The sequence below is a fragment of the Procambarus clarkii genome, chromosome 31 (assembly GCF_040958095.1).
Source record: "Procambarus clarkii isolate CNS0578487 chromosome 31, FALCON_Pclarkii_2.0, whole genome shotgun sequence".
In the NCBI taxonomy this organism is placed as follows: domain Eukaryota; kingdom Metazoa; phylum Arthropoda; class Malacostraca; order Decapoda; family Cambaridae; genus Procambarus; species Procambarus clarkii.
In genome coordinates this window covers 10710014-10829078 of record NC_091180.1, presented here as the reverse complement: position 1 = coordinate 10829078, position 119065 = coordinate 10710014, and the positions used below count along the sequence as shown (strand labels likewise).

General features: G+C 44.9%; 1 protein-coding gene across 6 annotated transcripts; it reads right to left on the bottom strand.

Annotated features, from left to right (window-relative positions):
- Window positions 1–19847: 19847 nt before the first annotated feature.
- On the bottom strand, window positions 19848–75187 carry LOC123758604 (mediator of RNA polymerase II transcription subunit 15). 6 transcript variants are annotated; one of them, XM_069334336.1, is made up of 8 exons: window positions 75079–75097; window positions 71068–71120; window positions 66267–66519; window positions 61654–61898; window positions 42294–43059; window positions 41090–41319; window positions 30289–30412; window positions 19848–20515 (listed from the first exon to the last, which is right to left on the bottom strand). In XM_069334336.1, the coding sequence occupies exons 3-8, from the start codon at window positions 66276–66278 to the stop codon at window positions 20420–20422; spliced, it is 1473 nt and encodes a 490-aa protein (XP_069190437.1). In that variant the 5' UTR covers window positions 66279–66519; window positions 71068–71120; window positions 75079–75097; the 3' UTR covers window positions 19848–20419. The 6 variants fall into 6 exon arrangements, with proteins under 6 accessions (XP_069190437.1, XP_045599007.2, XP_045599006.2 ...); XM_045743051.2 differs by lacking the exons at window positions 71068–71120; window positions 75079–75097 and adding an exon at window positions 75141–75187; XM_045743050.2 differs by lacking the exons at window positions 71068–71120; window positions 75079–75097 and adding an exon at window positions 75121–75162.
- Window positions 75188–119065: the final 43878 nt, after the last annotated feature.

Here is a 119065-nt window from a genome sequence, read left to right as displayed (position 1 = left end):
CTCCACTCATAGTCTCACAGATACATCACATTAATGTGACTCTAGTATGCGTCAGATGTCACCATAACCCCCACTGGATTTTAAAGTCGCCATAGATAGCGAGTCCTGACACACTATACATGATAGATAGTGAGTTCTGACACACTATACATGTTAGATAGTGAGTCCAGACACATTATACATGATAGATAGAGTCCAGACACACTATACATGATAGATAGTGAGTCCAGACACACTATACATGATAGATAGTGAGTCCAGACACACTGTACATGTTAGATAGTGAGTCCAGACACATTATACATGATAGATAGAGTCCAGACACACTATACATGATACATAGTGAGTCCAGACACACTATACATGATAGATAGTGAGTCCAGACACACTGTACATGATAGATAGTGAGTCCTGACACACTGTACATGATAGATAGTGAGTTCTGACACACTATACATGTTAGATAGTGAGTCCAGACACATTATACATGATAGATAGTGAGTTCTGACACACTATACATGTTAGATAGTGAGTCCAGACACATTATACATGATAGATAGAGTCCAGACACACTATACATGATAGATAGTGAGTCCAGACACACTATACATGATAGATAGTGAGTCCAGACACACTGTACATGATAGATAGTGAGTCCTGACACACTGTACATGATAGATAGTGAGTCCTGACACACTATACATGATAGATAGTGGGTCCTGACACACTGTACATGATAGATAGTGAGTCCTGACACACTATACATAATAGATAGTGAGTCCTGACACACTATACATGATAGATAGTGAGTCCTGACACACTATACATGATAGATAGTGAGTCCAGACACACTATACATGATAGATAGTGAGTCCTGACACACTATACATGATAGATAGTGAGTCCTGACACAATATACATGATAGATAGTGAGTCCAGACACACTATACATGATAGATAGTGAGTCCCGACACACTATACATGATAGATAGTGAGTCCCGACACACTATACATGATAGATAGTGAGTCCCGACACACTATACATGATAGATAGTGAGTCCCGACACACTATACATGATAGATAGTGAGTCCTGACACACTATACATGATAGATAGTGAGTCCCGACACACTATACATGATAGATAGTGAGTCCTGACACACTATACATGATAGATAGTGAGTCCCGACACACTATACATGATAGATAGTGAGTCCCGACACACTATACATGATAGATAGTGAGTCCTGACACACTATACATGATAGATTGTGAGTCCTGACACACTATACATGATAGATAGTGAGTCCCGACACACTACACATGATAGATAGTGAGTCCCGACACACTATACATGATAGATAGTGAGTCCCGACACACTATACATGATAGATAGTGAGTCCTGACACACTATACATGATAGATAGTGAGTCCTGACACACTATACATGATAGATAGTGAGTCCCGACACACTATACATGATAGATAGTGAGTCCCGACACACTATACATGATAGATAGTGAGTCCCGACACACTATACATGATAGATAGTGAGTCCTGACACACTATACATGATAGATAGTGAGTCCTGACACACTATACATGATAGATAGTGAGTCCTGACACACTATACATGATAGATAGTGAGTCATGACACACTCTACATGATAGATAGTGAGTCCTGACACACTATACATGATAGATAGAGAGTCCAGACACACTATACATGATAGATAGAGAGTCCAGACACACTATACATGATAGATAGTGAGTCCTGACACACTATACATGATAGATAGTGAGTCCTGACACACTATACATGATAGATAGTGAGTCCTGACACACTATACATGATAGATAGTGAGTCCTGACACACTATACATGATAGATAGTGAGTCCTGACACACTATACATGATAGATAGTGAGTCCAGACACACTTTACAAAAACCTTCGATATGTGTGTGATCAAGGTTCTATTGCACATGCAAAAATATGTATGCAACAGGGATTACTGGCAAGGAATGAAGATGGATTTTTAATTTCCTTACGAACAGAACCAAGAGTGTAATAGTCAACACTTAAATCCGGATCATCCACTGTGATGATCCGGATTTTACTCAGTCCCCCCTCGTCTAAAATAATCTTTCCTGCCTCTACTCTTCACAGACGTCGTCATGTCGACTCGACTCGGCATGGACAACCTACCCAACATGAACCTTAGTCCTGGCTTTGTTGTTGTTGACTCTTCCCTCTCACAGTACTTACATATCTTGAGGTTATCTTGAGATGATTTCGGGGCTATTTAGTGTCCCCGCGGCCCGGTCCTCGACCAGGCCTCCACCCCCAGGAAGCAGCCCGTGACAGCTGACTAACACCCAGGTACCTATTTTACTGCTAGGTAACAGGGGCATAGGGTGAAAGAAACTCTGCCTATTGTTTCTCGCCGGCGCCTGGGATCGAACCCAGGACCACAGGATCACAAGTCCAGCGTGCTGTCCGCTCGGCCGACATGCTCCAACCTTCTTAACAAACGTAACCTGATTTAAGCCTACCCCCCTTTTTCTTATCCCCTTTTCTTTTTCTTTCCTTCCGCTTATTCTTACCTCTTCTCATTCTTCCTTCATCCCATTGGTACCATTCTTACCTTTCATTTTACCCTTCTTCTATAAATTATCTTCTCGTATCTGCTCCCCAACTCATTCTCTTTTCTTTAGTGGGTCGTTCCTGCCTCTCTCCCTCACACACGACCTCGTAATGGTCCACGACGGACCGAAACGCCGTCGTTTCTCCATCTGGTCGATAGACCGATGGTCTCGCTTCATGCAGGTCGGCGTTCAATCCCCGACCGTCCAAGTGGTTGAGCACCATTCCCCCCCCCCCCCCCCCCCCGTCCCATCCAAAATCCTTATCCTGATCCCTTCCAAGTGCTATATAGTCGTAATGGCTTGGCGCCTTTCCCACATAATTCCCTCCCTCTCCATCTTCTGACATGTAGTTTGGTCACCATGGATGGTCGCCGTTCCCTTGGCCTGTGTGGCGACGTCTCTACACGACACCTGCACCTTGCAGCCTTGATGATGTGTGCTCAGGCGAAGTGTAAACATTGGCGTCACACGTGTATACTTCTTCAAGGGACTTGCGTTGATGTGTCTCTAACACTGAGGGTGAGTTTTCAAGTCTTGATATTTTCCATTTAACTGTGTCATCCATATGCGGCCTGACAGCTGGGTGGACAGCGCACGGGATTCGTAGTTCTGAGGTCCCGGATTTGATCCCCGGTGGAGGCGGAAACAAATAGGCAGAGTTTCATTCACCCTGACGCGCCTGTTACCTAGCAGTAAATAAGTACCTGGGAGTTAGACAGCTGCTACGGGCTGCTTCCTGGGGAAATGTAACAAAATGGAGACCTAGTCAAAGACCGGGCCGCGGAGACGCTAAGCCCCGAAATCATCTCATGATAACCTCAAGAAGATCCAGTCCTTGAGATGATGGCATGGCAACCACTACTCTCTGCAATCATGGTCGTACAGCTTAACTGTTTACGCGTTTTTTAAAGGGTGATAAGCTGTCAATATGTTAATTATATCCAATACATTAACAGAGCACAATTGTCAGTTTAAATATTAAATAATCTCGTTATAAGGCTTTTACTCGAAAACCTACGCCGCCTCAGACACCACTGCTAGTCCTGTGTATTAGTTCTGTGTACTAGTCCTGTGTACTAGTCCTGTGTACTAGTCCTGTGTATTAGTTCTGTGTACAAGTCCTGTGTACTAGTCCTGTGTAACAGTCCTGTGTATTAGTTCTGTGTACTAGTCCTGTGTACTAGTCCTGTGTACTAGTCCTGTGTATTAGTTCTGTGTACAAGTCCTGTGTACTAGTCCTGTGTAACAGTCCTGTGTATTAGTTCTGTGTACTAGTCCTGTGTAACAGTCCTGTGTATTAGTTCTGTGTACTAGTCCTGTGTACTAGTCCTGTGTACTAGTCCTGTGTATTAGTTCTGTGTACTAGTCCTGTGTACTAGTCCTGTGTACTAGTCCTGTGTATTAGTTCTGTGTACTAGTCCTGTGTACTAGTCCTGTGTACTAGTCCTGTGTATTAGTTCTGTGTACTAGTCCTGTGTACTAGTCCTGTGTACTAGTCCTGTGTACTAGTCCTGTGTAACAGTCCTGTGTACTAGTCCTGTGTACTAGTCCTGTGTAACAGTCCTGTGTAACAGTCCTGTGTATTAGTTCTGTGTACTAGTCCTGTGTACTAGTCCTGTATACTAGTCCTGTGTACTAGTCCTGTGTACTAGTCCTGTGTAACAGTCCTGTGTAACAGTCCCGTGTATTAGTTCTGTGTACTAGTCCTGTGTACTAGTCCTGTATACTAGTCCTGTGTACTAGTCCTGTGTACTAGTCCTGTATACTAGTCCTGTGTACTAGTCCTGTGTAACAGTCCTGTGTATTAGTTCTGTGTACTAGTCCTGTGTACTAGTCCTGTGTACTAGTCCTGTGTATTAGTTCTGTGTAACAGTCCTGTGTACTAGTCCTGTGTACTAGTCCTGTGTACTAGTCCTGTGTACTAGTCCTGTGTACTAGTCCTGTGTAACAGTTTTGTGTACTAGTCCTGTGTACTAGTCCTGTGTACTAGTCCTGTGTACTAGTCCTGTGTAACAGTTCTGTGTACTAGTCCTGTGTACTAGTCCTGTGTAACAGTCCTGTGTACTAGTCCTGTGTACTAGTCCTGTGTACTAGTCCTGTGTACTAGTCCTGTGTACAAGTCCTGTGTACAAGTCCTGTGCACTAGTCCTGTATACAAGTCCTGTGTATTAGTCCTGTGTACTAGTCCTGTGTTCTAGTCCTGTGTACTAGTCCTGTGTACAAGTCCTGTGTACTAGTCCTGTGTACAAGTCCTGTGTACTAGTCCTGTGTACAAGTCCTGTGTACAAGTCCTGTGCACTAGTCCTGTGTACTAGTCCTGTGTACTAGTCCTGTGTACTAGTGCTGTGTACCAGTCCTGTGTACTAGTCCTGTGTACTAGTCCTGTGTACAAGTCCTGTGTACTAGTCCTGTGTACTAGTCCTGTGTACAAGTCCTGTGTACTAGTCCTGTGTACAAGTCCTGTGTACAAGTCCTGTGCACTAGTCCTGTATACAAGTCCTGTGTACTAGTCCTGTGTACAAGTCCTGTGTACTAGTCCTGTGTACTAGTCCTGTGTACTAGTCCTGTGTACAAGTCCTGTGTACTAGTCCTGTGTACTAGTCCTGTGTACAAGTCCTGTGTACTAGTCCTGTGTACTAGTCCTGTGTACTAGTCCTGTGTACAAGTCCTGTGTACAAGTCCTGTGCACTAGTCCTGTATACAAGTCCTGTGTACTAGTCCTGTGTACAAGTCCTGTGTACTAGTCCTGTGTACTAGTCCTGTGTACTAGTCCTGTGTACAAGTCCTGTGTACTTGTCCTGTGTACTAGTCCTGTGTACAAGTCCTGTGTACTAGTCCTGTGTACAAGTCCTGTGTACTAGTCCTGTGTACTAGTCCTGTGTACTAGTCCTGTGTACAAGTCCTGTGTACTAGTCCTGTGTACTAGTCCTGTGTACAAGTCATGTGTACTAGTCCTGTGTACTAGTCCTGTGTACTAGTCCTGTGTACAAGTCCTGTGTACAAGTCCTGTGCACTAGTCCTGTGTACAAGTCCTGTGTACTAGTCCTGTGTACAAGTCCTGTGTACTAGTCCTGTGTACTAGTCCTGTGTACTAGTCCTGTGTACAAGTCCTGTGTACTAGTCCTGTGTACTAGTCCTGTGTACAAGTCCTGTGTACTAGTCCTGTGTACAAGTCCTGTGCACTAGTCCTGTGTACAAGTCCTGTGTACTAGTCCTGTGTACTAGTCCTGTGTACAAGTCCTGTGTACTAGTCCTGTGTACTAGTCCTGTGTACTAGTCCTGTGTACAAGTCCTGTGTACTAGTCCTGTGTACTAGTCCTGTGTACTAGTCCTGTGTACAAGTCCTGTGTACTAGTCCTGTGTACTAGTCCTGTGTACTAGTCCTGTGTACTAATGCTGTGTACTAGTCCTGTGTACTAGTCCTGTGTACTAGTCCTGTGTACCAGTACTATGTACCAGTCCTGTGTACTAGTCCTGTGTACCAGTCCTGTGTACTAGTCCTGTGTACTAGTCTTGTGTACTAGTCCTGTGTACAAGTCCTGTGTACTAGTCCTGTGTACAAGTCCTGTGTACTAGTCCTGTGTACCAGTCCTGTGTACTAGTCCTGTGTACCAGTCCTGTGTACCAGTCATGTGTACTAGTCCTGTGTACTAGTGCTGTGTACCAGTCCTGTGTACAAGTCCTGTGTACAAGTCCTGTGTACTAGTCCTGTGTACCAGTCCTGTGTACCAGTCATGTGTACTAGTCCTGTGTACTAGTGCTGTGTACCAGTCCTGTGTACTAGTCCTGTGTACTAGTCCTGTGTACTAGTGCTGTGTACCAGTCCTGTGTACTAGTCCTGTGTACTAGTCCTGTGTACTAGTCCTGTGTACCAGTCCTATGTACCAGTCCTGTGTACTAGTCCTGTGTACAAGTCCTTGTGTACTAGTGCTGTGTACCAGTCCTGTGTACTAGTGCTGTGTACCAGTCCTGTGTACTAGTCCTGTGTACTAGTCCTGTGTACCAGTCCTGTGTACTAGTCCTGTGTACTAGTCCTGTGTACAAGTCCTGTGTACCAGTCCTGTGTACCAGTCATGTGTACTAGTCCTGTGTACTAGTCCTGTGTACAAGTCCTGTGTACTAGTCCTGTGTACTAGTCCTGTGTACTAGTCCTGTGTACCAGTCCTGTGTACTAGTCCTGTGTACCAGTCCTATGTACCAGTCCTGTGTACTAGTCCTGTGTACAAGTCCTGTGTACTAGTGCTGTGTACCAGTCCTGTGTACTAGTGCTGTGTACCAGTCCTGTGTACTAGTCCTGTGTACTAGTCCTGTGTACCAGTCCTGTGTACTAGTCCTGTGTACTAGTCCTGTGTACAAGTCCTGTGTACCAGTCCTGTGTACCAGTCATGTGTACTAGTCCTGTGTACTAGTCCTGTGTACAAGTCCTGTGTACCAGTCCTGTGTACCAGTCATGTGTACTAGTCCTGTGTACTAGTCCTGTGTACAAGTCCTGTGTACTAGTCCTGTGTACTAGTCCTGTGTACCAGTCCTGTGTACTAGTCCTGTGTACTAGTCCTGTGTACAAGTCCTGTGTACCAGTCCTGTGTACCAGTCATGTGTACTAGTCCTGTGTACTAGTCCTGTGTACAAGTCCTGTGTACTAGTCCTGTGTACAAGTCCTGTGTACCAGTCCTGTGTACCAGTCATGTGTACCAGTCCTGTGTATTAGTCCTGTGTATTAGTCCTGTGTACCAGTCCTGTGTACCAGTCCTGTGTACTAGTCCTGTGTACCAGTCCTGTGTATTAGTCCTGTGTACCAGTCCTGTGTACTAGTCCTGTGTACTAGTCCTGTATGCTAGTCCTGTGTACCAGTCCTGTGTACTTGTCCTGTGTACCAGTCCTGTGTATTAGTCCTGTGTACCAGTCCTGTGTATTAGTCCTGTGTACCAGTCCTGTGTACCAGTCCTGTGTACCAGTCCTGTGTATTAGTCCTGTGTACTAGTCCTGTGTACCAGTCCTGTGTATTAGTCCTGTGTATTAGTCCTGTGTACCAGTCCTGTGTATTAGTCCTGTGTACTAGTCCTGTGTACCAGTCCTGTGTACCAGTCCTGTGTATTAGTCCTGTGTACTAGTCCTGTGTACCAGTCCTGTGTATTAGTCCTGTGTACTTGTCCTGTGTACTTGTCCTGTGTACCAGTCCTGTGTATTAGTCCTGTGTATCAGTCCTGTGTATTAGTCCTGTGTACCAGTCCTGTGTATTAGTCCTGTGTACTAGTCCTGTGTACTAGTGCTGTGTACCAGTCCTGTGTACCAGTCCTGTGTATTAGTCCTGTGTACCAGTCCTGTGTATTAGTCCTGTGTACTAGTCCTGTGTACTAGTGCTGTGTACCAGTCCTGTGTACCAGTCCTGTGCACTAGTCTTGTGTATTTTGTATGCGTGCAGTGATGCCAATTACTGTATACAGAAAACACAAAAATCCAGTGAAATAGACAAAACAAAAGAGATACTCGTACGATAACAGGCTCTGAGACTTACCCGTTCTGGTATAAATCCTCTTAAAAACATCCAGGACGCTATTGAATCCCTCTAGATATACAGCGAACATCTGTATAGCATTTTCTGACCTCCAGACATAACACATCATCGAGATCAAGATGTAAAACGGCCAAGTTAGCAACACTGCACCAGACACCTCCTTTACATCTTTTACAATGGTGAAAACGTAAACACATTCATCATAATACTTTTTTTACTACTGAGACTTTTTTTCTTTTTTTTTCGTCCAGCTGCTCGGGCGGGGCGGAGAGTGGGTATCTTGACCCCGGGGGGGGGGAAGGAGGGAGAGGCTCCTTGCTGCTTCAGCAATATGCAAGCACTGCCAGTATAAGCAGCCTGCCCCTAGGTGTACAACACCATCTGGTTAGTACCAAAATAAATCGTAACTTCAATATTAAAATTGCCTCTAGTGAAATAGGGCCTGATGATAACTATGGCATAACTCCCTTTGAAATTAAAAATGCACTCAAGAAAGGCAAGGCTACCTCTCCTGGAGAGGATGGCATCACATAATGGCTGAGCTGCCAAATAGCTTTTGCTAGAATTGTTTATTCAAAGTCTAAGGCAGGGTTTCTTACCTGACCGCTGGACACAGGGACTCATAATACCCACACCCAAGCCTAATTCACAAAAAAATTAGATCCATCTGTCTGACGTCGTGCATGTGTAAAGTTCTTGAGAGGATTATACTCGACGGACTAATGTTTCAAATTAAACCCTTCCTTGTTCCTTAACCTGTATGGTTTCCTTCCTGGAAGAAGCACACAAACTTGCTTTGCTGAATAGTTTATCAGAGAAGGACCAAGCTCTCAGGCTGCATTTATTGATCTCCAAACTGCTTTTGATACAGCAAACAGAGAAATAATCTTAGAACAACTAGCCTCATTTGTAGTTAAGGGATAAAGTTTCAAAACGGTATGAAAAACGTTAATGGAAAGTTTCCTTTTCTAAGCTTGCCGAGTAAGCCGGACGACTCAAACAAAAAACGGAACAGTACGTCACTTTTGTGAGTCGATTTCATTTTAAATTACGTCCAAATTTGGCCATAGCTCGCATACGAGCGAAAAGTGACGTTATTTTTAAGAGGACGGGTTGTAAGGGAAGACTGTTGACATGGCTCAGGGGTTACCTGAGTAACAGAACCGCCTCAGTCCTTTTCAAGGGGGTCAAAAGTAAACTTTGTTCACCCTTTGAGTTGGGTGCACCCCAGGGTGGAGTGCTAAGTCCTACACTGTTCAATGTTCTGATGCACAAATTAATAATTGATATTCCCACACTATTTGACGAGCCGTCATCTGTTATGCCGATGATATATGCATTGTTGCAAATTCCCAAACTAGACTGCAAACGCTACTTGATTCACTCGCTGCTAAACGCATTGAATCTAGTCTTGCTATCTATATAACTAAATCCAGAGTTCTCCATCCCCAAGAGAAAACTCAGGTCCCTATAACTTTCAAGGTCAACAACCTGAACATTGAAGCGTGTAGGCATCACAAATACCTTGGAGTTGGTATTAACAGTGACATTGTAAACGATCTACATAGAAGGTTAAAAGAAAGACTTAAACCACTGAAAACACTTACTGGTAAGAATATTGGTATCAATATTAAATATGCTAAACTATTCTATATTATGTTTGTTAGATCTCTAGTTGATTATCATGCCTTGCACCTAATTAACTTCCGCCTCTGTGTTGAACATACTTGAATTAATACAGAATGAAGCCATGAGGATAATTCTTGGTGCCCCAAGATACACAAGAATCATCAACATGAGGGAAGAACTCAAGCTTCCAACCATACTAGAGAAAATCATGCAATTCAACACTACCTTTTGCCTTAAAGTCATGAGAGACCCAACATCTCCTTCTTGCTCAGAGACAAATTATTCAGTGCTATTAACACCCTATTGACTTGTGACAACATACCAACTCACTCCTTTTATGATAAATGTCTGAGCAAAAATGCCTACAATCTCATCAAACTCAATATTCCTTTTAAGTGTAATCTACCTGTCTCCGATATTCCTCTTTATCTGTATCCCACCATTCAAGTATCATACACACCTGTAACCAAGAAAAGTAATGAAACTTGAAACAATTGTCTCCTCTATCGAAAATTTAAGATCTCACGAGCACTGTCTACACCGACGGCTCAGTCCAATCTTCTGCTGGACGGACTGCAGCAGCATGTAGGTTTTATAGAAACAATATTTGCAAACAGACTGTCAGTGTCAGGTTAACCAACGGGCTGACCTCCACCCAAGCAGAACTAGCGGCACTACAACTAGCATTAAAAAACATTGAAGGAGGAAAAATATTTTGCGATTCCAAGTCTGCTCTTCAAGCAATCGAAAACTTCTCCAGGAAGATCGACAGCAAGCACCTCATATTACCAATTATAAATGTCCTAATCGCTGCATAGAGTAAAGGGTTTCAAATCTCCTTTGTATGGATACCATCACACATAAATATGACCCATCATAATGAGACAGACATTGCAGCCAAATTAGCGTGTAACAAAGATGAAGTTGAATTAGACCTAGGTATTCCCATCTCTGCTTTCAAAACTGTATTGGTCCAAACACTCAGCTCTGATAGGAAAGAAATTACTGACTCCCAACGACCTAAAACCACCAGTATAAAAAGCTATGATTTGTTCAGATCTGAAACCTATATTTATGGGCAGCACAAAACGTTGACCAGACTGTGGGGCACAGTCAGGTTGGGAATACCGTTATCTGTGGCAGGTGGCTACAGGTGACGGATCTCCCAATCCTGAGCACTTCAGGTGCAAACTCTGCGAGCAGGAACTGCAGCATGATCTCCCACACTACATCACCGAATGCCCAGTTATTAGACCTTTCAGATCAGTTGGCATGAGGTAACTGGAGCTTTGCAATTATTTTATTCACTCTCGTGTTCTTGAAGATATCCTCATATTGCACCCAAAAATTTGCCAGTGCAGGGTACTGAACGTACGTAGTCCCTGTATGAATAACCATCCTGCGAGATGGGGTTGTACATGACAACAAAGAAATGTACTTGAGTGTTGTACATGACAACAAAGAAATGAGCGAGCTACTGAGGAAGCAGTACGACTCTGTTTTCAGCGAGCCATTAAACGCACTAAAGATTGATAACCCAAATGAATTTTTCATGGATATGATACCAACATCAAATCATATATCAGACGTCACCCTATCCCCACTGGATTTTGAAGAAGCCATAAACAGTATGCCTATGCACTCTGTACCAGGCCCGGATTCTTGGAACTTCATATTCATCAAGAACTGTAAAAAACCACTATCGCAGGCCCTCCACATTCTGTGGAGGCAAGGCCTAGATACTGGCGTTATTCCTGATATACTAAAAACAGCAGAGATAGCACCACTTCATAAAGGAGGAAATAAGGCAGAGGCAAAAAATTACAGACCGATAGCACTAACATCACACATGATAAAAAAATTTGAGAGAGTGTTAAGAAGTAAGATCACAAAATACATGGAATCACAGCATCTCCATAACCCCGGACAACATGGTTTCAGAACAGGGCGCTCTTGCCTGTCGCAGTTGCTGGACCACTATGATATGGCATTAGATGCTATGGAAGACAAACAAAATGCTGATGTAATTTACACAGATTTCGCAAAAGCTTTTGATAAATGTGACCATGGTGTTATTGCACATAAAATGCGTTCAAAAGGAATTACCGGAAAAATAGGCAGATGGATCTACAATTTCCTGACCAACAGAACCCAATGTGTAATAGTCAACAAAATAAAATCCAGCCCATCAACCGTGAAGAGCTCAATCCCCCAGGGTACTGTGCTTGCTCCAGTACTTTTTCTCATCCTCATATCGGACATAGACAAGAACACAACCTATAGCACTGTATCATCCTTTACAGATGACACTAGGATCTTCATGAGAGTAGGCAACATAGAGGACACGGCAAACCTCCAATCAGATGTAGATCAGGTCTTTCTATGGGCTATAGAAAATAATATGGCGTTTAACGAAGATAAGTTCCAACTCATGAGCTATGGAAAAAATGAAAATATAAAAACGGAAACCACGTACAAAACTCAGGCAAATCATAATATAGAACGAAAAGGCAATGTAAAGGATCTGGGTGTACTCATGTCGGAAGACCTTACCTTTAAAGAACACAATAAAGTAGCCGTCACAACTGCAAGAAAAATGACAGGTTGGATAACAAGAACTTTTCACACTAGAGATGCTATACCGATGATGATACTTTTCAAAACGCTTGTGCTCTCTAGAGTGGAGTACTGCTGCACAATGACAGCCCCTTTCAAAGCTGGAGAAATTGCTGACCTGGAGAGCGTGCGGAGATCCTTTACTGCTAGAATCCACTCAGTAAAACATCTAAATTACTGGGACCGACTAAAGAGCCTAAATCTGTACTCCCTTGAGCGCAGGCGGGAGAGATACATAATAATTTATACGTGGAAAATATTAGAGGGGCTGGTCCCAAACCTGCACACAGAAATAACATCACATGGGACCAGAAGACATGGCAGGATGTGCAGAATACCCCCGTTGAAAAGCAGAGGTGCAATAAGTACTCTAAGAGAGAACTCTATCAACATCAGAGGCCCGAGACTGTTCAATACGCTTCCGCTACACATAAGGAGCATAACTGGCCGACCCCTCACAGTGTTCAAGAGAGAACTGGATAAGCATCTCAAAAAGGATACCTGATCAACCAGGCTGTGACTCATACGTCAGGCTGCGAGCAGCCGCGTCCAACAGCCTGGTTGATCAGTCCAGCAACCAGGAGGCCTGGTCGACGACCGGGCCGCGGGGACGCTAAGCCCCAGAAGCACCTTAAGGTAACCTCAAGGCATGCTGCTATGGCGGTATGTCCACTCACAAGATGAGTGACGCTGCCCAATAAACTCTCCTCTCGGGGCAAAATTTAAAAACTCTTCCTCGACACATCGCAGATATTGAATTCATCAATATTATGAGGTGCTGTTGCCCGCGTGCTGCCTGGCGGTGCTGTGGAGAGTCAGGTAGCGTGCAGCACCGTTGCTCGCTCTCTCAGTACTGAGGCTCACACAACCAGGAAAGATGCAGACGATTTTTTGTTTTGTTCAAGATGGCATCTGTTTACACCTGAAAATCAGGCTGTGGGGCCCTTGGACCCGTGGGAGTTTTTGAATCGTTCGCTATAACTACAAACTAGTTTTCTCTGCGAGCGCAGTGCAGGGGTTATAGACAATTGTCCCCCAAGGAAGGCTTAATCACAGCTTATCAAGTAGTGACCAAAGCTAATGAGGCTGACCTCTACACACAGGAACATGAATCCTTGAGAACATTCAAGGTCAATCACCCTTATCTAAAGAAGGTGAATTTATATTGGTCACTAGTCACTAAAATAGTATTGTGATTAGGCCAAGATACAAGAAACATATACATTTAGGTAGTTGACATTTGTATGTTACATCTACATATTTAATCATCCATAAAAATGTGAGGATAATCAAACAACATTTTTTTTTTTTTAATTCTTTATTTTAAATCTGTTTTGCTTAGGTGATAAAATATGTACAGCATTTCACCTCAATTCTACATTATTCTTAAATTAAAGAAATGAAACTAAGTAATCACAAGAATTGTCACGTTCTTCGAATAAAGAATATGTTATTTTACACCTAGACTATATTGAGTCACCCAGCTACTCACTATACTCACAGGAGGAGCGAAAAATTTGTGACTCATATGGCTACTCACTATACTCATATATACAATGAATCGAGACTAATCTATGTAGAAGGGCCCAAGAAGTTGACTGACTCAAATGCAGAAAAATCAACATTGACTCATCCACTCACTCATCTATAACTACTCTCAGCAACTCATTCTCCAGCCCATCCTCAACTCATGGACCCATCCTCAACTCATGGACCCATCTTCAACTCCTAGACCCATCTTCAACTCATGGACCCATCTTTAACTCATGGACCCATCTTCAACTCATGAACCCATCCTCAACTCATGGACCCATCATCAACTCATGAACCCATCCTCAACTCATGGACCCATTCTCAACTCATAGACCCATCCTCAACTAATGGACCCATTCTCAACTCATAGACCCATCCTCAACTAATGGACCCATCCTCAACTCCTAGACCCATCCTCAACTCATAGACCCATCCTCAACTCATGGACCCATCCTCAACTAATGGACCCATCCTCAACTCATGGACCCATCCTCAACTCATGGACCCATCCTCAACTCATGAACCCATCTTCAACTCCTAGACCCATCCTCAACTCATGGACCCATCCTCAACTCATGGACCCATCCTCAACTCATGGATCCATCCTCAACTCATGAACCCATCCTCAACTCATAGACCCATCCTCAACTAATGGACCCATCCTCAACTCCTAGACCCATCCTCAACTCATAGACCCATCCTCAACTCATGGACCCATCCTCAACTCATGGACCCATCCTCAACTCATGAACCCATCCTCAACTCATGGACCCATCCTCAACTCATGGACCCATCCTCAACTCATGAACCCATCCTCAACTCATAGACCCATCCTCAACTCATGGACCCATCCTCAACTCATGGACCCATCCTTAACTCATGGACCCATCCTCAACTCATGGACCCATCCTCAACTCATGGACCCATCTTCAAGTTAGACTCATCCCCCAACAAATGTTAACACACTTGGCCTTCACAACGTATGTTCCTAAAAAGATATATTAATATTTTATATAACATTGTCATATGTAACAATTGCATGAATAATTATACATAGGTTAATAGAGCGTTTGGTCATTTCTATTGGTCGTTATACTTTTGTATTTTGAGCAACTTGTCCATAGGTTGCTCGGCCAGCCATTGGTCAAGGAGTACATCAGTTTTTATTTTGTACGGCCATAAATGTGTGTATGGGTCGGACAAAGGGTGTGTGTATGGGTCGGACAAAGGGTGTGTGTATGGGTCGGACAAAGGGTGTGTGTATGGGTCGGACAAAGGGTGTGTGTATGGATCGGACAAAGGGTGTGTATATGGGTCGGACAAAGGGTGTGTGTATGGGTCGGACAAAGGGTGTGTGTATGGGTCGGACAAAGGGTGTGTGTATGGGTCGGACAAAGGGTGTGTGTATGGATCGGACAAAGGGTGTGTGTATGGGTCGGACAAAGGGTGTGTGTATGGGTCGGACAAAGGGTGTGTGTATGGATCGGACAAAGGGTGTGTGTATGGGTCGGACAAAGGGTGTGTGTATGGGTCGGACAAAGGGTGTGTGTATGGATCGGACAAAGGGTGTGTGTATGGGTCGGACAAAGGGTGTGTGTATGGGTCGGACAAAGGGTGTGTGTATGGGTCGGACAAAGGGTGTGTGTATGGGTCGGACAAAGGGTGTGTGTATGGGTCGGACAAAGGGTGTGTGTATGGGTCGGACAAAGGGTGTGTGTATGGGTCGGACAAAGGGTGTGTGTATGGGTAGGACAAAGGGTGTGTGTATGGGTCGGACAAAGGGTGTGTGTATGGGTCGGACAAAGGGAGACACCAATGGTCCACTCACACACAAGGAAAATTCGAGCGTATTCAAGTATGAAACATATGAAAGGTAATTTTTTTTTATTCATAAACAGGTAAAGTGGCGGCATGATTAACCAGTGCTTGGTCATTGTTTATGAGGGCGTGTTATGAGGACGTGTTGTTATGAGGACGTGTTGTTATGAGGACGTGTTGTTATGAGGACGTGTTGTTATGAGGACGGGTTGTTATGAGGACGTGTTGTTATGAGGACGTGTTGTTATGAGGACGGGTTGTTATGAGGACGTGTTGTTATGAGGACGTGTTGTTATGAGGATGGGTTGTTATGAGGATGGGTTGTTATGAGGACGTGTTGTTATGAGGACGTGTTGTTATGAGGACATGTTGTTATGAGGACGTGTTGTTATGAGGACGGGTTGTTATGAGGACGTGTTGTTATGAGGATGGGTTGTTATGAGGACATGTTGTTATGAGGATGGGTTGTTATGAGGACATGTTGTTATGAGGACGGGTTGTTATGAGGACATGTTGTTATGAGGACGTGTTGTTATGAGGATGGGTTGTTATGAGGACATGTTGTTATGAGGACGTGTTGTTATGAGGACGGGTTGTTATGAGGACGTGTTGTTATGAGGACATGTTGTTATGAGGACGTGTTGTTATGAGGACGGGTTGTTATGAGGACGTGTTGTTATGAGGACATGTTGTTATGAGGACGTGTTGTTATGAGTGTTATGGACCCGAGTCCAGCGTCCGAGCACGAAGCGGTGGCGACAACGCCATCTGTGGGTCAGAACACTGCTGAGAGTGGTAGCCTGCCTAGGACGTGGCAGAGTTGAGGAATCGTCGTACCCGGGGGTTGACTGGTGGAAGAGACTAGCCACTGTGGTGCTATACAGAGGAGAGTGATCAGTGGGATCACCCGAGGCTCCTGCCTAGGGCTCGCAACCCTAGTATCGGTCGTGGAGTGGCCTACGCAGCAGAGCTGATTGGAACCTGCCAGCTACAGGCTGGATTTGTGGTTGAAGGCCTCCACGACGGTGCACCCAGTGGGACTGTGATTTGGCTGGCCTGTGGCCAGGGTAGATTCGCCTAGAGAATCGAAGGATTCATCGTGGGCCACAAAGAAGAGAACCAGGGCTACTCATCGTGAGCACCGTAGAGCATCCTGTGTCTTCAGAGGAAAACAAGATAATGTACATAAGTGTAGTTATAGCCCCAGCGAGTGACTGTTTATATATTTATTTATTGGTGGTGGTGAATATATATATATTTAAGTTTAGTGCCTTTGTATCCCTTCCCCTTTAATTTACTTGCGTTACGGAACACACCCCTCGAAAGCCACTACTATCTTGGGGCCGGATACCCAAACTCTAATAACATCAGAGAAGAACCCCAGTTGCGACCCAATAGGGCCGTAACAATGAGGACGTGTTGTTATGAGTACATGTTGTTATGAGGACGTGTTGTTATGAGGACGGATTGTTATGAGGACGGATTGTTATGAGGACGGATTGTTATGAGGACGTGTTGTTATGAGGACGTGTTGTTATGAGGACGGGTTATCAGGAGTAGACACAACGATGGTGTGAGGGCAGTAGTGACAATGATGGTGTGAGGGCAGTAGACACAACGATAGTGTGAGGGCTGTAGTGACAATGATGGTGTGAGGGCAGTAGACACAACGATAGTGTGAGGGCTGTAGTGACAACGATGGTACTCACCTAGTTATACTCACCTAGTTGTGTTTGTGTGGGTTGAGCTCTGGCTCTTTGGTCCCGCCTCTCAACTGTCATTCAACTGGTGTACAGATTCCTGTGTGTCAGAGAATGGTCTCTCAAGATTCTCCCACAGCTGACTAAGAATGGCTCATTGCAGTGCACAGTGCACCGAACTTCGTGCACAAGGCCCTGTCTCTTAACCCTGGATAGTGACCTGGCATGTTGGGTATCTCCAGAATGCCCACTTAACCAGGAACACTTTCATTATACGGAGGCCGCCGTATGTCCAGGCAGGAAGTTGATACAGGGAAGTTAAGCACACTTGCCACAAAGGGTCAAAGAGTACATTGGCCGGTGCGAACCGTGAGAGGGGAGAGGAGACGCCTGCGAGGCGACAGCCTGACCCTGAGGTCAACTTCAACCGGCGCGATGGAGAATAACAGCTATGACGTGGTCGTGACGTGTTCATGACGTCACTCCTGCTACTGATCATCGAACGGTCAATATAATTGGTTCCCGCCCATTTGCTGTAATGCTATTGGTCAAATTGTAATCCCTTATGTTTGCCCCACAAGATGCTCTGAGCCTCAGGAAAAAGCATTCAAGTGAGGGAGCCCTTACACTGAGGACTTGTCATGTTCTGTCTACCGGCCAATAGACTGAACACCGTCCATTCCTCACCGTCAATTTAACTCAGCGTCTTTTCGATATACCCACACTCGCCCAGAATCACGATTGTGAATATATTGTTCAGAAGCCTAAAGTGACAAATCTCCAGAGCGAAACAGACTGGTATCAGGTAACCCCTGGTGACAAAGATCGTTGTGAGTGACCTAGAGTGAAAGCAGGCAGTGCCACCGCCTAAGTAATCTGTGTGTGACTTTACCACAGTGTACCTGTACCACAGTGTACAGTGTAGTAGTGCATGGTACCATATAACCTGCAGCCGTCGCCGCCCTCACTGTACCACGTGACGTCACCACCCTTACTCACAGCCAGTACCAAGAGTGTGTACGTGTGTCTGTAGACATACAGTACGCCCTACTGCGAGTACCCTCTGTGTCTACGAGCGAAACCAGCTGTCAGGCCACCTACGAGTTCTTGCATAAATGTGCATGAGTGAGTGAGTGAGTATGGAAAGGTACCTTATCTGTAAGTACAAGATCTTGTCATTGTTTTATTGTGTCTGTGTTGATCTGAGGTATCAACCACAGTTCTCACCTTCTCATACCTGTCACAGGTCATAGGTGAATCGACGGTGAATGCGTGATTATCTGTGTGGTATCACGACATTTCACTCGTCTGTGAATGTGAGCTTCACATACACCACACATTTAGTATTGTGTGATTATTATTGTGCATGTTATTGCCTGTCCCATTGACAGTGTATTTGTGATTTATTGCATATCATCATTACCCGAGTATCCGGTTGGAACTCTTGTGATCCCTTTGCACACCGACAGTTAGGTTGCCGTGTTAATGACTGACTGTCAACTGTGTTACATTAGGTGTTTCTCCACGAGTGGATCCGAGTCGATTAGCCAGTCGTCAAGAGTCTCGCTAATACAACCACAGCCTTTCTGACGCCAATCTAAAGTAAATCAAGCACCCTGTGAATTAGTGGTTAAGTTAGTAAATAAACTACTGTTAAGCTTTATGCGGTGTTTCCGTTGAACCACTTCTGAATACTGCCAACTATTTACTCAAGCCTTCAGCTCCAGGTGTCTTCAACACCGAGTTGCCTAATTCACTAAACTATAAATGTGATGAGGACCCTAGGAGTCCCTTAAAGTGTTAAATTATTGAGGAGATTCCAACGATCAACGTGGACCAGGACCAGGTGAGGCTAGTCTGAGAAGAGACCCTCAAGGACTCTAACTCGACCTTGCTCCCAGACCCTGTACAGTTGCTCTCGTATTTTCTATTCTGCTAATTCCCACAGTATCGTGAAGCGTCTGCCACATGTACATTGGCGACGTACGCATTGCAGTCGTGAAAGCAAAAAAGAAAAACCCCACAGTGAGCCTATTGGTCTCTTATCATATCTACATTTGAAACTGTGTATGGAGTCAGCCTCCACCACAACACTGCTTAATGTATTCCATTTGTTAACTACTCTGACACTGAAAAAATTCTTTCTATCGTATCTGTGGCTCATCTGGGTACTAAGTTTCCACCTGTGTCCCCATATTCGTGTTCCACCTGCGCTAAAGAGTTTGTCTTTGTCCACCTTGTCAATTCCCCTGAGAATTTTGTAGGTGTTTATCATGTCTCCCCTTGCTCTTCTGTTTTCCAGGGTTGTGAGGTTCAGCTCCCTTGGCCTTTCCTCGTAACTCATTTCTCTCAGTAAACACAACGATGGTGTGAGGGCAGTAGTCAAAACGATTATTATTATTATCAACTTTATTGGCAAAAATGGGGTGACAATCAATATTTCAATGAACGAATATGTAAATAAAACTTTATATTGGTCACTGCCACAGACGGGCAGGAATGGATTCGTAAGAGATGCAGTTTAACAATAATATAAATAAAATTGTTTTTCATTCTTTAAAATCCAGGATAAATTGTTAGTATGTCGTCCAGTACTCCTGAGTCAATGATATAGTTACACAGTTAGTGGTACAATAGGTCAGGAGGTCTAAAATCTTTTACGGTTTCACATTCAACAATATAATGTTGTTGATGGTGTGAGGGCAGTAGTGAGTAGTGAGGAAGTAGGGCAATAGACATAAAATATTGACCGTCAAGGATCTCTACAATACATTGGAGAAGAGAGAGACTTGTGAATACTTTTGTCTCAGCTGGTATAAGGTTGGTATCAGGGCACTGTGTATCAGGTATAAGTTTTGAACTTCAGAGCATTTATTGTGTGTATTACGGTATAAGGATCAGTACTAACGGTATATATATATGGTGAACTTGTAGATACAAAGAGTATAAGGGTGAAGATAGTATCAGGGTATAAGGGGCGCCCTTCTACTCTTGCCTCCGCGTCTCCTGATAGTTCTGTGGTACTCCTGGCGGCGTCGGTCAAATTCCTTGTGGCAGGCCTATTGGAGGAGACCAGAAGAGTTATATATTATATTCCTTCTACTGATGCTACTACTACTACCACAACTACTACCACTACCACTAACACTGCTACCAATACTTCTACCACAAATATGACTAATGATAATAATAAGAAAATGAGTAAGATCAATGAGGAGGATTCAAACTTGGCCCCAGAGCCCTCCCATGCTAACTCTGGAAGAGCCAGAGAGCACAGGGGGGGGGGGGCGGGTGCCGCAGGGAGTGAACACCCTTTTTTTTGGAGTAAAGAAGAAGGAGAGGCATAGGTGAAGGGAAGTTTAGAAGTGGGAAATACAGTGAGAGGTATGAAACAGGCGGGCTGTCCGCCTTGCTGACACCGTTACGCGTCAGTGGACGTCTCAGGAACCCTAGAGAATTCAGTGGAATCCCAGGTTGCAATGCTCTTGACCATGTCACGATGCTGTTATGGGTGGGTGTTGACACCCAGCCATAACATTAGCCACCCTGGGTGTTGACACCCGGTCATAACATTAGCCACCCTGTGTGTTGACACCCAGCCATGACATTAGCCACCCTGGGTGTTGACACCCAGCCATGACATTAGCCACCCTGGGTGTTGACACCCACCCATGACATTAGCCACCCTGGGTGTTGACACCCACCCATAACATTAGCCACCCTGGGTGTTGACACCCACCCATAACATTAGCCACCCTGGGTGTTGACACCCACCCATAACATTAGCCACCCTGGGTGTTGACACCCAGCCATGACATTAGCCACCCTGGGTGTTGACACCCACCCATAACATTAGCCACCCTGGGTGTTGACACCCACCATAACATTAGCCACCCTGGGTGTTGACACCCACCATAACATTAGCCACCCTGGGTGTTGACACCCACCATAACATTAGCCACCCTGGGTGTTGACACCCACCATAACATTAGCCACCCTGGGTGTTGACACCCACCATAACATTAGCCACCCTGGGTGTTGACACCCACCCATAACATTAGCCACCCTGGGTTTTGACACCCACCCATAACATTAGCCACCCTGCGTGTTGACACCCAGCCATGACATTAGCCACCCTGGGTGTTGACACCCACCCATAACATTAGCCACCCAGGGTGTTGACACCCACCCATGACATTAGCCACCCTGGGTGTTGACACCCACCCATAACATTAGCCACCCAGGGTGTTGACACCCACCCATGACATTAGCCACCCAGGGTGTTGACACCCAGCCATGACATTAGCCACCCTGGGTGTTGACACCCACCCATGACATTAGCCACCCTGGGTGTTGACACCCACCCATAACATTAGCCACCCTGGGTGTTGACACCCAGCCATGACATTAGCCACCCTGGGTGTTGACACCCAGCCATCACATTAGCCACCCTGGGTGTTGACACCCACCCATAACATTAGCCACCCTGGGAGTTGACACCCACCCATAACATTAGCCATCTTGGGTGATGACACCCACCCATAACATTAGCCACCCTGGGTGTTGACACCCACCCATAACATTAGCCACCCTGGGTGTTGACACCCACCCATAACATTAGCCATCTTGGGTGTTGACACCCACCCATAACATTAGCCATCTTGGGTGTTGACACCCACCCATAACATTAGCCATCTTGGGTGTTGACACCCACCCATAACATTAGCCACCCTGGGTGTTGACACCCACCCATAACATTAGCCACCCTGGGTGTAGAGACCCACCCATAACATTAGCCATCTTGGGTGTTGACACCCACCCATAACATTAGCTATCTTGGGTGTTGACACCCACCCATAACATTAGCCATCTTGGGTGTTGACACCCACCCATAACATTAGCCATCTTGGGTGTTGACACCCACCCATAACATTAGCCATCTTGGGTGTTGACACCCACCCATAACATTAGCCACCCTGGGTGTTGACACCCACCCATAACATTAGCCACCCTGGGTGTTGACACCCACCCATAACATTAGCCATCTTGGGTGTTGACACCCACCTATAACATTAGCCATCTTGGGTGTTGACACCCACCCATAACATTAGCCATCTTGGGTGTTGACACCCACCCATAACATTAGCCATCTTGGGTGTTGACACCCACCCATAACATTAGCCATCTTGGGTGTTGACACCCACCCATAACATTAGCCATCTTGGGTGTTGACACCCACCCATAACATTAGCCGCCCTGGGTGTTGACACCCACCCATAACATTAGCCATATTGGGTGTTGACACCCACCCATAACATTAGCCATCTTGGGTGTTGACACCCACCCATAACATTAGCCACCCTGGGTGTTGACACCCACCCATAACATTAGCCATATTGGGTGTTGACACCCACCCATAACATTAGCCACCCTGCGTGTTGACACCCAGCCATGACATTAGCCACCCTGGGTGTTGACACCCACCCATAACATTAGCCACCCAGGGTGTTGACACCCACCCATGACATTAGCCACCCTGGGTGTTGACACCCACCCATAACATTAGCCACCCAGGGTGTTGACACCCACCCATGACATTAGCCACCCAGGGTGTTGACACCCAGCCATGACATTAGCCACCCTGGGTGTTGACACCCACCCATGACATTAGCCACCCTGGGTGTTGACACCCACCCATAACATTAGCCACCCTGGGTGTTGACACCCAGCCATCACATTAGCCACCCTGGGTGTTGACACCCACCCATAACATTAGCCACCCTGGGAGTTGACACCCACCCATAACATTAGCCATCTTGGGTGTTGACACCCACCCATAACATTAGCCACCCTGGGTGTTGACACCCACCCATAACATTAGCCACCCTGGGTGTTGACACCCACCCATAACATTAGCCATCTTGCGTGTTGACACCCACCCATAACATTAGCCATCTTGGGTGTTGACACCCACCCATAACATTAGCCATCTTGGGTGTTGACACCCACCCATAACATTAGCCACCCTGGGTGTTGACACCCACCCATAACATTAGCCACCCTGGGTGTAGAGACCCACACATAACATTAGCCATCTTGGGTGTTGACACCCACCCATAACATTAGCTATCTTGGGTGTTGACACCCACCCATAACATTAGCCATCTTGGGTGTTGACACCCACCCATAACATTAGCCATCTTGGGTGTTGACACCCACCCATAACATTAGCCATCTTGGGTGTTGACACCCACCCATAACATTAGCCACCCTGGGTGTTGACACCCACCCATAACATTAGCCACCCTGGGTGTTGACACCCACCCATAACATTAGCCATCTTGGGTGTTGACACCCACCTATAACATTAGCCATCTTGGGTGTTGACACCCACCCATAACATTAGCCATCTTGGGTGTTGACACCCACCCATAACATTAGCCATCTTGGGTGTTGACACCCACCCATAACATTAGCCATCTTGGGTGTTGACACCCACCCATAACATTAGCCATCTTGGGTGTTGACACCCACCCATAACATTAGCCACCCTGGGTGTTGACACCCACCCATAACATTAGCCATATTGGGTGTTGACACCCACCCATAACATTAGCCATCTTGGGTGTTGACACCCACCCATAACATTAGCCACCCTGGGTGTTGACACCCACCCATAACATTAGCCACCCTGGGTGTTGACACCCACCCATAACATTAGCCATCTTGGGTGTTGACACCCACCTATAACATTAGCCATCTTGGATGTTGACACCTACCCATAACATTTGCCACCCTGGGTGTTGACACCCACCCATAACATTAGCCACCCTGGGTGTTGACACCCAGCCATAACATTAGCCACCCTGGGTGTTGACACCCGGTCATAACATTAGCCACCCTGGGTGTTGACACCCAGCCATGACATTAGCCACCCTGGGTGTTGACACCCAGCCATGACATTAGCCACCCTGGGTGTTGACACCCACCCATGACATTAGCCACCCTGGGTGTTGACACCCACCCATAACATTAGCCACCCTAGGTGTTGACACCCACCCATAACATTAGCCACCCTGGGTGTTGACACCCACCCATAACATTAGCCACCCTGGGTGTTGACACCCAGCCATGACATTAGCCACCCTGGGTGTTGACACCCACCCATAACATTAGCCACCCTGGGTGTTGACACCCACCATAACATTAGCCACCCTGGGTGTTGACACCCACCATAACATTAGCCACCCTGGGTGTTGACACCCACCATAACATTAGCCACCCTGGGTGTTGACACCCACCATAACATTAGCCACCCTGGGTGTTGACACCCACCATAACATTAGCCACCCTGGGTGTTGACACCCACCCATAACATTAGCCACCCTGGGTGTTGACACCCACCCATAACATTAGCCACCCTGCGTGTTGACACCCAGCCATGACATTAGCCACCCTGGGTGTTGACACCCACCCATAACATTAGCCACCCAGGGTGTTGACACCCACCCATGACATTAGCCACCCTGGGTGTTGACACCCACCCATAACATTAGCCACCCAGAGTGTTGACACCCACCCATGACATTAGCCACCCAGGGTGTTGACACCCAGCCATGACATTAGCCACCCTGGGTGTTGACACCCACCCATGACATTAGCCACCCTGGGTGTTGACACCCACCCATAACATTAGCCACCCTGGGTGTTGACACCCAGCCATGACATTAGCCACCCTGGGTGTTGACACCCAGCCATGACATTAGCCACCCTGGGTGTTGACACCCACCCATAACATTAGCCACCCTGGGTGTTGACACCCACCCATAACATTAGCCATCTTGGGTGTTGACACCCACCCATAACATTAGCCACCCTGGGTGTTGACACCCAGCCATAACATTAGCCACCCTGGGTGTTGACACCCGGTCATAACATTAGCCACCCTGGGTGTTGACACCCAGCCATGACATTAGCCACCCTGGGTGTTGACACCCAGCCATGACATTAGCCACCCTGGGTGTTGACACCCACCCATGACATTAGCCACCCTGGGTGTTGACACCCACCCATAACATTAGCCACCCTAGGTGTTGACACCCACCCATAACATTAGCCACCCTGGGTGTTGACACCCACCCATAACATTAGCCACCCTGGGTGTTGACACCCAGCCATGACATTAGCCACCCTGGGTGTTGACACCCACCCATAACATTAGCCACCCTGGGTGTTGACACCCACCATAACATTAGCCACCCTGGGTGTTGACACCCACCATAACATTAGCCACCCTGGGTGTTGACACCCACCATAACATTAGCCACCCTGGGTGTTGACACCCACCATAACATTAGCCACCCTGGGTGTTGACACCCACCATAACATTAGCCACCCTGGGTGTTGACACCCACCCATAACATTAGCCACCCTGGGTGTTGACACCCACCCATAACATTAGCCACCCTGCGTGTTGACACCCAGCCATGACATTAGCCACCCTGGGTGTTGACACCCACCCATAACATTAGCCACCCAGGGTGTTGACACCCACCCATGACATTAGCCACCCTGGGTGTTGACACCCACCCATAACATTAGCCACCCAGAGTGTTGACACCCACCCATGACATTAGCCACCCAGGGTGTTGACACCCAGCCATGACATTAGCCACCCTGGGTGTTGACACCCACCCATGACATTAGCCACCCTGGGTGTTGACACCCACCCATAACATTAGCCACCCTGGGTGTTGACACCCAGCCATGACATTAGCCACCCTGGGTGTTGACACCCAGCCATGACATTAGCCACCCTGGGTGTTGACACCCACCCATAACATTAGCCACCCTGGGTGTTGACACCCACCCATAACATTAGCCATCTTGGGTGTTGACACCCACCCATAACATTAGCCACCCTGGGTGTTGACACCCACCCATAACATTAGCCACCCTGGGTGTTGACACCCACCCATAACATTAGCCATCTTGGGTGTTGACACCCACCCATAACATTAGCCATCTTGGGTGTTGACACCCACCCATAACATTAGCCATCTTGGGTGTTGACACCCACCCATAACATTAGCCACCCTGGGTGTTGACACCCACCCATAACATTAGCCACCCTGGGTGTAGAGACCCACCCATAACATTTGCCATCTTGGGTGTTGACACCCACCCATAACATTAGCTATCTTGGGTGTTGACACCCACCCATAACATTAGCCATCTTGGGTGTTGACACCCACCCATAACATTAGCCATCTTGGGTGTTGACACCCACCCATAACATTAGCCATCTTGGGTGTTGACACCCACCCATAACATTAGCCATCTTGGGTGTTGACACCCACCCATAACATTAGCCATCTTGGGTGTTGACACCCACCCATAACATTTGCCACCCTGGGTGTTGACACCCACCCATAACATTAGCCATCTTGGGTGTTGACACCCACCCATAACATTAGCCATCTTGGGTGTTGACACCCACCCATAACATTAGCCACCCTGGGTGTTGACACCCACCCATAACATTAGCCACCCTGGGTGTTGACACCCACCCATAACATTAGCCATCTGGGGTGTTGACACCCACCTATAACATTAGCCATCTTGGGTGTTGACACCCACCCATAACATTAGCCATCTTGGGTGTTGACACCCACCCATAACATTAGCCATCTTAGGTGTTGACACCCACCCATAACATTAGCCATCTTGGGTGTTGACACCCACCCATAACATTAGCCATCTTGGGTGTTGACACCCACCCATAACATTAGCCACCCTGGGTGTTGACACCCACCAATAACATTAGCCATATTGGGTGTTGACACCCACCCATAACATTAGCCATCTTGGGTGTTGACACCCACCCATAACATTAGCCACCCTGGGTGTTGACACCCACCCATAACATTAGCCACCCTGGGTGTTGACACCCACCCATAACATTAGCCATCTTGGGTGTTGACACCCACCCATAACATTAGCCATCTTGGGTGTTGACACCCACCCATAACATTTGCCACCCTGGGTGTTGACACCCACCCATAACATTAGCCACCCTGGGTGTTGACACCCACCCATAACATTAGCCACCCTGGGTGTTGACACCCACCCATAACATTAGCCACCCTGGGTGTTGACACCCACCCATAACATTAGCCACCCTGGGTGTTGACACCCACCCATAACATTAGCCACCCTGGGTGTTGACACCCACCCATAACATTAGCCACCCTGGGTGTTGACACCCACCCATAACATTAGCCACCCTGGGTGTTGACACCCACCCATAACATTAGCCACCCTGGGTGTTGACACCCACCCATAACATTAGCCATCTTGGGTGTTGACACCCACCCATAACATTAGCCACCCTGGGTGTTGACACCCACCCATAACATTTGCCACTCTGGGTGTTGACACCCACCCATAACATTAGCCACCCTGGGTGTTGACACCCACCCATAACATTAGCCACCCTGGGTGTTGACACCCACCCATAACATTAGCCACCCTGGGTGTTGACACCCACTCATAACATTAGCCACCCTGGGTGTTGACACCCACCCATAACATTAGCCACCCTGGGTGTTGACACCCACTCATAACATTAGCCACCCTGGGTGTTGACACCCACCCATAACATTAGCCACCCTGGGTGTTGACACCCACCCATAACATTAGCCACCCTGGGTGTTGACACCCACTCATAACATTAGCCACCCTGGGTGTTGACACCCACTCATAACATTAGCCACCCTGGGTGTTGACACCCACCCATAACATTAGCCACCCTGGGTGTTGACACCCACCCATAACATTAGCCATCCTGGGTGTTGACACCCACCCATAACATTTGCCACTCTGGGTGTTGACACCCACCCATAACATTAGCCACCCTGGGTGTTGACACCCACCCATAACATTAGCCACCCTGGGTGTTGACACCCACCCATAACATTAGCCACCCTGGGTGTTGACACCCACCCATAACATTAGCCACCCTGGGTGTTGACACCCACCCATAACATTTAGCCACCCTGGGTGTTGACACCCACCCATAACATTAGCCACCCTGGGTGTTGACACCCACCCATAACATTAGCCACCCTGGGTGTTGACACCCACCCATAACATTAGCCACCCTGGGTGTTGACACCCACCCATAACATTAGCCATCTTGGGTGTTGACACCCACCCATAACATTAGCCACCCTGGGTGTTGACACCCACCCATAACATTAGCCATCTTGGGTGTTGACACCCACCCATAACATTAGCCACCCTGGGTGTTGACACCCACCCATAACATTTGCCACTCTGGGTGTTGACACCCACCCATAACATTAGCCACCCTGGGTGTTGACACCCACCCATAACATTAGCCACCCTGGGTGTTGACACCCACCCATAACATTAGCCACCCTGGGTGTTGACACCCACTCATAACATTAGCCACCCTGGGTGTTGACACCCACCCATAACATTTGCCACCCTGGGTGTTGACACCCACTCATAACATTAGCCACCCTGGGTGTTGACACCCACCCATAACATTAGCCACCCTGGGTGTTGACACCCACCCATAACATTAGCCACCCTGGGTGTTGACACCCACTCATAACATTAGCCACCCTGGGTGTTGACACCCACTCATAACATTAGCCACCCTGGGTGTTGACACCCACCCATAACATTAGCCACCCTGGGTGTTGACACCCACCCATAACATTAGCCATCTTGGGTGTTGACACCCACCCATAACATTTGCCACTCTGGGTGTTGACACCCACCCATAACATTAGCCACCCTGGGTGTTGACACCCACCCATAACATTAGCCACCCTGGGTGTTGACACCCACCCATAACATTAGCCACCCTGGGTGTTGACACCCACCCATAACATTAGCCACCCTGGGTGTTGACACCCACCCATAACATTTGCCACCCTGGGTGTTGACACCCACCCATAACATTAGCCACCCTGGGTGTTGACACCCACCCATAACATTAGCCACCCTGGGTGTTGACACCCACCCATAACATTAGCCACCCTGGGTGTTGACACCCACCCATAACATTAGCCACCCTGGGTGTTGACACCCACTCATAACATTAGCCACCCTGGGTGTTGACACCCACCCATAACATTAGCCACCCTGGGTGTTGACACCCACCCATAACATTAGCCACCCTGGGTGTTGACACCCACCCATAACATTAGCCACCCTGGGTGTTGACACCCACTCATAACATTAGCCACCCTGGGTGTTGACACCCACCCATATCATTAGCCACCCTGGGTGTTGACACCCACCCATAACATTAGCCACCCTGGGTGTTGACACCCACCACGTGGACAGGAGACTGACAGTCACAGGGACATAGGAAGAATGTCATTTAACAGGAAAATTAGGAAAATCATTCACGTATGAAACAAGGTTCCTACTAGAGCCGAGGCCAATGGCCTTAAAGGATACGTTAAGGAAATAAAAACCTCACCACTTTTTTGAAAGTATAGTCATCATGGGAGATATGATAACGGCATACAAGATCCTAGGAGCCATTGGTATATGAGACACACAAACAATGTGCGTCACTGGATAATAGAGACCAGTTACAAACATAAATAATCTGCCATAATAAAGTTCAATTTAAGAAATTAAAATGAAGAGAACAGACTTTCAATATAGATAATTAAGACGACTTAATATACAGCTTTATAATCAATATGACCAGACAGCATAACACATAAAGGCGGAGCTTAGGAGCTGACGCCTGACCCCAGGGAAGCACATGTAGGTCAGTACTCACTTGTAATAGAAGAGGCTCACAGGAGGTATTAATGACGTCACGGATCTGGGCATAGGTCCAGTGGGAGAGGTCAAGGGCACTCTCTGCCCCTCCTGACCCCGCCCCCCCGAGGTCACCCGCACACCTGTCATGTGGACACATATCTCAATATATTTTTTGTGAGAGAATTATTGTTTAATGTAATGTAAAAAAAAAATAGTGATGCAGAAGATGCAGTCTGCTCAACCTTCTCTTTCTTGCTTAATCTTTGTCTCCTGGTCGTAGAAGTCTATTAAGCCTGTGAGGCAAGATTTACCCTCCCTGAACCCATGTTGATGGGTTGTCACGAAGTCTCTTCTCTCCAAATGTGTTACTAGGCTTTTTCTCGCATCGCAATCTTCTCCATCACCTTGCATGATATACAAGTTAAGGACATTGGCCTGTTGTTCAGTGCCTCTTGTCTGTCGCCCTTTTTGTATATTAGGACCTCATTCGCCGTCTTCTATATTTCTGGTAGGTCTCCCGTCTCCAGTGACCTACTAAACACTATGGAGAGTGGCAAGCAAAGTGCCTCTGCACATTCTTATAGTACCCATACCTTGAGGTTACGATGAGGTGTTTTTGGGGCTTAGCGTCTCCGCAGCCCGGCCGTCGACCAAGTCTCCTATGGCGAGATTCCATCTGGACTAACAGCCTTTCTCACGTCCAGATCCAACAGATGCCTCTGTACCTCATCTCTGGTAATTTCGAACCCTTCCAAGGCCTACGGATTTACTGCCACCTATCCTAGCTCAAGGACTTCATCTTGTTCTGTTAGGAAGACCTCCTGGTTTCTCTTGTTGAGTTCTTCACACACCTCTTTATCATTCTCTGTGTACTTGTCCTCACTCATTTTAAGTTTCATCACCTGTTCCTTCACTGTTGTTTTCCTCCTGATATGGCTGTGGAGCAGCTTTGGTTCGGTCTTGGTTTTATTTGCTATATCATTTTCATACTGCCTCTCTGCTTCTCTTCTCACACTGACATAATCATTCCTGGCTCTCTGGCATATCTCTGCTTTTTGCTATTCTGTTAATTCTGAATATCTCCTTCTTAAAAGGAGATATCTCCTGCCTTAAAAGGCAGGGAGAATTCTGAATTCTCCCTGCCTTTTTGTTCCTTTCCTTTGCTTCCATACATGCCCTATTAAACCACGGAATCTTCTGTTGCTTCTCATTTTTTTTGTGGGAGGGGGGGGGGGAAGACCGGGATAAACCTGTTTACTGCCTCATAATTTCCTCATAATTTCCCTTTCGATACACCAGCCCCTTGTTTTCTAGTTCTTTTGGGGAGAATATTACTCCTAGTTCTACCAGGTACTCAAATATAAGTACACTGTGATTACTCATTCCCAAGGGGGCTTCCAGCTTAACTTCCCTTATATCCGACTCATTCATGGTGAATATCAGATCAAGCATAGCTGGTTCATCTTCCCCTCTCATTCTTGTCCGTCCCTTGATGTGGTCCCTTGATGTGTTGGATTTAGAAAGTTTCTTGTTGCCACGTCCAGCAGCTTAGCTCTCCATGTTTCTGGTCCTCCATGTGGGTGTATTCACATAGTTGTACTCACCTAGTAGTGCTTGCGGGGGTTGAGCTCTGGCTCTTTGGTCCTGCCTCTCAACTGGTGTACAGGTTCCTGAGCCTACTTGTCTTTATCATCACTACATTTGAAACTGTGTATGGAGTCAGCCTCCACCACATCACTGCCTAATGCATTCCATCCGTTAACTACTCTGACACTGAAAAAGTTCTTTCTAATGTCCCTGTGGCTCATTTGGGTACTTATTCTCCACCTGTGTCCCGTTGTTCGCGTACCACCCGTGTTAAATAGTTTATCCTTATCTATCCTGTAAATTCCTCTGAGAATTTTGTAGGTAGTGATCATGTCTCCCCTTACTCTTCTGTCTTCCAGTGTCGTGAGGTGCATTTCCCGCAGCCTTTCCTCGTAACTCATGCCTCTTAGTTCTGGGACTAGTCTAGTGGCATACCTCGGAACATTTTCCAGCTTCATCTTAAACTTGACAAGGTACGGGCTCCATGCAGGGGCCGCATACTCCAGGATTGGTCTTACATATGTGGTATACAAGGTTCTGAATGATTCCTTAAACAGGTTCCTGAAGGCGGTTCAGATGTTAGCAGCCTCGCGTATGCCGCTGATGTAATTCTTTTTATGTGGGCTTCAGGAGACAGGTTTTGACTGATATCACCTCCTAGATCTTTCTCTCTGTCCGCTTCATTAAGTACTTCATCTCCTGTTCTGCATCCTGTGTCTGCCCTCCTGTTTCTACTGCCTAGTTTCATTACCGTACATTTACTCGGGTTGACCTTTAGTAGCCATTTGTTGGACCATTCATTCAGTCTGTCTAGGTCATCTTGTAGCCTCCTACTATCTTCCTCTGTTTTAATCCTCCTCATAATTTTTGAAACATCAGCAAACAATGAAAGGAACGATTCTATACCCTTTGGGAGATCATTTACATATATCAGAAACAGTACAGGTCCAAGGACTGAACCCTGCGGGACTCCACTGGTGACGCCTCGCCAATCTGAGCCCTCACCACTCACAGTGACTCACTGTCTTCTGTTACTTAGGTACTCCCTTATCCAAAGGAGTATCTTCCCTTTCACAACTGCCTGCAGCTCCAACTTTTGCATTAGCCTCTTGTGTGGTACTGTCAAAGACTTTCTGGTAATTAAAAATATGAAGTCTGCCAACCCCTCTCTTTCTTGCCTGATTTTTGTTGCCTGGTCGTAGAATTCAATTAATCCTGTGAGGCAAGACTTGACATTCCTGAACCCATGTTGATGCTGTGTTACAAAGTTCTTTCGCTCCAGATGTTCCATAAGTTTTTTCGCACAATCTTCTCCATCAGCTTGCATAGTATGCAGGTTAGGGACCTGTAGTTCAGTGCCTCCTGTCTATCCCCCCTTCTTGTATATCGGGTCTACATTGGTCGTCTTCCAAATTTTTGGCAGTTCCCCTGTTACCAGTGATTTGTTATATGGTATGGAGAGTGGCAGGCACAGTGCTTCTGTTCCTTCCTTTAGTATCCAAGGAGAGATTCCATTTATCCTTTGTCGCATCCAACTCTAGCAAGAGTTCCTTACATCCCTCTGGTAATCTCAAACTCTCCTAATGGTTCCTGGTTAACTATTCCCTATCTTGAACAAAGTTATTCCCTCTCTTATCTCTGGAACTTCCCCTTGCTCTAACGTGAAGACCTCCTGGAATTTCTCATTCAGTTCTTCGAACACTTCCTTGTCGTTTGTAATGAATCTGTCTGTCCCTTTCCTAAATTTCATTACCTGTTCCTTTACTATTGTTTCATCCTGATGTGGCTATGCAGCAATTTAGGTTGAGTCTTAGCCTTGCTTGTGATCTCATTTTCGTATTGTCTTTCTGCCTCTCTTCTCATCCAGACATATTCATTCCTAGCATTCTGGTATATCTTTCTCTGCTCTCAAGGGTCCTGTTATTCCTATAGTTTCTCCATGCCCTTTTACGTTGCTGCTTAGCTAGCCTACATCTCTGATTAAACCATGGGTTTCTAATCTGCATTTCGTTGTCTTCCTTTTGGATCGGGACAAACTTGTCTGCTGCTTCCTTACACTTCTGCGTGATGTAGTCCATCATGTTTTGGTCCGTCTTTCCCCTGAGCTCTGTTTCCCATGTTATATCTATTAAGACTTTCCTTATCTCCTCATAGTTTCCCTTTCGGAATACCAGCCTTTAGTTTTCAGTTCCCCTCCTCGAATTCTTTAACCCTTCTTCAACCAGATACTCAAACGTCAGTACACTGTGGTCGCTCATTCCTACTGGAGCCTCGAAACCGATTTCCTTTATGTCTTAGTCGTTCAGAGTGTGTATTCACCTAGTTGTATTCACCTAGTTGTGCTCTGCTCTTCCGGCCCGCCACCTATCACTCAATCAACTGTTACTAACTACTAAAATTTCCCCCCCCCCCCCACACACACACACGCACACATACACACACTCAAGTGTAATAGTCAAAATATTGGAAAAAATAGTTAAAACTAAATGGGTAGAACACCTGGAGAGAAATGATATAATATCAGTCAGACAGTATGGTTTTCGATCTGGAACATCCTGTGTATCGAATTTACTCAGTTTCTATGATCGAGCAACAGAGATATTACAGGAAAGAGATGGTTGGGTTGACTGCATCTATCTGGACCTCAAAAAGGCTTTCGACAGAGTTCCACATAATTGGTTGTTCTGGAAACTGGAAAATATTGGAGGGGTGACAGGTAAGCTTCTGAAATGGATGAAAAATTTTCTGACTGATTGAAAAATGAGGGCAGTGACCAGAGGCAATGTATCGGACTGGAGAAATGTCGCAAGTGGAGTACCACAGGGTTCAGTTCTTGCACCAGTGATGTTTATTGTCTACATAAATGATCTACCAGTTGGTATACAGAATTATATGAACATGTTTGCTGATGATGCTAAGATAATAGGAAAGATAAGAAACTTAGATGATTGTCATGCCCTTCAAGATGACCTGGACAAAATAAGTATATGGAGCACCACTTGGCAAATGGAATTTAATGTTAATAAATGCCATGTTATGGAATGTGGAATAGGAGAACATGGACCTCACACAACCTATATATTATGTAAGAAATCTTTAAAGAATTCTGATAAAGAAAGAGATCTAGGGGTGGTTCTAGATAGAAAACTGTTACCTGAGGACCACATAAAGAATATTGTGCGAGGAGCCTATGCCACGCTTTCTAACTTCAGAATTGCACATAAATACATGGATGGCGATATACTAAAGAAATTGTTCATGACTTTTGTTAGGCCAAAGCTAGAATATGCAGCTGTTGTGTGGTGCCCATATCTTAAGAAGCACATCAACAAACTGGAAAAGGTGCAAAGACATGCTACTAAGTGGCTCCCAGAACTGAAGGGCAAGAGCTACGAGGAGAGGTTAGAAGCATTAAACATGCCAAAACAAGAAGACAGAAGAAAAAGAGGTGATATGATCACTACGTACAAAATAGTAACAGGAATTGATAAAATCGACAGGGAGGATTTCCTGAGACCTGGCACTTCAAGAACAAGAGGTCATAGATTTAAACTAGCTAAACACAGATGCCGAAGAAATATAAGAAAATTCACCTTCGCAAATAGAGTGGTAGACGGTTGGAACAAGTTAAGTGAGAAGGTGGTGGAGGCCAAGACCGTCAGTAGTTTCAAAGCGTTATATGACAAAGAGTGCTGGGAAGACGGGACACCACGAGCGTAGCTCTCATCCTGTAACTACACTTAGGTAATTACACACACACACACACACACACACACACAGGAAGCAGCCTTAACAGCTGTCCAACTCCCAGGTACCTATTTTCTGATAGGTAACAGGGGCATCAGAGTGAAAGAAACTCTGCCCATTGTTCCTCGCCTGCGCCGGGAATCGAACCCGGGCCAAAGGATTAATAGTCCCAGCACGATGTCCACTCAGCTACCAGCGCTCTGTGTGTGTGTGTGTACTCACCTATTTGCACTCACCTATTTGTGTCTGCAGGATCGAGCATTGTCTCTTGGATCCCGCCTTTTGAGCCATCGGTTGTTTACTGCAATGACTCCAGTCCTATTTCCCTATCATACCTAGTTTTAAAATTATGAATAGAATTTGCTTTCACAACCTGTTCCTGAAGTGCATTCCATTTTCCCACTACTCTCACGCTTAAAGAAAACTTCCTAACATCTCTGTGACTCATCTGAGTTTCCAGCTTCCACCCATGTCCCCTCGTTCTGTTACTTTTCCGTGTGAATATTTCGCCTATGTCCACTCTGTCAATTCCCCTGAGTATTTTATACGTTCCTATCATATCCCCCCTCTCCTATCTCTGTTCTAGTGTCGTAGGGCTCAGTTTCTTCAGGCGATCTTCATACCCCCATCCCTCGTAACGCTGGGACGAGTCTCGTTGCAAACTTCTGAACCCTTTCCAGTTTCCTTATGTGTTTCTTCAGATGGGGACTCCATGATAAGACTGGCCTCACGTAGGCAGTGTAAAGCGCCCTGAATGCCTCCTTACTTAGGTTTCTGAATGATGTTCTAACTTTTGCCAGAGTAGAGTACGTTGCTGTCGTTATCCTATTTATATGTGCCTCAGGAGATAGATTAGGTGTTACGTCCACGCCCAGGTCTCTTTCTCGAATCCTTACAGATAGGTAGTTCGCCTTCATTGTGTACTGTCCCTTTGGTCTCCTATCACCTGATCCTATTTTCCATAACTTTACATTTACTCGTGTTGAACTCCAGTTGCCATTTCTCTGACCATCTCTGCAACCTGTCCAGGTCCTCTTGCAGGATCCTCCAATCCTCATCTGTCACAACTCTTCTCATTAACTTTGCGTCATCCGCGAACATCGAGAAGTAGGACTCTACGCCTGTAAACATGTCGTTAACATACATTAGAAACAGAATTGGTTTCAGCACCGATCCTTGAGGTACTCCACTCGATACTGTTCGCCTGTCCGACTTCTTGCCCCTTACCGTAACTCTCTGGCGCCTTTCTCTTAGGTAGTGCCTTATCCATTCTAGGGCCTTTCCTCCCACTCCCCGCCTGCCTCTCGAGTTTGAATAGCAGCCGTGCGGTACTGTATCAAAGGCTTTCTGGCAGTCCAGAAATATGCAATCTGCCCAACCTTCTGTGTCCTGTCTTATCCTCGTTATTTTATCATAGAATTCCAAAAGGTTTGTTAGGGAAGATTTCCCTTTCCAGAACCCATGTTGATGTTTGTTTACAAACCTAACGTTCTCCAGGTGTGCAACCAGTCTTAGCCTAATTATTCTTTCAAGTATTTTACATGGGATAATTGTCAGTGATACAGGACTATAGTTAAGTGCCTCCTCCCTATCACCTTTCTTGAAAATCAGTGCAACATTTTCCCTCTTCCAGCAATTGAGCAATTCTCCCGACATAAGTAATTCATTAAAGATCATTGCCAGAGGAACACTGAGGGCCTGCGCTGCCTCTTTTAGTATCCACGGTGCTACTGTGTCTGGTCCAACCGCTTTAGTTGCATCCAGTGTTGTCAACTGTTTCATTACCTCCTCTGTTGTCACCTCTATGTCTGATAGTTTCGCTTCTAGGGTAATCTCTTCTAACAATGAGCTGCTAAGGTTCGGTTGTGAACACTCCATATAAACTGGCATTCAGTGCCTCGCAGATTTCCTTGTCACTTTCAGTATATGCCCCCCTATGTTTTCCTTAGTCGTGTCACTTGGTCGTTCACCGACATTTTTCTTCTTATATGGCTGTGTAGTAATTTAAGTTGCTTTTTCGCTTTAATCGCAATATCGCTCTCATAATTTCTTTCCGATGCTCTTCTTATGTTAATGTAATCGTTCCTAGGTCTGTTGTATCTGATCCTGTTGTCCTCTGTTCTTTGTCTTCTGTACTTCCTCCACTCCCGCCTGCTGTTCGTTTTTGCTTCCTGACACTGTCTATTAAGCCATGGGTTATTATATTCCTTCTTATTTTTTTGCTTTACTGTTGATATAAATCTCTTTTCGGCCTCCTGGCATTTCCGTATGACCAGGTCCATCATATCTTGGACTGTTTTTCCTCTAATTTCTTCCTCCCACTGCACTTCTCCCAGATAGTCCCTTATCCTCTTGTAGTCCCCTTTCCTGTAGTCAACTCTCCTTTCCCAGACCTCTTGTCCCTTGGTCACAACTTTGAATTCTATCATGTAATCAAAGGCTATAGGTTATCTTGAGGTTATCTTGAGATGATTTCGGGGCTTTAGTGTCCCCGCGGCCCGGTCCTCGACCAGGCCTCCACCCCCAGGAAGCAGCCCGTGACAGCTGACTAACTCCCAGGTACCTATTTACTGCTAGGTAACAGGGGCATTCAGGGTGAAAGAAACTTTGCCCATTTGTTTCTGCCTCGTGCGGGAATCGAACCCGCGCCACAGAATTACGAGTCCTGCACGCTATCCACCAGGCTACGAGGCCCCTACCCAGGCTACGAGGCCCCTATAATGGATACTAGGATACAATGGTCCTGGGCTAGGATACAATGGTCACTGGCCCCCTAGAGGTATTTCATGTTCCAAATTACAAGAGTTGTTACATTCTTGTACAGCCACTAGTACGCGTAGCGTTTCGGGCAAGTCCTTAATCCTATGGTCCCTGGAATACGATCCCCTGCCGCGAAGAATCGTTTTTTCATCCAAGTACACATTTTACTGTTGCGTTAAACAGAGGCTACAGTTAAGGATTTGCGCCCAGTAAATCCTCCCCGGCCAGGATACGAACCCATGACATAGCGCTCGCGGAACGCCAGGCGAGTGTCTTACCACTACACCACGGAGACTGCAATGATTGCAGTCTTTCTTTCTTGTGTCTCTTTCCCTTGTGTCTTCCTTAACATGTTGTGTTAGGAGATTCCTGTCTATAACATCTACTAACTTTCCTTCCCACGTTTCGTCCCCTCCATGGGGATTCCTTGATTCCCAATTTATCTCTCCATGATTTAGGTCCACCATGACCAGCAGTTTCGCTCTTATTCTGTGAGCCAATGTTGCTGCCTTCTGAAGTTCATTTATGCATGCCTTGTTGTTGTCATCATACTCCTGCCTGGGTCTTCTACTGTTTGGTGGGGGATTGTAGATTACTAAGATCACAATCTTCTTCACATCTGCTGTCAGAGTTCCATGTATGGAGCTTGTGCTCTCATTGGTGCCCCGATTTCTCAGGTCTTCAAACTTCCATTTCCGCTATATTAGGAGTACCACTCCCCCTCCCTGTCTCTGTGTCCTCTCTTTTCGTATCACCTGGTACCCCTCTAGAAAGATTGCTTCTGAGATCATGCCATTTATTTTAGTTTCCACTATTGCAACTATGTCAGGATCTACCTCACTAACTCTTTCTTTTATCTCTTCTGCTTTATTAGATACCTCATCACCATTGGTGTACCAAACCTTGAGACTCTTTTTGGAAACTCTGGTACCAGAATGCACCATTTCTCTGGGATCTGGGGGGATCTGGGGGGTGTCTGGGGGGGTGAATGGGGGCTGGGGGATCCAGGGGGGTGTCTAGTGGGTGAATGGGGTCTGGATGGGGTGCGTGGTGGGCGAATGGGGTCTGAGTATCTAGGAAGGTAGGTAGGAAGGTCTGGGGGTAGTAAGGCCTGGGTAGGTAGGTCTGGAGTAGGAAGGGCACGCTTGGTCTGAAAATTAGGGAAGGTCTGAGAGGCAAAAGGGGGGATTGAGAGGTAGCATGAGGCTGAGAGTCAGATAGAGGTTGAGAGATCAGGGGGGGAGGGGAGAAGGATAGAGAGGTGGGGTGGGGGGAAAGAGGAGAGAATGGAGCATGGATAGTGAGTGTGGGAGAGAGGCTTTATTAATCATGGGGAACTCAGAAGTAGATGTGGGCATTGGGGCAGAATGGGGGAAGAGGGAAATGAAGGAAGAGGTGGTGGGGGCGGTCCCCCATCCCCCACGGGGGAATCCATGTGACCCCCTCTCAAGGGGAAGGGGTCACATGGAAGAAGGGGGGGCAGAGGAGGGGTGAGGGGTGGCCGGGGTTTGGGGGTTGAGGGGATGAGGGGGTCCTTGGAATGTGGGATGAAGCAGATGGGTTTGAATGCAATAGGGTCAGAGGGGACAGGGGAGTTGTTGGGGAGATAAGCAGGGGCGAGGGATGGGACGGCTAATTTGGGGAGGGTGTGACCTGGGAAGCAGGTGTGGGTTGGTTAGCAGTTAACACGGGTCGGGTGGGTAACTACGCTTGAATGGGAAGAGTTGTGTCGTGTAGGTCGGCTCGCTCTCTGGGCTATCTTTTCATCTTTTGTCATGTATCTGTCAATATACAAGTTGTAATAGTTTTCGCTACCTCTGAGTAAATGTTTGTGTTGCAGTATGTAATCCACTGCCTCTTCGTTAGTGAACTGTACCAGGACAGGTCGTTTCTTGGTACAGTTGTAAGGCCCAATGCGGTGGATTTCCACCTCATTCCCTGCCATCTTGGCTCTAATATATCTCAAGATCCCCTGTAACTCAAAATCTTATATCTCCATCCTTTCCTGCCTCGTTGATGCCTTGGCTTCAAGTAATCCATGTAGTATGACTCTGTGTGTGTGTGTGTGTGTGTGTGTGTGTGTGTGTGTGTGTGTGTGTGTGTGTGTGTGTGTGTGTGTGTGTGTGTGTGTGTGTGTACTCACCTAGTTGTGATTGCGAGGGTTGAGCTCTGGCTCTTTGGTCCCGCCTCTCAACTGTCAATCATCAGGTGTACAGGTTCCTGAGCCTATACACCTGTTGATTGACAGATGAGAGGTGGGACCAAAGAGCCAGAGCTCAACCCCCGCAAGCACAACTAGGTGAGTACAACTAGGTGAGTACACACACACACACACAGTCATTCTACATGGATTACTCGAAGTCAAGGCATCATCGACACTAATATGTGTGTGTGTGTGTGTGTGTGTGTGTGTGTGTGTGTGTGTGTGTGTGTGTGTGTGTGTGTGTGTGTGTGTGTGTGTGTGTGTGTGTGTGTGTGTGTGTGTTTCAAAGACATGACAATATTTTGCTTAAACCGATATTAATAAAAAGGAACAAAACTCATTCATCTATATAACCACCAGACAACACTAATATTTTAAATATGTGACCATATATGGTTTCATGTTTGGCCATAAATAAATGTAATAATAATAATAATAATAATAATAATAATAATAATAATAATAATAATAATAATAATAATAATAATAATAATAATAATAATGTTAAAGCACTTGAAACCTGTCAGTGTGGGAAGTGAGGACTTGACTGTTGTTGAAGTCTTGAATGGTCACCCCAGCCAGCATCAGGGCCAGTTTCAGGTCCTTTTCCTCCTGTTGTTGTCTTCTGTGCTCCTCCTGCCTCTGCTCTGCCTCCTGCTGCTGCTGCTGCTCCTGCTGCCTCTGCTTCTCCTGCTGTATTTTCGACCTCTCCTGCTGCTGCTGCTGTTCTATCCACTCAAATTCCTCGCCCTGGGGAAGTGAGCGCCGGTCAAGCAAAGAGCTAACTATCAGAAGATGAAATGCTCAGCGGAAAACCTCGCAGGCAAAGAGGTTGGAAGATCAGATGAGACGATAAATGATGCTGGAAGAGACGAGAGATGATGCTGGAAGTGACGAGAGATGATGCTGGAAGACGAGAGATGCTGGAAGTGATCAGAGATGATGCTGGATGAGACGAGAGATGATGCTGGAAGACGAGAGATGCTGGAAGAGATGAGAGATGATGCTGGATGAGACGAGAGATGATGCTGGAAGACGAGAGATGCTGGAAGGGATGAGAGATGATGCTGGAAGTGATGAGAGATGATGCTGGATGAGACGAGAGATGATGTTGGAAGTGATGACAGATGCAGCTGAATGAGACGAGGGATGATGCTGGAAGTGACGAGAGATGATGCTGGAAGACGAGTGATCATGGAAGAGATGAGAGATGATGCTGGATGAGACGAGAGATGATGCTGGAAGACGATAGATGCTGGAAGAGATGAGAGATGATGCTGGAAGTGATGAGAGATGTTGCTGGAAGTGATGAGAGATGATGCTGGAAGTGACGAGAGATGATGCTGGAAGTGATGACAGATGCCGCTGAATGAGACGAGGGATGATGCTGGGCAAGAGAGAAATATTTTGCAGGGAGATAGAGGGAGAGAAGAGAGAAACGCCATATGACGCTGCTATACAAGTATATGAGAGACGAGAGACAATGCTATTAGCGATATGCAAAAGTGAGAGAAACCAGAAATTATTCTTAGAGAGACGGGGAAAAAATTGCAAGAGAAGATGCTTTTAGACAAGTAGGTGATATAGAGGTGAGAGATCACCCCCATAGAGATGGGTGGGTGAGGAAGATGAGAAATGATGCTGTTAATATTGAGGTGAGGTACCGCGAGAGTCGTGATCGGAGAGGGAGAGGGAGAGAGAGGAGTAGAGGGGCACCAACCCACCTTCAGTAGAGGTGTGAGGTGATGGGCCGTACAGGTAGCTCTGGCAGGCACCTCACAGGTCCTGCACCACATGTCCACCAGACACCCTACTAACGGCGGCGCTGAAGGCTGGACACTCACAGAGTTCTCCTCCACACCTGCAGGGGGCAGACCGCCCGCCCCCCTGCCCCCCACCGCTGAAGGAGGCACAGCAGAAGTGTGACAGAGCACTTCACTACCGCAGGAAGGTGACGTGTCGAAGAGATTGGGGTATAACCGCCCTGGAGCGTGTGTAAGTTGACCAGGTTGTGATGGTTTTTGTGGGGCAGGGTTCTTGGGGCTGCGGAGGATCACCAGTCTGGTGTGGTAGCGTGGGGGCTGAGTGGGGGGACACGGCGGTGGTGTGGGTGGTGGTGGGGGCGGCTTCTTACGTATTTGTTGAAATTCTTCCTTTCTTAGTTGCCTCAGTCGCTCCTTCTGTTGCACCCTATGCTGCCTGATCAGCTCCTTCTGCCGCTGCTTCTGCTGCCTGTATTCCTCCTTCTGCTGCCTGTGTTCCTGCTTCTGCTGTCTGTGTTCCTCCTTCTGCTGTCTGTGTTCCTCCTTCCGCAGAAGTTTCTGCTGCCTCTGCTCGTGCTTCTGCTGTTGATGGGTAAGTGGTCCTGGGGTAAGTGGTTCTGGGGTAAGTGGTCCTGGGGTAAGTGGGGGTTGAGGTAGCGGCCGCTGCGTCTCGCCCTTGTGGACCGCCTTCAGCCTCACCAGGTCTCTGAGGTGAGCCAGCACGTACCTGTATGACCAGCCAGAGTATATGATAACAATATAAGAATAAAGGCAACTGCAGAAGGCTTATTGGCCCATACGAGGCAGCTACTATTTACAACCAATCAATAAGTCAGGTGCTGTCACAGTGAGAGGTTGTGTTAGCTGGAGCTCTGGAGTAACATTATTATTGCAATAATGGAAGGATTAGTTAATGATTTGGTGAGTTTGGTTGGAGCTCTGAGAGCAGAGATGGATTCCCTGCGGGAGGAGGTACGACGGCTGAGACTTCGAGAGGAAACGAAGGAGGAGACCAGTGTTGACGAGACCTCATCGTGGAGAGTAGTGAAAGACAGGGGTCTTAAGAAGACCTTGACAAGGCCGCCTACAGACGCCCTAAGGACGGCAAATTCATTTGCCGTGTTGGAGGACGAGTGCTGTAGTGCGCCTGCAGCGAGAAAATCAGCGAGGAACGGCAGAGCTCAGGCCCCTCAGGCTGCTCAGAAAGTTAGGGCGGTACCGAAGCGAATTTTGGTTGTGGGAGATTCCCAGGTGAGGTATTTAGACAGAACGTTTTGTGCCAGAGATAGGGGGAACAGATTAAGGGTTTGCTATCCGGGAGATGGAATTGGTGATATTGTTGAAAACATGAATGATATTATGACGGGAAATGGGAACAAACCCATTATTTGTATTAGTGCAGGGGGTAATGATGTTGGGCGAGTTAGGAGTGAGGAACTAATACAGAGATTCAGGACAGCCATTGAATTAGTTAGGAGCAAGGAAGGAATCCCGATCATATGTGGCATTCTTCCAAGAAAGGGAGTGGGAAATGAATGGATGTCGAGGGCACTTGGTGTCAATTGCCGGCTGGAAAAATATTGCAAATCAAATGCAATATCTTTCATAGACAACTGGGAACGCTTCTATGGAAGAAATGAAATGTATGCTCGTGATGGGGTGCATCTATCGAGGACTGGGGTTGTTGCTGTTGTGAACTCGTTGGAACCAGTGGTTAGAGGTGTTTGTTTGGGTTTAAACTGTTAGTAGATAGTGGTATGGGAATTGATTTGGAGGAAGGAGGTAATAAAAGTATGTGTTCGTGGGAGAAAAGAATTGGCAAAATGATCAGGGGAAAGAAAAGGGCCTCAAAATAACAATTCACTTAGGATATATTACACTAACAGTAGAAGTCTAAGAAATAAAATTAATGAATTAAATGCTCTTGTCTGCACATAAAAAATAGATATTATTGCACTTACCGAAACGTGGATGAATGTAGAAAATAGAGAACTATTAGCTGAATATCAGATAAATGGATTTAAACTATTTCACACAGATAGATATATTAGACGAGGAGGGGGAGTAGCCATATATGTTAGGGACAATTTGAAATGTAGTCTCAAAGAGGGAATCAAAACTGAGCCACACACAAAAACTATTTGGATAGAATTAAACGAAAAAGCAAATAATATTATAATAGGAGTTATATATAGGCCACCAAATTTAGACAGAATGGAAGCAAAGCATCTATGGAATGAAATATCTAGAGCATCTAGATCTAACAGTATTTATGTCATGGGTGACTTTAATTTTAGTGGAATAAACTGGGTGAACAAAACAGGGAATAGTGAAGCAGAAGATTTTCTAGAATTAATTGACGATTGCTTTCTTACGCAACACATTAAGGAACCAACGCGGGAAAATAATATTTTAGATTTAGTGTTAACTAACAGGGAAACACAAATTAATGACATCGAAATAGGGAGTGAGCTAGGGAACAGTGATCACAAAGTAATCAGATTTAGCATAGAATGGAATAGACCTGTAGGAGAAAATTCTGTTAAAGTGCCAGATTTTCGAAAAGCTGATTTTAATAGCCTAAGAAATGTTTTGGGTCAAATAGATTGGAAAGTCTTGGGTATGGGGTATGGGAACCCAGCGACAGGTGACATAAAAGGGGATTTCGATGTGGATTTAATATATAACTTATTTAAGAATATTCTAAACAAAGCACAGGAACGTAGTATACCATACAAATTGAATAGATCGAATACTAATGACCCAAAGTGGATAACAAATATTTAAAGAACCTTATAGGTAAAAAGAGAGCTTGGTACAAAAGGATTAAGAATGGGGAAGTCAGGTTAGAACAGGAATTCATACAACTGGTTAGAATTGTTAAAAAAGAGATTAGGAAAGCAAAAAGAAACTATGAAGTTCGCATAGCAGAGCAAGCAAAGTCAAATCCTAAAGGGTTTTTTCAGTTATATCGAACTAAGACTAGGGAAAGGATAGGTCCATTAAAATCTGAGACAGGTCAAATAACGGATAATGACAAAGAGATGAGTAGTATTTTTAACAAATATTTTATATCTGTATTTACTAAAGAAGAACTTAACAATATGCCTTCAGCCGAACAAGTCTATGTGGGTGGGGACGAGGACAGGTTGACGTGTTTAGCAGTTACCAGGGAGGATGTTCTTAAACAAATAGTAAAACTCAAACCAAGCAAATCCCCAGGGCCAGATGAAGTGTTTGCCAGGGTGCTTAAAGAATGCAAAGAGGAGCTTTCCGAGCCACTGTCTACCATATTTAATAAATCAATAGAGTCAGGCAGAGTGCCAGAGTCATGGAAGGTAGCTAATGTGGTACCAATTTTTAAGAAAGGAGATAGATCACTTGCGTCAAACTATCGGCCAATTAGCCTAACGTCTATTGTGGGAAAGTTACTCGAATCAATAATTGCAAATACAATTCGTCTCCATCTTGAAAAACATAAATTAATAAATGAGTTGCAACATGGTTTTACAAATGGCCGTTCATGTTTAACAAATTTGCTAACTTTTTATTCCAGCATAGTTGAGGCAGTTGATAGTGGTAAGGATTGTAATGTTGTGTACCTTGACTTTAGCAAAGCTTTTGATACAGTGCCACATGAAAGACTAATTAAAAAAATAGAAGCTCATGGTATTGGGGGTGCTATATTAACTTGGATTAGGGCATGGCTATTCCAAAGGAAACAGAGAGTTAGTATAAATGGGGTTAAGTCAGAGTGGGATAATGTTGTTAGTGGAGTACCTCAGGGCTCTGTCCTGGGACCTCTGTTGTTTATAATATATATAAATGATTTAGATTCAGGTTTGAGTAGCAACATTTGCAAATTTGCCGATGATACGAAAATCGGTAGGGAAATTAATTCGGAGGAGGACTCACTATCACTTCAAGTTGATCTAGATAGGGTTTTGAAATGGTCAAAGGATTGGCAGATGCAGTTTAATGCTGATAAATGTAAAGTTCTGAGGCTAGGTAATGATGATGGAGTTACAAGATACGAGCTAGATGGTGTTGAGATTGCGAAGTCGGATTGCGAAAGGGATCTGGGAGTTATGATTAGTAAGAATTTAAAACAAAAGGATCAATGCATAAATGTTCGTAATAAGGCAAATCGGACACTTGGATTTATTAATCGCAGCGTTAGTAACAAGACACCTGGTGTGGTTCTCAAGCTATATCTTGCTCTAGTTAGGCCCCCTTTAGATTATGCAGTTCAGTTTTGGTCGCCATATTATAGAATGGATATAAATTCACTTGAACGTGTCCAGCGTAGGATGACCAAGTTAATTCCCCAAATTAGAAATCTTTCATATGAAGAAAGATTAACAAAGCTTAAGTTGCATTCACTGGAAAGGCGAAGAGTTAGGGGTGACATGATAGAGGTTTACAAGTGGGTGAATGGACATAACAAAGGGGATATTAATAGGGTATTAAAAGTATCAACACAAGACAAAACACGAAACAATGGGTATAAATTGGATAAGTTTAGATTTAGGAAAGATTTGGGTAAATACTGGTTCAGTAACAGGGTTGTTGATTTGTGGAACCAATTACCGCGTAAGGTGCTGGAGGTGGGGTCCCTCGATTGTTTCAAGCGCGGGTTGGACAAGTATATGAGTGGGATTGGGTGGTTATAAATAGGAGCTGCCTCGTATGGGTCAATAGGCCTTCTGTAGTTGCCTTTGTTCTTATGTTCTTATGTAATACTTTTAATACCCTATTAATATCGCCTTTGTTATGACCATTCATCCACTTGTGCACCTCTATCATATCACCCATAATTCTTCGCCTTTATAAAGAATGTAATTTAAGCTTTTTCAATCTTACTTCATATGACAGGTTTCTAATTTGCGGGATTAACTTTGTCATCCTACCCTGGAAGCGTTCTAGTGAATTTATATTTATTCTATAGTACGGCGACCAAAACTGAACTGCATAATCTAAATGGGGCCTAACCAGAGCAAGATATAGCTAAAAAACAACACCAGTGTCTTGTTACTAACGCTTCGATTAATAAATACCAGTGTCCTATTTGCCTTATTACGAACATTTTTTTTATTGAGTTTTTGGTTTTAAATTCTTATTGTTCATAACTCCCAGATCAGTTTCACAATCTGACTTCGCAATCTCAACACCATCTAGCTCGTATCTTGTAACTCTGTCATCATTACGTTACATGGATGAATGTAGAAAATAGAGAACTATTAGCTGAATATCAAATAAATGAATTTAAACTATTTCACACAGACAGATATATTAGATGAGGGGGAGTAGCCATATATGTTAGGGAAAATCTGAAACGTAGTCTCAAAGAGGAAATCAAAACAAAGCCACACAGAGAAACTATTTGGCTAGAGTTAAACGAAAAAGAAAATAATTTTATAATATGAGTTATATACAGGCTACCAAACTTAGAATGGAAGCAAAGCATCTATGGGATGAAATATCTAGAGCATCTAGGTCTAGCAGTATTTGCGTCATGGATGACTAATTTTAGTGGAATAAACTGGTTTAACAGAACAAGAATAATGAAGCAGAAGATTTTCTAAAATTAAGTGACGATTGCTTTTTTACGCAACACATTAAAGAACCAGCGCGGGAAAATAATATTTTAGACTTAGTATTAACTAACAGGAAACACAAATTAATGACATCGAAATAGGGAGTGAGCTAGGGAACAGTGATCACAAAGAAATCAGATTTAGTATAGAATGAAATAGATTTGTAGGGGAAAATTCAGTTAAAGTGCCAGATTTTTGAAAAGCTGATTTTAATAACCTAAGAATATTTTTGGGTGAAATAGATTGGAAAGTCTTGGGCACGGGGGTGGGGCGGTCTTGGAATGAGATGGGAACCCAGCGATGGGTGATGTTGAAAGGGATTTCGATGTGGATTCAAAATAAAACTTATTTCAAAATATACTAAGCAAAGTACAAGAACGTAGTATACCATAGAAATTGAATAGATCGAATACTAATGACCCAAAATGGATAACAAACGATCAGAAGAACCTTATAGGTAAAAAGACATCGTACTACAAAAGGATAAACAATGGGAAGTCAGTTTAGAACAAGAATTCGTCCAGCTGGTTAGATATGGTAAGAAAGAGATAAGGAGGGCAAAAAGACACTATGAAGTTCGCATAGCAGGGCAAGCGAAGGCAAATCTTAAAGTTTTTTGCAGTTGTACCGAACAAAAATTAGGGAAAAGATAGCTCCATTAAAAACAGGAACAGGTCAGATAACTAATAACGACGAAGAGATGAGTGGTATTTTTAATGAATATTTTAATCTCTGTATTTACTAAAGAAGAACTTAACTCTATGCCTTCAGCCGAACAAGTCTATGTGGGTGTGAGTGGATGGTCTCTCAAGATTATCCCACAGCTGACATGAGCACAGTCCACCGATCTCATGCATAAGCCCTATCTCTGCTAACCCTGGATTGTAAATTGTCATGTTGGGTATCTCCAGGATGCCCATTTAACCAGGAATACGTTTATAATACGGAGGCCGCCGTATGTCCAGGCAAGGAATAGATACAGGGAAGTTAAGCATCCATGCCACAGGGTCAGAAAGTACATTGGCTGGTGTGAAGCGTGAGAGAGAGAGGGGACGCCAGCGAAGCAACAGATCTGACCTCTGGGGTCAGCCTCAACCAGCGCGATGGAGAATAACAACTGTGACGTGTTCATGACGTCACCTCTGCTACTGATCATGGATCGATCATTATGATTGGTTCCCGCTCTTTTGCTGAAACGCCATTGGTCAACTGTAATCCCTTGTGTGTGTCCCACGAGAACCCTGCATTCTCATGCAAGGGCATTCACGTGAGGAAGCCAGTACATAGAGGACGTGTCCTGTTCTGTCTATCGGCCAATAGACTGAATTGTTACATTCTTGTACAGCCACTAGTACGCGTAGCGTTTCGGGCACGTCCTTAATCCTATGGTCCCTGGAATACGATCCCCTGCCGCGAAGAATCGTTTTTTCATCCAAGTACACATTTTACTGTTGCGTTAAACAGAGGCTACAGTTAAGGAATACGAACCCATGACATAGCGCTCGCGGAACGCCAGGCGAGTGTCTTACCACTACACCACGGAGACTGTTATTGTTTAGAAGCCTAGTGACAAATCACCAGAGCGAAACAGACTGGTATCAGGTAACCCCTGGTGACAAATTGAGATCGTTGTGAGTGACCTAGAGTGAACTAAGGAGTGCCGCTGCCTAAGTAACCTGGATGTGACTTTACCACAGTGTACCCGCATGGTACCATATAACCTGCAGCCGCCACTGTCCAGAGCATGTAGCAGCCTCAAGCCGTCCCCGCCCTGCCTCACTGTACCACGTGACGTCACCACCTTACTCACCGCCAGTGCCACCAAGTGTGTGCGTATGTCTGTTAGACATACAGCGCGCCCTCCTGCGAGTACCCTCCGTGTCAAGTACAGTTTGTGGGAAAGCCTGTCGCCGAGCACAACCAGCTGTCAGGCCACCTACGAGTTCTTGCATAAATGTGCCTGAGTGAGTGAGTGAATAAGAGAGGTAGCCTACCTGTAAGTACAAGAACTGTGCTGATCTGAGGAATCAACCCCAGTTCTCACCTTCTCATACCTGACACAGGTTTAGGTGGAGACCAAGACACCCGACGGTGTATGCGTGTTTATCTGTGTGGTATCACATTACACTCGTCTGTGAATGTGAGCTTCACATACACCACACATTTAGTTATTGTGTGATATTATTATTGTGCATGTTATTGCCTGTCCCATTGACAGTGCCATTGTAATTTATTGCGCATCATCATTACCCGAGTATCCGGTTGGAACTCTTGTGATCCCTTTGCACACAGGCAGTTAGGTTTGCTGTGTTAATGATTGGCTGTCAATTGTGTTAAGTTAGGTGTTTCTCCACGAGTGGATCCGAATCGATTAGCCAGACGTCAAGAGTCTCGCTAATACAACCATAGCCTTTCTGACGCCAATCTAAAGTAAATCAAGCACCCTTTGTATTAGTGGTTAAGTTAGTAAATAAACTACTGTTAAGCTTTATGCGGTGTTTCCGTTGAACTACTTCTGAATACTGCCAACTATTTACTTAAGCCTTCAGCTCCAGGTGTCTTCAACACCGAGCTGCCTATATTCACTAAACTATAAATGTGATGAGGACCCTAGGAGTCCCTTAAAGTGTTAAATTATTGAAGAGATTCCAACGATCAACGTGGAGCAGGACCAGGTGAGGCTAGTCTGAGAAGAGACCCTCAAGGACTCTAACTCGACCTTGCTCCCAGGCCCTGTACAGTTGCTCTCGTATTTTCTCTGCTGATTCCGACAGTTTCGTGAAGCGTCTGCCACATGTACATTGGCGACGTACGCATTGCAGTCGGGAAAGCAAAATAGAAAACCCCCACAGTGGGTGGGGACGAGGACAGGTTGACTAGTTTAGCAGTTACCATGGAGGATGTTATTAAACAAATAGTGAAACTCAAGCGAAACAAATCCCCAGGACCAGACGAAGTGTTTGCCAATGTGCTTAAGGAATGCAATGAAGAGCTTTGCGAGCCATTATCTACTATATTTAATAAATCATTAGTCAGGCGGGTTTCCAGAGTCATGCAAGGTTGCTAATGTTGTCACCAATTTTTAAGAAATGAGATAGTTCACTTACGACAAACTATCGGCCAATTAGCCTAACGTCTATTGTGGGAATGTTACTTGAATCGATAATTGCAAATGTCATTCGTATTCATCTTGACAAACATCTATATAAATAAAAATGAAATGTTCGTTTGTTCAAAATCGCTAATCTCCAAAAGTTCTTCACCGATTGATTTGAAATTTTCACACAATGTTTCATTCGCATCTGGCCAGTTTTATATATACATACTATATAGATGTCACGTCTGTGACATCTGTACCATCAATGTTTCCGATTGCATTGACTAATTTTATTTTTATAGATTTCGATTTATTTATTTATTTATTTATTTATTTTTTTTGAGATATATACAAGAGTTGTTACATTCTTGTAGAGCCACTAGTACGCGTAGTGTTTCGGGCAGGTCCCTGGAATACGATCCCCGCCGCGAAGAATCGTTTCATTCTTCTTAAAAAAAATTATTTTTTATTGTTTTATTTTGTGTGACATTGTGTTGGAATTGAGCTGTGTTGTTTACCATACCGTTCATTTCGTAAGTATAAGTATAGATGCCACACCTGTGACAGGTAAAACTATGTTTTTCTCGACAAACAGCGCCATCTGTTGCATGTAAGAGAAACACACATGCTATACTAAATATGTTACAATTTCATTTCAATGTTCCTGATTGCATTGATAAATTGATTTTCATAGATTTTGACTTATTTTCATTTTGATTTAATTATTTTGTGTGAATTGCATGGGTATAGTTTATTTTTTTTATTTTTTCATATTTTCATTTCATTTTTTAACTTTTTTTCTTATATTTCAGTGATGGGAACATCAGATCACTTGATATTCCCAATTTTCTGATGGGAACATCAGACCATTTGGGAAGGAATGGGACGAGGGAGTGGGGAATGGTGGGGAGGACGAGGGGACGGAAGTGAGAGATGGTGGGGAGGACGAGGGGACAAGGGAGGGGGTAATGGTGGGGAAGGACGAGGGGACGGGGGAGTTTCGAATGGTGGGGACGAGAGGATGGGGGAATGGAGAATGGTGGGAAGGAAGAAGGGATAGTGGAGTGGGGAATGGTTGGGAGGACTGAGGGACAGGGAAGGTTGGACTGAAGGGACAGGGAAAGACTCACTATTTGGCATATTACGAACATTTATATAATGATTTTTTGGCTTTAAATTCCTTCTAATCATAACTCCCAGATCTCATTTACAATCTGACGTCGCAATCTCAACACCATCTAGCTCGTATCTTGTAACTCTTATCATCAATACCTAACCTCAAAACCTTACATTTGTCAGCATTAAACTGTATCTGCCAATCTTATGACCATTTCAAAACCCTATTTAGATCGTCTTGAAGTCATTGTGAGTCTTTTTCTGTGTTAATTTCCCTCCCGATTTTTGTATCATCGGCAAATTTGTAAATATTGCTGCTCAAACCTGAATCTAAATCCTTTATATATATTATGAACTAGCAGTACCCGGCCACAGCAACCTTCCCTGTCCCCCAGGCCTCCCCACCATTCCCCACTCCACCATCCCCTCTTCCTTCCCACCATGCCCCACTCCCTTGTCCCTTTATCCTCCCCACCATCCTCCATTCCTCCATTCCCTCGTCCCCACAATCCCAAACTCCCTCGTCCCCTCGTCCTTCCCCACCATTACCCCCTCCCTTGTCCCCTCGTCCTCCCCACCATCTTTCACTTCCGTTCCCTTGTCCTCCCCACCATTCCCCACTCCCTCGTCCGATGCCTTCCCAAATGGTCTGATGTTCCCATCAGAAAATTGGGATTATCAAGTGATCTGTTGTTCCCATCACTGAAATATAAGAAAAACAGTTAAAAAATGAAATGAAAATATGAAAAAAATAAAAAAATAAACTATACTCATGCAATTCACACAAAATAATTAAATCAAAATGAAAATAAGTAAAAATCTCTGAAAAATCAATTTATCAATGCAATCACAAACACTGATATGGAATTGTAACATATTTAGCATAGCATGTGTGTTTTTCTTACATGCAACAGATGACGCTGTTTGCCAAGAAAAACATAGTTTTACCTGTCACAGGTGTGGCATCTATACTTATACTTACGAAATGAATGGTATGGTAAACAACACACCTCAATTCCAACACAATGTCTCACAAAATAAAACAATAAAATATAAAATAAATCGAAATATATGAAAATAAAATTTATCAATGCAATCGGAAACATTGAAATATAATTCGTGACATAATTAGTGTAGCGTGAATGTTGCTATTATGTTCAACAGATGGCGCTGTTTTACAAAAAAAGCATGTTTATACCTGTTAGAGGGGTGGCATCAATAAAGTAAGTATATAAAATACGCGTCTATTCGAATGCAAGATTGTGTCAAAGTTTCAAATAAATCGGTGAAGAACTTTTGGAGATTACAGCTTGTGTTGCTCCTACGTCCAACAGATGGCACTGTTTAAAAAAAAAAACATGTTTTTTACTGTCACAGATAAGGCATGTATATAGTAGATATATAAAAAGACACGCCTATTCGAATGCAATGTTGTGTAAAAATTTCAAAGCAATCGGTAAAGAGGTTTCGAGGATCTCCCTCACATGAAAAACATAGTTTTTTTCAGAAAAAGCATGTTTTTTTTACCGTCACAGACGTGACATCTATATAGTATGTAAATAAAAACCTGGCGAGATGCGAATGGAACATTGTGTGAAAATTTTAAAGCAATCGGTGAAGAACTTTTGGAGATTAGCGATTTTGAACAAACGAACATTTCCATTTTTATTTATATTGACTAGCTGTACCCTGCCACAGCTACCTTCCCCTGTTCCCCAGTCCTCCCCTCCATTCCCCCCAAACCCCGTCCCCTCGTCCTCCCAACAATTTCCCACTCCTCCATGGCCTCGTCCTCCCCACCATTCTTCCCTCCCCCATCCCCTAGTCCTCCCAACCATGCCTTCATCCTCTCCACAATCTCCCACTCCCCCGTCCCCTCGTCCTCCCTTCCATTTCCCCGTCCCCTGTCCCCTTGCCCTCCCCACCATTCTCCACTCCCCCATCCCCTCTTCCCCCATCATCCCCAACTCTCCCATCCCCTTGTCCTCCCATCCATATCCCACTCCCTCGTCCAATGCATTTCCAAATGATCTGATGTTCCCATCAGAAAATTCGGAACATCAAATCATATGATGTTTTCATCGCTGAAAAATAAGAATAACAGTTAAGAAATTTAAATGAAAAACAATGAAAAAATAAAAAAAATAAAAAAATAAACAATACCCACAAAATGAACGGCAAGGTAAACAACACAACTCAATTCCAAGTCAATATCACCAAAAATAATTATGTAAAAATAAAAATATGTCGAAATCTATGAATATTCTATTTTTCAATATAACTGGAAACATTGAAATGGAATCATAACATATATAACGTAGCGTGTCTTGCTCTTAATTGCAACAGATGGCGCCGTTTTTCAAACAAACATGTTTTTACCTGTCACAGGTGTGGCATCTATATAGTACGTATATAACAACATATGCATATTTGAATAGAACGTTGTGTCAAAATTTCAAAGCTATAGGTGAAGAATTTTCGGAGATCACAGCTTGTGTTGCTCTTACGTCCAACAGATGGCGCTGTTTAAAAAAAAACATGATGTTACCTAACACAGGTGTGGCATCTATATATTAAGTATATACAAACACGCTCCTATTCGTGTGCAACGTTGTGTCAAAATTTTCAAAGCAATCGGTAAAGGGGTTTCGAAGATTTCCCTCGCATGAAAAACACAGTTTAAAAAACAAAAACATGTTTTTTCTCGTCACAAACGTGATATCTATATATTATATATATAAAAACCTGCTCGGATGCGAATGGAACGTTGTGTGAAAATTTCAAAGCAATCGGCGAAGAACTTTCGGAGATTAGCGATTTTGAACAAACGAACATTTCCATCTTTATTTATATAGATAACAGAAGTCCCAGGACAGAGTCTTGTGGCACTCTATTTACAACATTTTCCCACTCTGACTTAACCCTATTTATATTACCTCTTTGTTTCCTTTGGTATAGCCATGCCCTAATACAACTTAATATAGCCCCCCAATACCATGAGCCTCTGTCTTCTTAATCAGTCTTTCATGTGGCACTGTATCAAAAGCTTTGCTAAAGTCAAGGTACACAACATCACAATCCTTACCACTATCAACTGCCTCAACTATGCTGGAGTAAAATGATAGCAAATTCGTTAAACATGAACGGTCATTTGTAATACCATGTTGTGAATCTTTTATTAATTGATGTTTTTCAAGATGAATACGAATGGTCTTTGCAATTATTGATTCAAGTATCTTTCCCACAATAGACGTTCAGCTAATTGGCCGATAGTTTGACGCAAGTGTGCTATCTTCTTTCTTGAAAATTGGCACCACATTAGCAACCTTTCACGACTCTGGCACTCTGCCTGACTCTAATAATTTATTAAATATGGTAGGCAATGGCTCGCAAAGCTCCTCTTTGCATTCTTTAAGCACCCTGGCAAACACTTCGTCCAGCCCTGGGGATTTGTTTGGCTTGAGTTTCACTATTTGTTTAATTACATCATTCCTGGTAACTGCTAAACTAGTCAACCTGTCCTCGTCCCCACCCACATAGACTTGTTCGGCTGAAAGCATAGTGTTAAGTTCCTCTTTAGTAAATACAGAGATAAAATATTTATTACAAATACTACTCATCTCTCCGTCGTTATCAGTTATCTGATCTGTCCCAGTTTTTAATGGACCTATCCTTTCCCTAAATTTTGTTCGATATAATTGAAAAAAAACTTTAAGATTTGTCTTTGCTTGCCGTGCTATGCGAACTTCATAGTCTCTTTTTCCTCTCCTTATCCCTTTTTTAAGATTTCTAACCAGTTGGACGAATTCTTGTTCTAAACTGACTTCACCATTCTTTATCCATTTGTACCAAGCTCTCTTTCTACCTATAAGGGTCTTCAGACACTTTGCTATCCATTTTGGGTCCTTAGCATTCGATCTATTCAGTTTGTATGGTACATTACGTTCCTATACTTTGCTTAGAATATTTTAAAATAAGTTATATTTTGAATCCACATCGAAATCCCTTTTACGTCACCCATCGTTGGGTTCACGTCTGACTCTTAGACCGCGTTCCCCCTCCCATGCCCAAGACTTTCCAATGTATTTGACCCCCAAAATTTCTTAGGCTATTAAAGTCAACTTTTCGAAAATCTGGCACTAAATTCTTAACAGAATTTTCTCCTATAGATCTATTCCATTCTATGCTAAATCTGATTTCTTTGTGATCACTGTTCCCTAGCTCACTCCCTATTTCGATATCATTAATTTGTGTTTCCCTGTTAGTTAACACTTAATCTAAAATATTATTTTCCCGTGTTGGTTCCTTAATGTATTGCGTAAGAAAACAATCGTCACTTAATTCTAGAAAATCATCTGCTTCATTATTCCCTGTTCTGTTCAACCCATTAATCCTCTAAAATTAAAGTCACTCATGACACAAATACTGTTAGATCTAGATGCTTTAGATATTTTATCCCATAGATGCTTTGCTTCCATCCTGTCTAAGTTTGGTGGCCTGTATATAACTCCTATTATAAGATTATTTGCTTTTTCGTTTAATTCTAGCTAAATAGTTTCTGTGTGTGGCTCAGTTTTGATTCCTTCTTTAAGTTTACATTTTAGACTTTCCCCTAACAGATATGGCTACTCCTCCTCCTTGTCTAATATATCTACCTGTGTGAAATAGTTTAATTTCATCTCTTTTATATTCACCTAATAGTTCTCTATTTTCTACATTCATCTACGTTTCGGAAAGTGCAATAATATCTATTTTTTTCTGTGCGAACAAAGGCACTTATATAATTAATTTTGTTTCTTAGACTTCTACTGTTAGTGTAATATACCTCTAAGAGTATTGTTATTTTGAGGCCCTTCTCTTTCCCTGATCATTTTACCAGTTTGTTTCTCCCACAAACACATACTTTTATTACCTTCTTTCTCCATATCAATTCCCATACCACTATCTACTAACAGTTTAAACCCAAACCCAAACAAACGCCTCCAACCACTGGTTCCAACAAGTTCGCAACAACAACCCCAGCCTCGATAGATGCACCCCATCCCGAGCATACATTTAATTTCTTCCATAGAAGTGTTCCCAGTTGTCTATGAAAGATATTGCATTTGATTTGCAATATTTGTCCAGTCGGCAATTGACACCAAGTGCCCTCGACAACCATTCATTTCCAACTCCCTTCCTTGGAAGAATGCCACATATGATCGGGATTCCTCCCGTGCTCCTAACTAATTCTATGACTGTCTTAAACCTCTGTATCAGTTCCTCACTCCTAACTCGTCCAACATCATTTCCACCGGCAATGATACAAATAATGGGTTTGTTCCCATTTCCAGCCAATATAGCATTCATGTTGTTAATAATATCGTCAATTCCAGCTCCGGGATAGCAAACCCCTAACCTGTTCCCCCGCTCTCTGGCACAAAAAACTCTGTCCGGATACCTCACTTGAGAATCTCAGAATCTCTAACAACCAAAATTCTCTTAGATACTCCTTTTGCTTTGTGAGCACCTTGAGGGACCTGCGCTCACTTTGTTGTCTTGCTTTTCGAGGGAACTACATTCTCCCCACACCATTCGTCTTCCAGCACGGCGAATGGGTTTGAAGTCCTTATGACATCTGTAGGCGGCTTTGTCAAAATCTTCTTAGGACCCCTGTCCTTTACGACATTCCAAGACGAAGACCTTCTACTGCTGCGCTCCTCATTTGCATCTTCCTGGCTGTGATTCTCTGTCTTAGCTCCTTTATCTGTCGTAACTCCTCCCGCAGAGAATCCACCTCTGCCCTCAGAGCAATAACAATAACAAAGCTCCCTCACTAGCAACAGTTCACTCACTACACCTTCCATTTTCAGTATCAGGACATACTAGAAATTGAAGGGACGACGACGTTTCGGTCCGTCCTGGACCATTCTCAAGTCGATTGATGGTCCAGGACGGACCGAAACGTCGTCGTCCCTTCAATTTCTAGTGTGTGGTCTGGTCAACATACTTCAGCCACGTTATTGTGACTCATCGCCTGCAGTATCAGGACAATTAGAGCTCCAGCTACACACCCTCTCTCTGTGACAAACTGCGCCTGACTGGCTGAGAGGGAGTGGTGGAGGTGTAGCATGATGGAGAGGGAGTGGTGGAGGTGTAGCATGATGGAGAGGGAGTGGTGGAGGTGTAGCATGATGGAGAGGGAGTGGTGGAGGTGTAGCATGATGGAGAGGGAGTGGTGGAGGTGTAGCATGATGGAGAGTGAGTGGTGGTGGTGTAGCATGATGGAGAGGGAGTGGTGGAGGTGTAGCATGCTGGAGAGGGAGTGGTGGAGGTGTAGCATGATGGAGAGTGAGTGGTGGTGGTGTAGCATGATGGAGAGGGAGTGGTGGAGGTGTAGCATGATGGAGAGGGAGTGGTGGAGGTGTAGCGTGCTGGAGAGGGAGTGGTGGAGGTGTAGCATGATGGAGAGGGAGTGGTGGAGGTGTAGCGTGCTGGAGAGGGAGTGGTGGAGGTGTAGCGTGCTGGAGAGGGAGTGGTGGAGGTGTAGCGTGCTGGAGAGGGAGTGGTGGAGGTGTAGCATGCTGGAGAGGGAGTGGTGGTGGTGTAGCATGCTGGAGAGGGAGTGGTGGAGGTGTAGCGTGCTGGAGAGGGAGTGGTGGAGGTGTAGCATGCTGGAGAGGGAGTGGTGGTGGTGTAGCATGCTGGAGAGGGAGTGGTGGAGGTGTAGCGTGCTGGAGAGGGAGTGGTGGAGGTGTAGCATGCTGGAGAGGGAGTGGTGGTGGTGTAGCATGCTGGAGAGGGAGTGGTGGAGGTGTAGCGTGCTGGAGAGGGAGTGGTGGTGGTGTAGCATGCTGGAGAGGGAGTGGTGGAGGTGTAGCGTGCTGGAGAGGGAGTGGTGGAGGTGTAGCATGCTGGAGAGGGAGTGGTGGTGGTGTAGCATGCTGGAGAGGGAGTGGTGGAGGTGTAGCGTGCTGGAGAGGGAGTGGTGGAGGTGTAGCGTGCTGGAGAGGGAGTGGTGGAGGTGTAGCGTGCTGGAGAGGGAGTGGTGGAGGTGTAAGAAAACAGCACAGTTTGTCAACTTTGCGAGCCACTACCATTTTCTAGTACGACAATTTGTGGCCTTAGGTAGACTATACGTCAAAATGCGACGTTCTATTAGGAGTACGGGATGGTTGAAACATCAGGGACATTGTTTCAGTTGTGTACAGTTTTCCGTCCCTAACTCTTCTCATGATCTCTGACTTGTATTTATAAAGGTAACGTGAATAATGAACAATAAATGTGGTATTATCTGTGGTAAGGTTTTCTTTAAACGCAAGTTATTCAACACGTTGAGTTCGTGCTATAGTTCAGTGTGGTGTGAGTGCGCTCACTCACTTGTACTCATGACTTAGATCTTATCATTACCTAGGGATACCAAGTTTGAAAGACAGCTCCGGGTTGTCTGTAAGGGTAATGGATGGCGGCAGTTCCTTACTTCTATATCTTGCTTTAACCCTATAGTCTTCATCTTTATCCCTTCCTTTTACCTATTCCTCCCATTTCCTTCTCATTACCTGTTCATTACAGAGGTGGTGATAGTTGGGGTGGTCTAGGTAGTGTAGTGGTGGTGATGGAGGGGTGGATGGTAGTGGTGGTGGTTGTTGTATTAGGGGGAGGGGGATGGTGGTGGTGGTAATGAGAGTGGTGGTTTGTGGAGGTGGCAATATTGGTGATGGTGGTATTGGTGATAGTGGTGATAGTGGTGATAGTGGTTAGTGGCGGTAGGATCATGGTGGTGTCGAAGTTGTTGATTGAGGTGGCTTCTTGCATCCCACTGGTTGAATACGTACTGGGAACCAGTACGTATTCTGTACTGGTTCCCCCGTACAGAATACGAGTATTTCCTAACATCCCTTCTGCTCACTTGCGTGTTCAGGTTCCACCTGTGTCCTAGGAAGAGGCTATCCTTGTCCACCTTGTCTAGACCCCTCATTATCTTGTATGTTGTGATCATAGTCCTTTTGTTGCTTCTATCCAATAAGATTTAGGGCTATCCTCATAGCTTAGTCCTCGTAACTATCATCACCAATCTTGTTGCAAACCTGTTCGTCTTTTTTAATTTTGGTTATACGCTTCACAAGTTGGGTATCCCAGGAGGGAATCTAACCCAAGTTGCGTTAGAGGGCCTTGAAGAGCTCCGGATTTGGGTGTCTAAACAACGTTCTTATTGTCATATGCTGCCGATGTTATCGTGTTTATGTGTGTCTCCGGCGATAGTGTTGATACCCACTCTCTTATGGTGGCGGCGAAGTTCAAGGCAGCTGTGGTGGGTGATAATGGCAGTGGTCAGCATGGGGGGGGGGGAAGGTGGGGGGGCAGACAGATAGGATCAGATAAAGCAGTACTGAGGCAAAAACGCTGTCAGGCTTCACTGATTATCTCCACTGACCCACTTGTGAGTCTGACGGGATTTCTAACTAAATTTAACTATCCCGCAACCGTTCAAGCTCTTGCAATTTATAAACCAATTCAGGAGGTCGGATTCTGAGATAAAATCACAAGCTGAGATAAATTAATCTCATAACTACCATAAAAATTGGGGTGCATTATGGGTGCATCTGATAAAAGATAATTGTCATGTTATGCTTAGATGGGTTTCCCCACGAGGTCTCTCAGTGTCATTCTGGAACAATTATTTTTGTGGGGAGTTGGGGGCAGGAAGCTGTTCGGTAATTAGGGTGCATTTTGCTCGGTATTGTCATAAGTGTTCACTTTTGACCAGGCCAGTGTTTGTGTGCTCCTTAGTATTTAACAATTACTATTCAAAGATAGTAATTTTGTAACTAGCTCATCAAGATTGTAACTTGCTTAGCTAAATGAATTGTGGGGTTCAGTCCCTGAGCCCATTATGTGCCTCTGTAACCCTTTCCACTACCGCCCACAAGATGGGTATGGGGTGCATAATAAATGAACTAAACTAAAAAGATAGCAGTTAACATATCTTATTCAGGGTTACAAAACCAGCAGTGAGGTGACAGGTAACAAAGCCTTCTTACTAGTTTAAGTCCTTGAAAGCTTCAACAGTATCTTCAGTAACTCTTAACGCTGTTCTGTTTGTGAAATGATTGGAGCATTTCTAATCACCTAATTTTTCCTGTTCACCTAGCAGTAAGTACTCAAGAGTTAGTTAGCATGTTGTGGAGTTACATCCTGGACAGGGTCCGTAATTCGATCTTTGGTGGGGGGGGGGGGGAGGGGGATCCTGCATATAATCCTAGCGTTTAAGAATACACTCTGGCTGCCTGTCCCCAGACACAATGAATCATTATTATTGTTATAAGAATACCCAATACATATATAAAGATTACCAGGCTCTCAATTATCTAAATAATTTATAACATAACAGGAACGTTGTTAGCAATAGTTTCTTGAGCTACACTTCACATAAATTATAAAAGGAATACAGTATGAATTTTGAATTATTGTATTTTGAAATATATTTTATTTAGTTATATTGAATAAGGTTAAATTGACCATTAGTCCTCACCTGTTGGTTTGCATTCTATCAGTGTTAATCATCTCCCGACAAAGAGGACACATAAGCCCTTTTCCCCTTGGGACTTGTGTTTCATCTGTCCCGTGACTTGTTCCGTGACCTTCTTCACGTCCAGAGGGGCCGCAGACGAGGTCAGTGACGCAGGAGACGCAGAAGGTGTGGAGACACTGCGTCATCTTGGGCGTGTGAAGGCCTTCATCATACTCCTCCATGCAGACGGGGCAGTCAAGGCTCTCCTGAAGGGGAGACCAAACTAAACCTGTACTACAGAACCTCCTCCAGCAGGCAGACAGGAGTATTAGGCTACATACTCCGTGAGGTATACCCAGCTTCTAGTATACCCATTATACTCAGTGAGGTATACATGTACTGAGAGTTTACGCAAGCTCTGAGCATTGTTCAGGACTAAATTAAGCATCCCAGTTGGATGGAATGTTTAATTTAGCTTAATTTTAGTATCAGTAAGCTTGTGCGGTGGACTCAATTAAGCCTCCAGAGGCTGATTGGTCAGCTTAAAGTTTTAAACATATTGCCAACAATATACAAATTTAAAGTTTTTCGTTCCGGTTCGTTCGTAAATAATGATATAAGCTTACCGAGTTACCCGATCAATATATTTTACATACGCGAATACATATGAACATACATACTAACAAATAAGCATGCATACGTCAATTCGACAACATAGGCATGTGAATGAAATATACATAGTTTTCGTTCTTTGTTTTAGTAAGAATGACATATACAGTACGCGATTTGTGTTACGAAATATACGTATATAATATATATATATATATATATATATATATATATATATATATATATATATATATATATATATATATATATATATATATATATATATATATATGCGAACAAGCCTGAATGGTCCCCAGGACTATATGCGAATAGTCCTGGGGACCATTCAGGCTTGTTCGCATTTGTGTTCCTCACGTGTGCCCCAAAGAATGAGGTGATTTGGTGAAATGCTATGCCCAAGATTACCATCCGAGTTGCCGTCGGGGAAGTGGCTCAAATAGCCTCGGCTATCACTTCCTTTTGACGGCCGTGATGGTCAAGCGGATTAAGGCGCCCTGTAGTTACCAGTTGCGTTGCTTCTGGGAGTATGGGTTCGAGTCACTTCTGGGGTGTGAGTTTTCATTTTCATATATATATATATATATATATATATATATATATATATATATATATATATATATATATATATATATATATAATATATATGTTAAAGCATACGTGTTTATATATGTATATTCATAATGGCTTAGAATAACTGAACTCCCATTTTAGGACCAGAATTCTCATTTTAGTATTTTTGTTTTTTTTAAATTTTAGGTCCTATTTGCGATTCTCAAAACACCAGGAATACGACCATCACATAACCTTACGAAACGCATATATGAGTATTTTTTTACAAACGTATCTGTTTTAAAAAAAAATAAATATTTACAAACCTAGACATTTACAAACGTGTATTTTTTATGTTCAGTAAACGGAGATTGTAAGCAAGATCCCTGAAATCTCACACTAGGATTCTTGAGCATAATAGGCTCAGGAATCTGTACACCGGTTGACTGACAGTTGAAAGGCTGGACCATAGAGCCGAAACTCAACCCGAGCAAGCACAGGTAGGTGAGTACACTTATCCTTGACTACAGGGCTACCAATTCGCCTCACTACCACATCACGCGAATTTGAAAAATGTCCCGAAATAGAATCGCAGTCCGATATAATTTCTCTAATCAGCACAAAGTGATCATATCCACCAATGGAATCGTGGCAAGTTTGAATTCAACCAATCAGTGCAAAGTGGATCTGATCCACCAATCGGGGAACAAAGAACAAAGATTAGTTTTTCCAGACCAAAGGAAAAATGATCAAGGAACAGAGAAAAGGAAAGGGAGAGAGAGAGAGAGAGAGAGAGAGAGAGAGAGAGAGAGAGAGAGAGAGAGAGAGAGAGAGAGAGAGAGAGAGAGAGAGAGAGAGAGAGAGAGAAAAAAAAAGAGAAAGAGAGAGAGAGAGAGAGAGAGAGAGAGAGAGAGAGAGAGAGAGAGAGAGAGAGACACAGACAGACAGACAGACACACAGAGAAAGAGAGAGAAACAGACAGATAGATATATAGATTAACAGTAGGAACATATCCCTCAGATCATGTCATCTATGTAAGATTAATCGGGAAGTATTTCTCCAGGCAGAGACGAGTCAGCCGGCAAGCTGGGCCCTCGTGGGTGCTGGGCCCTCGGGGGTGCTGGGCCCTCGTGGGTGCTGGGCCCCCGGGGGTGCTGGGCCCCCGTGGGTGCTGGGCCCTCGTGGGTGCTGGCCCCCCGGGGGTGCTAGGCCCCCGTGGGTGCTGGGCCCTCGTGGGTGCTGGGCCCCCGTTGGTGCTGGGCCCTCGTGGGTGCTGGGCACCCGTGGGTGCTGGGCCCTCGTGGGTGCTGGGCCCTCGTGGGTGCTGGGCCCTCGTGGGTGCTGGGCCCCCGTTGGTGCTGGGCCCTCGTGGGTGCTGGGCACCCGTGGCTGCTGGGCCCTCGGGGGTGCTGGGCCCTCGTGGGTGCTGGGCCCTCGTGGGTGCTGGGCCCTCGTGGGTGCTGGGCCCTCGTGGGTGCTTGGCTCTCGTGGGTGCTGGGCTCTCATGGGTGCTGGGCCCTCGTGGGTGCTGGGCTCTCGGGGGTGCTGGGCCCTCGTGGGTGCTGGGCCCTCGTGGGTGCTGGGCTCTCGGGGGTGCTGGGCCCCCGGGGTGCTGGGCCCTCGGGGGTGCTGGGCCCTCGTGGGTGCTGGGCCCTCGTGGGTGCTGGGCCCTCGTGGGTGCTTGGCTCTCGTGGGTGCTGGGCCCCCGTTGGTGCTGGGCCCTCGGGGGTGCTGGGCCCTCGTGGGTGCTGGGCCCCCGTGGGTGCTGGGCACCCGTGGGTGCTGGGCCCTCGTGGGTGCTGGGCCCTCGTGGGTGCTGGGCCCTCGTGGGTGCTTGGCTCTCGTGGGTGCTGGGCTCTCGTGGGTGCTGGGCCCTCGGGGGTGCTGGGCCCTCGTGGGTGCTGGGCCCTTGGAGGTGCTGGGGCCTCGTGGGTGCTGGGCGCTCGTGGGTGCTGGGCCCTCGTGGGTGCTGGGCCCTCGTGGGTGCTGGGCCCTCGTGGGTGCTGGGCCCTCGTGGGTGCTGGGCCCTCGGGAGTGATGGGCCCTCGTGGGTGCTGGGCCCTCGTGGGTGCTGGGCTCTCGGGAGTGATGGGCCCTCGGGAGTCCTGGACCCCCGGGGGGGGCTGGGCCCTTGTGGGTGCTGGGGCCTCTTGGGTGCTGGGCTCTCGGGGGTGCTCGGCCCTCGGGAGTGCTGGGCCCCCGGGGGTGCTGGGCCCTCGGGAGTGCTGGGCCCCCGTGGTGCTGGGCCCTCGGGGGTGCTCGGCCCTAGGGAGTGCTGGGCCCCCGGGGGTGCTGGGCCCTCGGGAGTGCTGGGCCCCCGGGGGTGCTGGGCCCTCGGGAGTGATGGGCCCTCGGGAGTGCTGGACCCCCCGGGGGGGCTGGTACCTCGGAAGTGCTGGGCCCCGGGGCCCAGCACTCCCGAGGGTCTCCCAGAGGGTATAGACTCGTTCCTCTCAATGTTTGCTGACGAAGCAAAAATTATTAAAAGGATTAAGACAGAGGAGGACTGTTTGAGGCTTCAAGAAGACCTGGACAAAATGAAGGAATGGTCCAACAAATGGTTGTTAAAGTTAAACCCAAGCAAATGTAATGAAATGAAGATGGGTGTAGGGAGCAGGAGGCCAGATACAAGGTATCATTTGGGAGATGAAATTCTTCAAGAATCAGAGAGAGAGAGAGAGAGAGAAAGACTTGGGGGTTGATTTCACACCAGACCTGTCCCCTGAAGCCCACATCAACAGGATAACATCAGCGGCATATGCAAGATTGGCTAACATAAGAACGGCCTTTAGAAACTTGTGTAGGGAATCATTCAGAACTTTAAATACTACATATGACAGACCAATCCTGGAATATGGAGCTCCAGCATGGAGTCCATATTAAATCAAGCATAAGACTAAATTGGAAAAGGTTCAAAGGTTTGCCACCAGACTAGTACCCGAACTGAGAGGTATGAACTGCGAGGAGAGACTACGGAAATTAAACCTCACATCGCTGAAAGACAGGAGAGTTGGGGGGGGGGGACATAATCAGCACATACAAGATTCTCAAAGGAATTGATAGGGTAGATAACGACAGGCTATTTAATACAAGAGGCACAAGCACTAGGGGACGCAGGTGGAAATTGAGTGCCCAAATGAGCCACAGAGATATTAGAAAGAATTTTTTTAGTGTCAGAGTGGTTGACAAATGGAATGTATTAGGAAGTGTTGTGGTGGAGGCTGACTCCATACACAATTTCAAGTGTAGATATAATAGAGCCCAATAGACTGAGGAATCTGTTCACCAGTTGATTGACGGTTGAGAGGCGGGACCATAGAGTCAAAGCTCAACCCCCGCAAGCACAACTAGGTGAACACACACATACACAAAACATTCACCAACAAATTATGTTGTTGGTGAATATATCAACTTATTTCAATTTCAATTTTAATAACGTTCCACTGTCCTCTTACCTCATCATCCATGTCCTCTTTATTGCCTCCTCTCTATGTATCGGTCTTCTGTTCTTCAATGTTCTTCTCGTGTTCCTTTGCTCTCTTGTCTGTATGTTATGTTTTACCTTTATTGTATGTTTTTTATTGTTCACATGTTCTATTTTCAATAGTTCCTTATGATCATGTGATTCATATCAGTTTCTGTATTTTGTGTTCATCCCTTCACTTCACTTTATGACGTTTCGAGTACTTCTCGTATTCATCATCAAATCTAAAAGAAAAAACAGAAGGCACAATAAAATAACTACCTTACCTTGAGGTTACCTTGAGGTTACCTTGAGGTTACCTTGAGGTGCTTCTGGGGCTTAGTGTCCCCTAACTAACTAACAAGCAAACAAAGAAATCATACTGAATAAAATTACCTATCAACAGAAAAGAGATCAAACGACACAAGTTATAAAACAAAGCACTTAATCTTACTTAATTAAAAGTGATCGAAACGAATAAAACTTTATAATTGTCATATAGATAATAAAAACTGAATCAAAATTTAATAAAAAAAATTAACTACTAAAACAAGCCACACTATTAAACATACGTGAAGAGATCAAACGGAGTGAATCTTGATAATTAACTCATGGATAATCAAACCTAATATAACTATTGTAATAATGATTGCCACACTTACAAAAATTTTATGTAAAACACTAGCAAAGTAGAAGCAAATGATAAAATACTTACCCAAAACCTTATGAAAACTTAAATATCAAACAAAACTGAATACCAAAAAATGTATTGTATGTCTTAAATAAAAGACTATAATAATTAGCAATATCAACACTTGAAATTAGTAACAAAAAATGAGACAAAACATGGTAAACTAAAATAAATAAAGAATGCTAGTATGAACTATACATCAAAATACAAGGCCTTCTGTACACTATACTGTGTACAATTGAACAGCCGAAAGGTTGCTATTTAACAGAGGCCGCAGCTCCCTGATATATAAGGATTCCAATATTCTCATATCTGACTGGCCATTCATACAAGTGTCTAGAATTTTAAAATCGAATTCCAGCAGAGAATGATTCAACTGGTGACAATGATTTCTAATCTCCGAGATGGCTGGTTTGGACAATGGTAATCTAGTCCTAAATGATACTCCCCGTGCTCAAGTATCCTAATCTTAACGTTCCGAATGGAACTCTGGATGTATCCAGCATTACAGCTGGAACAATTATATATATATACGATACTAGAGCATAGGCACTAGGCATATACGATACTATATACGATACTAGGCACTTCATCTTTATATTTAAAATAAGATCCTATGGTATTTGTATTGACAAAAATAAATGTAAAGTCTTCTTGAGGATAACAGTGCTGTAAAAGTTTCATCAATTGACTTCTTACAGCAAAACTAATAGTACAATACAATGGTAATTTAATATATTTAATATCCCTTTGTGTTGTAGTAATTCTACAAGAAGGGTGGAACTTCTTATTTAAGAAATTCCTTATAAAGGTACTGTATATACCATATGCGAAGGACAACAATTATTTGACTAAAAAAATAACAAGATAATTGATTTTTTGATTAAATTTAGACCATTTCGAACAAAAACCGAAAGCTCTATTCAGTAGAGTATTAATTGCATTTTCTTAAAAATATCAGGAACGAAAGAATTAAAATTTAAACCTAAACCAGTAAAAGTTGGTTTTCTATAAGCATTAGTGTTAAACCCATTAAGGTTATTCACTTTGACATCAAGAAATGACAACCAATTATCCACTTCACACCCTGCAGTGAAACGTATATTACAATGTTATGCATTAAGATACTCTCTAAATTTCTCAGTATGACATTGGTCCTGAAATAACAAAAAAGTGTCATCTATATGTCTCCTGTACAAGACAGGTTTAAAGTTCAAAGGACATTTATCAAGCCAATTTCTCTCATGAAAACTCAAAAAAGCATTAACAAGTGCAGAACCTAAGTAGAACCCATCGCTACTCCATCAATTTGTTTATAATATTTATTATTAAACATAAAAATATTCTTTAATTAACCGCCAATTCTAAGAACCGTCCAAATATTTTACTACAAACTCCTGATACTAAATTAGTGTCAGCGAATAACTGATTTTTATAAATGTCAATAGTTTCCAACAGAGGAATATTAGCGAAGAGTGATTCTACATCAAAACTAGTCATTATAGTTGGGAACTCACAATTCAATGAGGAAAGTTCCTTTACAAAATCCTGAGAATTTCTCACGGTAAATTCATTACACGTTAATGGTTCTAATAATGGAACTAGAAACTTGGTCATTTTGTAATTAAAAGTACCAATCGCTGACAAAACTGAACGATCGGTAGACTTGTTTTATGAACGTTAGGCAACCCATACAACATGCCTGGCTTAGAGCCAGTTGCAAGCATTTTTGTATAATCCAAGAGAACGTCTTTTAGACTTCTTACAACTCTAATCAGTTTTTCTTCACATTTCAAAATATACGAAAAGGGGTCTATATTAACGAACATGAATTTAGAGGGGGTCTTCTAACAATCCTTCAACCTTATTCACATAATCTAACCTATCCAAAACCACTACACCCCTACCTTTATCTGGCCTAGTAATACAAATACTCCTATCATTATTTAAACCGTTAATACAATCTAATTTCCTTTTATCGAAAGGAGGGAATGATGATTTATATTTATCACAATTTATATATTTAGGAACGGAGGGAATGTAAATATATATTTCGGTCATTAAAGACCTCATGTGCTTGTGAAGAACCAGTACTAATAATATTGGTCCAAATATAATTTGTACCAGTCCTTAGGGACTGGTACAAATTATGTTACGGTTATGTAACTTTACGTAACTTTAAACAAATTATATTACGGTTATGTAATACATTACAAGTTTGTAATGTATTACATAACCGTTCTAAACAAAAAAATGGTTTCTTTTAAAATAATGATTTTCTTTTAGACTGTCAATGGGGCCAGACTTCTGGGACACCCTGTATATTCCTGAAAGGTGTGATAGAGAAGTAAGTAAGAAGTAAGAAGCTAAGCTAAGTAAGTAAGAAGCTAAGAAGTAAGATCACAAAATACATGGAATCACAGCATCTCCATAACCCCGGACAACATGGTTTCAGAACAGGGCGCTCTTGCCTGTCGCAGTTGCTGGACCACTATGATATGGCATTAGATGCTATGGAAGACAAACAAAACGCTGATGTAATTTACACAGATTTCGCAAAAGCTTTTGATAAATGTGACCATGGTGTTATTGCACATAAAATGCGTTCAAAAGGAATTACCGGGAAAATAGGCAGATGGATCTACAATTTCCTGACTGACAGAACCCAATGTGTAATAGTCAACAAAATAAAATCCAGCCCATCAACCGTGAAGAGCTCAGTCCCCCAGGGTACTGTGCTTGCTCCAGTACTTTTTCTCATCCTCATATCGGACATAGACCAGAACACAACCTATAGCACTGTATCATCCTTTGCAGATGACACTAGGATTTTCATGAGAGTTGGCAACATAGAGGACACGGCAAACCTCCAATCAGATGTAGATCAGGTCTTTCTATGGGCTACAGAAAATAATATGGTATTCAACGAGGATAAGTTTCAGCTCATGCGCTACGGAAAAATTGAAAATATAAAAACAGAAACCACGTACAAAACGCAGGCAAATCATAACATAGAACGAAAAGGCAATGTAAAGGACCTGGGTGTACTCATGTCGGAAGACCTTACCTTTAAAGAACACAATAAAGTAGCCGTCACAACTGCAAGAAAAATGACAGGTTGGATAACAAGAACTTTTCACACTAGAGATGCTATACCGATGATGATACTTTTCAAAACGCTTGTGCTATCTAGAGTGGAGTACTGCTGCACAATGACAGCCCCTTTCAAAGCTGGAGAAATTGCTGACCTAGAGAGCGTGCAGAGATCCTTTACTGCTAGAATCCACTCAGTAAAACATCTAAATTACTGGGACCGACTAAAGAGCCTAAATCTGTACTCCCTTGAGCGCAGGCGGGAGAGATACATAATAATTTACACGTGGAAAATAATTGAGGGGCTGGTCCCAAACCTGCACACAGAAATAACACCACATGAGACCAGAAGACATGGCAGGATGTGCAGAATACCCCCGTTGAAAAGCAGAGGTGCAACAGGTACTCTGAGAGAGAACTCTATCAACATCAGAGGCCCGAGACTGTTCAACACGCTTCCACTACACATAAGGGGCATAACTGGCAAACCCCTCACAGTGTTCAAGAGAGAACTGGATAAGCACCTCCAAAGGATACCTGATCAACCAGGCTGTGACTCATACGTCAGGCTGCGAGCAGCCGCGTCTAACAGCCTGGTTGATCAGTCCAGCAACCAGGAGGCCTGGTCGACGACCGGGCCGCGGGGACACTAAGCCCCGGAAGCACCTCAAGGTAGGTAGGTAGAGTTGACTGATGTTATAGTTGACTGTGTGTTAGAGTTGACTGGTGTTATGGAGTTCACTGGTGTGTTAGAGTTGACTGGTGTTATGGAGTTCACTGGTGTGTTATATTTGACTGGTGTTATGGAGTTCACTGGTGTGTTATATTTGACTGGTGTTATATTTTATTTTATTTTTATTTATTTATTTATATACAAGAAGGTACATTGGGTTTGTGGTGATACATAGCATGGTATTTACAATATTGAAAAGCCACTAGTACGCACAGCGTTTCGGGCAGAAACGTTCATAGTTCATAAACATAGAGTTCACTGTGTTATATAGTTCACCTGTGTTATATAGCTAACTGGTGTTATATAGTTCACTGGTGTTATATAGTTCACTGTGTAATATAGTTCACTGTGTTATATAGTTGACTGGTGTTATATAGATGTCTGATGTGATATCGGTTACTGGTGTTATATAGTTCAATGTGTTATATAGTCCAGTGTGTTATATAGTTCATTGGTGTTATATTGTTCACAAAGTGTTATATAGTTCACTCTTGTTATATAGTTTACTGCGTTATATAGCTCACTGAATTATATAGTTCACTGAGTTATATAGTTCACTGTGTTATATAGTCCACTGGTCTTATATAGTTCACTGTGTTACATAGTTCCCTGGTGTTATAGTTAACTGTGTTATATAGTTCACTGGTGTTATAGTCAACTGTGTTATATAGTTCACTTGTGTTATATAGTTCACTTTGTTATATAGTTCAATATGTTATATAGGTCACTTGTGTTATATAGTTCACTGTGTTACATAGTTCACTGTGTTATATAGTTCACTTGTGTTATATAGTTCACTGTGTTATATAGTTCACTCTGTTACATAGTTCACTCTGTTATATAGTTCACTTGTGTTATATAGTTCACTGTGTTATATAGTTCACTTGTGTTATATAGTTCACAGTGTTATATAGTTCACAGTGTTATATAGTTCACTGTGTTATATAGTTCACTTGTGTTATATAGTTCACTGTGTTATATAGTTCACTTGTGTTATATAGTTCACTGTGTTATATAGTTCACTGTGTTATATAGTTCACTGTGTTATATAGTTCACAGTGTTATATAGTTCAGTTGTGTTATATAGTTCACTGTGTTATATAGTTCACTGTGTTATATAGTTCACTGTGTTATATAGTTCACTGGTGTTATATAGTTCACTTGTGTTATATAGTTCACTGTGTTATATAGTTCACTTGTGTTATATAGTTCACAGTGTTATATAGTTCACTGTGTTATATAGTTCACTTATGTTATATAGTTCACAGTGTTATATAGTTCACTGTGTTATATAGTTCACAGTGTTATATAGTTCACAGTGTTATATAGTTCACTGTGTTATATAGTTCACTTGTGTTATATAGTTCACTGGTGTTATATAGTTCACTGTGTTATATAGTTCACTGTGTTATATAGTTCACTTGTGTTATATAGTTCACTGTGTTATATAGTTCACTGTTATATAGTTCACTGTGTTATATAGTTCACTTGTGTTATATAGTTCACTGTGTTATATAGTTCACTGTGTTATATAGTTCACTGTGTTATATAGTTCACTGTGTTATATAGTTCACTTGTGTTATATAGTTCACTGTGTTATATAGTTCACTGTGTTATATAGTTCACTGTGTTATATAGTTCACTGTGTTATATAGTTCACTGTGTTATATAGTTCACTGGTGTTATATAGTTCACTTGTGTTATATAGTTCACTGTGTTATATAGTTCACTGTGTTATATAGTTCACTGTGTTATATAGTTCACTGTGTTATATAGTTCACTGTGTTATATAGTTCACTGTGTTATATAGTTCACTGTGTTATATAGTTCACTGTGTTATATAGTTCACAGTGTTATATAGTTCACTGTGTTATATAGTTCACTGTGTTATATAGTTCACTTGTGTTATATAGTTCACTGTGTTACATAGTTCACTGGTGTTATATAGTTCACTGTGTTATGAAGGTCACTGTGTTATATAGTTCACTGTGTTATATAGTTCACTGGTGTTATATAATTCACTGTGTTATGAAGGTCACTGTGTTATATAGTTCACTGTGTTATATAGTTCACTGTGTTATATAGTTCACTGTGTTATATAGTTCACTTGTGTTATGAAGGTCACTGTGTTATATAGTTCACTGTGTTATATAGTTCACTGGTGTTATATAGTTCACAGTGTTATATAGTTCACTGTGTTATATAGTTCACAGTGTTATATAGTTCACTGTGTTATATAGTTCACTTGTGTTATATAGTTCACTGTGTTATATAGTTCACTGGTGTTATATAGTTCACTGTGTTATGAAGGTCACTGTGTTATATAGTTCACTGTGTTATATAGTTCACTGTGTTATATAGTTCACTGTGTTATATAGTTCACTGTGTTATATAGTTCACTTGTGTTATATAGTTCACTGTGTTATATAGTTCACTGGTGTTATATAGTTCACTGTGTTATGAAGGTCACTGTGTTATATAGTTCACTGTGTTATATAGTTCACTGGTGTTATATAGTTCACAGTGTTATATAGTTCACTGTGTTATATAGTTCACAGTGTTATATAGTTCACTGTGTTATATAGTTCACTTGTGTTATATAGTTCACTGTGTTATATAGTTCACTGGTGTTATATAGTTCACTGTGTTATGAAGGTCACTGTGTTATATAGTTCACTGTGTTATATAGTTCACTGGTGTTATATAGTTCACTGTGTTATATAGTTCACAGTGTTATATAGTTCACTGTGTTATATAGTTCACTGTGTTATATAGTTCACTGTGTTATATAGTTCACTGTGTTATGAAGGTCACTGTGTTATATAGTTCACTGTGTTATATAGTTCACTGTGTTATATAGTTCACTGTGTTATGAAGGTCACTGTGTTATATAGTTCACTGTGTTATATAGTTCACTGTGTTATATAGTTCACTTGTGTTATATAGTTCACTGTGTTATATAGTTCACTGTGTTATATAGTTCACTGTGTTATATAGTTCACTGTGTTATATTGTTCACTGTGTTATATAGTTCACTTGTGTTATATAGTTCACTTGTGTTATATTGTTCACTGTGTTATATAGTTCACTGTGTTATATAGTTCACTGTGTTATATAGTTCACTGGTGTTATATTGTTCACTGTGTTATATAGTTCACTGTGTTATATAGTTCACTTGTGTTATATAGTTCACTGGTGTTATATAGTTCACTGTGTTATATAGTTCACTTGTGTTATATTGTTCACTGTGTTATATAGTTCACTGTGTTATATAGTTCACTGTGTTATATAGTTCACTTGTGTTATATAGTTCACTGTGTTATATAGTTCACTTGTGTTACATAGTTCACTGTGTTATATAGTTCACTGTGTTATATAGTTCACTGTGTTATATAGTTCACTGTGTTATATAGTTCACTTGTGTTACATAGTTCACTGTGTTATATAGTTCACTGTGTTATATAGTTCACTGTGTTATATAGTTCACTGTGTTATATAGTTCACTGTGTTATATAGTTCACTGTGTTATATAGTTCACTGTGTTATATAGTTCACTGTGTTATATAGTTCACTTGTGTTATATAGTTCACTCTGTTATGAAAGTCACTGTTTTTATATTGTTCTCTGGTGTTATATGGATCAGTGTTGTTATATATTTCACTGTGATATAGTTCACTGGTGTTACATTGTTCACTGTTCTTATATAGTTCACTGTATTATTTGGTTCTCTATGTTATATAGTTCACTTGTTTTATATAATTCACTGGTGTTATATAGTGTTCATAGGAGTGTTCACAGGTGTGTTCATATGTGTGTGTTCATATGTGTGTTCACAGGTGTGTTCAGAGGAGTGTTCAGCGGAGTATTCAGAGATGTGTTTCAGAGGAGTGTTCACATGTGTGTTTTCAGGTGTGTTCACAGGTACATTCAGTGGTGTGTTCACAGTTGTAGTCAGTGGTGTGTTCGTAAGCGTGTTCATAAGTGTGTTCTTATGCGTGTTCACAGGTGTGTTCATAGGTGTGTTGACAGGTGTAGTCAGAGTTGTGTTCACAGGGGTGTTCTTAGGCGACTTCTCAGGTTTGTTCAAAGGAGTTCAAAGGTTTGTTTAGAGGTTTGTTCACAGTTGTGCTTTCAGGTGTGTTCACAGGTGTTCACGGGGGTGTTAACAGGTGTATTCAGAGGTGTGTTCACCAGTGTGTTCAGAGCTGTGTTCGCAGATGTGTACACAGGTGTGTTTAGAGGCGTGTTCAGAGATGTTTTCACATGTGTATTCACATGTGTGCTCACATGTGCGTGTTCACAGGTGTGTTCAGGTGTGTGGGACCCTACAGGAGGCCAGAGTGTGGTACCAATGGTGATGTAGGAGTATGGAGTCACTATCAGAGGAACAGTGAAGTGCTCCGTCATATCTTATCTCATATCCCCCCCCCACTAGTGATGCTATCTTATCTACCCACACCTGAAGGCCTTCCTTATGCTTCTGTTCACCTTCCACCCTCTTCTTCTCCTGACCCTTTTCTTCCTCTTTCCTTAATATTGCGTCTCTTTTGATCCGACCCTTTTTCCAACAGGTATGTGTTTATTGGTTCTCTGTTTCTCTAAATTTATCTATGTCTTCCTTCCTCTAACACGCAATAACGGTAGTGTTTTTTTTTTTTTTTGAGATATATACAAGAGTTGTTACATTCTTGTACAGCCACTAGTACGCGTAGCGTTTCGGGCAGGTCCCTGGAATACGATCCCCGCCGCGAAGAATCGTTGTTACAACCAAGTACACATTTTACTGTTGCGTTAAACAGAGGCTACAGTTAAGGAATTGCGCCCAGTAAATCCTCCCCGGCCAGGATACGAACCCATGACATAGTGCTCGCGGAACGCCAGGCGAGTGTCTTACCGCTACACCACGCAGACTACTAGGACTACTAGTTAACACACAATAACGGTAGTCGGGTGTTAGCTAACACACAATAACGGTAGTCGGGTGTTAGCTAACACACAATAACGGTAGTCGGGTGTTAGCTAACACACAATAACGGTAGTCGGGTGTTAGTTAACACACAATAACGGTTGTCGGGTGTTAGTTAACACACAATAACGGCAGTCGGGTGTTAGTTAACACACAATAACGGTAGTCGGGTGTTAGCTAACACACAATAACGGTAGTCGGGTGTTAGCTAACACACAATAACGGTAGTCGGGTGTTAGCTAACACACAATAACGGTAGTCGGGTGTTAGCTAACACACAATAACGGTAGTCGGGTGTTAGTTAACACACAATAACGGTAGTCGGGTGTTAGTTAACACACAATAACGGTAGTCGGGTGTTAGCTAACACACAATAACGGTAGTCGGGTGTTAGTTGACACACAATAACGGCAGTCGGGTGTTAGTTAACACACAATAACGGTAGTCGGGTGTTAGCTAACACACAATAACGGTAGTCGGGTGTTAGCTAACACACAATAACGGTAGTCGGGTGTTAGCTAACACACAATAACGGTAGTCGGGTGTTAGCTAACACACAATAACGGTAGTCGGGTGTTAGTTAACACACAATAACGGTAGTCGAGTGTTAGCTAACACACAATAACGGTAGTCGGGTGTTAGCTAACACACAATAACGGTAGTCGGGTGTTAGCTAACACACAATAACGGTAGTCGGGTGTTAGCTAACACACAATAACGGTAGTCGGGTGTTAGCTAACACACAATAACGGTAGTCGGGTGTTAGTTAACACACAATAACGGTAGTCGGGTGTTAGCTAACACACAATAACGGTAGTCGGGTGTTAGTTAACACACAATAACGGTAGTCGGGTGTTAGCTAACACACAATAACGGTAGTCGGGTGTTAGTTAACACACAATAACGGTAGTCGGGTGTTAGCTAACACACAATAACGGTAGTCGGGTGTTAACGTAGTATACAGAAACAGTTAAGTAACGCCGTCAGTGATGTCACCTACACAGTGGAAGTGTAACAAGCAGGGTATTGGTGGGTGTGGTGTTGGCGGGAAGAAAATGGGAAATTGCCCGTAGAGCAGGTAAGCTGGGGGACGGAGGAACGGGACGAGGGTGCAGGAAGCTTGAGCGAGGTACTAACTCCCAGGTACCTAGCAGTAAATAGGTACCTGGGAGTTAGTCAGCTGTCACGGGCTGCTTCCTGGGGGTGGAGGCCTGGTCGAGGACCGGGCCGCGGGGACACTAAAGCCCCGAAATCCTCTCAAGATAACCTCAAGAGAGGTACTGGACACAAGGCGGAGAGGAGTAGCACAGGGAGGAGGCCCAACCTCTGAGGATATGTGAACTTGAGTAAATATCTGTAAGGCTGAGTGGGGCGTTCTTTGCTCAGACACTCAGGGGCTGGTGCTCGCAGGCAGCTGGTAGTCGTTGATGGTACTTCATTCTTGCGTCTTCATTTTTCGTGGGTCTTCATTCTTCATTCGCTGGTCTTCTGGCTTTAGTGCTCTTCTTTCTACTTTCTCCTTAGGGTATTTTCCAGCGAGCTTCGATCCTTGGTCATCTTGTTGTTGTTGGAAGTGATACCTGGTGCTGACACAGTTGTGCTGTGGTTCGAGGTTGTGGGTGAGGTGTCCAGTAGGAAATAATCAGGGGCCAGATTAACGAAGCAGTTACGCAAGTACTTACGAACGTGTATATCATTTCTCAGTCTTTGACGGCTTTGGTTATATTTATTAAACGGTTTACAAGCATGAAAACTTCCCAATCAACTGTTGTATTTATGTATTTATTTATAATAGCATACAACTGTTATTGTAAGCTGTTATAAACAGCTTCCTGGTGCTTCGGAGTTAATTAACTATTTAATAATTGTAAACAAAGCAGCTACAATTTGACAAAAGATGTACAGGTTGGCAAGTGCTTGCGTAACTGCTGCGTGAATCTGGCCCCAGGTCTGTTGTAAACCTTCCGTGAGACATCTTCATCTGACGAATCAATTGAATAATAAACAGAGGCGGTGATCCTTGAAGGTTGAGTAGCAGCAGGTCGATGAGAGGGCTGCGGAGTGGTAGCTGTAACTACACCTGTAGTAGAGGTAGTGAAGACTTCCTCTGGTATGGTGAAAGTCAGGAGGCCGAAGCAGTATAGCGGAGGTTCAGAATCCTCACGAATTCCCGGTAGGTGGGGCGGGCAATCTTATCTGCCACAGTAGATAGAGCGTACACCGTGCTGTGCTGTGTGGTAGGAGCCGCCATCTGCTGTGGCGAAGGCTGTGATTGGCTGGCAGGCTGGTAATTGGAACTGGGCCCCAATTACCCGAAGAGGGTAGACTGGTTCAATAATGAAAGCACTGAGGATGTGCTGTTGACCTCTGGTTCACGGGAAGAGGTGAGGGGGGGATACGGGGTGCCTGCGTGTAATCTGAGCCTCAGGATATATATATAACTGGGGTGTGAAAACTCACACCCCAGAAGTGACTCGAACCCATACTCCCAGAAGCAACGCAACTGGTATGTACAAGACGCCTTAATCCACTTGACCATCACGACCGGACATAATGAGGTGATAGCCGAGGCTATATGAACCACCCCACCGCCGGCACTCGGATAGTTATCTTGGGCATAGCATTTTACCAAATCACCTCATTCTTTGGGGCACACGTGAGGAACACAAATGCGAACAAGCCTGAATGGTCCCCAGGACATATGCAACTGAAAACTCAAACCCCAGAAGTGACTCGAACCCATACTCCCAGAAGCAACGCAACTGGTATGTACAAGACGCCTTAATCCACTTGACCATCACGACCGGACATAATGAGGTGATAGCCGAGGCTATATGAACCACCCCACCGCCGGCACTCGGATAGTTATCTTGGGCATAGCATTTTACCAAATCACCTCATTCTTTGGGGCACACGTGAGGAACACAAATGCGAACAAGCCTGAATGGTCCCCAGGACATATGCAACTGAAAACTCACACCCCAGAAGTGACTCGAACCCATACTCCCAGAAGCAACGCAACTGGTATGTACAAGACGCCTTAATCCACTTGACCATCACGACCGGACATAATTCATTCAGGCTTGTTCGCATTTGTGTTCCTCACGTGTGCCCCAAAGAATGAGGTGATTTGGTAAAATGCTATGCCCAAGATAACTATCCCAGTGCCGGCGGTGGGGTGGTTCATATAGCCTCGGCTATCACCTCATTATGTCCGGTCGTGATGGTCAAGTGGATTAAGGCGTCTTGTACATACCGGTTGCGTTGCTTCTGGGAGTATGGGTTCGAGTCACTTCTGGGGTGTGAGTTTTCAGTTGCATATTGTCCTGGGGACCATTCAGGCTTGTTCGCATATATATATATATATATATATATATATATATATATATATATATATATATATATATATATATATATTATTCTATATATATATATATATTATATATATATATATTATATATAAATATGACCGAAAAAGTAAGATTAATAATTCTAACACGAACTTTCTCAATCTTTCGTACATTTCTTTTCACTGCTGGTGGTAATTCAAAAATCAATTCTCCAAAATTCATTTTTATTTCTAGTCTGACGCGACACTTGAGCGCGTTTCGTAAAACTTATTACATTTTCAAAGACTTTAGTTTACACATACACAACTGAATAGAACTTACACATCTCCGATTTGTTTATATCTACATTTGAGTGAGGTGGATGGGGTGAGGTGGCATTAATAGGGTATTAAATTCATCAACACAAGACAGAACACGAAACAATGGGTATTGAATGGAAGTGATTGTAGAAAGCCTATTGGTCCATATTTCTTGATGCTTCTATATTGGAGCGGAGTCTTGAGGTGGGTAGAATATAGTTGTTGCACAACTATATTCTATATAGTTGTGCAACAACTATATTCTACCCACCTCAAGACTCCGCTCCAATATAGAAGCATCAAGAAATATGGACCAATAGGCTTTCTACAATCACTTCCATTCAATACCCATTGTTTCGTGTTCTGTCTTGTGTTGATGAATTTAATACCCTATTAATGCCACCTCACCCCATCCACCTCACTCAAATGTAGATATAAACAAATCGGAGATGTGTAAGTTCTATTCAGTTGTGTATGTGTTAACTAAAGTCTTTGAAAATGTAATAAGTTTTACGAAACGCGCTCAAGTGTCGCGTCAGACTAGAAATAAAAATGAATTTTGGAGAATTGATTTTTGAATTACCACCAGCAGTGAAAAGAAATGTACGAAAGATTGAGAAAATTCGTGTTAGAATTATTAATCTTACTTTTTCGGTCATATATATATATATATATATATATATATATATATATATATATATATATATATATATATATATATATATATATATATATATATATGTGTGTGTGTGTGTGTGTGTGTATCACGAAAATAAACACGTGATTAAGAATGTGACAATGTCAGACCACGGAGGAAAATGAAACAGGAATTTCCTTAAGTACTTTCGTATATTAAATACATCTTCAGAAGGAATGATTCCTTCTGAAGATGTATTTAATATATATATTAATATATATATATATATATATATATATATATATATATATATATATATATATATATATATATATATATATATATATATATATAATCTTTCCCTGTGTCTTACGAGAGATGAGACCATGGCTGCAGTATTGGTCTGCCCATGTATGCATGCATGTATGTATGTATGTATGTATGTATGTATGTATGTATGTAGACCAAGGGTATATGTATCAGCGGTAACTAGATTGTTTGTCAAGGTGATTTCTCCTCCACTGGTGATAACGAGGCCTCGTAGTGAGGTTGTTACTACTGCATATATTTATCTTCTCCCGAGCGCTCCCAACGTCACTAAACCGTGGTGCTAAATTGGACCCGAACCTAACCTACCCGAGTACCCACGAAGAAAAAACGGGGACGTCACGTCAATTTCTGGAGTCACTATGCTATTTTAAGTTCGTAAGTTTCTGTCCTTCGGGAAAATAATACGTCAAAATACGATGTACTATTGAGGAGAACGTGTTGCGGCCTGGGGATAATATTCTGCTGGTGAGGCACAGTGCCCGATCACAGTGCCCGATCACAGTGCCCGATCACAGTGCCCGTTCACAGTGCTCGTTCACAGTGCTCGTTCACAGTGCCCGTTCACAGTGCTCGTTCACAGTGCCCGATCACAGTGCCCGTTCACAGTGCTCGTTCACAGTGCCCGTTCACAGTGCCCGTTCACAGTGCCCGATCACAGTGCCCGATCACAGTGCCCGATCACAGTGCCCGTTCACAGTGCTCGTTCACAGTGCTCGTTCACAGTGCCCGATCACAGTGCTCGTTCACAGTGCTCGTTCACAGTGCTCGTTCACAGTGCTCGTTCACAGTGCCCGATCACAGTGCCCGTTCACAGTGCTCGTTCACAGTGCTCGTTCACAGTGCCCGTTCACAGTGCTCGTTCACAGTGCCCGTTCACAGTGCTCGTTCACAGTGCTCGTTCACAGTGCTCGTTCACAGTGCTCGTTCACAGTGCCCGATCACAGTGCCCGTTCACAGTGCTCGTTCACAGTGCTCGTTCACAGTGCTCGTTCACAGTGCTCGTTCACAGTGCTCGTTCACAGTGCTCGTTCACAGTGCTCGTTCACAGTGCCCGATCACAGTGCCCGTTCACAGTGCCCGATCACAGTGCCCGATCACAGTGCCCGATCACAGTGCCCGTTCACAGTGCTCGTTCACAGTGCTCGTTCACAGTGCTCGTTCACAGTGCTCGTTCACAGTGCTCGTTCACAGTGCTCGTTCACAGTGCTCGTTCACAGTGCTCGTTCACAGTGCCCGATCACAGTGCCCGTTCACAGTGCCCGATCACAGTGCCCGATCACAGTGCCCGTTCACAGTGCTCGTTCACAGTGCTCGTTCACAGTGCTCGTTCACAGTGCTCGTTCACAGTGCTCGTTCACAGTGCTCGTTCACAGTGCCCGTTCACAGTGCTCGTTCACAGTGCCCGATCACAGTGCCCGATCACAGTGCCCGATCACAGTGCCCGATCACAGTGCCCGTTCACAGTGCTTGTTCACAGTGCTCGTTCACAGTGCCCGTTCACAGTGCTCGTTCACAGTGCCCGATCACAGTGCCCGTTCACAGTGCTCGTTCACAGTGCTCGTTCACAGTGCTCGTTCACAGTGCTCGTTCACAGTGCCCGTTCACAGTGCCCGTTCACAGTGCTCGTTCACAGTGCTCGTTCACAGTGCCCGTTCACAGTGCTCGTTCACAGTGCCCGATCACAGTGCCCGTTCACAGTGCTCGTTCACAGTGCTCGTTCACAGTGCTCGTTCACAGTGCCCGATCATAGTGCTCGTTCACAGTGCTCGTTCACAGTGCTCGTTCACAGTGCTCGTTCACAGTGCCCGTTCACAGTGCCCGTTCACAGTGCTCGTTCACAGTGCTCGTTCACAGTGCCCGATCACAGTGCCCGATCATAGTGCTCGTTCACAGTGCTCGTTCACAGTGCCCGATCACAGTGCCCGATTACAGTGCCCGTTCACAGTGCTCGTTCACAGTGCTCGTTCACAGTGCTCGTTCACAGTGCCCGATCACAGTGCCCGATCACAGTGCCCGATCACAGTGCCCGATCACAGTGCCCGATCACAGTGCCCGATCATAGTGCTCGTTCACAGTGCCCGATCACAGTGCTCGTTCACAGTGCCCGATCACAGTGCCCGTTCACAGTGCCCGTTCACAGTGCCCGTTCACAGTGCCCGATCACAGTGCCCGATCACAGTGCCCGATCACAGTGCCCGATCACAGTGCCCGATCACAGTGCCCGTTCACAGTGCCCGATCACAGTGCCCGATCACAGTGCCCGATCACAGTGCCCGATCACAGTGCCCGATCACAGGATCGGGCTACGAAGGATCTGGGATACGAAGACAAGGATCTGGGATACGAAGACAAGGATCTGGGATACGAAGACAAGGATCTGGGATACGAAGACAAGGATCTGGGATACGAAGACAAGGATCTGGGATACGAAGACAAGGATCTGGGATACGAAGACAAGGATCTGGGATACGAAGACAAGGATCTGGGATACGAAGACAAGGATCTGGGATACGAAGACAAGGATCTGGGATACGAAGACAAGGATCTGGGATACGAAGACAAGGATCTGGGATACGAAGACAAGGATCTGGGATACGAAGACAAGGATCTGGGATACGAAGACAAGGATCTGGGATACGAAGACAAGGATCTGGGATACGAAGGCAAGGATCTGGGATACGAAGACAAGGATCTGGGATACGAAGACAAGGATCTGGGATACGAAGACAAGGATCTGGGATACGAAGACAAGGATCTGGGATACGAAGACAAGGATCTGGGATACGAAGACAAGGATCTGGGATACGAAGACAAGGATCTGGGATACGAAGACAAGGATCTGGGATACGAAGACAAGGATCTGGGATACGAAGACAAGGATCTGGGATACGAAGACAAGGATCTGGGATACGAAGACAAGGATCTGGGATACGAAGACAAGGATCTGGGATACGAAGACAAGGATCTGGGATACGAAGACAAGGATCTGGGATACGAAGACAAGGATCTGGGATACGAAGACAAGGATCTGGGATACGAAGACAAGGATCTGGGATACAAAGACAAGGATCTGGGATACGAAGACAAGGATCTGGGATACGAAGACAAGGATCTGGGATACGAAGACAAGGATCTGGGATACGAAGACGAGGATCTGGGATACGAAGACAAGGATCTGGGATACGAAGACAAGGATCTGGGATACGAAGACAAGGATCTGGGATACGAAGACAAGGATCTGGGATACGAAGACAAGGATCTGGGATACGAAGACAAGGATCTGGGATACGAAGACAAGGATCTGGGATACGAAGACAAGGATCTGGGATACGAAGACAAGGATCTGGGATACGAGCACAGCTTTGTTTCACATTTTTTTTAATCCAATTACAAACTTCAGAACTTCACACCCAGCGGGTATTATTGTATCAATAAGCCCCACAGTCCTTCGGTGATCATAACGTCTAATAAATGCAAAGCATGCCCCCATGGTTGAAGATGTAGAGGTTTCGTAAAGTGGTGTTGAGGGGTCCTGAAGTATAGATGCTGCCCAACACAGGGCCAGTGAACATTTCCTCTGGTGCAAAGGCGCCACTTGAGCGGTTCTGCTCAAGTGACAACTAACTAAAGGGTCAGCTCTTGAAGTTAGTCACTGATTAACTTTTCAAAAGACATTCCGGTGTCAGATTTTTTAATGGAGGGTAGAGCGACGGTCTCGCTTCATGCAGGTCAGCGTTCAATCCCCGACCGTCCAAGTAGTTGGGCACCATTCCTACCTCCCGTCCCAACTCAAATCCTTATCCTGACCCCTTCCATGTGCTATATAGTCGTAATGGCTTGGTGCTTCCTCCTCATAGTTCCCTTCACTTCCCTTCCCTTCACTTCCCTTCCCTCCCTTTGCTTATTCTGTTACCTCTTCTTCTATTATGTCTTCTCTCTCTCTCTCTCTCTCTCTCTCTCTCTCTCTCTCTCTCTCTCTCTCTCTCTCTCTCTCTCTCTCTCTCTCTCTCTCTCTCTCTCTCTCTCTCTCTCTCTCTCTCTCTATCTCTCTCACACTCTCTCTCTCTCTCTCTCTCTCTCTCTCTCTCTCTCTCTCTCTCTCTCTCTCTCTCTCTCTCTCTCTCTCTCTCTCTCGTCTACTCCCCCCTCCCAGTACTCTCACTCGTCTACTCTCCCCTCCCAGTACTCTCACTCCTCTACTCTCCCCTCCCAGTACTCTCACTCGTCTACTCTCCCCTCGCAGTACTCTCACTCCTCTACTCTCCCCTCCCAGTACTCTCACTCGTCTACTCTCCCCTCTCCCTCTGTGCCTGGAGGCAGATCTCGTGGATAATGATGTGATGATGTAGGAACCGGTGATATGCAAATTATGAACGGGGGGGCGGGAGGGGGAATGAAAGGCCTTTGGGGGGAATGGGGGGGAGTCAGTGAGGGAGGGGGAGAGGGAAGGAGAGGAGGATGTGAGGGAGGGAGAGAAGGATGGTGGTTGAGTATATAAGAGGGAGGTAGGGAAGGAGGGAGACAAAACTATGGTAATTAAGGGAGAGGGGGGGGAAGGGAGGGGGACAGGGGAGGGGAAGAATGGAGGGAAGGATAAGGGAGGGGGGAGAAGGGGTGATTGTGGTCTGAGGTGAGACATCAGTCAGTTGACGGCTAATTAGCTATTCAACCGGGTAGGAATATTGATTAATGTGGCGTCTTGAGGAGCGAGCAGGAGATGAAGGGTGAGGGGGAAGGTAATGGGGAGGGAGGAGGTAATGGGGAGGGAGGAGGTAATGGGGAGGGAGGAGGTAATGGGGAGGGAGGAGGTAATGGGGAGGGAGGAGGTAATGGGGAGGGAGGAGGTAATGGGGAGGGAGGAGGTAATGGGGAGGGAGGAGGTAATGGGGAGGGAGGAGGTAATGGGAAGGGAGGAGGTAATGGGAAGGGAGGAGGTAATGGGAAGGGAGGAGGTAATGGGAAGGGAGGAGGTAAGTGAAGGGAGGAGAAAGCAGCAAGGAAAGTCAAGGTAAGCCTTGCCTTGCGGCCTCAGCCGGGGAAATCTATATTAATCAGTACTACTGTTTTGTGTGTGTTTGTGTACTTACCTGGTTATCTAGTTGTACTCACCTAGTTGTGCTTGCAGGGGTTGAGCTCTGGCTCTTTGGTCCCGCCTCTCAACTGTCAATCAACAGGTGTACAGGTTCCTGAGGCTATACACTTGAAACTGTGTATGGAGTCAGCCTCCACCACATCACTTCCTAATGCATTCCATTTGTCAACCACTCTGACACTAAAAAAGTTCTTTCTAATATCTCTGTGGCTCATTTGGCCACTCAGTTTCCACCTGTGTCTCCTAGTGCGTGTGCCCCTTGTGTTAAATAGGCTGTCTTTATCAACCCTGTCGATTCCCTTGAGAATCTTGAATGTGGTGATCATGTCCCCCTAACTCTTCTGTCTTCCAACGAAGTGAGGTTTAATTCCCGTAGTCTCTCCTCGTAGCTCATACCTCTCAGCTCGGGTACTAGTCTGGTGGCAAACCTTTGAACCTTTTCCAGTTTAGTCTTATGCTTGACTGGATATGGACTCCATGCTGGAGCCGCATACTCCAAGATTGGTCTGACATATGTGGTATATAATGTTCTGAAAGATTTCTTACACAAGTTTCTAAAGGCCGTTCTTATGTTAGCCAACCTGGCATATGCTGCTGATGTTATCCTCATGATATGAGCTTCAGGGCACAGGTCTGGCATGATATCAACCCCCAGGTCTTTCTCTCTCTCTGACTCTTGAAGTATTTCATCTCCCAAATGATATCTTGTATCTGGTTTCCTGCTTCCTACACCTATCTTCATTACATTCCATTTGCTTGGGTTAAACTCTAACAGCCATTTGTTCGACCATTCCTGCAGCTTGTCCAGGTCTTCTCGAAGCCTCAAGCTGTCCTCCTCTGTCTTAATCCTTCTCATAATTTTGGCGTCGTCAGCAATTAAGAGGAATGAGTCTATACCCTCTGGGGTATAGACTCATTTCTGATATACATTTACGTATATCAGAAACAGGATAGGTCCAAGTACAGAGCCCTGTGGGACTCCACTGGTGACTTCACGCCAATCTGAGGTCTCACCCCCTCACCGTAACTCTCTACTTCCTATTGCTTAGGTACTCCCTTATCCACTGAAGCACCTTACTAGCTACCTGTCTCTCCAGCTTATATACCAGCCTCTTATGCGGTACTGTGTCAAAGGCTTTCCGACAATCCAAAAAAATGCAGTCCGCCCATCCTTCTCTTTCTTGCTTAATCTTTGTCACCTGATCGTATATCTCTGTTAAGCCAGCAATGCAAGATTTACCCTCCCTGAATCCATGTTGGCAATTTGTCCCTTCTCTCCAGATGTGTTACTAGGTTTTGTCTCACGATCTTCTCCATCACCTTGCATGGTATACAAGTCAAGGACACTGGCCTGTAATTCAGTGCCTCTTGCCTGTCACCCCTTTTTGTATATTGGGACCACATTTGCCGTCTTCCATATTTCTGGTAGGTATCCCATCTCCAGTGACCTACTATACACTGTGGAGAGTGGCAAGCAAAGTGCTTCTGCACACTCTTTCAGTACCCATGGTGAGATCCCGTCTGGACCAACAGCCATTCTAACATCCAGAACCAGCAGGTGTCTCTTGACCTCCTCTCTCGTAATTTCGAACCCTTCCAAGGCCGTCTGATTTACCTCCCTTTCTCCTAGCACAGTGACCTCACCTTGTTCTATTGTGAAGAACTCCTGGAACCTCTTGTTGAGTTCTTCACACACCTCTCTGTCATTCTCTGTATACCTGTCCTCGTCTGTTCTAAGTTTCGTTACCTGTTCTTTCACTGTTGTTTTCCTCCTGATGTGACTGTGGAGTAGCTTTGGTTCGGTTTTGGCTTTGTTTGCTATATCATTTCCATGATTTTCCTCTGCTTCTCTTCTCACCCTGACGTACTCATTCCTGGTTCTCTGGTATCTCTCTCTGCTTTCTGGTGTTCTGTTATTCCGGAAGTTCCTCCATGCTCTTTTGTTCAGTCCCTTTGCTTCCATACATGCCCTATTATACCATGGATTCTTCTTTTGCTTCTCGGAATTTTTTCCTTTGTACCGGGATGAACCTGTTTACTGCCTCCTGACACTGTAGGGTGACATAGTCCATCATATCTTGTACAGACTTAGCTCTGAGGTCTGTGCCCCTTACGAAATACCTTGGGGCACAGAGAAATTCTCATCTCCTCATAGTTTCCCTTTCGGTATGCCAGCCTTTTGTTTCCTAGTTCTTTTTTTTTGGGGGAGATAATTCCTAGCTCTGCCAGGTACTCAAAGTTCAATACACTGTGGTACTCATTCCCAAGGGTGCTTCCATCTTAAGGAGATATAGACCTGGATATTTATATAGTAAACACTCGATTGAATTTGACAAATAGTTTGCCAGTATGGGCAGTGAATAAGAATATAAATAAAAGACTAGTCATGAGATGTGGAGAATTTCCTGGGGGTGTGAGGCTCGCTTCTGAGGACGTAGATCCCACTTGAGCACCAGAAATCCTGAAGGGAAGTCGCGCTCCTTTGAGCTCCTGTTAGAGAAGAACCCCATGGTTGATATATCTTCTAAAGGAAGGAAGTGTGCAGATGTTTCAGCTGTGGAATTAATCTGGAAACGTGTGGGCCCGAGTCCTGGATGGCAGGAAGAGTTGTGAAACCATCCTGAAACATTTTCATGGGCAGCCGTGTGAGCGCCCTGGTCAGAGTCAGGGAGTGGGCGTCCTTGCAGGAAACAATTCAAAGGTAAGCACATTTTAACCAGATAACGGTTATTGCTTGTAGTTAGTCGTGTGCCCAGCGGCCGTAGCAAATGTTTATTGATATGTTAGGCAAATTTTATTAAGGCTGTGAGCTGAAATAAGGGAGTGAAGAGGAGACGACCAGCTGGAGGAGGCGGCGACGCCCACCCCTTCGAGCGCTCGTGGGTGACTGAGGGAGCCTAGCTTTTGGCGGAGGAGCTGCCTCACAGCGGCAGGCGGAGGATGGACCAGCCCAAACGTAGGAGAGTCCTCTTACAGTATGTGGGAAGCAGGGAAATGTCGCGTGAAACATTTATTGTGTGTATTTCATTTCAGTTATATGTTTGTAGAGGAACATTATTATTGTCGTATCAATGGGTTGCAGGTTTGAGGATGGAGTTGAGGGGAGTACTTTGAGGCCAGAGAAGAAGTTAATGAGTGGAACTTCAAGGCCATAGGGGTGGATGTTGTACCCTGTGGAACAGCAAGACCCATAGTGAGGAATTGGACCTCAAACTGTGTGAAGAGGTCCAGTGAAGTGAAGTTTCACATGCTTCTGTGGAATCAGTGGTGGAGTATCACTGGAGTCCAAGGGAAACTTCATGGTGCAGCAACCTGGAAGAGCTGTAGAGGATCCTGATAGATAAACCTGGAAGAACCTGATGATGCCAGGGTAGTGAACTTCCAGATGTGGGAAGGAAGTTCTTATTGGCTACTTGTAGGGAGTTGGTAGAGTGCTTGATTGCCATTAGTGTGTAAGACTCAATGAAAAGTGGGTGATTGGTTATCATTTTTGTATCAAGGGATACTTATACTGAGGTTTATAGAGTTACAGCTATAGGCTGGATTACCTGCAGATACATACATATATATATATATATATATATATATATATATATATATATATATATATATATATATATATATATATATATATATATATATATATATATATATATATATATATATATATATATATATATATATATATATATATATATATTGTGACGATAATCTCTTTCTAGAGAGATTGAGCCTGCTCTTCCCTACCTCAAGTTACGTCAATTATACAAGTACAAGATGCTACATTCAAGATACGTCACTGGTAGCACAAAACGTTTTGACCAGGAGGCAAAACGTACCCAAGATTCCCCCTACTCCACACTCTCTCCATGCCGGCTTGTCGTCAACCAGCAAACTACCGATTCCAGCCTGCCTGCTCCTGATTGGTGACTCGCCGACCGCGCACCTGCACACTGCACCTCCGCGCCCTCTACCTGAATCGACGTCGGAGCCCTGACCAGCTATCAACTTCAGAATATTCTTTGAATATATTTCAGCTCATAGAGTTGACATCTCTCTCTGGCATACTAAGCTACTGGCTTGTATACGAAGGGAGGTCTCAGCCATAGCTGATATTCTCAGCACCATTTTATTTATTTCACCATTATACTATTGTGTCTCACATTGTCTTTGCATTTATCTTTGTTATTTAATCGTACTTTTCACTCCCCGAGATTTGTCTTTATTTTCATTTATGTTTAAAGTAAATATATTAAAGTTTCATTGTTCATACTTTGTGGTTTACGTGTTCCTCCCTCTCACTTACCACAGACAACAGGCAAGCAGTCTAAATTTTTGTTTTATGTGTGACCAGGCATTGACACCTGCTATTGGAGGACTGCCGAACACCAACACTCCAACACTTTCCCGTCACAATATATATATATATATTGTGACGATAATCTCTTTCAAGAGAGATTGAGCCTGCTCTTCCCTACATAAAGTTACTTATATATATATACAACAATAAGATGCTACCTTCAAGATACGTCTACCAGTAGCACAAAACGTTTTGACCAGGGGGCAAACGTACCCTAAACTCCCTCCCTACTCCACACTCCCTCCATGCCGGCTCGCCACCGTCATCAACCAGCAAACTACCATTCCCAGCCTGCCTGCTTCTAATTGGTGACCCGCCGACTGCACATCTACACCACAGCGCCCTCTACTTAGTCGATGTCTGGGCTTGAACCAGTCAGTGAAATTAGAATATCTTGTGCTCTCAAGCTGTGAACAACTAACTGATATACGCTCTGTCTATCGGGTGGATGTTTCTCTGCTAGTGCTTTATTCTCAGCACCTGCTTATTTCATTTTGTCTTTATATTATAGAGTAACGCCATCCCTGTTCTTAATTTTTGTTATATTTTTTGACTTGTTTCTTTGCACTGTACATAGCCAAGGAATTGTCTTTGTTTTTAATTTGTTTTCAATTTAATTAAAGTTTCATTATTCATACTATGTGTTTTGCGTGTATTCCCTTACTTTACCATAGACAACAGCCAAGCAGTCGATCTTTATTTTCTTTAATGTGATAGGCATTGACACCAGCCATTAAGAGGACTGCCGAACATCTACACTCCTTCATTTTTCCATCACACATATATATATATATATATATATATATATATATATATATATATATATATATATATTTATATATTTCTAGGGCTGATACTGCCATAATTGTTTTTTAAGATTTAACCCACTAGGTGAGGTTTGTAGAATAAGTGGCGAGCCAGGAGTTGGGCTACCACTTGGTATATTCAGCTGATAGAGTCCTGATGGTATTGGTTTGTAACCAGGTTATAATATCATAAGGTGTTGAAGTTTATATACTTATATATTGTATGTGAGTGCTTTATATATGTTCTGTGTTGCTATTAAATGTTTGTAATGAACAGGTGTTTGCTCTTGTTCTACCCCCTCCCCGCTCAGCTCGTTGTCGCCGTGTGGGGGCTTAGTGGGCGGCTGCCAGAGTGTGATGCTCCTTGGGACAGTCCTCTGTCCTTTTCTAGCCTTGTGCTCCTGCTGCCGTCCTCTCCAATTCTGCTGGGCATCTTTTCCTTTTCCTTCTGTTTCGTTTTTCTCCCCCTTCTTCTCCTATCTGCTTGCCGGTTCCTACCGACCTTTTGCTCGTTCTGGTTCTTCCCTTGGACTTCTTCTATTTTGACGCCCGGGTGCTTGAGGAGGCATACTCATGCACCCGTAGAACTGCAGTACCCGACGTCGAGAGCGAGGGGAACCTTTTATTGTCAATCCCCACTTCGTCACTGAACCCGATCTCGACGGACTGTCGGTTTCTTAAGGTGGCGTTTGTGGGGCGTATACTCACGACGCACCCCTAGGAGGCCCCGACAAGATCGGCGATAGCTTCTTGTTGGGTGTCCTGCCTCTAATTGTGGCTCCATGGTGGGTGTGGGGGCACATTCGTGAGTGAATTCGTAATTTCGTCAAGATGATAACCCCTGTTTCGGCTGCTTCTGGCTTACCTTTTCAGGCTCGTGGGGTGGGCGACCAAGCCCCCGAGTCGGTCCGTATTGGAAGACCGGGCTCTGTAGCCTCCGCTGCATTGGGCCCCGACCTTGCTCCTCCTTTGGCCTCTCTGACTCCTTCCCCTGGCTCCCCTCCCTCCTCTGTGGTTGAGTCGAGCCCCAAGCCCCCAGTGGTGACTACCTCGTCCCCTGGCGCGGCTCCTTCTCTAGTTGTTACTACTGCGCCTTTTAACCCCTCTCTCTCTGGGGGTTCTCACCGCCGTTCTCGTCACGGCCGCCCTCGCTCGATTCCTTCCAGTTCTGCTACCTATCAAGCCTTGTTTGGTCCCGCTTCGTGGGCCAAATATTTTGATCTCCTCCCTCTTGATTCTGCGCCTCCTGACGATTTCTCCCTTCATCGACATCTCATTGATTCCGTGGATGCCTCCAATACTTTTAACCCCACTCGTCTCGGTACGCGTGTCGTTGCTGCTCCTTCTCAGGATGCTGCTTCCCGCTTGGCTGCCTTATCCTGCCTTGGCGAGACCCCCGTTCGGGTCTCGAAGAACGTTCAGTTGAATGCCAGTGTTGGCACTATTTTGCTCCCGCCCCATGTTGCGACCGGTGTTCGGGACCTACGCGACTGCCACGACGATATTCGACATATCCTCGCTGCCCAGGGCCATTCTATTCTCCAGGTGGACACGTTTACTCGTCCCCCTCGTGGTAGTCGCCGTCAACCCCTCCGGGTTGTGAAGATTACCTTTGATGGTAGGACCCTTCCACCCTCTGTCATTCTTGCTGGTGCCAGGTGCTCTGTCCAGGAGTACATTCCTTCTCCTCGGCTCTGCAACAAGTGCTGGAGGTTTGGGCATGGTGCCCTCCGCTGCTCCGGGACTGTCTCTCTCTGTCCTTTGTGTGGTGGCGAAGGTCACTCTAAGTCGGAGTGCGCTTCTCCCCAGGCTCGTTGCCTCAACTGCGGTGAGGCCCATCCTACCTTCTCCCGTGCGTGTGTCCATTACAAGCTTGAGGCAGCCGTCCTCAACTTGAAGCACCGGGAGCGTTTATCTTTTCCTGAGGCGAGGCGCCAGGTTCGCCGGCTCCCGCCTTATGCTAATATCTCTTATGCTCGCATGTTGCGCTCTTCCTCTCCTCGTCCTTCCCGCCTTCCTCAGACTCACAACCGTTTCCAGGCCTTGGACCCTGATGCGCCCACTATCCCCTCCTCTGTCCCTTTGGGTTCTCTCCCGAAGGATCCTCCTCCTGGTCCTCTGTCTGGGGTTCCCCTTCCTTCTACCCGGTCTGTCGTGTCTTCTGTGTCTCCTTCCTCGTCCCCCTCCGATCCTCCTTCCCATCCTCTTCCTCCATCTATCGGCTCTCCCCGCCGCCTGTCGGTGCGGGCGGATGTCCATCGCTCTCCTAACGGCCGTCGTGTGTGCTCTCGTTCGGCTTCTCCTGTTGAGACACTGGAATCCGTTGCCCGGTACGTAGTTGCTGGGACACCGGTCTCTTTAAGTCAGAAGCGTAAGCCTGGCTCCTCTCCTTCCTCTTCCCCGGCGGGTAAGAAGGCTTCGCTTTCTTCCTCAGCTCCTCCTTCTGGCTCTGTTGCTCCTTCCACTCCCGTTTCAGTGCTTGCGCCCCCTGTTCCTGCTATGGAGGTTTCTTTGGCCCCTGCTTCCCTTTCGGTTGCTGCTCTTGCTGGGGTGCGCTCCTCTCTTTCTACTCCCCCTCTTCCTGCTGCTGTCCTTGACTACTCCTCTCCGTTGTCTCCTCCTCCTCCGGACCCTGCCCGCCCACCTCTGATCTGTTCTCCCGTTTCCTTCCCTCCGTCTTTGCTCAGTTTACCCATGCCCCCTAACCCTGATCCCGACCCTGATATTCTTTAACGTGCTCTGTTGGTCTTTCGCCTTTGTTTCTTCCTTGTTCTCTGTTTTTGTCCTTTCTCTTCTCGTCGTTGTCCATTCTTCAATGGAACGTTCGAGGTTATTACGCCAATTTCCTCGAACTCCAACTTCTGGTTTCGCGGTTTTCGCCCCTTTGTGTCTGTCTCCAGGAGCCGATGCTTGGTGCTCGTCCTGGTCGTTTTCGTGGCTATTCCTTTCTCTCCCCCCCCCAGCCATTGCTGGGGCTTCTAATTCTTCTGCTCTCTTGATTCGGGCTGATGTTCCCTTTGTTCCTTTACTTTTTCCTTCGCCTCTCCATTGTTCTGCTGCTCGTATCTTTGTGGGGAAATGGTACACAGTTTGTTCCATTTATCTCCCCCCGAGTGTCCCGCTCTCTCTTCCTGATTTGAAACACCTCCTAGACTCCTTGCCGGAGCCTGTGCTCCTGCTGGGTGACTTCAATTGTCGTCATTCTCTTTGGGGTGACGTTCTGACGAATACCCGGGGTCGCCTCCTTGAGCCGTTTCTCCTCTCTTCTTCCCTGTCTCTTCTGAATTCTGGTGAGCCCACTCATTTGGACTCTCGAACTCGCACCCTTTCTTGTCTTGATCTTTCTCTCTGCTCTTCTTCTCTTTACTTAGATTTCACATGGCAGGTTCTTGATGACCTCCATGGAAGTGATCATTTCCCCATCCTTGTTTCCTTTTTCTCTTTTCGCCCTTCCCTCTCTTTCCCTAGGTGGCAGTTTGCTAAGGCGGACTGGACCCTATTTTCCCTCAGTGCTACTCTCTCTGACCTCTCCCTTCTGCCCCTCTCTCGCGCTCTCCTCCTTTTTCATGACACTGTCTTCGACGCTGCCCTCCGCTCTATTCCTCGCTCTTCCTCTCGGGGTCCACGGAAGTGCGTTCCCTGGTGGAATGCGGACTGTGCTCGGGCTGTCCGCTGTAAGCGTGCAGCCTGGAAGAAGCACCGCCGTAGGCAGACGACCGATTCTTTTCTTTTCTTTCGGAAAGCGAGTGCGGTGGCCCGTAGGGCCATCCGTACGGCTAAACGTGAATGTTGGGCATCTTATGTCTCGACAATTACGTCCGAAACCCCTCTGGCCCAGATCTGGAAGCGTATCCGCAAGATAGCGGGTAAGTTCGTTCCCGATGTTTCACCGGTCCTTCACCTCCATGATACTCTTGTGGCGGACCCGTTGCAGGTCGCTTCCGAACTGGGTTCCCACTTTTCTTCTGTTAGCTCTGGTCTTCATCTTCCCCAATCTTTCCTTCTTCGTAAACCTGTCCTTGAGTCTCGTCCTTTAGATTTCTGCACTCATCTTCAGCTTCCCTATAATGATCCCTTCTCTCTCTCTGAACTTCGTTCTGCCCTGGCCCTCTGCGGTTCTACGGCGGCGGGCTCCGATGGTATTCATTATGAGATGCTTCGCCATCTCCCTCCGAGCACGTCTCAGTATTTACTGAGTCTGTATAATCGGATCTGGGAGTCGTCGTCAGTCCCTGAGGACTGGCTCGATGCCGTTGTCCTCCCTGTTCGCAAACCAGGGTCTCTGGGTACTTCCCCTAAGGACTTTCGCCCTATTGCTCTCACAAGTTGTGTCTGCAAACTCTTTGAACGTATGGTTAACGTTCGTCTGATGTGGTTCCTGGAACACCATCACCTCTTCTCCCCTTCTCAATTTGGTTTCCGCAAGTGCCGCAGCACGACAGATGTCCTGGTGAACTTGGAGGTCTATATACGTACTGCTTTTGCTGCGAAGACCTCCGTTGTTGCCGTCCTTTTTGACCTAGAAAAGGCTTACGACACCACTTGGCGTTATCATATCCTATCTCAACTTCATTCTTTTGGCCTTCGTGGTCATCTCCCTCTCTTTCTCCGCAGCTTCCTCTCTCGTCGTTCCTTTCGGGTGCGCCTTGGTACCGCTCTCTCTCCCTCTTTTCAGCAATACGAAGGTGTGCCCCAGGGTAGTGTTCTGAGCACTACTCTTTTTCTGGTTGCCCTCAATGGTCTTCTTTCCTCTCTTCCTTCTGGTGTCTTCTCCGCTCTCTATGTCGATGATCTTACCCTTTGTTGTCAGGGTGATGATTCGCCTCTCCTTCAACGCCGGCTTCAACTTGCGATTGATGCCGTGTCGTCTTGGGCCACAGGTCATGGCTTCAAGTTCTCTACTTCTAAGACTTGTGCCATGACTTTTACGCGGAAACGGGTTGTTCTTCGTCCCTCTTTGTCGCTTTATGGTCATCCCCTTGAATACAAAGATTCCGCGAAGCTTTTGGGGTTATTCCTTGACACTCGTTTGTCTTGGTCTCCCCATATCTCTTACCTCCGTGTTGAGTGCTCTGAGTCCCTTACCCTCCTTCGGGTCTTGTCCCATACTTCTTGGGGGGCAGATAGGCGCACTCTCCTTGCTTTACATTCCTCTCTCGTCCTGTCTAAGCTCGATTATGGTTGCCCTGCTTACTCGTCTGCTTCTCCTTCTACTCTTCGCCGTCTTGATGCTTTGCACCATACTGGGTTGCGCCTCAGTTCTGGTGCCTTTCGTTCGACTCCCGTCCTTAGCTTGTATGTTGACACTGGCTTCCTGTCTCTCCAGGACCGCCGTGATCGCTACTGTCTTCGCTATCTTGCGCGGTCCTTGCAACATCCTTCCTCTCGTCTCTGTCGTGCTTTAACTTTTACCCCTCCTGCGGTTCCTGTTCCTCTTCACCACCTCCCTCTTTCTGTCCGGTTATCTCGCCTGCAGGATTCTCTTTCCGTTCGTATTTCTGATGTTTCTCCTCGTGTTGTTCCTTCTTTGCCCCCGTGGAGGGTCCCTCTTCCGCGGTTTTGTACATCCTTGACTCGTATCACTAAAGCTTTTACCCCTCCTACAGTTCTAAAACGCCTTTTCCTCGAGCACTTTTCTTCTCACTCCCGCTCCGTTTCTGTCTTCACCGATGGGTCTAAGTCAGCGGACGGTGTTGGCTACTCTGTTGTTTTTCCTGATCGCACTTATATGTGTCGCTTGCCTCCGGAGACTAGCATCTTTACAGCGGAACTTTATGCTATTCTCTATGCTCTTCGTCTCCTGCTTTCTCGTTGTCAGTCTTCCTTTGTGGTTGTTGTTGACTCTCGTAGTGCCCTCATGGCTCTCGGGTGCTTTAATCCAGTTCATCCGGTAGTTGTCGAGATCCAGCATTGGCTGTTTCTCGTTCACAGTAAATTTAAGTCGGTTGAGTTTTGTTGGGTTCCCAGCCATATTGGCGTGTCTTTAAATGAGCGTGCGGATGCTGCCGCTAAGGAAGCTGTCCGCTCTTGTCCCATCTCTCGTAAAGGCATTCCGTATTCCGACTTTTACCCGGTTATCCATTCCTCAGTCCTTACCCGTTGGCAGGCTTCTTGGTTGTCTGTTACTGGTAACAAGCTACGTACTCTTAAATGTTGTGTTTCCTCGTGGCCGTCCTCCTTCCACCGTAACCGGCGGTGGGAAACAGCTCTAGCGAGGTTGCGTATTGGCCATACTCGCTTAACCCATGGTCACTTGATGGAGCGCCGCCCTGCTCCTTATTGTCCTAGTTGCATTGTCCCTCTTACGGTCGTGCATGTCCTTCTTGAATGTCCTGACTTCCAGGACGAGCGTGTGTCTTGCTTTCCGACCGCCCCTCGCGGTCACCTGTCCCTCGATAGAATTCTTGGTGACTCGGATACTTTTGATATCGTTCGCCTTATGCGTTTTTGTTCTCGTATTGGCATCCTTGGTGATATTTAGCGCCCTCTGATTATTTTGCGTATTTGATGGTGCTACATAGCCTTCCCGGTTTGGTGCCTTCTTTTGATAATTACTTACTTACTTGCTCTTGTTCTAATGAGGCTTCCCAGGAAGTAGAAGAGAGAGAAAGCACTACAGCTGTGGACAGGGTGGTACAGAGTTATAATTCAAATGAAAGGGGGGATTGAGGAGGTCATACCAAATAAGAAGAGTGGGGAGTCACAGTGGCTCGAGTTGCGTGTGTACACCTGACAACGTGGCCAGTGTTGGAGCCGCATCCCCTCAACGTGTGACGCTGAGCCCCTCTCCAAGAGTAGGAAGCGTACAGGGTGACCTGATCTAAGTATAAGCACTATGAATTTTGGGTCGGTTCGTCCGTAAAGGATGGGCAACCGACGACAACCTCATAATAGTGTATACTCGCCTATTTGTGCTTACAGGATCGAGCATTAACTCTTGGATCCCGCCTTTCGAGTCATCGGTTGTTTACAGCAATGACTGCGGTCCCACTTCCCTATCACATCTAGCATTAAAATTATGAATAGAGTTTGCTTCCACGACCTGCTCCTTAAGTGCATTCCATTTTTCCACTGCTTTCACACTAAAAGAAAACTTCTTAACATCTCTGTGACACATCTGAGTTTCCAGCTTCCACCTTGTCCCCCTCATTCCGTTAATATTCCATGTAAACATTTCATCTATTTCCACTGTCAATTCCCCTGAGTATTTTTTACGTCCTTATCATAATTCCTCTCTCCCTTCTCTTTTTCTAGTGTCGTAAGGCTCAGTTCCTTCAGGCGCTCTTCATATCGCATCCCTCGATACCTCGGACGAGTCTCGTCGCAAACTTCCAAACCTTTTCCAGTTTCCTTATGTGTTTCTTCAGGTGGGGAATCCATGATGGCACGGCATACTCTAAGACTGGTCTCACGTGGGCAGTGTAAAGCGCCCTAAATGCCTTCTTACATAGGTTTCTGAATGATGTTCTAACTTTTGCCAGTGCAGAGTACACTGCTGTCGTTATCCTATTTACATGTTCCTCAGGAGTTAGATTAGGTTTTACGTCCACGCCCAGGCCTCTTTCTCGAGTCGTCACAGGTAGGCAGTTCCCCTTCATTGTGTAAAGTCCCTTTCGTCTCCTATCGCCTGATCCCATTTCTCTTACTTTACATTTGCTCATGTTGAACTCCTGTAACCATTTCTCTGACCATCTCTGCAACCTGTTCAAGTCCTCTTGGAGGATCCTACAATCCTCATCTGTTAAAACTCTTCTCATTGTGTGTGTGCGCGCGCGCGCATGTGTGTATGTGTGTGTAATTACCTAAGTGTAGTTACAGGATGAGAGGTACGCTCGTGGTGTCCCGTCTTCCCAGCACTCTTTGTCATATAACGCTTTGAAACTACTGACGGTCTTGGCCTCCACCACCTTCTCCCCTAACTTGTTCCAACCGTCTACCACTCTGTTTGCGACAGTGAATTTTCTTATATTTCTTCGGCATCTGTGTTTAGCTAGTTTAAATCTATGACCTCTTGTTCTTAAAGTTCCAGGTCTCAGGAAATCTTCCCTATCGATTTTATCAATTCCTGTTACTATTTTGTATGTAGTGATCATATCACCTCTTTTTCTTCTGTCTTCTAGTTTTGGCATATTTAATGCCTCTAATCTCTCCTCGTAGCTCTTGCCCTTCAGTTCTGGGAGCCACTTAGTAGCATGTCTTTGCACTTTTTTCAGTTTGTTGATGTGCTTCTTAAGATATGGACACCACACAACTGCTGCATATTCTAGCTTTGGCCTAACAAAAGTCGTGAACAATTTCTTTAGTATATCGCCATCCATGTATTTAAAAGCAATTCTGAAGTTAGAAAGCGTGGCATAGGCTCCTCGCACAATATCCTTTATGTGGTCCTCAGGTGATAGTTTTCTATCTAGAACCACCCCTTGATCTCTTTCTTTATCAGAATTCTTTAAAGATTTCTCACATAATATATAGGTTGTGTGAGGTCTATGTTCTCCTATTCCACATTCCATAACATGGCATTTATTAACATTAAATTCCATTTGCCAAGTGGCGCTCCATATACTTATTTTGTCCAGGTCAACTTGAAGGGCATGACAATCATCTAAGTTTCTTATCCTTCCTATTATCTTAGCATCATCAGCAAACATGTTCATGTAATTCTGTATACCAACTGGTAGATCATTTATGTAGACAATAAACATCACTGGTGCAAGAACTGAACCCTGTGGTACTCTACTCGTGACATTTCTCCAGTCCGATACATTGCCTCTGATCACTGCCCTAATTTTTCTATCAGTCAGAAAATTTTTCATCCATGTTAGAAGCTTACCAGTCACCCCTGTAATATTTTCCAGTTTCCAGAACAACCTCTTATGTGGAATTCTGTCGAAAGCCTATTTTAGGTCCAGATAGATGCAGTCAACCCAACCATCTCTTTCCTGTAATATCTCTGTTGCTCGATCATAGAAACTGAGTAAATTCGATACACAGGATCTTCCAGATCGAAAACCATACTGTCTGTCTGATATTATATCATTTCTCTCCAGGTGTTCTACCCATTTAGTTTCAATTATTTTTTCCAATATTTTGACTATTACACTTGTCAATGATACTGGTCTATAATTAAGGGGGTCTTCCCTGCTTCCACTTTTGTAGATTGGAACTATGTTAGCCTTTTTCCACACATCAGCTACAACTCCTGTAAACAGGGATGCATGAAAAATCAGTTGAAGTGGAATGCAGAGCTCAGGTGCACATTCTCTCAGAACCCATGGTGAAACTCCATCTGGACCAACTGCTTTGTTCTTATTTAGCTCCTTGAGAATTTTTTCCACTTCGTCTCTAGACACCTCTATGTGCTCTATGTTGTTCTCTGGAATTCTTATTGTATCTGGTTCCCTGAAGATTTAATTTTGTACAAACACACTTTGGAACTTTTCGTTTAATGTTTCACACATTTCCTTTTCATTTTCCGTGAATCTATTTCCCATTTTCAACCTCTGAATATTATCCTTTACCTGCAATTTGTAGTTTATGAATTTATAGAATAGACCTGGTACTGTTTTACATTTGTCTGCAATCCCTTTTTCAAAATTTTCTTTCTGCCTCTCTCCTCACTGCCGTGTAGTTGTTTCTTGCATCTTTGTATCGCTGGTATGTTTGGGGGTTCGGCCTCTTCCTGTATTGATTCCATTTTTGTGTCTTTTGGTCTCTGGCCCTCTCGCAATTTCTGTTGAACCAATCCTGTTTCCTAGTTCTGCATCTCTGTTTTGGTATAAATTTTTTTGTTCCTTTATCATATATGTGATAAAGTGTGTGTGTGTGTGTACTCACCTAGTTGTACTCACCTAGTTGTGTTTGCGGGGGTTGAGCTCTGGCTCTTTGGTCCCGCCTCTCAACCGTCAATCAACAGGTGTACAGATTCCTGAGCCTATCGGGCTCTGTCATATCTACATTTGAAACTGTGTATGGAGTCAGCCTCCACCACATCACCCCCTAATGCATTCCATTTGTCAACCACTCTGACACTAAAAAAGTTCTTTCTAATATCTCTGTGGCTCATTTGGTGTGTGTGTGTGTGTGTGTGGTGTGTATACTCACCTAGTTGTACTCACCTAGTTGTGTTTGCGGGGGTTGAGCTCTGGCTCTTTGGTCCCGCCTCTCAACCGTCAATCAACAGGTGTACAGATTCATGAGCCTATCGGGCTCTGTCATATCTACACTTGAAACTGTGTATGGAGTGAGCCTCCACCACATCACTTCCTAATGCATTCCATTTGTCAACCACTCTGACACTAAAAAAGTTCTTTCTAATATCTCTGTGGCTCATTTGGGCACTCAGTTTCCACCTGTGTCCCCTTGTGCGTGTTCCCCTTGTGTTAAATAGACTGTCTTTATCTACCCTATCAATCCCCTTCAGAATCTTGAATGTGGTGATCATGTCCCCCCTAACTCTTCTGTCTTCCAGCGAAGTGAGGTTTAATTCCCGTAGTCTCTCCTCGTAGCTCATACCTCTCAGCTCGGGTACTAGTCTGGTGGCAAACCTTTGAACCTTTTCCAGTTTAGTCTTATCCTTGACTAGATATGGACTCCATGCTGGGGCTGCATACTCCAGGATTGGCCTGACATATGTGGTATACAAAGTTCTGAATGATTCTTTACACAAGTTTCTGAATGCCGTTCGTATGTTGGCCAGCCTGGCATATGCCGCTGATGTTATCCGCTTGATATGTGCTGCAGGAGACAGGTCTGGCGTGATATCAACCCCCAAGTCTTTTTCCTTCTCTGACTCCTGAAGAATTTCCTCTCCCAGATGATACCTTGTATCTGGCCTCCTGCTCCCTACACCTATCTTCATTACATTACATTTGGTTGGGTTAAACTCTAACAACCATTTGTTCGACCATTCCTTCAGCTTGTCTAGGTCTTCTTGAAGCCTCAAACAGTCCTCTTCTGTTTTAATCCTTCTCATAATTTTAGCATCGTCCGCAAACATTGAGAGAAATGAATCGATACCCTCCGGGAGATCATTTACATATATCAGAAACAAGATAGGACCGAGTACAGAGCCCTGTGGGACTCCACTGGTGACTTCACGCCAATCGGAGGTCTCACCCCTCACCGTAACTCTCTGCTTCCTATTGCTTAGATACTCCCTTATCCACTGGAGCACCTTACCAGCTACACCTGCCTGTCTCTCCAGCTTATGTACCAGCCTCTTATGCGGTACTGTGTCAAAGGCTTTCCGACAATCCAAGAAAATGCAGTCCGCCCAGCCCTCTCTTTCTTGCTTAATCTGTGTCACCTGATCGTAGAATTCTATCAAGCCTGTAAGGCAAGATTTACCCTCCCTGAATCCATGTTGGCGATTTGTCACGAAGTCCCTTCTCTCCAGATGTGTTACCAGGTTTTTTCTCACGATCTTCTCCATCACCTTGCATGGTATACAAGTCAAGGACACTGGCCTGTAGTTCAGTGCCTCTTGTCTGTCGCCCTTTTTGTATATTGGGACCACATTCGCCGTCTTCCATATTTCTGGTAGGTCTCCCGTCTCTAGTGACTTACTACTGTGTGTGTGTGTGTGTCTGTGTATGTGTATGTGTGTGTGTGTACTCATCTAGTTGTACTCACCTAGTTGTGTCTGCAGGATCGAGCATTGACTCTTGGATCCCGCCGTTCGAGCATCGGTTGTTTACAGCAATGTATATGGTCCTATTTCCCTGTCACACCTCGTTTTAAAATTATGAATAGTATTTGCTTCCACAACCTGTTCTTTAAGTGCATTCCATTTTTCCACTACTCTTACGCTAAAAGAAAACTTCCTAACATCCCTGTGGCTCATCTGAGTTTCCAGCTTCCACCCATGTTCCCTCGTTCTGTTACTATTCCGTGTGAACTTTTCGTCTATGTCCACTCTGTCAATCCCCCTGAGTATTTTATACGTTCCTATCGTGTCCCCCTTCTCCCTTCTTCTTTCTAGTGTCGTAAGGCACAGTTCCCTCAGGCGCTCCTCATACCCCATCCCTCGTAACTTTGGGACGAGTCTCGTTGCAAACCTCTGAACCTTTTCCAGTTTCCTTATATACTTCTTCAGATGGGGACTCCATGATGAGGCGGCATACTCTAAGACTGGCCTCACGTAGGCAGTGTAAAGCGCACTAAATGCCTCCTTACTTAGGTTTCTGAATGATGTTCTAACTTTTGCCAGTGTAGATACGCTGTGTTCAATATCCTATTTATATGGGCTTCAGGAGATAGATTAGGTGTTACGTCCACCCCCAGGTCTCTTTCTCGCGTTGTCACAGATAGGCTGTTGCCCTTCATTGTGTATTGTCTTATTGGTCTCCTATCTCCTAGTCTTATTTCCATAACTTTACATTTGTTCGTGTTGAACTCCAGTAGCCATTTCTCTGACCATCTCTGCAACCTGTTCAGGTCCTCTTGGAGGATCCTGCAATCCTCATCTGTCAACTCTTCTCATCAACTTTGCGTCATCTGCAAACATCGACATGTAGAACTCTACTCCTGTAAACATGTCGTTAACATATACTAGAAATAGAATTGGTCCCAGCACCGATCCTTGTGGTACTCCACTCGTTACTGTTCGCCAGTCCGACTTCTTGCCCCTTACCGTAACTCTTTGGCTCCTTCCTGTTAGGTAGTTCCTTATCCATGCTAGGACCTTTCCCCCCACCCACGCCTGCCTCTCGAGTTTGAACAGCAGTCTCATGTGTGGTACTGTATCAAAGGCTTTTTGGCAGTCTAGAAATATGCAGTCCGCCCAACCATCTCTGTCCTGTCTTATCCTCATTATTTTATCATAGAATTCCAAAAGGTTTGTTAGGCACAATTTCCCTTTCCAGAACCCATGTTGATGTTTGTTCACAAACCTAACGTTCTCCAGGTGTACAACCAGTTGTAGCCTAATTATTCTTTCCAGTATTTTACAGGGGATGCTTGTCAGTGATACAGGTCTATAGTTAAGTGCCTCCTCCCTATCGCCTTTCTTGAAGATCGGTACGACATTTGCCTTCTTCCAGTAACTGGCCAATTCTCCCGATATAAGTGACTCATTAAAGATCATTGCCAGAGGCACGCTGAGGGCCTGCGGTGCTTCTTTTAGTATCCACGGTGATACTTTGTCTGGTCCAACCGCTTTAGTTGCATCTAGTGCTGTCAACTGTTTCATTACCTCCCCTGCTTTCACCTCTATATCTGATAGATGTTCATCTAGGGTAACCCCTTCCAACAATGGGAGCTGCTCAGGCTCGGTAGTGAACACTCCATGGAAACTCGCATTCAGTGCCTCGCAGATTTCCTTGTCACTCTCAGTATATGCCACCTCTGTCTTCCTTAGTCATGTCACTTGGTCGTTCACCGACATTTTTCTTCTTATATGGCTGTGTAGTAACTTAGGTTGCTTTTTCGCTTTGATCGCAATATCGTTCTCATAGTCCCTTTCCGATGTTCGTCTTATGGTAATGTAATCGTTTGGTGTGTGTGTGTGTGTGTGTGTGTGTGTGTGTGTGTGTGTATTCACCTAGTTGTATTGTACTTTTGTGTGTGTGTGTGTGTGTGTGTGTGTGTGTGTGTGTGTGTGTGTGTGTGTGTTTGTGTGTGCGCGCGCGCGCGCGCTCATCTACCAGTGCATGCATGATTGAGCACGTGCTCTTAAGGCACATTTTTCGACCATCTTTATCTCAATACAGAAACTCTTGTCACCCGGAACTCTTATCATATATATACATTTACGACTGTGTACGGGACTGGCGTCAACAACTTGCTCAGCTGGTCCGTCCCACTTGTTTACGACTCTTGGAGTGATGAAGCTCGTTCTGGTGTCTCTGTGACTCACTTGTGCTTCCATATTCCAATTCTGACCTCTCCTTCTGCTGCTCCTCACTTATAACTTTGCTTCCTAGTCGACTTGAGAATCCTTTTAGCGTTTTGAGTATCATATATGTCGTGATCAAATCTGCTCTATTCGTCTGGTAAGGTTAGGTTTCCTTCTTCATGGTTCATAATTCTTAGCTCAGGAACGGGGCCTTCTTGCGTATCTTTGGTCCTTTCCAAGTTTTGCTTTGTGCTTCTTTTATGTAGGGGTTCCAGGCTGGTGCAGCATACGCAGTAACAGGTCATACAGAGGATGTGTACAGCCCTCAGGAGGAATCTTTGTCCAAGTTGGTCCAAGTTGATACCTGACCAGCTACCTGTATGACAGCTTCTGCTCTCGTTATCCTGGTGATGGTGAGAGCCTCTAGTGTTGGGTCTCCAGTTATGCTCTCTCCTGAGTCTTCCTCTCCTTATCACAAGTTGGAAGTTGCCTTCCCTTCATCCTGTACGGTATATGAGGCCTCCTTGCTTCAACCATTAACATAACCTTGCATTTGTCCGGGTTAAACTCCAGCAGCCCTTTCCCAGACCATCTCTGGAGATTGTCTAGATAATTTTGCATTGCATTTAAGTGGTCATGTGTGTGTGAAACCAAACAGTGATACCAATAAGCTTACTGCCGCTGTTACATTTTTGCCTATCTTGAACAAGTCTCTTTTTTGCTTGCTTGGTTCTGGCAACAATGTGAGTATGGGGTTCCCTCTGGACCAGCGCTGGCAACACTGGACCAAACAATATATATCATAAAATATCTTGAGTTTGAAATCAGAGTTGACAAGGTTTTCTGACCACCCTGTATTTGGTTGTTTCATTTATTTCTTTGTTGTTTATTTGTTTTGTTTTTTAACAGTTATATATCCAGCTTTTGTGTTTAAATGTTGGAGAGTTTTTTGTGGAGGGGAGAAGTGTTTTGTGGCTCCACTTGTGTAATTGTTCTCCCCTCCCTACACCCCTTCCCTCTCCCTCTCCCTCCCTTCCCTCCCTACACCCCTTCCCTCTCCCTCTCCCTCCCTTCCCTCCCTACACCCCTTCCCTCTCCCTCTCCCTCCCTTCCCTCCCTACACCCCTTCCCTCTCCCTCTACCTCCCTTCCCTCCCTACACCCCTTCCTTTTCCCCCTCCCCTCCCTCCCTCCCTCCCTCCTACACTCTCTCCCTCTCCCTTCCCTCTCTCCCTCTCTACACCCCTTCCCTTTCCCCCTCCCCTACCTCCCTCCCATCCCTCTCCCTAACTCCTTCTCTACCTTATTCCCTAGACCCCTTCCCTCGCCCTCCCTACACCCCTTCCCTCCCTCCCTCCCATCCCTCTCCCTAACTCCCTCCCTCACTTCCTCCCTACACCCCTTCCTTTTCCCCCTCCCCTCCCTCCCTCCCACACTCTCTCCCTACACCACTTCCCTCTCCCTCTCTCTCATTCTCTTCCTCCCTAACCCACTCACTCCCTCCCTACACCCCTTCCCACTCCCCCTCCCCATGGGATGGGGTCGCCATGGTTTCTCCCATAGGTATCCTGTTCGCGAATTTTTTACATGGGTACAATAGAGCAGAGGGTCTTAGTTGATATGAATTTAAAACTTGCCATTACTGCATGTATGTTGACGACATATTTATGCAGGAAACTGATGTCAGACATCTGCAGCAGCTGAAGGAAGCATTCCAGCCAAATTTCGTGTTAAGTTTCCCTTAACACAGAATTATGAGTGATGGATGGTGAAACCCCGCACCCTGTCCCAGAGGATAGTTCGAAAATTACTCTTGCTATGGGGGCTTGCGTGGACGTAGCCGGTCCACTGGCGAGACTGACAGAGTTTCAACACCTGACGACTTGGCCACAGTTTGTCCAAGCGATTAGGGACAGATTCAAGGAAAAGGTGACGGAAGATGAGGCACATTTTTATCTCCAGTCACTTAAGAGGGATGACCGCAGCACAGTCAAGGATTTCGGGACAATATTAAAGAGCAGGGTTGACGACCTCACTAAGGAACTGGGGTTAGATTCGAGTCAGGCAGAGCGATTCGCTAAACAATTGTTCTGCAAAACGTTACCTTCTGATATGGGGCCATTGTTACTTGCGGGGGGAGCGGGTGAGAGTTATAAAGACCTAGTCCAACAGGCCGCCACAGCCCTAGACAGGCAGACGTGCGCAGGGACATCGGGCACTCAGTTGTCGCCATACGTAGAGGCGTTAAGTAAAGGCGAGGGAGCCAAGCCGAGTCACTGTGGCGCGGGTTCATCAGGCGGGAAGCAGCCCTCAGCTGCAAGTTCGAGCCACCCTGCGCGGGGTAACAACAGAGATCCGCGGAGGTGTTACTCCTGCGGGAAGCGCGGGCATATACAGAGGGACTGTAAAGTCACTATTACGAGAGCATGAAAGCAGGCTCCTAGTGATGGTAGGCCTACTTTTGAGGTGAAAGTGGAAGGTGTGAGATTGGCAGCTTTTGTTGATACAGGAAGCCAGGCAACGGTATTTAAAAAGTCAGCCTTCAGCACTTTTAAGTATGCACGTCTTAAACGTTGCGCAAAGACATTAACAGCGGTCAATGGGGAGAAGATTGAGATCGTTGGTCAAGATACAGTTAATTTTGAGATTGATGGGGAATTGCAGCCTCACACATGTACGATCGTGGAGAACCTTGATTTTCCTGGTCACATCTTAATGGGAAGTGATTTTCTGTCGCGGTTTGATTATTCCTTGTCTGCTCAAAAAGGGGCTAGGAACTGCAGGTTGCAGTTGGGACAGACTTCCTACCCAGTGGAGATGATCGACCATCCCCCAGTTGTAGCTTCAATTAAGAGGAAGCTGAAATATAATGCGCACTATCCAAAATTGATTTTTAAGTCTCTTCCAGACACAGTTAAGAGGTCATGCGCATTGCATGCATTGACCAAACAGAGTTGCCCACCACATTCTATTAAATTTATTAAAGTAGCCGTGGGACGTCGCATACAACCAGGTACCACCCTTCAGGTGGCTGGGAGATGTGACAGCTTATTAATTCCTCATCACTTAATTGTAGTGCTCGATAAAGGGGCACTCATTCCAGTTGTCAATCTTTCACACAAGACGTTTCGCTTCAGGGCAGGTGATAGGGTATCTCAGGGAACCATGGTGGAGGACACAGAAATCTTTCACCATGAGTCAGCTGAGACGCCAGCCGTCACTGCACAATGTAGTGCACTGAACATGTTGAATTCTAAAACACCATCCAAAGTAAAATACGAGACGAGAGATGTTGCACAGAATGTAGAAGAAGTAGAAAAATTAATATCAGGACTTGATTTGCAACATGTTGCACAGGCGAATAGGAAGGCACTGAGAGGAGTTTTACGAAAATTCCCGAAATTGTTTGCGACAGAGGATGACCAGATTGGTCTCCTTGATAAGATCGAGCACACCATTCCAACTAGTGATCATTTGCCTGTGTACACGAGTCAGTGGAGGTTGCCGGAACAGGCAAAGAATGTTATCAGGGAGGAGTGCCATAAAATGTTGAGACAGGGCGTGATAGAGCCTAGTACGTCACCGTGGCTCTCTCCTGTTGTGCTAGTTCGGAAACCGGACGGTAGTTATCGTTTCTGTGTTGACTACCGGAAGGTGAACGAACTAACTAAGGGTGATGTGTATCCGTTGCCCCGAATACAGGAGATAATAGATCAATTTGGTGCTGCTAAGTATTTCTCAACTCTTGACGCAAAATCGGCGTATTGGGCGATTCCGGTGGTAGAACAGGATAGGGAAAAAACAGCATTCTCGGATGGTAGGCACACTTATCAATTCCGTAGGATGCCGTTTGGTTTGAAGACAGCGCCCTCGTCGTTTCAGAGGGCCATCAACTTTATCCTTAGTCCGGTACTGGGTAGGCATTCTTTAGCGTACCTGGATGATGTTGTGATATATTCCAGGACATTTGAGGAACACCTACAGGACTTGACTGAGACTTTGAAGTTGTTAGATCAGGCAGGTTTCAGGCTGAATGTTCAGAAGTGCACCCTGGCGGCTCAGAAATTCAAATTTCTGGGGTTCCAGGTGTGCCCAGACGGTATCCGACCTGACCCAGATTCTTGCCGCGCCATTGCTGACATGCCTACTCCAAGGACAGCAAAGGACGTGCGTAGGTTTTTGGGGGGCGGCTGGATATTTTCGTCGTCATATTGAAGGTTTCGCTGGCATTTCAGCACCCCTGACTGATCTGACAAAGAAAAATGCGAAGTTTGTGTGGAAATCTGAACATGACGAGGCCTATCGCAAACTGAAAGACCAACTAATCACGACACCGGTATTGGCTATTCCTGATTTTGAGAAAGAGTGGGAGGTGCACACTGACGCCAGGGGTATTGCTATTGGCGGGTGCTTAATTCAGCGATATGCGGATAATTTACCCCATCCAGTAGCCTATTTCAGTAGGAAGGTCAAAGGACCTGAAGTTCGTTATTCAGCTACGGATCGGGAGGCACTGGCAGTAGTAGAATCAGTTAGGTATTTCGAGCCTTACCTATTTCAGCGGCATTTTGTAATCTACACAGACCATCGAGCGTTAACACACATATTTAAGAAGCGAACAAAATGCCCACGAATGTCACGCTGGTCTCACGAACTTTCGGCCCACTCATTCCAGATCTTGTACAAGCCTGGTCCAGCACATGTTGTGCCAGACACGCTAAGTAGAAATATAGCGGCAGTTCAGATTAATGAAAATATTAAAACCATTCCATCAGATAAAATGAGAGAATACCAGATGAACGAGCCTAGATGGAAAGAAATTATTGAGTATTTAGAAGGAGGAAAATACCCGAAGAAGAAAAAGAAGTTACCTATTCATGATTTTGAAATGAAACAGGGCGTCCTGTATTATGTTAATAGCCAGAATGATAGGGCAATATTTCAGCTAGTTATTCCGGACGCGTTGCGGTCATCAGCGTTAAAGCTTGCGCATGCTTCTAAAATTGCAGGGCATCCGGGGGTCTTTAAAACCCACCTGAAAGCAAAGTCTCTTTTTTATTTTCCAGGATTACTTTCTGAAGTAATCAATTTCGTGAAGTCGTGCCCTCGTTGCCAGAGGAGGAAAGGCACCCTTAAGGTACAGGCCCCACTTCAGGAATTTCCTGAAATTCGTGAGCCGTTAGATCGTGTGGGGGCCGATTTGATTGATTTACACCACAGTCATTCAGGTAACAGATACGTGTTGGTGCTAGTTGACCATCTGTCTAGATACACTACACTAGTTGCATTACCTCAGAAGGATTCTCGTACGGTTGCAGATGCGTTCTTGCGTAGGTTCGTTACTGAATTCGGACCTCCTAAAGTTTTAGTCTCTGACCGGGGTCAAGAATTCAATGGGAATATATTTAGAGAAGTTTGTAAGATTTTAGAGACAACTTCGGCTTTTACAACAGCCTACCACCCACAAGCAAACGGAATGACGGAACGGACTAATCGTTCAGTCAAGGATATGCTTGCAATCCTTGCTGAACATGACGCAAACACCTGGGATGAACACCTTCCCAATGTTCAGTTAGCCTTGAATACTGCCATCCACCAACCAATTAACACCCAACCCCTTCATTTGTTTACTGGTAATTCATGCAATGTCCCCTCAGGTCTGCTTAACAGACATAATGTTGCATACGGGGAGGACTATCCTTCAGAGGTCCTTGGAAAAATGAAAAATGCATGGAATATTGCATCTGAAGCGTCCAAGAAGGCACGGACTCGGTATGCTCATTTTTATGACAAGAAAGTGCGCCCCCTAGAGTTGAAGGAAGGAAGCCTCGTATTGAGAGTGAATGAGGCTGCGCCCGCCAATCAGAGTAGGAAACTAGCTCCAAGGTGGCGAGGACCATATAGAGTAATAAAAAGAGCGGGGCCGGTTAATCTTGTTATAAAGGGAGTGTTCGAGGACCAGGTGGAAAGAACAATTCATGTAAATAAATTGAAACAATATCATGCTAAAGAGGAATTAGAACTGCCTTCAGCGGGTCTAGTTCCTGACTCAGCAGTGCTGACTCATGGCTTCACCGACGAGTCAGAAGATGAGGAGGACCCTCTGTCATCGCTCATCAGTAGTCAGGTGCAGTCTCGCCACCCTATGGTGACGAGATCTCGCGCTATACAGTAAAGTAACTTCCTTGGTTAGTATAATTTAGTATTCATTAGATTTTCCTGTAAAGGCAATGAGGTGTACTATCTCTATACTTGACTCAGGTAGCAACTTTTACCGTGCTCTGGGGTTCCACCTCCACCAAACCCAGAGTATATCTATGCTTCCGCTGTGTTGTGTCTGTCTGTTCCCAGGTCTGATTGGTACACCGACCCAGTTGTTCCAGCCACACGTGAACCCTTGTCTGTAAAGACCGAGGGGGGAGGCACGTTACACAAAGCCCTCCCCCACCAGACCCAGTAACCCATACATCAGTTACTTTGGGGATGAGTGACTGTCCAAGAGTCACCCGGCCGACGCCTCACGTCACTAACGAGGTTGTCAGGGCCAGCGAGCTGTCCACATTATAGCAGTCACCGGAGGTGCCATACAACGCCGGGGTAGCTGTCTCAAGATCACCACTACCCACCTGCTGCGTCATCAAGACTGCAGCCATTCCAGCAGTGTTGGAGGAGAGGTCAAGAAATGGAAAGCACGTAGCAGTACTCAAGAATTTCGCCGGAAGATTAATGATTACGTCATCTGAAGTAACAAGAAAGCAGAACTAAGGCGGTCACAGGTGGAAGGCACGGTTTCCCTACAGAGTACCGGGACTCGCCAATAGAAGGTCGCAAAATTGTCTCCTTTGGCCTAAAGTCGGCGGTACGAGGGTATACACAGTTGGTGTTTACGGCCTAGTAACCTGGTGACATTAAGAAACGCCTGAGATGACGTGAGCAATGATGGAAGACGAGATTCACCTGTTCTGCAAACAAGCAACCCGCATCTACGACCCTCTGACACCACTCCTGCTAAGAGACACCGTTGGTACATCCAGTCCTGCTCTGATGTGGTCATCTGCGACGTCAAGTTTAACATCAAGACTGCCGTGTGAACTGTGATTGATACGAAGGCGTGTGGACTGTCGAGAGCAAGATCAATGGCCGAAGTAACAGTATTCAACAGCTGTCACTTGGCACTCCGCTCTACTACACTCTGTCGTCATTCTAGAGTACCGGATGGGAGTACAAGAGGACCGGGTATTGATGTCTACACACGGGAAGAAGCAAGATCGACATCGTCATCGTCAGCGACTACATTCAGCATCCAGCAACATCGATTTTTTTTTGTGCTCGATTACTCAATATGAACAATTGATACAAACAACAAAGTTGGCTCTGAACATCTGTATAAAGAACATCTGGACACTTTTGTTTAAATGTTGAAAACCAGAGTTAGAATCACAATACTTTTTAAATGTTGAAAAACAGATTTAAAATAATTCTGGTATAGTATATGAAAATTTTACTCTATAAATTGGTCATTGATAAACATCGAAGCCCCTGTGTAATTGTCTCAGCCCTGAACAAACGGTTATGGAAAATTATGTTGTGCTACTTTTTCGGAATGTTTGAACACAGGAGAGGCGGACCAATATAAACAGTGACACTCTTACAGTGAGTGCGGACACTTGGCTGTACAGTCGGCTGAAACCTGTGATATAGTATAGGAATTTTTTTTATATTTTTAGATACATGTAATAAACGTTAGGTGTGTTCCTTAGCATGTCAAGGTTGACATTGATGAGGAGTGGTCAGTACCCGGAGGTGAACTTGATAGTTCAGTAGTACGCTCCCGAATGACTGAAAGTTCAGTCTGAAGTTAACTTTGTGTTATGGTTGAGCACGGTGTGGCCGGCTCTAGAGGACACATGAACTTGGCTAGTGAAGAGCCAAGAGATTTTAATAGCTAGTCTTTGATGTTAGAGTAGGGAAATGTTATTTAGCTATGTCAGTAAGAGTAGGATGTATGTTTCCTGATGTTGGAGGATTGCTGGCAGTTGACAGCTGAGAAATTTATGAATTTAAACATGTTGATGTTGGACACTCAAATAATTGTCAAATTTTATTAGTTAGGTTAGCTTTTGTTTGTGGCATGAGTTGAATTGTGGGTTTGGATACTAAACCTCGTGATTTTTAACAAATTAACAAGGTTTACTAACTGCTTGTGCGGCGGGGGGGGGGGGGTTGTAAGAATTATCCAGAGTGGTTTATCGACAAAAGAGAATGGGAAGCTGAAGCTGGTCACCCGCGTGGTGACCCTGGACCTGACCCCAGGGAATTCGCGGTGAAAATAATCGACGCCTTTTTCATAGCTTCGTATAATGAACCATTCTATAGTATTCAGTAATTTAGAGAAAATAGTCTTTATTCAGGTTGCATTCAAATTGTATTATATAGTTATAATATCATGAGTATTCCAATTATTGAGTTAGGTCACCATCAGGGACGTCACGAATCAGATCTAAGTTGTAAGTTGTAATGACCTATGACCGGCGGTCATAGGTCATCAGAGTTGACATGTCCACTATTTCTCAAAGGTCAAATAGCCATTTGGTGATCGGGAACAGCTCTGCCGTTAGATGCTTGTGTAATTTAACTTCAGTAATATAATTCAACCAGTCTGGATCAATTAAGTACAACAGAGGTTAATTGTTATAACTTAAACCTTGCTAAGTAACTTGGTAAGCGATGCAGAACAATACAATGCTCTAGTCGGGGGAAGACCAGAGAGAGGACAATTAGTGTGGTTTTAGAAACAACTCGGGCAGGTGGCCTTACCATCATCGGCCTCCCGACAGCACGAACATCTAGCTGGTCGCCGAAGGTAGAGTTGCTTTATGAGTTCTTATAGGGATAGTCAATTCATTGCCGTTCAGGTCAAGTAGGGAGTGATAACCATTTAGATTTTGTTTTAGTTTTTCTTTTAATAAATTAATAGCTAGTAAATTTGCATTTTTATTATTTCCATGTGTATGTATATGTATATGAATTTGTCCTGGTCACGTGGTCCCTACGAGGCAGAGTTGAATTGGGCGCCGATTTTAACACCAAATCGGAAGTCATCTTTACCGTTGATTGTGAATTAATTCCACACTCAAGTTTCCAAGGGCATATCGGTTATAGTGGGGATCAAGCCCCAAGGTTGATTAATTAGCATGATCGATCCAGACCTCGATCATTGCTCAGTGTTACTGGTCTGGTGGTGGCGGCGAAGGCGACTCTAGGGTTTTGCTCAAAGTCTATGTCACGTCATACGGGTTGTAGAATCCTAAGTCGGTCAATCGTCTTAGGACCACGTGGCGTGGAGTCGGCTTTAGTAAAAGTTTTGGAGTCCCATGTAGAGAATACAAAAGTAAGAATACGGGTAGAGGGGGAAAAGAAAAGGAGGAAAGATAATTCGAGAACACCCTCCCCGTGTTACAACTCTCCATCACATGGAGAGTGATGGTATGGGGTTTTTCTACTTTGCTTTCCCGACTGCAATGCGTACGTCACCACTGTGCAACTGGCAGACGCTTCACGAAGCTGTAGGAATCCAGCAGAGAAAATACGAGAGCAACCGTACAGGGTCTGGGAGCAAGGTCGAGTTAGAGTCCTTGAGGGTCTCTTCTCAGACTAGTCTCACCTGGTCCTGCTCCACGTTGGTCGTTGGAATCTCCTCAATGCTTGAAACACTTTAAGGGACTCCCAGGGTCCTGATCACATTTATAGTTTAGTGAATGATAGGCAACTCGGTGTTGAAGACACCTGGAGCTGAAGGCTTGAGTAAATAGTTGGCAGTATTCAGAAGTGGTTCAACGGAAACACCGCATTAAGCTTAACAGTAGTTTATTTACTAACTTAACCACTAATACACAGGGTGCTTGATTTACTTTAGATTGGCGTCAGAAAGGCTATGGTTGCATTAACGAGACTCTTGAAGTCTGACTAATCGAATCTGATCCACTCGTGGAGAAACACCTAACTTAACACAATTGACAGCCAATCATTAACACTGCAAATCTAATTGCCGGTGTGCAAAGGGATCACAAGAGTTCCAACCGGATACTCGGGCAATGATGATCATGCACAATAAATCACAATTGCACTGTCAATGGGACACGCAATTATCATGCACAATAATAATGTCACACAATAACTAAATGTGTGGTGTATATGAAGCTCACATTCACAGACGAGTGTAATGTCGTGATACCACACAGATAAACACGCATACACCGTCTGATGTCTTGGTCTCCACCTAAACCTGTGTCAGGTATGAGAAGATGAGAACTGGGGTTGATCCCTCAGATCAACACAGACAGACACAATAATACAATAACAAGATCTTGTACTTACAGGTAGGCTACCTCTCCCATTCACTCACTCACTCGTGCACATTTGTGCAAGAACTTGTAGGTGGCCTGACAGCTGGTTTCGCTCGTTATGACGTGAGACCATTGACGACAGGCTTTCCCAACACACTGTACTAGGACACGGCGGGGTACTCGCAGGAGGGTGTGCTGTATGCTTAACAGACAAACACACAAACACACTTGCTGGCACTGCCGGTGAACGTTGTAGTGACACCCAGAGAATAGTTAGTGTTATTCGAATGAATTTTTTAGCTGCTAAAGAAAACAGATTTAAAATTAAATTCCTATGGATACCATCACATCTTGGCATCTCAAGGCATGACACTGTTGATATGCTTACAAAGACAGCCTGTAGAAAACCAGTGGTAGAAATTGATATGGGTGTTTCATTAGCAGTGACAAAGAGAATACTTAAACAAATATCTAATGAAGATCTCACCGACCAAACAAATTCACAAGATCTGAAAGTTGTAGCATTAAATATTATGATAGATATCGTGAGGAGACATTCACATATGGGACTAATAGAGCAATTACTCAGCAATGTGATGTTATAGTGGCCAGAATATGCCTGGGATATAGACGCATCTGGCAACTTTCTCAAAACCCAAATGTCGAGTACACAATGTGTCAACTTTGTGAAAGTGAAAACATGCACTCACTTGAACATGATGATATATTGGACTTGTACCCAAGATTGACCATGTAATGTATCAATTATACAATGTATGTATGTGATGTAACTATATAACCTGAGATGGCTGTTCCCTCCTGGTTGCTGTGGACGTGTCAAGTTTGCAATGGGCGGCCATCTATCCCCTGTTGTGAGGGTCAACTCCGTGGGATTGGAGTTTACTGGACGTGCGGGGTACCCTGTAGTGGAGTTTGTCATGTGTGACATGCTCCATATCCCGGTGATGGATATCTACGATGTTGCGCTGGTAACTGCTAACCGTGTAGTTATAAAGTTTGTGGGAGAAGCGGTGTACCGGGACTTTCTCCAGAGGTACGAGGGACGTACCTTGCAGCTTCAGGATGGCACCGGATCTGTGTCCATTACTGATCGTAGTGGTGCCATGACGTATGTGAGTGTCCATGGGGCCCCCATGGAGTTTCCCAAGACCCTCTGGCGTTTCTTCTAGCGGTTTGGCGCTGTCGTTCGTGTGCGGATGTACACACTGTTTTCTGGCAAGTTCCCGGGTATGAGGACCAACATTTATACCCTTGGGATGCACCTGAGGTCGGACATTCCATCTACTGTCCGGCTTTTAGGGTACTACATACGGGTGTACTATGCCCGGCAACCACGGACATGTTTTCATTGTGGCCTGTTGGGGTATCAGGCTGCCGGATGCACTGAGGCTGCAACTGCTCCAGTGAACATGTCCAAGGAAGAGGATTTCCCGCCGCTCCCTGTGGAGGAGGACTCCGGGGGGTGAAGAGGTGGATGTCCTGATCGCTGCTGAGGCTCCCCCTGCGTCTCCGAGTACACCTCCGAATGTTGCGGACCCTGCTCCGAGTGTTGCGGCGCCGTCGGCGGTTCTTCTTGCTCTGGTCGATGTGCCAGCTATTCCCGAGGGTCTTCCGGGCGATCTCTGTGCGTCGTCGGCACCCTCCGCTTCCTCGTCTCCTGCTACTGTGCATGGCCCTGCGCCCTTGACTTGTGTCTCGACTGTGATGGGTGGTGGGGTGGTTGACGCGCCTCCTGCTGTGTGCGGCCCAGTTGCCCATTTGGTTAAGGCTGCTGCTGTCTTGCATCGTGCGTCGGTCCGCCCGGCTTATGGGGCCCGTGTTTCTGATGATGTACTGCCGGAGCCCAAGCATTCTTGTCGTTCTTCTGTTGCATGGGCTGATGTTGGCGAGTTCGACGACTGTGGATCTTCCGGCGACGGCGGGGTGGCTCCGGTTGCGTTGCAATCTACTGTGGTGTCGGAGGTGCATTTGCCTGCGGATGCCGGTGCCGGTGTTTCGGCCTCCCCTTCTGGTAGGGTGTTTGTGGGTCCTGATTCAGGTGCGTCGCCTGTGTCAGATGGTTCCGGTTCTTCGTGGGGAGTGGTTTCCCCTGCTGAGGTTCGTGGTGAGCGTGTTGACCTGGTGGTGGTCTTGAAAAAGGCTGCTCACTCTGGGGGGTCCGTGCCCTCGTCCTAGTTCCCTGTTTCGTCGGCGGCGGTCTTGTCGCATCTTCTGTCTCAAGCTGTCTCTTCTGTAGCTCCTGCGGTACCGGTGGAGGTGTTACCATCACGTCAACCGTCACCGTCTTCTCCTGTGCGTTCGGCGGCATAGCCGTCTCGACGGCCTACGTATGCTTCTTCGGTGTCTTCTGCTTCCAAGGGGGTGTTTCGGGATACCCTGCCTCGCGACTTGCGCCAGTGAACTTCGGAAGTGGCCATTTCCGCCTGATTTGGTGATTCCTGAGTTTATGCGGGCCCCGCAACAGAAGGGGGATCGACTCCCTATTCCCATGGAATATTTGATTTGGGAGGCCAATAAGAAAAGGTATCCTTGGGATAAGTTCCCTGAGAAGTATGTTCCTGCCTCTGGGAGTTAGGTTCATGCCCCGTGATTCTTTTCTTTGGCTGTATGTTGTGGGTTCTTTTCCGTTTGTGTGCATGGTTGGGGGTGCGGGTTGTGTGTGTGTGTGTGTGTGTGTGTGTGTGTGTGTGTGTGTGTGTGTGTGTGTGTGTGGGTGGGGGCGGGTTTGTTTTCCCGGTTCCTGCATGCTCCGGTGTTTGTTTTGTATTATGTATTGTGTATATGTTTTCTGTATTGCGACTATGCTGTCCTTTTGTTTCTATTGAGTATTTGTAATTTCCTTTAGTGTTGTATTTCTTATTATTTTGTCTTGGTGCCTCTCCGTGTGTAGTTACGATGCCAGTAGACTTGTTTTGTATAATTATGTTCTGGTGTTTGGGTTGTTGGGTGCGGGTTTGGTTACCGTGTGTTGTATTGATGTCGTTCTGTACTGTATTCCCCTGTGTTTATATGTCTTGTTGTTTTTATGGTCGCCTTTCAGGCCGGTGTTTTGTGGTTGAGTACCTTGTTCCTTTGTACTTTGTGAGTTTGTGATTTGTCATTTTGTGTTTTGAACTCTGTTTTGTTCTAGTTTGTTTTTATTGATTTTATTGTATTTATTGTATTTCTTTGCCTGCTTGCATGTAAAAAAAAATTAAAAAAAAATATAACCTGAGCTTGTAAAAGCACCTTCATCACCTTCAGTGATTAAGTGCTAAATTGCATACTAGTTTCTCTATCAGCTATCTCACCCTGTCAGAGTAAAAGAGACAAATGTATGTGAATGCATGTGTGTGAATATATGTATATATACATATATGTGTGTATGTGTATGAGTATAATGTATATATGGAAGCTGATCGGAATTACATTTCACCTTTGTAAATGCACATTAATGACACTATGTAAAAGACACATCGAACACTTTATGTAGGGCATACGTAAATCTGTGTATCTATGTATTTACATATGTAGGTTAGCTTAGCATTTTAAGAGCACCGAATCACCTTCTGTGGTTGAGTGTTCAATAAACCCTTGAACTATATGTTTAACACATCTCTAACCCTGTCCATGGAGGACAGAAGAAAATGTATATATGCTGGTTAGCACTGTAAATGTGTGGCCAAGTCTGTGGTAGAAAAACAAAAACTGCCGGTGAGTAAGGTTGTGACTGGCGGTGACGTCACATAGTACAGTGAGGCAGGGCGGGTGGCTACCTACCTTGAGGTGCTTCCGGGGCTTAGCGTCCCCGCGGCCCGGTCGTCGACCAGGCCTCCTGGTTGCCGGACTGATCAACCAGGCTGTTGGACGCGGCTGCTCGCAGCCTGACGTATGAGTCACAGCCTGGTTGATCAGGTATCCTTTGGAGGTGCTAATCCAGTTCTCTCTTGAACACTGTGAGGGGGTCGGCCAGTTATGCCCCTTAAGTGTAGTGAAGCGTGTTGAACAGTCTCGGGCCTCTGATGTTGATAGAGTTCTCTCTCAGAGTACCAGTTGCACCTCTGCTTTTCAATGGGGGTATTTTGCACATCCTGCCATGTCTTCTGGTCTCATGTGATGTCATTTCTGTGTGCAGGTTTGGGACCAGCCCCTCTAATATTTTCCACGTGTAAATTATTATGTATCTCTCCCGCCTGCGTTCATGGGAGTACAGTTTTAGGCTCTTTAGTCGGTCCCAATAGTTTAGATGTTTTAC

Excerpts from the sequence above, each read along its gene's own strand:
- LOC123758604 (XM_045743051.2), bottom strand. Across the intron at positions 41,320-42,293 it reads ACCTCACACCTCTACTGAAG|GGCGAGGAATTTGAGTGGAT; the intron begins GTGGGTTGGTGC and ends TCACTTCCCCAG. Across the intron at positions 20,516-30,288 it reads GTGAGCCTCTTCTATTACAA|GCCTGCCACAAGGAATTTGA; the intron begins GTGAGTACTGAC and ends CTCCTCCAATAG.